This window comes from Perognathus longimembris, chromosome 2, assembly GCF_023159225.1.
Source record: "Perognathus longimembris pacificus isolate PPM17 chromosome 2, ASM2315922v1, whole genome shotgun sequence".
In the NCBI taxonomy this organism is placed as follows: domain Eukaryota; kingdom Metazoa; phylum Chordata; class Mammalia; order Rodentia; family Heteromyidae; genus Perognathus; species Perognathus longimembris.
This window is the reverse complement of record NC_063162.1, coordinates 131,183,579-131,327,757: the sequence shown is the minus strand read 5'-3', so window position 1 is coordinate 131,327,757 and position 144,179 is coordinate 131,183,579. Positions and strand designations below refer to the sequence as shown.

The following is a 144,179-nucleotide window of genomic DNA, read 5'->3' as shown; positions in this document are numbered from 1 at the left end:
TATAGTATACTAGTTAAGTAAAAGCTTTCTACATTCAGAATGTACTTGTGTCTGTGGTACACTCAGAAATAGTAAATTTACTGAAATCTATTCAGCTGGCTAATGTTTTTAAACAGTCTAGTTAGTGCAGGGCTCCTTCTCTTAGGGAGACCATTCTCACAAATGAGACTTTTAATTAAAGCACTTAATTAGTTATGCAATTATAATTATGTTACTACCTTGAAGGAGAGGTGCTGTGTGCAAAGAGAAAGCTCACAGGCACATAACCTAACAAGAAGTTTGTTTCTGAGAAGTTTTTTTTTTAATTTTTAAAACTATTTAAGGTCATACAACTTAGAATCAGAAGAGCAGAAATTTAAATCTGGACGTCCAGGCTTATATTCTGACTAGCAGTGTATTAGAATTCCCTTTAGGTTGCATCCTCGGGAGAATTTGTTTTTTGTTTGTTTTTCTTTCTTTTTTTAGAAAAAGTATCTGTAATCTCTTCAGTTATACAAGGGAGTTGTCATTCTTCAAAGCAGTTTATGAATACAGGGCATCTTGATCACTCTCACCCCTTTCAACATTCTCATCCATCCCTCACAACCCACCCCTTCCCTTACTTATCTGAATTTCAGATTATGTATTTAATACTTTTGTCTTTTAACAAAGCAATTCATGTGGACAGAAATAGAAGAATTGAGTGCGGAAGGGAGGAGATGGCAGGCAAGAATTCATTGTATATTGTTTGTTTTCTTGATACTGGTCATTCTAACTGGGGGGAGGCCAAATCTCAGGGGTGTTTAGGTTTGTATTTCTTCATGTGTCTATTGGTCATTTTTACTTATTCTGAGGAGTTTCTCTCTAAGTCCTTAGCCCATTTATTTAAGTGGGACATTGTTTACTTTGAAGGTTTAATTTTTGAGACTCTAACTTTTTGAACTCTAAGTCTATTTGGGCCACTAGACCTTTGTCTGATATATAGCTGGTAAAAATCTTGTCCCATTCTATAAGCTTTCTTTTTAGCTTGTTAGCTATGTCCTTTGTCATGCAAAATCTTTGAGTATGATGTTATCCCACTTATCGATTCTTCCATTGATTTGTTGGGTTCTTGAACCTTTATGTAGGAAGTTTGACCTGTGTCCAAGAGCCCTAGAGTTTCCCCTACTCTTTCCTGTAATCGTTTCATGTTTTCCAGTCTTACACTGATGTCTTTGATCCATTCTGAATTGATGTTGGTATAAATGGATACATGAGGATCTAATTTCAGTGTTCTGCATGTGGATATCCAGTTTTGACAGCACCATTTGTTGAAGAGGCTATCTTTGTTCCAGTCTTTGTTTTTGGCTCCCTTATTGAATATTAGATGGTATAGGCCTGTGGAGAGCAGCATGGAGATTCCTCAAACAATTAAACATAACACCTAGCAATTCTACTCCAATAGGACCCAAACAAGGCTATGCAGTAAAAACACCAGCACAGCCATATTCATTGTAGTGCTATTCACCATAGCCAAGATATTGAATCATCCCAGATGTCCCTCACTGGACAATGGATTAAGAAAATATGGTACATATACACAGTAGAATTTTATTCATCCATTAGAAAGAATGATGCTCCATCATTCTTAAGAAAATGGAAAGACTTGGAAAGGACTATATTAAGCAAAAAAAAAAAAAAAAGACTTCATGGTTTCTCTCATTATTGGTAGATGGGATGTGCCTATAAGTCTATAAGTAAATGTGCTGGGAGATATGCAAATAGTTCCAAATGAATTAACTGAATTATAATAAATGCTATGGAGATTTAACTAAGTCAAAGCCCAACAAAATAAGAACCAAAAAATGGGTACTTGCAAGGGAGGTGGGGCTAAGGAGAGAGAGGTGAACAATGAAGGGGGGATTGGTAAATAAGAATTCATTGTGCATAATATAATATTAAGAAATGTCAGTGAAGGCATGGGTGCAAGGGGGATGAGATAGTTGAAGGAGGTGACACAGATCAAGATGTATTGTATTCATCACTTGCTTTGTTAAATGAAACTAGAGATAATAAAAAGAAAAAATCCAGGTAACATCATACTCTGGTTCCAACTACACAAACACAATAGTGATCCAAAGTGTTATGTGAGCAAGAAGGGTATCTTAGTTCTTCTATCACTGCTGTAACAAACAACCTTGTGTGTTAAATCATCATAAATGTATTTCCTTGCAATTCCATAGAAGCCAGCACAGAGCTCACTGAATTAAAATTTAAGCGTATAAGATTTGTGTGCTTCTGGAGTCACTAGGGAAGACTGTACTGGCTTTTTCTACTTACTGAAATCTGTCTATAGCTCTTGGCTTGTTGACTACTTTCTTCATCTCTGAAATCATCAATAGTGAATTGAGTTTGTCTCACTTTGTGTCACGCTGACCTACTCTCCTCCTCCTCCTTCTGTTTTAAACAACTTCTGATTTTGCAAACTTACCTAAATAGCCACTATTTTCAGTTTGTTATTTCTTATTTTTAAGTTGTTGTACAAAGGAGGTGCCACATAACAAGGCATTTCATGAATACAATACCTCTTTATTAATGTCACTTCCTATCCTCATTAAAGCTAATTAATTGGCAGTATGAATTCTACCTGCACTCTTTATTCTCTATGTCATGTCTATTCAAATTCTCTTTCACACATATATTGACCCACTTCAGGATTCTGATAGGGACATCTTTTGTGGTCATTAACCTTGTTACAATATAGAAGGATATCCTTTGACCCAAATGTTAATAAGAGACAGCTTTGGGGAGCAGGAGTTTGTGAACCAAGGAAGTGGAGGAACACAAACAAGATATGAAGAAAGAAAAAAAAAGGAAGACTTTAATTTTATTCATACAAACTGTAGCCACTCTAGCAAAGAGGAAATAGAAGGATTATAATGGATATTAGAATAGTCCAGTTTTCATGGCCTTTAATGGCAAATTCACAGGTGTGAGGTTTTCCCTTGAACCAATAGCAAGACACTGAAGAAGTCAACATGCCAGGAGAATCACTAGGCTGTTCTTTAGCTTCCTGTCCTCTCAGTTATATATGTAAATATATTCTCCTCTTGTAACCCACTGGAATCAAATGCAAATGAGTTGGACTGAATGCCAAGCAGGGGGATATTGTCTCTGAGAAACCAGGAGGCCATGAACTAGTGGAAGGGTCTCTTGGAAATAGCTCTGAGCACTGAGTCCTGCTTGTGTTGGTTATTGCTTTTCTACAATTTTCATCTTCAAGATGAGTAAGTTAAAATAATTGCCATATATTATCAGTAGAAATAAATAGTTTTTTGAAAAAGAATTCTATTTTCTTTTTTGATAGTACAGGGGCTTAAACTCAGGGTTTGACACTTTCCTTGTTAAGCAAGAACTCTACATATTGAATCATGTCTCTGGTCGTTTTGCTTTAGTTGTTTTGGACATGAGTCCCATGTATATGCTTAGGTTGGCCTGCAACATGGTCCTTTTATTTAAGCTTCCAACATGGCTGGGATAATAGGCACACACCAATCAACTATTGCTAGAAATAGGGGAGGGGAAAGGAAAGGTTATCTCACTAACTTTTTGCACAGAGTGGACCTAGAATGACAATTTTGTCCATCTCTACTTCTTGAGTAGTTATGATTACAGACATGAGCTACTATGCTCAACTTCTTTTTTGTTTGTTTGTTTTTAACAGGCCTAGCCTCTCAAATTTAACCAACTCTTTAATAATGAAAACATACACCCATAACATCTAGCCTATGTCTTCATTTTTTCCTTTACTTAACTTTTGTCACTTTAGAGTACACTGGCGATGTAAAAAGAGCAACAATTTTGTATAATACATGGGCTTTAAAAGCAATCCTAGCTTTTAATGCAAATTTTTATCAGTATAAAATACTTTTAAAACTAAAATACACTTAATTTGCCATGGTTAAAAACTAAATGAAGGAAATAATTGTTTAGTCTGCCTTTCCTATTGCATTTGCATTAGAGGTTAACATATGTGTGTGTACATATATATGCGTATATATACATATATTCTATATATAGTAAAGATAATGAACAAGCGGGTTACAGAAATGTTACATAAGTAGTCAGTACATTTGTTTTTAAATACTGTTACCCTCTTCCTCATTTTCTCTGACTTATCCCTCCCCACTCCCCTACCTGCCCAAGTTGTAAAGTACATTTCCAACATAGTAGCTAGTGAATATTATTGTTGCATTAGTTCATTCTTTGTCTTGCTGTTTCTGTGATTCTCCTTTCATGGATCAGATAGACTTATATGCAAGACAAAGCATACAGAAAACTAAAACAGAAAAAAATAGAAATAACTGCATATAGGACATAATAAGAACCTCTTCTTTGCAACTCTTGGAGTTCATTTTGATACACTTCATATGGTACTCTGCACTTAGTGATTGGGCTATTGTAATCCCATGCTAAGAATGTCATGGACATGTTCTAGTTATTAGAAATAAGGGAAGCCCTGAGACTTACATTTCTTTGGGCCTGGCTGGCTTTGCTTAATATTTTTCCCCAGGTCTTTCCATTTCCTTATTAATGGGGCAATGCCATTCTTTCTGATTGTGTATATATACCACATCTTCTTGATCCATTCATCTACTGAGGAGCATCTGAGTTGATTCCATATCCTAGATATGGCAAATAATAATGCAATGCATATGGTTGTGATGGTAGCTTTTGTATGGCCTTGTTTGTGGTCATTTGGGTAAATGCCCAGGAGTGGGATTGCTGGGTCATAGGGGAGCTCTATGTTTATTCTTTTGAGGAACCTCCATACTGCTTTCCAAAGTTGTTGAATAAGCTTATATTCACACCAATGGTGTAGGAACATTCTCTTTGGCCACATCTTCGCCAACATCTGTTGTTATTAGATTTCTTGATAATGGCCATTCTAAGTGGGGTAAAGTGGAATCCCAGTGTTATTTTGATTTGTATTTCTTTTATGGCCAGAGGTGTTGAGCATTTTTTCATATGTCTATTGACCATTCTTATTTCCTCTTCAGAGAAGTCTCTCTTTAAGTCTTTAGGCCAATTGTTAATGGGGTGGTTGTTTACTTGAGAATTTGTTTTTAGGCAATTTAATTTTTTAAGCTCTAAGTATACTTCAGATTTAAGGCCCTTATTTATTGTATGGCTAGTGAAGATCTTCCCCCAATCTGTAGGATTTCTATTTATCCTGCTATCTATGTACTTTTCCACACAAAAACTCAGAATTCCTTGTTGTGGTTGCTCTAGTGTTACTGAGGTTTTGACTTAGGGCTTTGCACTTGCTAGGCTGCCATGATTCTACTGAGTCATGCCTCCAACCGTAAAGTATTTCTTTCTATAAAGCACTTTCAGTTAAAAACTAAAAATGAAATGGTAGCAGTAAAAACCTTAATGTAAGTATTAATGGATTACTGAATGAGGCAATGCTTGTCACTGATAAGATGAGAAAATGTGACAACACTGGATAGTATGTGCCTTTCAAAGAATGACATAGCCACACCTGTGAAGTGCTCTTGGGGAATAAAATGAACCCTGATTTGGCTCCAACCTTTTAGATATAACTACCCACTTAATAATATGGATTACTTATTAATTCATAATTGGAACATGTGTTAAATGACAACAGAGAATATAATGACAAAGTCCAGAGTATAACATAAACAATATAGTTTCCTTAATAATTAAGAAGGAAAGGAGAAAGAAAGGGAGGGGGCTGCTGATGGATTAACAGATTTAGGAAAGCAGCAAATTACATGGCGGATCTTCTGATTCAAAGAGACAACTGAGAAGAAACATATTTTATAGGTACTAACCATTGGAAATGTGGAAACTGCAAAGGCATTTGATGACCATCAAAATCAGAATTATGAAAGTACAGGATTCATCAGACTCTTCTGTTTGAAATTTTCTATAACAAAAAATTAAGGTTAAATATAAAGGTAACTTGTCATCATTTTGACTATCTAATAATTTACAGAGGGCTGCATTATCATTGTTAGTTACTTTTACACATACTACAATGTTTTGAAATGTCTTATTTACTAGTGTAGTATCCATGCAATAATGCTCACAACATTTACTTTTATACCCTCTAAATAACATCCTTTTACAAGAAGGACATTGCATGTCGTAAATTGATTCTATGAATAGAGACTTTGAGCTTAATTATCATTGCACACTCAAGTTACCTCGTATTCTATCTGGTGAGATTATATGACAGTTGACATATCTAAGGGACGATATATAACTCTGAACCTTAGAACTTATAAAAGTACTGTCTAGATATAACACTCCATTAAGAAAACCACGGGAAATGAAATTTTAGGGAGTAATCTGGGTTGTAAGCAATGAGAAAACACTTAGTAAGTGTTCATATGAAAGAAAAAAAAAAGCTGGGCATTAGTGGCTCATGCTTGTAATCCTAGCTACTCGGGAGGCTGAGATTTGAGGATCCCAGTTTGAAATCAGCCCAAACAAGAAAGTCCATGAGACTCTTATATCCAATAAAGTACCCCCCAAAAGCTGAAAGTGGAGCTGTGGCTCAAGTGATAGAGTAAGTGCTAGCCTTGAGCAAAATAAGCTGAGGGACAGCTCCCAGGCCTTGAATTCAAGCCCCAGAACTGACACACACACACACACACACACACACACACACACACTCATTCACATTCTCCTTTTTTTATTTATTTATTTATTTATTTATTTATTTATTTATTTTGGCCAGTCCTGGGCCTTGGACTCAGGGCCTGAGCACTGTCCCTGGCTTCTTCCCGCTCAAGGCTAGCACTCTGCCACTTGAGCCACAGCGCCGCTTCTGGCCGTTTTCTGTATATGTGGTGCTGGGGAATCGAACCTAGGGCCTCGTGTATCCGAGGCAGGCACTCTTGCCACTAGGCTATATCCCCAGCCCCACATTCTCCTTTAATGCAACTTCTTGGAACATAATTAGTTTCTCCAATATTTTCTTTTTGTAACAAACTCTTGGGTAAAACTCAGATCATTAAAGTTGACATACACATGCCTTTCTTAAATGATGAATAGAAATGAAGACAAAGATGCTACACTAAGAGAGTCTGGCTGCCATTTCAATTGCTTGTGCAGGACCTCATTCTGCTTTTTTTTGGTTCTTTTTCACGAATGTTACATATCACTTCAAAATCCACTTGACTTCGAAGTGAGAATAGACATTTAAAAACACTGAGTTCACAGAATTATTTTGTTTTTGTTCTTTGATGTAAATGATTTAAGCTCTTGGGCCAAATGGCCATTCTTATTTATTTGAGCAGTGAATTTTAGGTGGACTGGGCAGGGGGTGGGGACTTAGAATGATTTGTTCCATGTTAAGTCCCACTTTACAAATTCTGCTATATGAATTTGAAGCTGCTATTGATTTGTTATCCTGGGAGCAGACTAAACCAGTTTGGAAACAGGTGTTACAGATTTCTGTTGTTCTAGTCAAGTGCTTGGTTCTAGGTTCTTCTGTTTGAGAAAATTGATTTTGCTGAAATCCTGGATACACTGGCCTAATCAGTGACTGAAAAGTTCTTTCTTCATGGAAACCACCTAGGTAAAGGAGTATTTTAGAGACAATGACCTTATTACTGTGGTCCACTTATCAACATGATAATATTTTGACTTTAGCCATAAAATTTGTTCAGAATGAACCCCACGTATATGAGGCTCCTCATTTGAACTAAGACCTTGATAGTACCTAATGAGCTATTTCAATTCATTTTTAATATTAAAACTTTCTCTTAGAATATAGGGCTACTTTATAGTTCTGTAATTAAGGGCAATCTTTGCTCACAATCTTCATCATGGTAGCTTGTTCAAATGCTTTATTACTAAAATGCCAGGAATTTTAATGGTTAATGATGGAAGGCAAGCAATCTGAATAGTGATTTATATATCTATGAGAAAAGTGAAGATTTTGATTTCATAAATTTGGCAATATTCAATGATGTCATCACAAAAATTCCCTATGTATATGGAAATATCTGCTTTGCAAAATAAAAATAACTTCATTTTATTCATTTTAAAAGGAATGTATACTCATTGCAAGCAACTTCAAAAATAGAAATATATATATAAAGAAAAATTTAAATCACCATAATTTCATCACTGAAAGAGAAGTTTGCATTTGGCTACATAATTTTATGGGCTTTTAAGTTATACTTATTGGTTCTTATAAAAATAAGATCATATTATTAACAGTGCTTTCTGAACTGAGTTTCAGTCTGAAACTAAATATAGTAGAAATGAAATTGAAAAGAGTTAAACAATGTATGTGTGTAACTCAAACATGAGGATGTAAAATAATATCAAAGATATCCTCATTATTTCAATGCAAATGAAAAGTTAAAGTCAACAATAATAATGCCAACGAAGTAGAAATATAAGAAGTATGAATATTTCTCAAAGACATTCCTATATGCTTAGAAACAATATTCCTGTATTGTTTGTAATTTCAAAACCACATTCATATTTTGCATGAAGAAATGTAATTGTTTGCCTGGCTGTGGGTAATTATGCTTTTTTTTTCAATTTATTGTTGCTTTATAAAAGCTAGAAAAAAAGGATTAAATGCAAATGTGTGAAAGATATGTAAAAACAGGATTGTGTCAATGAAGGAAACTTGAAATGGAAGGGTAGATGAGTTCCATGTGGTTAGAGGAAGCTATGAGTTATAAACAATTCCCAATTTTAAATCGCAATTTGTGAGATTACATGTTGCCAAAACAACTTGACATTTTGGACTATTTTGGAGGCTAAAAAAAAAAATCCAAGTATACTCCAACCTAACATTCTTAACAAAATTCACTGGAGATAAAAACATCTCCTTTGCGCATGTGATAGTAACTCAAAAATGATAAACATAGACGAAAAACACATGAAAGATGTAACAATCAAGAAATGCTTGTTTCCTGAGTTCCCTAGTGCAGGCATGAACAAGTGGACCAAGGAGCTTTAATGGCTCCAATGGCTCACTCCTGTAATTCTAGCTGCTCAGGAGTCTGAGATCTGAGGACTGAGGTTCAAAGCCAGCCCTGACAGGAAAGTCCATGAGATTCTTATCTCCAATTAACCATGAGAAAACTGGAAGTGGTGCTATGGCTCAAGTGGTAGAGTGCTGGCCTTGAGCTGAAGGACTCAGAGACAGAGACCAGGCCCAGAGTTCAAGCTTAATGACTGCCCCCCCCCCCGCCAAAAAACAAACAAACAAAGAACAAAAAAAAAAAACAAAAAACGAGAGCTGTGGCAGAAACCTAGGGCTATTGCCACTTAGTAAGTACACAGGACAACAGAGTATGTTAACACTTACCTCTTATTGTCTATATTCTAATTCATTTGGCTTCAAAATCTTTGCTCCCAGAGTTCTCTATCCCTGGCATATTTAGCAAGTTCTAGAGACTGATTCACTCTCAACACACTCTTCAAATGAAATCAAACAATTGAGAGATCCAAACCCTGACAACTTCCCTATAAGACTATCACACTTCTGGGCTACTATCTTTCTGCCCTAACTAACCCAGGGCTACATTCCACAGTGAGAAAGCCCAAAGTTCATAAAATGATTTATATTTGCTGGTCTTAACTGAAGTCTGTTGAAGCTGCTTCTCCCCATACTTCTTGGGAGTAGCTCAATAAAGGCTCATCTCTCAATTATTTCTTCTTCCTCTAAGACTGATCTTGGTGCTTGTGCTTAAGCTTGGTGTTTCCATGGTGATGATCCAAGTCACCGGGGGCTTCAAGGGATCTGTGAATAGAACAGTCTTTTCAATGGCTGTCTTCAGTTGGTTTGTTGGCTTTGCCATATTCCAAGAATGTTTTTTTCAAATCTCTATATTAAAACACATAAATCTTTCTTATTCATGGAAGACCTTGCTTATACCACTACCATCAAATGGGCACTATGTGTATAGGAGTTATGGTCAGTGACTTTGAATATGTTTTATAAGAATGCTGTGCCATCTTTAATCATTTTGTAGACTTAAAAGTTCAGGATGACCACTAGACTGATCACCATATCAAATGGATTAGGCCCATATTTTAATCTTTTCTTCCTTTTCATTCATCCTTTCCCATATCCATGTTTATACAGAGTTGGAGAATCAGATTTGACATAAGGCTCTCTGGTTAACTGTTTCATTCAGTTCAGTGTACATATGGCTTACATCTTTTTGTTGTTTGGGAATTTCTTGGCTACTTATGAGAAGATCTGCTCACACTCCAGGAATAACAGATGTGCTGAAAACTCACTTCAATTATAAGCTATACTCTCATGAGCATATATGTGGTTAGGAAACGAAGATGACTCTAGTAAAAAAAGGATCTGAGAAAGAATTTGAACCCTGAAAGTGAGCAAGTGTTTAGGTATCATGTTTCACACCTTTGTTCTTTTATAAAGACAATTTTAGAAATTTTAGAAAAATTTGTCCTTAGCTCTTACGTTGAACTATAAGAAATTTCTGCCAGCACCAGTAGTCCTAGCTACTCAGGAGGCAGAGATCCAAGAAACACAGTTCAAAACCAGCCTTGTCACGAAAGTCTGTGAGATTCTTATCTGCAATTAAGTAGCAGAAAACTCGAAGTGTTGCTATGGCTCAAACTGATAGAGTGCTAGACTTCAGTGAAAAAGATGAGATGTGGCACCCAGGCCCTGAGTTCAAGTCTCCCTCAAGAAAAGAAATTTCCATTTTTGACAGTTTGTTGAATATAATCTGTTAGAGTGAGAAGTAGAAAAAGTAGAGCCTTTACAATCAAAGGTAAAGTATTCATATGTTAATTTTCCACTTAAATTACAGAGAGAGGATTTTCTACAACATACCTTGTCACTGACAAGTTCTTATAGTCACAGTGCTTCTTGGCTACATACGAATCGTGCTTCATATTAAAAATCTGAAAGCTGGGCTGGGAAGCTGGCTTAGTGCTAGCATACATAAAGCCCTGGGTTCGATTCCTTAGTACCACACAAAGAGAAAACACTGTAAGTGGTGATCTGGCTCAAGTGGTAGAGCACAAGCCTTGAGCAAAAGAAGCTTGGGAACAATGCCCAGGCCCTGAGTTCAAGCCCCAGGACTGGCAAAAAACAAACAAAAGAACTTGAAAGCTAAGAAGGCAGAACTCATATTTCTATTTTTCTGAGTAGTTTTTTACCCTGGCAGTTTTACTTAGCTCTGCCATCTCTAATCTCAAATTACTGATCTTTCCAATAGCTCTGTCGATGATCTGATCACACCTTTCTCTAACATTCACAGATGGGGAATTTCACCAAGGTTATAAGAAAACTAACTGACTGCTGAAGTTTTCTCAATATTTTCTCTCTGCTACTGTATTTCAACATAGTTACTCTTGCAAAATAGAGAGAGCAGCTGGTAAATAAAGATCATATTAGTAAAGATTTGTGCCTCCTGAGAGGAAAAGAAATTGATTGAAGTGAAAAAGAATTTCTGTGATGTTTATCTTTAAACTAACATTATAAGAGCAAATCTCTCAGGACATTTCTGTGCCTCCACAACCTCTTTGTCTTGTAGATTCTAGTCTTTTGTCTAAAAAAAAAAAAAAAAGAAAAAAACCCAAAAACTAAAAACACCTCTCTGCATTCATACACAGTGACTCCTGTTCTTTTCTCCTGGCCTTTGGATTAGCTGCAGACATTAATAAATCTAGCCATATGTAATCCATATAAGCTTACATCTACTATGAATAACAGAGTAAGTGACCCAGGAGGCTAGCTTGGTCAGTTCTTTTCGAAAGCCTAGTCTTTTCTGATTGTCTGTATACATTGTTCTGAGTATTATGTTATGAGTGAATGTGCATTTCTTTAGTTTATTTATTTGAAAGCAAAGACATATTTTTAATTGCCAATGAGCCTAAAATCTCAGAAGTCAGACATGGCAGGAGGTCTTAGCTATGATAACAACTCCAAGATGAAAACCTCTTGCTCAAAACAAAGACAATCTGGCCAGCTGTTTCCTAAGACTTAATTATGGTTTAGATAAAGCTTTACAATCAAGTCAATGGTGTTTTAATCTACTTCTTTATTATTAAAATGACCAGTGGAGTCTGCCTAGAGATAATTTCTATTAGCTGAGGTAGTATCGCCTTGGGGGCTCCCATTTCATAAAAACTAAGGTTTTGATTAACAAGTGCTATGCTGGAACATGTTTAAATTCTTGGAAAATGTAAAGATAAAATGTAAAACAACAATGATGGACATTTATAAGAATTTTTGAAATTAGAAACTGGAAGCATCAGAATATAATCAGGGTACTACAAAATGTGAGAAGTAACAAATACTCATACTTGAGGTACAGAGAAGGAAACCGTAAAGCAGAGGTCTAGGAAAAGACTGAGCACAGTTGACAAAGTTGACAGAATATATGTTAAGGTATCAAAGCTCTCTAGTCTTATGAGACTATTAGGATATGACTTTACTACATGAGTGTATTTCTAGAATTCTCTTGATTTTCATAATTAAGCTGATGTTACAGAAAGGATAAGAATTTCATTTGTATTTAGTTTCCTCAATATGGGATGCTGTATATAGCTGCCTATGAAATAAGGATAGTGGGTCAAACCATCATCATCTTGGCCACATGGTGGATTATAGGGAATTGAGTTTAACTGGCATCATATTGTCTTCAAGGTGGAGGAAGGTGAGGTCCCACCTCCTAGGTGATGGGCATGCCTGAATTCCTAGAGGCAGGGGCTGAGACGTGGACAATAGGTTAATGGACCTGCCAGTCCTGGGTCATGAATTTTCAAGCTCCCTGTGACATTGCCCCCTGACCAGGACCCTGTTTAGGCCTGAACTAGCTCAGACACAATTATGCCATTGGTTCATGTCTCCTGGCTGTCCTGTGGTCATGATAACATCCCGTTTCAGCTCTCCATGGGGATTGATCTGGTTTATTGGTATTGCTTTTCTGCTCTTTCTTTCCTCTTCTACTCTCATGGATTATTTTTCTAAGTGTTAAGTGTATTCAAGTGGGCTGCAGGTCTTTGAGACAGGAGTCCACCTGCAGTCACCAGCTGTCAAATAAAGACTTCCAATTCAATGTTTCAAAATGTGGTTTCTCTGTCTTGCAAATGAATTTCTGTACAACAGTTATAGACTGGAAAATCCTCCTTGTTGATGAGAGATTAAACGAGTTTTTAGTATGAAGAATAGTTGATTGACCATAAAGTTTACATTTCAAGTATTAATTAAACTTTAAAAACAGTAACACCTGACCCTTAGCAAAAACAGTGTAGTATATAAAAGAGGGAGTAGTTGTTAGTTTATTATGTGTCTTAAACTGTGATGATCAGAAGTAGAGTCTAACACTCTCTCTATCCTACTCTTACACAAAAGATATATTTCTTGAGTGTCACCAATTTACTTGGCGAAAGAGGTAAAGTTAACTTTATAAGAGAGAGAACCAGGGCTCAAAGTTTGTGGTCCTGAAATAGTGAATTTATTTGGTCCCTGACAAATGCAAATTGAGATGCTATCTAAAACTAACTACAGTCCCTACTGACCAAGAAATATTCCAGGTTCCATTAGGCACTATGGTAACCTTAATATATGCCTTGTTTTGGGTAGACATTTGACTTTAAACCAACACTATACTTATTACAATCCTTTAAAAAATTTTAAAAAATCCATTTATCTAGAGTACGTTAGATTGGCTTTGTTCTGTCTTTAACTGGAGAGTAGTCCAATTTATCCAATAATTACTAAAGTATGGTCTTTGAATCGATCATGTTTTCATACATGGTTTATCATTTTTTTAAGTGAAAGACAAAAATATCACTGGTTAGCTGACTATTGCTCATGTGCTTCTGGTGTTTCAATATTTCTTTCCATTATAATTATACTTTGCTTTTGAATAGGCCTTATCTTTATTTGGATAGTTTTTTCCTTGTGTTTCTTTTTCAAATTCCGTAAAGATCTCTAGAGCTTTTTGATGATATGGCAGTGATTTTTGCCCTTTCCTGACATTACAAAGTTCTTTTCGTTTTTTCTGCTTGATCATTACTAGAGGGAATTTCTCTTTTATGCTCTGGCCTTGACTTGAATTGACTTGAGGCCTTTGGGCTATCAACAGGGAGTTAGTTGTGACTGCCAGTGATCTATTCACTCACAGGTTTTAGACAATGTGACTTTCTTAGCTTTTGCCCACTGGATCACTATATATTGAAGTCATTTTGGAGAAATTGCTTTTCAAATGTTTATACATCTACCCTTATACCTTTTTTTTTTTTTTTTCGGTCAGTTATGGGCTTGAACTCTGGGCCTGGGCACTGTCCCTGAGCTTTTATGCTCAAGTCTAGTGCTCTACCACGTTGATCCACAGCTCCACTTCCAGTTTTCTGGTGGTTAAATTGGAGATGAAAGTCTTAGGGAGTTGTTCACCTGGACTGGCTTCTAGCCATGATCCTCAGACCTTAGCTTCTGGAGTAGTTAGGATTTCAGGCTTGAGCCATTAGCACCCAGCTACTTTTTCGTTTTTCTAATTTAACAAATTGAATCTCATTTTGTTTACATCTGTTATTTTTTTTTCCCCAACGCTTTTAGGGAAATTTTATTTTCCTTTCTATCCTACATTTAGCACCTTCCAATTAGAAATCTTAAACTATCACAGCCTTTCTGTGAAGGTCATTTCCTGCTTTGGTTTAGCAATAAAGTCAAAGTGCATTTGATATGCCCAGATGTTAGCCCTTACACACTCTTCTCTTCCTCTAACTCCTTTCCTCTTGTCTCCTCCCAGACTACTTTGCAAGATTAGTTGTGTTCATTTACCATACAAAATCATAAACATCTGTAGAGTGAGAATCTGAAGTGTTACATTTCCCACAGAGACTAGCATTGTGTCTTTCACACAGCAGGAAGTTAGTGAATACATTGTGAATTACATTATTAGGAATATTTTTAATAGATTGTATGATTGCTTCATTTGAACTTGAAATACCTCCATTCAACCTAACACATAGCTTGTGGGCTATTTTTTTCCATAATACCTTTCAGCTGATGTTTACCACATAGACTTATGCAAATTAATTTGAATTCATATTGTTTTCGTAGTATCAAATGCTGCATTAAGTGTTTTATAGTCTGGGCACACAATAACTATCATGTTTGTTCTAATCACAACATCAAATTCAACAGGGAAGCTTTTCTTTCTTTCTTTTTTTTGTAAAATTAATTGGGCATTTTTATCCTGATGTTTAAGAATCTGATTGCTTTTGTTTCAAGATATTTAAATGCTTTCCCTTGGCATTTTCTAATTATTATATAAAATAGCAGGAACAGATGTACAGAGCTCAGTGTTCACTTCTGTCTTGTTCTGCCAGGAAGCCAAGAGTGATTATATTAGCCTTGAGGTCTCTTCTCATAACATCCTCCTAGTTTTCTATGATTACACATCCGTCTAATTTTGAAAGAAAAATAATTGCACTTGAATAAAAAGTAAAATAAAAAGAAGCATAAGCAAGGATATAAAAATTAACTATAATGTATTACCAGTATATTGGAAGCATGCTTTTCAATTTTTAAAATAACTTATGTTAAGTAATTTTCTTTTTTCACCAAAAAGTACATGAAAAAACTCAAGCCAGATACTCTGGTATTTCCTTATTATTCTGATATTTTGATAAATCCTTTAATGTTTTGAGAAATCAACTAGGAAGGACTTAAAAAATTCAAATCCTTATGAAAACTTGGGGATTATCTGAAAATATATTTTATGATAAACTAATCTTCAATGAGTAACCAGCATTAGGTACATGATTTCTACAGCTCTATTGTTTGTTTTCGTTTGTGCTTCCAGGATGACTCAGTCATTCTACCTGATAAACATACAGTATGACTCAGTAGTTTTTCAGAGTAGAGATTGTGATATTTTTATAGGACATTATAATTAGAAAGGGCCAAAGTTCATCTCCGTACTAATGCAGGTAGAAAGGAAGTGAGCAAAGTCTCCATCATAATGTGTCTTGGAGAAAGAAGTGTATTTTTATCCAATATTTCTTCCTTCTCATAGTGTCCTCTGTGGTACTACATTTTAAAATAAATGGAAAGAGAAATAAATTATATTAATTAATTCCATAAATTAATGAATGGAAAGAATATGGGAAAGAGAAGTATAATCAGAATGTAAGAAAGCAACATTAATTGTGTCTATGGTGATTACGTTTAACTACATATAAAAGGAAAATACGAAGACTGCCTTAAGACATTGGCTTTCTTTTTTCTTCTCAGGTGAGTGAAATTGGGAGGTAGACTTCCTAGAGCCACTCGGGAAGTTTCTGTAAGCACTCCAGGATCCAGATACTTTCCACATCATTATTTTGTTGTTCTGATATGTTGCCATGTGTTAGCTAGCTTTACCAGAAGCAGAAAGGAAGAAGACAAAGGGAACACTTATTCATGGTTTACTTTCTTAATTAAATATAATAATCATACTGGAAAGTGCTGGTTCTTAATATAGACAAAATAGTTATCACCAAGGAATTCCCTTAAGTAGCTGTTCTCATAGAAAAGAAACCAGCATCATAGAAGCTCTTTTTATACCTCCTCCAATGCCTAGACCTTCTCTTCCTCCCCACTTCTACCACTATTGATGAATTTTTCTTATTGGTAAGCTTTTTTGTTGTTGTTATTGTTGTTGTTGTTGTGGGGCTTGAACATGGGTACCGGGTACTGTCCCTGAGGCCTTTTACTCAAGGCTAACACTCTACCTATGTTGAGCCACTGCACTACCTCTGAGTTTCTGGTAGTAAATTGGAGATAAGAGTCTCAGACTTTCCTGCCTGGGCTGGGTTTGAACTGCAATCCTCGGATCTCATCTCTTGAGTAGGTAGGATTACAGGTGTGAGTCAACTCACCTAGCTTGTAAGCTTTCTAAAAATAAAAAAAATACACTTTACTTATTTCGTTCCTGCACTTATCATCCTACATGACAATCACTGTTTTTGTTTGTTTGTGCCAGTCCTGGGGCTTTAACTCAGGACCTGAGTGCTATACTTGAGCCTCTTGGTGCTCAAGGCTAGCACTTTATCACTTGAGCCACAGAAACACTTCTGGCTTTTTCTGAGTAGTTTATTGGAGATAAGAGTCTCACGGACTTAGAAGCCTCTGCTAGCTTCTAGCCACTATCCTTAGATCTCAGCCTACTGAGTAACTAGGATTACCGGTGTGGTTCACCAGTGCCCAGCTCTTTTTATTTTTTATTTAAAAAAAATTTATTAGAGGGTTGATGACAGAGACTTTCTGCTCTATTAAGTAGTTACATCCACAAAACATTTTATACCCTTCTAGGTTTCATGTTTCCAAGTGAGAAGCCACTGGGAAACCTACTTTACCATTTTGTACACAATCTTCTGTTGAGCCACTTTGATAAGTGAAAGACTGCTTTGCTTGGGATTTATTGTGCTTAAAGTTTTAGTGAGTCTTGGATCTACCAGAAGATTAATTTCTTTCATCAGATTTGAAAAACATAAGTGCTTATTTCTTTGAAAGTGCTTACCTTTTCAAGAATATCTTGTCACATTTCCTCTGTTCTGCCCCATTGCGTGCTTGACTCTCTTCTTCCTCATTCTCCTCCTCCTCTTTTTGCTATTTCTTGCGCTCTTTAACTCCGATCATATACTGTTAGTGTTTATGCCCTTTGTCTCTTATGCTTTTACATATTTTGTCATCTTTTCAATATTCCCAATCACATATTCCGACCTGATGTCCACTTCATTTGTTCTTCAGTTATACTCAGTGCACTATTAAACTATCAGCTGAGATCTCAGTACCTGTTATTTTTAGTAGTAGTATTTTTGCTGAGTTCCTTTTAATAGTTTTAATTTTTTTGTTTGGATTTATTCCTATCTTTTTATTTACTTCAGTACACTAGACAGTTAATTTGTTTGTTTGTTTGCCAGTCCTGGGCCTTGGACTCAGGGCCTGAGCACTGTCCCTGGCTTCTTTTTGCTCAAGGCTAGCACTCTGCCACTTGAGCCACAGCGCCCCTTCTGGCCATTTTATGTATACGTGGTGCTGGGGAATCGAACCTAGGGCTTCATGTATGGGAGGCAAGCTCTCTTGCCACTAGGCCATATCCCCAGCCCCTAGACAGACAGTTAATTTGTTAATCTCATCTGAAATTAAGATGATGTTCTTTTTCTTCAGAGGCAACTTTTTTCTTTTCCTTTCTTGACTTTTTTCTCTAATCTTTTCTTCTTTTCTTTCTTTCTTTTTCCCCCCAAGATGTAGGCAACTATATTCACTAGAAGTCCTGGGCTTGAATGAAAATGAAGACCAGGGTAACTTGATGTTCAGCTTCTTATAAAAACCACAGAGCTAATCTACTTTTGGTTCTCCTTTTTTTTCCCCCCTGAAGTTTAATTCTGTCTCAAACTTCAATATTAGTGGTTTAAGGCATATCTCTTTTCTGGTGAGCCTTACATTCCAAGGTTTATTCCTTTAGCCCAGCATTGTGTCAAAAATGTTAATCAACTTTCTGGAGAACTCTTGTGCAACCTCCAGAAGTCCTCCACTCTCGGTCTCATTGATTCCCCTAGGCCACTATTTTGCTTATCTATCTATAGACACAGCTATTTTCCAAATTTAAATACTGGTCTTGCTCCTCCACATTTCTGGGATTTGGTAGTTTCTTATTGTCTATAATTTTAACTACTTTGCCATCTCTTTCTTATTGTCTTTACCTTAACTATCCCAATAATTTGGTCATGAACACCTTTTAGTTATACCTGTGACTCTACCATCTGCTTCTTGCCACACCTGTATAGAAACAGGGAGGAAAAGGTAAACTTCAGTTCTACGCTCAGTAATCAGGGATGCCATCTTCTAGAATTAACCTCGTAATTTTTAAACATCTTCATAAAATTTTAATGTCTTATTTTGTTCTATTTTGAAAAAAGAGTTTTACAGTCAATGGCAGTTTTTTTTTGTCCTGCCTTTGTGAATTACCTAACCTGAAAATGGAATTCCCCCAAGCCTCTTTTTTTTTTTTTAAAGGAAGCTATCCAAAAAGTTTACAAAATGGTTTTTAGTACAATGCATGACTGATCACATGGCTACAAAGAACTTTGAGGGAGCCTGGGAAATGTAATCTTCTACCTAGCTGGCCATATGCCCAGATAAGTAGGAATTCTGCTACTGCACAAGCAAGTGAGACTGTATATGATACAGACACTAGCTATGTATGACCCTGAAACAAATAGGTGTTTTCAACAATTTAGAAAGTGGGGCATAGCCATATAGAAATATTGTTTAGAAATTCAGAGACAAAAAGTGTTAAAAACTATCAAGAGTTAAACGATTTCTTCTGCACAATGAGAGGACTCTAGAGTGACATAGCATAACTGCTATTTTGTGTTATAAACTTTATAACTCTAAGAACTTATATATATTCATTCTATCTACCTATATGATAGTGATATGATATAGATACAATCAATATAAAATGACGGGGGAATTCCAATGTCTGTCAAAACTTTATTTTATTTTTGCTTTTATATTTTTGTTGGCCTCATTTCCCTTCTCTAAAATAACTTTTTGTAATGTTTTACCAAGAAACAAAGCTAAAATAAAAGCTATCCAGTCTCTCTTCTCTTCCTGATATCTCATGAATTTGACTCTATTTATGAGAAGTACATTGATTGAAATGTAACTATCACCATGTGCAACACACACTCATTTGTATCTGCAGGTATGTTTTCAGAACCAGAGTAGATTTCTATCAACCAGAGAAAGCAAAATATTTCAATAATTATATTTATGTAATAGTGAAAATATTAAGTCAGGAATTTTCTTCAAGAGTGAGAAAAGTTTCTGCTTAAAATTGAAAGTTGTAATTAGGACATTAAAATATATGCAGTCTATTCATTTGGTAGTTTGTAATACTGAATGATATTAAAATATGTACTCACTGATTTTGGTTTCTGTGTGTGTGTGTGTGTGTGTGTGTGTGTGAGTGTGTGTGTGTGTGTGTGTATGCCTGTCCTAGGCCTTGAACTTGGGGCCTGGGTGCTGCCCCTGAACTCTTTTCCTCAAGGATAGTGCTCTAACATTTGAACCACAGCTCCACTTCTTGCTTTTTGGTGGTTAATTGGAGATAAAAGGCTCATGGAAGCTGGGCACTGGTGGTTGACACCAGTAATCCTAGCTACTCAGGAAGCTAAGATTTGAGGATTATGGTTTGAAGCCAACCTTGGCAGGAAAGTCTGCAATACTCTTATCTTCAATTAACTTCCAGAAAACCAGAAGTGGTACTGTGGCTTAAAGTTGTTGAGCACTAGCCATGAGAGAAAAGGCTCAGGGACAGTGTCCAGGCCCTGAGTTCAAATTCCATGACCAAAAATAAAAACAAAAGTCTCATGGACTTACCTAGCCAGGTTGCCTTTAAACTTCAGGTAGCTAGGATTGCAGGCATGAGCCACCAATACCTAACTGGTTTTGGTCTTCTGAGAACTGTGATCAAGATTATATAGGCTGCATCATTGAGATGCTTTTGTCTCTTATAGAAAAGACTTAGACATAAGGAATAAAATTACCTGCAGAAAACTACTCTGGTTTTCTTATATTTAAATGAGGTTGAGTGTAAAAAATTGTTACAATGGTTGCTTTATAAAAGTCATCTTTTCAATTACTACATGGAAAATACAATAAAGGCAAGAGAAAAGTTTAATTAAACTGGAAGTCTATAAAAGAGAACAAAAGTAAGAATAGTCATACAGAGATCCTATCTGCATCTTCCAGTGGGACTTAGTCCATGACATGCTTCCCAAACAGAATGTCACAGAGTAGGTAATTTCTAAGAATTATTAGTTCTGGAGACTAAAAGAGCTAAGATTAACAGGCTGTATCTGATGAAGACCTCCTTGCTGTATTATAATATAGAAGCAAAAGATCAAACTCACAGCCTGATGGCCTTTTGTAAGTGGTTTTAATTTACTGAAGAAAGTAAAGTCCTCATTGCTTAATCACCTATCAAAGATACCATTTTCTTAACATTGCCACATTAGGAATTAAGCTATTAATAAATGACCTTTGCAGGACATGTGCAAATCAGAGCGCAATGTAATAAAATGTTTCTCAAGGGATTTCCATAAATCACTTAATCTCTGTTATCAGTGAAGCATTTGCTTTTATTTTCTGGTTTGGTTGATTAGTTCCTGGTTTGAATTAATACATCCCAAATTAACTTATTTTTTCAGATGTCCATATGTTTCTAGCAGTTTAATATAAAGGTTGATGAGAATCTTTGTAATTTTTAAATGTAATGATATAATTTGCAAAAAGGACTACGGGAAAATTCTAGATGCAAATGGAATACACTACTAATCACATTAAACACATATACAAAACAGGTTCCCTTCTTTTGTACCCTAGCAATGGGTATTGATTTCCACAGATTTGACCAAGTTGCTTTGAATTCCAACAGAATATATCAAGTAGCTGAAGGCTTTGCATTTCTAGTGCCAGAGAAAGAAAGCAAAACAGGACCACTAGTACAAAAATTTTACCTACACTGTTGAAAGGTGTGACATCAATCAAGATGTATTGTATTTATAAACTGGTTTGATGAATTCTAACTCCTTTGTATAACTACTTATAGATAATATTTCTGTGGTTAAAGATAATAAAATAGTTTTAAATTTTTATTAGCCTTTAACTTCTTCTAATTCCCTTCACAACAACTCCATTGAGTGTTCATCAGATTTTAAAGACAAAGTATGTTGTTCTTCAGTATATAAATAAATTATTCTTAAGGTATTCAGTCCCAACTTTTGTATTATAATATAAGTAACTCTTTATTTTTGGACATCCTTAGCCCCCCAAGGTAAGCATTAAAAGAGTACTAACAGATTGATTCAAGATCAAAGAAAGAAAAAAAAAGACTCATGTATTAAATAAAACCTATCCAAGAAAACCTAGATCTCTATGAATTTAGATTTTATATCTTTCTTTTATTTTTAATTTTTCAAAAACTAAGTGGTGGGCTGGGGATATAGCCTAGTGGCAAGAGTGCCTGCCTCGGATACACGAGGCCCTAGGTTCGATTCCCCAGCACCACATATACAGAAAACGGCCAGAAGCGGCGCTGTGGCTCAAGTGGCAGAGTGCTAGCCTTGAGCGGGAAGAAGCCAGGGACAGTGCTCAGGCCCTGAGTCCAAGGCCCACGACTGGCCAAAAAAAAAAAATCTAAAAACAAAAAACAAAAAACAAAAAAACTAAGTGGTTACATAAAGGGGTTTCAATTCATCAATGTATGAGTACAATGCATCTTGATCAAGGTCGTCCTTTCCATCAATCTCCCCCACAGATCTCTTAACTCCACAAGTCCCCTCAAGTGACCTGGTTCCATTTTTCATATATGTATACTGAATATTATGATTGGATTTTCCAATCATTTTTAATTATGTATTTCTTACATTTTTTTCCTAATTCACACATCCTGGGTATTGCTCTATAATGTGTACCTTTGAGCCTCTCTTTGTTTGGTTCAGGTCCTCCAAAACATGCAGCTAGCTTTACTATATCTTAATATACTTCTGTTTGAAATGTGCAGGACCTCCCTTGTACCTGAGAATTGCATGCTACACCATACACCTTTGTATATATGTAATATATTGCTCTGTATGGTTCAAGTAATAAACAGATGTATTGAATGAGGAAATGAAAAAATATTTGGTATTCCTTTAGACAACACATTCATTTCTTTCTTAAAACTTTTTTTTAATCAGACTTCAGTCTTGCTAACATTCTCAAGCTTTCTGTAAATCTTGTTTTGAATTGGTGTAGTTATTCTGCTTGATACCATTTATCCAGAAGAACATAAGAAATAATGGTATAGTTTCTTTTGACTGTGATAATTAACGTTTAGATTATGTCACTTTGGAGGTCTTTTGTTGATTCATCTGTGAAAAGAAGGTAATGGTTTTTGTTGTATTCACCTCACAAATTTCTAAAAGCATTTACAAGGAAACAACTATTAAAAAAGTTTAAATCTGTCACTCAGTGTAAAAATAGGATGAGTCCTAGGGATGAAACTCTAGAGTTTTATGGCATCTTCCCTTTTTTTAGTTTCATTCTCATTTTCTAATACTTTATGATCACCATGCAATTAATACCTGACTACAGTTCTTACTTTGTCTGATTTTATCTGTAGCAGCTTTTTTCTTTCTGAAAGCTTTACAGCAAACCATAGCTTTAAGGGACAACTTCTTGCTTCTACAATTAAGCCTTTCTTCTTGTTGTTCTTCACTCTTCTTCAGTGTTATTTATTTCCTCATTCCCACTCAACACTCATAATGCAGAAAGATTATTAGAGTTTCAGACTGTGTGAATTTGATGACTCAGAATATCACCTTTTCAATTCCTTCATTGTTGTGAAGTAGTAGGGTCAAGGTTACAAAACTAGTTAGCTGTAAGCCTATGGGAATAAACCTGAATCACCCAGAAAGGAGGATAGTAAATATTTCCAACTTTTCACTCTTTCTGTGTCCACATCAAGAATCTGAGTCCTCAGCATGACAGGTGTATTTTCCACTGCTCAGCCATTGTTGATACTGCTTCTCTAAGCCTTCTTGCAGAGGCTCTGATTTCTGTCCAGTGATACTCACCCCTTAACATCAAACCCATGCACTAAAGAAAGCCTTTTCTCATTACGTAAGTTAAAAGCACTAACTCCTGGCTTTACCTTTCCAAATCATAGCAGTGCAAGATTGCACAATCATTCTTATCTGGCTATATTAGTGGTCTAGGGCTAGCATAACAAAGTACCAACATCTGGGTGGGTTAGACAATAGAAATGTATTTTCTGGAACTTAGAAGCCAAGGTTAAGGTATTGGGAAAGTTGGTTACATTTTTGGTCTTTTATAGATTTTTTATTTCCAGAGCTGAGCACTGAGCTCGGGGCCTAGCACTGGCCAGGCAGACCCTCTTCCACTCAGCTAAACTAAATCCCCAGCCCCTAGTTTACATTTTTATTTGTTTGTTTCCTGAGAAAGGTAAGTTCTTTCATCCCTTGTTTGGCTGGATCAGAATCTGGCAATTCATAAAGGTTATAAATGTGCTGTATTAGTTAAGGCAATTTTATGCTATGGAAATACTTGAGAAAAGCTTATTTTATAAGTAAATGAGTCTTACTTCCCAAATGACTGGATAAAGCCAGGACACCTGGATCACATCAACCTGGTGAGCACCTGATGACATCACAGAGAGAGGTAAAGGAAAAAGGCTGCTTCACAAAACAGGAATCCCTATGAAATAATGCCTTTTTCTTTTGTCTTTCTTTCCTATGCTTTTACCCCTGTTGTCACTATAAATGACTTTGGTGCACTGAGTATTGTATATACATTTATTGGAACTAAGAAAGGGGAACACCAAAATGGAGAGACAAAGGGTAAAAGGCAAACCAATGCAACAGCAGCACTTACAAGACAATATGCTGTAAACCAACTTTACATCTCAGGGGAGAGTGGGGAGGAACTGGGAAGCGGGGTAGGTAGGAGAAAAAAATGGAGGAGATAAAAAGTTTGATAGGAAATGTACTCACTGCCTTACATATGTAACTATAACCCCTCTGTACATTACTTTGACAATAAAAAAGTAAAAATTTAGCCTCTGAGGAACCTCCATACTGCTTTCCAGAGTGGTTGAACAAGTTTACATTCCCAACAACAATGTAGTAGGGTTCCCTTTTGGCCACATCCCCTCCAGCATTAGTTATTATTGGATTTCCTGATAATGGACATTCTTACTGGGGTGAGGTAGAATCTCAATGTTGTTTTGATTTGCATTTCTTTTATGGCCAATGATGTAGAGCACTTCTTCATGTGTCTTTTGGCCATTCTTATATCCTCTTCAGAGAAGTCTCTTTTTAGGACTTTAGCCCCTTTCTTGAGTGGCCGTTGGCTCTTTGAGGATTTGTTTTGGAGGAATTTAATTTTTTGAATTCTACATATATTTTAGATATGAGGCCTTTGTCCATTGTATGGCCCATAAAGATCTTTTCCCAATCTGTGGGCTTTCTGTTTATATTGCAAGCTATGTCCTTTGCTGTGAAGAAGCTCTGCAGTTTGATGCAGTCCAGTTTGTCCAATCTTTCTTTGATTTGTTGCATTTCTGGGCCTTTATTAATGAAGTTTAGTCCTGTGCCAAGGAGCCCAAGTGTTTCTCCTATTCCTTCTTGTAGTGTTTTCAGGGTATCTGATTTTACTTCAAGGATTTTGATCCATTTGGAATTGATTTTGGTGCAGGGTGATATATAAGGATCTAGTTTTAGTTTGTCACAAGTGTTGAACCAGTTTTGCCAGCACCATTTGTTGAAGATGCTGTCTTTTTTCCACTTTATTTTGTTTTAGCTCCCCTATAGAAGATTAAGTAGCCAAAGGTCTGCGGGTTCATTTCTGGGTCTTCAGTTCTGTTCCATTGGTCCTTAGACCTGTTCTTGTGCCAGTACCAAGCTGTTTTTTTTTTTTTATTATTATTACTATAGCTTTGTAATACAGCTTGAAGTTTGGTATTGAAATTCCTCCAGCACTGTTTTTTCTACTTAGGATTGTTTCTGCTATTTGGGGTCTTTTATTGTTCCATATAAATTTCTGGATTGCTTCCTCTATTTCATTAAAGAAATAGGATATTGATAGGTATTGCACTGAATTTGAGCTCCCCTATCACCCAGCAGCCCCACTTTTGAGCATCTACCCAAAAGATTACAAGCAAGACCACACTAAAGCCACCAGCACAACTATGTTCATTGCAGCACAATTTGTCATTGCTAAAATATGCAACCAACCCACATGCCCCTCAGTAGATGAGTAGAGCAAGAAAATGTGGAACATATATACAATGGAATTCTATGCCGTTATCAAAAAGAATGACACTGCACTATTAGTAAGGAAATGGAAGGACTTGGAAAAAATCATACTAAGTGAAGTGAGCTAGACCCAAAGAAACACAGACTCTATGGTTTCCCTCACAGGGAATAATTAGTACATGTCTAGGATAGTCATAGCAGAAGATCACAATAGCTCACTAGGTATTCCTGTATGAACCCATAAGATGATGCTAAGTGAAATGAAGTTATGGAAACAAGTGGTATATCATTGTTGTAGTTATTTTCAACATGCCATGTGAAAGTGTACCCTTTTTTCTTTTTTTGTCTCTCATATTCACGTCCTGTGGTTTTATCCCTGCTATCACTGTAACTGATCTTAGTACTCTGATGCTGTATATATGTGTATGAGAACTAGGAAAGGGAAAGGGAACACCAAAATCGAGAGACAAAGGATAAAGAAACAAACCATTGCAATAGTGATACTTACAAAGCTAATTGGTGTAAACCAACTGTACAACTCATGGGGAGGGGAGGTAAATGAGGATGGGGAAAACATGGGGAAAATGAGGGAGGAGGTAACAAGTTGGATAACAAATGTACTTGCCTTACATATGAAACTTTAACCCCTCTGGTACTTCACTTTGACAATAAAGAAGAAAAAATTTGAAAAAAACAAGAAGCCAGAGATAAGTGATGGTTATGTCATCCTTTCTGAGGGCACAGCTCCAATTGACTTAAACTCCTCCTACTAGATTCTTCCTCCAAAGAGTCCCATCATTTCCCACATTGTCACATTTGGGGGACAGAGTCAACCATATCCAAGCAAGAGAATTTCCACTGTTTGACTTGTATTAATTTATTAAAGAAAATCTTGATGCAATGCCAATTCTGAATACATTCCATAAACAGAATGTTATACATAGTTATGTGCATATGTGTGCTTTCAATGTCATATTAACATGTTGATATGTATGTATAAACATATGAATACATATTATTGCATATATATTATGATAGATATGACATTATCTATCTCTATATATAATGAGCTCATAATAACATATATGTGTAATAAATGTATAAAAATGAGCACAACATTTTCCTTGGGTCAGATTGCTCCTAGTTGAGTGAATAATATGATAGAATAATAATGACAGAAGTGAACAAACAGGAACTTTTTTTTCTGTAGTCCTTGGGAATGTCCATAGGAAATAATGTCACATAGGAAGTACTATCTGAACAGTTCTGAAAAAGGAATTACATTCCTCTAAGAAGTCTGAGTGGGGAGAGGGAATCTAGTTTCAACCACAGGTAAAATGATAAGATTTAAAGATAACACTATGAAAAGGAAGTAGAAAAACAAGTTGCCTTGTCTAAAAACTGATCATACCTCTAAAAGAACTGACTTTTTGTTTTTATTACTGCCATTAATTTAAAAGCATATTTCTAATCTCTCAATATAAATTGCACTTGCTAGAATTTTGTGCTAACATAGATCAATTAGGAAAATAGTGTGATTTCTCATTTTCTACTTGTCATCCTTCATTGTTTATCCAAGAAAATTGTGTTTTGTTATTTCAGAGCTGTCTCATATAGTTCAAATGCAAATATTTTAATTGAAAGGTATAAAGCTCAGAATACACTGAATTATAATGTTTAGGTTACAAATTTATTATTTATGATAATAAATTATCTTTCCAGATCCCTCTGGCAAATTTCAACTAATCCTGTTAAGACTTTAGATACGACTTCCTCTGTAAGCTTCCTTGACTAATAATGGAAGTGTTATCTTTCATCCTTCAGATCAGTAAGGGCATATAAAATGCAATTATTTTTTTAGCCTGCAGAACATTGTCTTCTCAATGAGAAATGTAAAAACGAGTGCAAATCTCTGTTAAAGGCTGCAGACGCCCTTTTCAGAGCCAAGTGCCATTCTGATTTGCCATTCCTTGTACAACCCAGTCTCACTTTGTCCACAAATTCTTCACCTTGTCCTTTCTCTTTTGCTATTAATTTCTGATTAATTAGTTTCTGATTCTAAATCATGTGACCTATTGGCTGGCCTTTGTCTTTTTGTACATATGGGGATGTGCTTTCTGCAGTGACCAATGTTAGTGAATAGATAAACGTCTTTTTTCAGAGGATTTTCAAAGTTGCTCTCATAACTGCTGATAAATTGCCTAATCTAATCACGTCATACTGCTCAATGATGCTGGCATTGCTCATTTGTTTCAAATCATAAACCAGCCCAATCAGTGATATTCTACGAAAACAAGATTCTGAACTTGAGCATGCACACGTGTGGGGCTAGGATAAAGGTAAGGAAACCTTAAGCATCACAGAATCTTTACTTTTTTATGTAAAAAGAAAGAGAATTTAGAAGTCAGTTACTACAATCTGTTGATTTAACTGAAGATCAAACCCAAGTCTATCATTTCACAGCCAGTAAGGGAGTCCAAATGGGGAGGTTGGATCACAGCGTGATGCTGGGCCACCTTGCCTACAGCTCCCAGAGAATACTGAAACTCAGTGGCCTGATATAGAAATGTAGATGGCATTGAGTTCTTGAAAGACCTCTCCTGGAAAGTACCATCCAGCCTGCATCTCACCTCCCTCTTACCCCTTCTCCATTCTCTGTTAGAATATATTAGACATTTCCAAGAACCACACAGACCTCCAGGGACAGAAGAACAAAGGAAAAGTTTATTGCCAGCAAAGGGGACTGGCAAGACCCCTTCTCACCAAGAGAAGTGAGAAGAAGTGCTGTCTATTGTCTGGGGTGATGTATAGAACCTAGAAGTCTTGGAGATGGGGACCTCGATGTGGACTGCAGACCAGGGGCTTCACCATATCTGGCTATGATTGATGGCTGCTGTCACAAGGGGGTGGGGGGGGTGTGTGTCATGCAGCTGCCTTGACCCTGGAGGTCACTTGTAAGGGGATCTTGTTGCCTTACATGATCATAAAATGTACTAAAGGAATGTCGTCTGGGGGAAGTGGGGATGGGGGCTACATGTTTGCCATCCTTACTATATGGGCCTATTGTTGCTTAGGAAGGGAGCATGCTAAAGCTATGGGAGAGGGGGCTATCAGGCTTACACTCGCCTTTTCTCCTTTCTCTTTCTCCCTCTTCTCCCCTCTCCCTCTTTTTTCCCTCTCTTTCCTCCTCCTCCCCTCTTTCTCACCAGTCCCCTATCTCCTCTCCTTCCTCCTCTTTCCCTTTTCCTCTCATCTCCCCTCCCCTCCTTTCCTCTCCTTATCACTCTCCACCTCTCCCCACCCTCTTCTCCTCCTCCCCATCCCCACCTGACTCTCCCACCTGATGGTTTTCACAGGACACACAGAAAATAAAAGATTATATTTCAAATAGTTAATTGATGTCCTGAGCTCTGAAGAATTTTGTAGGTCAAAAAAGAAACATACACAGTCTTTAAAAGCAACTTAAATTGCCTGGTATAATAGTCTGTAGGTAAGGGAGAGGGCTTGTAAATGAAGCTGGCTTCTAGTCCTTTGCTAGGCTCTATGCCTTTCTGGAGCCCTTAGTTTCATAGTTGAAGTAAGGCTTACTAGAATTCCATATGGCAGAAATTACCTAGTCATTCTTCCAAGCGAATCCTTGTTATTTGTTTAAATATTTATTTTTATTTCTTTTCCAAGTCCTGTTATACATGCCAGAAATTTAAATTCACTTACTTGTACTGATTTTCTGTTAACTAGGATATTTTCATTCCTACTTCCAAAAAAAGACCAAATTAAGCCCTCTGAGTGATACACACTTTTAATGAAAATGTGATTCCCTCAGGCTTCCCATTGAGACTCTCAGGACATAATCTCATAATGGGTCTCATTGGCTCTTGACTCATGTCCAGAACTCTCTCTTTTCCTTGCTATCTGCCTCTGGGATGTGAGAGTTGCCTTCCTTTCTTCCTTTATCACACTTGTGGAAACTGAGCCTTCTACAGTCTGGCTATAGAACATGGAAATGTACTTTCTACTTTCCATAGTAATTTCCCATAGGTACACAATTGCATTCGTGTTATTTGATCAGTGATGAGGAATTTGTGCCACTTCTTCAGAATCCATAGTACAATATTTTACAGGAAGACGCAGGAAAAATGAGTCTCAATTTTATATAACATTTACAGCAGAAACAAAGATTTAGATAATCAAGTGGGAGGAAAAACTGAATTTTAAGTTTGCTAGGTTGCCTGCTGCTCAATGTAAGTAGAAATGAGTTTGCATTCAACTCTACCTCTTTGGATGTTTCCCAGAAATGCATCTGATGTTATTAAGGTACACCTGGAACTTACAAAATAAATTGCAGTGCATTCATTTTGCCACCTTGAAGGAGAAAAGCAGAGCAAGAAGTGTGTTAAAGGTGTTTTCTTATTTTCCCAATTCTCTGTGGATGTGTAGTTAATAAGCATGAGCATCATCTCTCTCTCTTTCTCTCTCTCTCTCTCTCTCTCTCTCTCTCTCTCTCACACACACACACACACACACACACACACACACACACACCTGCCCCCAGGCAATCATATATTTGGTTTGCAATTTGCTGCTTTTATCAGAAAGAAAATCTAGAATAAAGATGTTAGCTACTTTACATCTTAAGACAAGATACTAGGTGCAGGCTGACTTTCTTTCTTACTATCAAATTCCACTAAATTTGGAGGCAGAAATAGATATCCAAAGTATTAGTATGTGCATGATTCAATTGGAGTTGTACATTTCTATAGTAACTAGTTCTCAAAAACAGTAAAAACATACCCTCATTGACTATTGGATACATCACCTAAAACTTCTATATTTTACATTCTAAGTGAATGTGTAAAACTCTAGGTAGATATGTACCTAAACACACAGGTTAGACTTGGAGCAGTAGCAGAGGGGACAGACACAAACATGGCAGGCTGATCCAAACATATCTCATCTCTGATTTGCCCTTAGGACTGAAATGTAAGGTCCACTAACAACAGCTTCAGGGTATCAAAGATAGGGGTCACAGTGGTTTGGGGAGGTGGTAGAAATCTGTTTAATCAAACAAAGCCGATTCCTTGGCACAAAATAGTGCTGGAGTTCCTAGAATATCCAATGTAAGACAATGATAGCTTAGAAAAGAAGAAAGAAAACCAGGAAAAAAGAAAATTCTCGTTTAAAATAAATGCTACAGAGTGGTACTGAAGGGTAAGACATGAATGAGGCTTCATAATCTTGCAATATATCTAGCTTAGTTGGTTGTTTTTTTTTTCACCTTAGCTCTTAGTCCACTTAGAGATCCATTATGCTGGTGAGAACATCAGGGTTGAAGGTTGAAGAGATCAATATTTTGGTATCCTTGTGTCATGTGCATTGCTGCATACCAGATGGGAATCTGTTTTCAGAAGAAACCATGAGAAGTTTTACTTTGAACAGATGACACTTGACTGTAAGGTGTGGCTCTTGCATAACCTGTAGGACACCCTCTTGCTGAATCATGGAAGCCCAGGCACACTGCATATGTGGACTCACTCAACTGGGTGGCCTTCATCAGGGAGAAAATACTTGGTGATTCCACCTCCGTGTCAGCATTTATTTCCTCCTCCCAAGGAAGATGTGATTTTAGAATCGCAGTCTGAATACGTGATGAAACGATGGTTTTATTGCAGTAGAACCACTTATCCACAAGGGCAGGCATCTTGGAGAGTCTGAACTCTTGACTAGGAGTCCAGAGCTCTCTTTGCATTCTGTCTTTATTTAAATCTAAGTGTATTTATGTTCAATTAGCAAATATTAAAGCTAGAGCACCTGTGATGAAAAACATCATATCCTACCCAGATTACCACTATTCTAATCCCTGAAAACTTGGAGGATGTAAAAAATTGTACAGCAACAGGTAATAGAGGTTGTCATGAGATTAAGTTTGCTAATTGGATATTAGTCCCTTAAAGTAGCAGGTTTATTGTGGATTATCCAGGAGGGCTATCCATGGGAAATGCAAGGAATGTTAAAAGTACAAACATGAACCAGAAAGTTCAGGGTGATGAGAAGGGATAGACCTGCCATTGAGGGCTTTGCAAAAAAGGACTGGTCCAAAAAGCAAAAGAATATATGTGGTCAGACTCTGGAAGCCAAAAACAGTCAAGAAACAGATTCTTCCTCTTTTTGGCCACAGGGAAACAGAGTCCTGCTGCCACAGTGATATTGGCACAAACAGGTATGTGCTGGATTTCTGCAGAATTATAGGACAGTAAATTTGCAATAAACCACCAAGTTATGTGAAATCAAGAATTAAAGTTTCACTCAAGTGCATAGCCTATGAATTTACAGTGTAACAGTTTGATTGGCAGTTTTTATCTTTCTGATGGAATCTTCTTTTAAAATATTTTGTAGCCAGGTATTGGTGATTCATGCCTGTAATCCTAGCTACTCAGTACACTAAGATCTGAGGATTGTGGTTTGAACCCAGCCTGGGCAGGAAAGTCTATGAGACTTTTATCTCCAATTAGCCACCCAAAAGCCAGAAGTGGAACTGTGGCTTAAGAGGTAGAGTAACCAGCCCTGAGCAAAAAGATTCAGGGAATTGTGCCCAGGTCCTGAGTTCAAGACCCAGGACAGGTAAAAGGAAAATTGCTTTATCAAACTAACCAGGATATAATGCTCACAATTTGAACTCCCTAGAAGTTGGAATATGATGGCTTGAAGCTACAATCACATAGATAAGCTCTTGAGGTAGGAAAGACTCCTGGCCACAATACCAAAAGAACCTAGCTGGTTTTGTTTTATATGTTCATGAGTCCTTTTCCTTATCATTATTTCTTGTTGTGAGCAGTTTAGACATTTCTGTCAGTCATTCGCCAATGCAATTTAAAGCTATATATAATCAAAGTTTTTGAAATATAGGCATAAAACTACATGAAATCTAATTACAAAAGTACATTTTGAGTGTACCCATATTTTTAAAAAGTTTGGCTTTTCAGATGATGAAACATAACACATTTTAGTGTTTAATCATATATATATTTAGTATCTAATATATATCACTATGGGAAGGCTCTCTGTGGGTTCATCTCAGTCACTGGTCCAAATGATAAATCATTAAGTCTATAGGGGAGTTATTATCGGTCATAAGTTACACTAACACAGGACAAAAAAAACCCTAATTGTTATAGCAAAGGTAGGCATCCTATAGAGAAGTGGACCTTTATGATATTGATAACACTTGAACAAACATTAATTGTCTAATGTTAGTGTTAGAAACTGAAAACTAGCCCTTCAACAAAGTGGGGAGATTCCAGTGTTTCTATCCAATTTCTGAGTGTTTTGTCCTTCTGCTCACCTCAGCAATGGCCTTTGGTACTGACACTTTGACCCTGGCCAACTCAGAGAGGCCAGCTTGAAGTACATCCCTGCTGAGCTTTTCTAGGAAAACTGAGACAGTTGATAGGAACATGACTTATACAGAAAATTCAATTTGAGGTTTAATTTACCCTCTGCTCAAATAGTTAATTGATGCAATCTCAACTAAAAAAAAAACCTAATAAATGGTTCAGAGATACCATTCAATTAAAAAAATGTATTTCATATGTGGAGATTAGTTTTTGTTTGAATTGGAGGAGAAAATAGATATTGAGATGATGAGATGTAAAGGTTCACTAGCAGTGAATATTAGGTGCCAAATACTACACAGATATAACTTTCATGTTTTATAAGATTCTTCCACGGTGACAAACTCTTTACATGTAAGTTGAAAGTCCTTTAATTCTATTGGAAGCCATGTTTCCATTTTTTTTTGTTTTGTGCCTGTGTTGGGGCTTGAACTCAGGGCCTGGGTGTTGTTTCTGAGCTCTTTTGCTCCAGGCTAGCACTCTACCTCTTGAACCACAGCTTCGCTTCTGGCATTGTTGGTGTTTGTTTGGAGATAAGAGTCTTACAGTCTTTCTAGCTCTAGGATACTTCAATTCATGACTCTCAGCTCTCTGCCTCCTGAACAGCTAATATTACAGGTGTGAATCACCAGCACCCACATTCTATTTGTTTATTATTTTTTGAAGGTTAGACATAAGTTTCTACATCTAGGATAATAAGAGTATAATTGAAGGATTGTGTCACTTCTTTTTGCAGTTTGTTAGGAATGTAAGTACTAAACCAACTGTTAAAAGTCATCATACTGTCTATTATTAAAATATTCTACCTGATAGCAAAATATAGTTTAATAACTTAAAACATGATATTGAGGGAGACTAGTCACAAGAAACTCAGATGTACTTTGTAAATCTCTTTTAAATGAGCTTAGGCTGATTTTTTTTTAAATATGAACAAAACTCAAACCCTTTTGCCCTACAGTGCTCTTCAACAAATCTGCATTTGGAAAGAGTGCTTTGGTGTGCCCTGAGAATTTTAAATGAGTACTTGAATCAGTGATGTCAGTAGACATGTTGAAAATAAGCAATAGCCAAAGGTGATTCAAATACTGAACACTTGTTGTTTGAGTGGTTTACAAGTCTCTGGACCAAGAAGAGTCAAGTTGGAGAGTGTTGAAATATGCTGAATTCTGGGCTACACTTCAGGTTAGTTAAATCAGAATCTCCATGCAAGGAGCTCCTCAAGTGTCCCTAAGGTGGGCCATGGTTGAACCATTTCTACAGGACCAATTATGTTACCTTCAGGCACATCAGGGTCACTTGAATATTTTCTCTCTGACTCCCACTAAACTTAGAGAACAGGAATTCCTTACTCTCTATGTAAGAAGGTCATTGTGTAAAGGGCACATGGAAGTTGGCACTGGGCTCTGTTTACTGGCAGTAAACAGGTGTACGGTGTGCACCCCTTGCTTGTTTTGAAGAACTAAACAAAAACTACTCAAGGCTATCTGAACAAAGCTGTTTTCTCAGTAAGTCAAGCTTTCTCAGTCATTATCTTGTGCTTCTTAGCAACAACAATGAAAAAGAAAAGGCAAGAACTTTGTCTTTAGAAGGATAATGAAGGAGGACGCTTAGAGATTTCTTACCTGCTACAACAAATGCCAAGACTCTGAATCATAGTAAGTGGTTGAATAGGCACTAGCCATTCAGGATCTTGGCTTCCATACAAAATACAGGTTCCTATAAACCAGTAATCATGGGACATAAGAGGAGGCTGGGCTGTTTCTAAATGGAGGCATATGTCCTCACTATTCCAACTGAAGGATACTCTCTCCCATAATATTCAATCTCTCTCTCTCTCTCTCCCTCCCTCCCTGTTTTACACTTGAACAAGTAGAATGGGTAAGATATGAAATTCTCCTTTCCAAAGGAATGCTTGAAAAACATATAAATATAAAGATGACGATGGAATTTTCCTTTCTATTAGCAGTAATTCATATTATGATATGCTGACTGGGTGCATGCAGATTGATTTTAACCGATGAATACTCCCCACCACCAACAATGATTATATCCTGAGTCTCTTCTGTCTGAATACCCAGTACCTTTAAACCTTAGGGTTAAGAGAGAACAGGTCAGCAGTGCTCAGGTTAGCAGAGGGTTCTGAATGGTTACAACTGGTAAACATCCGGGGATCCAGGTGCTGATCATTTAAATTTTGTAGCACAGAAGTGTTTCTTCATTACATGAAGCTGTCGCATTATTATTTTGCCTAATGATACCATCATTATCATATTCACTTGAGTGACAAAATGCCAGATTCATGCCCATCAATTTTCTGCTGTGTCTTTCCAAATCAAAGAGTTTAGCTTTTTAAAATCTATCAAATTAGCCTGGTGGGCTCAAACAGCAGAAAGTGCATTTCAGTAGCAATATTCAAAAATTATATGCCATCATAACCTTTCCCTGTAGTTCATGCATTAAATTTAGCATTGCCAAGATTCAGTTATTTAAGCTTGAATTATTCTGAATTTAATTATGTGTATCAAGGCAAATATTTAAGTGTGAAAATTTCAATCACAAGAAATGAGAAGAAAAAAAAAGCAAGCACAATTTAGAGGGCAAGGATAAAAAGAAATATTCTTATTGTACCAAGCTATTAATCTACATCATTCTAATTTCTTCAAATAAATTAAGAGCACACATTTGACTTCCATATATTAAAAAAAAAACGATGCTTTGTCTGAACACATATTAAGGCAAGTGTAGTTAGTGGAAATTAAAGAAAAGAGAGAGGTGTTGAAAAGTTTCTAATAATCTAACAAATTATGGAGAAGACTTATTAAGAACGCAAAACTAAAGGCAAGATATTTTAATTGTTAGGGGCTCAGGTTTCGGTTCAAATACCAGTAGTAGCTGACAGAGCTGCTTAACTGTTCACAACTGTATTTCAATGCAACCTAATTCATGCATTTGGTTTGAGTGTTGACGTATTAACATGTCTGATTCATAGAAGATATTCAATATCCAGGTAGTTATTATTACTAATAGCATGGATTACTATGTATTTTATTACATTTTCTAATATATTATTGTATTACAATATCACTCCATCTTCATTATGAGACTAGTACCCAAGAAAGGAAAATTTTAAAAATCTATAATTAAGTTAACATTTGAATAAAACTTCAATATATTTCTGGTGGCTAAAACTAAAATTTTTCTGATAGTGTAATCTTTTTTTTTTTTTTTTTCGGCCAGTCCTGGGCCTTGGTCTCAGGGCCTGAGCACTGTCCCTGGCTTCTTCCCGCTCAAGGCTAGCACTCTGCCACTTGAGCCACAGCGCCGCTTCTGGCCGTTTTCTGTATATGTGGTGCTGGGGAATCGAACCTAGGGCCTCGTGTATCCGAGGCAGGCACTCTTGCCACTAGGCTATATCCCCAGCCCTGATAGTGTAATCTTCAATAACTGTTTACCATCAATAAAATTGAATAGCATCTGGTTAGATTCAATGAAAATCACCATTCAAACCACCCCTTCCTTCATACATTTATAAGAAATTTTGTGGATCTTTGACAATTCTCAATTATTCCTTCACATCCCTTCATTATTATTTCCCCAGCCATTAAACTCAGAAGAATTCACTAGTTATCTCTCTTTAAAATAACTCCAGGGTTGGGAATATGGCTCAATGGTAGAGTGCTTGCCTAGCATGCATGAAGCCCTGGGTTCCATTCCTTAGTACTACATATACAGAAAAGGCCAGAGTGGTTGGTGCTGTGGCTGAAGTGGTAGAGTGCTAGCCTTGAGCAAAAAGAAGCTCAGGGACAGATTCCAGGCACTCAGTTCAAGCCCCAGGACAGGGGGAAGAAAACCTCAACAACAACCAAAAAACTTCTCCAAATTCTTCTTCCTTGTGCATTCTTCTCACCCTTGCCAAAATTTTTCCCCTCCTACTCCAGGTCTCTGACTTCTCCCATACTACTGCTCTGGGAATCATTAGTTTTCCTGGTTGAAGAACTTTATTATTTTCCTAAGACAGTTGTCTTCTTGGTCTTGCTTTTAGTTCATGAAAAATCCATCCCATAACTCTCATTACAGGATGGCTGACACATAAAATCCTAGCCCAAGGATAATTTAGTTAAACTATATTTTGAGTATGGTTTTCCTGAATTCCAAAATTATAATTTTGTTACATGACTATATATTGCATATATATGGCCTTCTAGTCTCATGTAAAACCAGCAGAGCAAGGTATCCATTTAGGGAAGTCAAAGTCATTAATGTTCTTTAACTGCATATATGATAACACAGTGAGATGCATGGCAAGAGCATAAAAGCAAAGGCAATGGGATGTTGTTATGCATCTAAGAAGAGACTACAAAAATGATGAAGATGAAGGTAGACAGTACAGCAGTAAAAAGTCTGAGCAGGATCAGATTGCCCTATTCGTGCCTGCCCTCTGTTGAGTACTTGGGAGCATTCGACAGGAATAACTTGGGAGCACATGTAGCATGTGTATCCACATGTAAGGACTTACAGAATATAATTGTTCTTACAAAGATTTCTTGAAATTAACTATTGATATACATATGTGTGTATAGAATGAATATTTGAACAAATATTTTGAGTGAATATTTACTGAGTCTCCATCTGTCCACTTTTTCTTGAACTATGGTATAGCTGAATAAAGCAAAAATCCTATCCTGACTTACATGTGATGGTAGGGCATAAGCAATAAATAGACCAGTACATTTATGATTTATAAGATGGTAACAAGCATAATAGAGAAAATAATCAGGAAGGAGGGCATATGAGTGTGGAATTCTCTGTTTTTTATTACCTTGTGCCCAGCTGATTATCATTAGCTTTTTAAGAGAACAGAATTAGCCTGTGGATAACCAGGTTTCTTACGACAATTGTCAGAGGTGAGGCTAAGGTAGAGCTGAGACCATCACTTGTGTCGCACAGTAGAAACCCATGCTTTGCAGAAGGACATTCTGAGAATATGTCACTGTACTGGTGCAATGTGGAGGAACACTGAAGGGAAGTATGAAATGTAATAGAACCAAAGAGACTTAGAGATGTAAATGAAATGGCATACTCCAGGACTGCCCAACATAAAGTGACTTTTATTATGAACACCTGAAGAGACAGAATGAAAGACAACTCTTAAGAAATACAGTAGACACTTAAGAATTACATTAGGGAAAATTGGGGAAAAAAGATTTCATAGATTTTATAGAAATCTATTGAAGCTTCATTGTTAAGATGTTTTACCAAGGAGGTATCTGTGGAAGGAGAATATTCCAGGCAGAGAGAACCACAAATGCCGAGTCACAAAGGCAGGGACATCCATGAACTGTTTGCTGAATGACCAGGAGATGAAGTTAGGGCATGGTTGGGTGGGGGATGGATAGACCCATTGGATGGTTAGGCTCATTTCATGAAAACGAGAAGGCAATAATGGTTTTCTGAGTGGTACAACATGATTTTGTTGTTGTTGCTGTTGATGTTTTGTTTTTATTTTGGCCAGTCCTGGGCCTTGAACTCCTGACCTGAACACTGTCCCTGGCTTCTTTTTGCTCAAGGTTAGCACTCTGCCACTTGAGCCACAGTACCACTTCTGGCCTTTTCTATATATGTGGTGCTGAGGAATAGAACCCAGGGCTTCATGTATAAGAGGCAAGCACTCTTGCCTCTAGGCCATATTCCCAGCCCCGATAACATGATTTGACTCCTGATTTCAAAAGCTATCTGAAGGGAAAAGGCTGAAAGGAATTGGAGGTGGAGGTAGGTAAGGTTGGATGTAGGGAAATCTTAGGAAGTAATTACCAAGAATCCAGTCAAAGATGAAGCTGACTTAGCTCAGCATGGTAGTCTATGGAAAAGGAGAGGGTTGGTCAGATTCTGAATACAGTTTGAAGGTAGAGCTGACAGGATGTACCCAGGGATGTGCTGCGACAGGTTACAAACTATTGATGACTACGTTAGTACATTGTCTCACTTATTACATAAGTGGTGTTTAGACTATTATTGTAGGTACAAGGACTAATCACTTCAACAAAATGAGTGTGCCAGAAATGTGAGTGTTATCTTGCTCAGCATCCTTCTATAAAGGAGCCTCTCTCTCCAAGAGTTCTTTTTAATATACTTTTGTATCCCATACCACATCTATTTATGATCAAATATCTTACTACAACTTGCAATGTCTTCATATCATTTCCATTAGGCCTCAAGGACTGTCCTAGACTCCTACAGGGATTGTATAGTGTTTTGAGAAGAAAGTCAGATTCCCTTGAGCTGCCTCTTCATTTGGTGATATATAGTTTCTGTAGCTGCATTTCAGGCTGAAATTTCTAATTATTTTCCCTTCCCTTCCCCTAAATAAATACATACATACATATGGATATACATAAACACACTTCTAAAATTATCTTAATCTTATTAGATATAGTTCCCATCTTAACACAACCAAAGTGTATTTTCTTTTCTGGAAAGATAAAGAAAAAAAATATTGCAGGAGACAAAAACAGAAACTATGAATTAGTACTCTCAGGAGACAATTATTAAAGCCTCCAATATTCCTAAGATGTTGTTTTTGGTTTTGCTTTGCTTCTCACTATAAAAGAACCTTTGCTTTGCATTTTTTAACGCCGGAACAGGGTTAGTGGGAAAGAGGGGGTTGAGGGAGATAGAGAGACAGGCAGATTTTTAAGTAGGCAAGTTATTTCCTTGAGCATAATTAGAATTTAAACAGCATGATGCTGATTTTTTCTTCTCTCTTATGGTTGAGGAATAATGAAAATTAACAGCATCTTTACTGAGATCGGACATAAAATGATTCCATCTTAGTACCTTATAAAATCAAGTTAATTTCCATTCCTGGGATAAACGGGTCCTCACAGGCTTGTGAATGAGAACTCAAATACGATCATGGGCAATTTTGCTCACTTTAGGTCCTATTTGTTCTGTTATGAAAGCAAGCACAGTATGGAAGGGGCAATTATTTAGTCTCCAGAAAACATTTCAGCTCAGTCTATGATTCTGAAGCTCTAGTGAGCCCATGACAAGAGTTACAGAAAGCTGCTGTTGTGCTTGGAGTTTGGCACAGACAATGCTTTTCTCCCTGGGCTATTATGGCACCAATATAAAGCAATTTCATCAGAAATAAGGCCATAAGGTATTGCAGCATCCTCATCCCCCACAGAACGTAAGGGGATGTCCCGGCTTCTAATTATATATGCTTGCTACCATTTTTTTTTAACCTGTTCTCTGTATGATGAATCTGAGTGGTCAGACTGAAGTTACATGGAAAAAGGATGATGCAACATCTTTCTGATCATGTAGCTCCCTGTCTCAGATAAACAGTCCCATCGATTCTCTGTTTTGCTTGCTGTATGCATAAGTCAACCTTGCAGAATGACAAGCCATCTTACATCAGCGCCAATCGGGGTAATGATTTTCAACCTCTGTGGTTCTATAATAATGATTTCAAAAGGGAAATACAAGTGTGACCTTGTAGTAGAAATCCAATGAAGTGCTAATTTCCCATAGATTGGGGAAGTGTGGCCAGTCAATAACTGAGTAAGAAGGAACTGTTTTTTTTGCTAGCTAGTGATTATTTGTATGTATTTCCTTTGTCTCATGAAACAAGTCACATAAAAAGACAAAGATTCCTGAGTGAGTTAATACATTGTTATCATCTATGTTAATTGTGGTAGAGTAAAATGTGTGTTAAAAATATTTCTACACTGGGCTATACAACTTGCTTAGGGCACATGGAGGAGTGAGAGGAGGGAATTTTTTGTTTTGGATTTTTCCCCCTTGACTCTGGGATAAATTATATGCCAAACGAATGTTAGGAAAATAGATACATAGCTATATGATTTGGCTTTATCCCTTATATTTTGATATTCCTGTATGTTATAGTGGGGCTCTAAAGTGTTCCCCTATAATAACAACCACTTGGGAAGTAGAGGTACAAAAAATCGTAGTTTGAGGCCAGCCTAAACAAACAAGACAGACAATCCTGCAATCTTAGCTAAATGGGAGACTGAGGTCGGAGAATCACAATCCAGGCCAAATTTGAGTGAAAAAAAAATGAGCACCTATCTGGAGAATAATTTAAGTAAAAAAAGTACTTAGGACATAACTCAATGTAAACACACATACCTAGCAAGTGTCCAACCCTGAGGTGTCTCCAATATGATCAATAAATAGGTAATGTGCCCTCCCTCCAAATCTAAGTGTTAAAAGTTGATCCTATGTTTGGCACTTTGGGGAGGTGGTGGAAAGTTTCAGAAGCTTCTTCTACCTCTTCATGGGAAGTCGAGGTCATCAAATATGTGTCCTTGAAGGAGACTGTGGGACCCTGGTCCTTTTCTCTGTCATTCGTTTATTCCTGGCCATGAAGAAATAAATCATTTTCATCCTACCACAAGGTCCCATCATGATTGCTGTTTTGCTACAGGCCTAAATAAAAGTTGGAGCCTTTGAAATGTAAGCCAAAACAAACCATTTCGTTTTAGAAGGTTATTGCCTTAGGTATTTGTTACAGTAACACAGTTACCACAGCACAGATGGACAGGGAACTACCATCTTCTATTGGACATTGTAGAACAGAGCCCTGTGTAGCTACAGCAAGGGTTGAAGAGGCTACAGGGCATGAGGGAAAGCTGTAAACTTAAGTGGTGCAGTGGAACAAGGCAAATTTGCCCATTTTGCATTTATATGTAGAAAATGCCCTGAATACTCAAGGTTCTTTTCTTTCTTGGGAAAATTTAAGACAAAATATTTATTCTAAGGAACATACACTAGTGTAAGTATGTCAGTATGTCATCATTGTTTTTATTTTAATTGAAATGTATCTTTTAATGTTTTAGGGGTTGGAAAAAGAAACCAAAACTAAAATACTCACAGTAACTCCTCTAAAGAGAGCATTAGAGCAGACAACTGAGCTGTCATCCTCAGCCACTGCATATCTATATAGATATATGCATACATGTACGTGTGTGCATACATGTGTTTTCATATATGTATATGTACATATACATGAATGTGTATAGACGCATGTCACATATATACACTTATACACATTTATGTCTATGGGTATATATGTGCACCTATACCTATGTGTATCCTGTATATGTATTCTATACATTCATGCATTCTATACATTAATATATGTTATTCTATACATTCTATACATTAATATATGATATATGTATATACTCACATGTACATATATAGAATATATGTATAGCATATATGTGTGCATATATTATATATTACATATATATAACACAAGTGAGAAATCTGTAATACATCTAGACAAGACGAAATCTGCATAAGTTCAGAAAGGGTTGATTTCATGCTGGAGCATGACAATACATTTGTAATACATTTGTAAATCTGACTAAGAGACTTTTTAACTGGAGTCTATGTTATATTTAACATAGAAAATTATGGGACGTGGGGTAGTGTTTCAGGTTGTTTATTTGTGTCTATTTCTCCTTGATTTGTGAGTCAATATCAATACAAACTGCTTGTGTGTGCTATTCTCTACAAATAATTACAGCAAGTGCTGCAATGTTACTGTGAGTACAGTGTGTTATGGGCTGCATCTCTAGCAGTGCAGACAGCTTTGTGTAGAGTGGACTTAAAGCTAGCCATTATCCTTGAAAGCTCTGCCATTGGCCACCAGGGGAAACTCAAAGAGACACTGTAATTGGAAAAGCAAAAAGTAAAAATAACTCCAGGGACATGGCTGTCTTAGTCTGTTTTGTGTTGCTGTCATGGAAAGTTACAGATTGGGTTATTTATGAAAACATTCACGTGACTCAGGGCTCTGAAGGCTAAGAATTTTTTTTTTTTTCCAGTCCTGGGGCTTGGACTCGGGGCCTAGCACTGTACCTGGCTTCTTTTGCTCAAGTTTAGCACTCTACCACTTTAGCCATGGCACCACTTCTGGCTTTTTTTGTGTATTTGGTACCGAGGAATTGAACCTAGAGCTTCATGCATGCTAGGCAAGCAATCCACCACTAGGCCAAACACCTAGCCCTGAAGGCTAAGAATTCTAAAATTGAAAGACTGAACCTCATAAGGGACATTTTGTTGGATCACTCCATGGCCGATGGTGAAAAGGCAAAAGAGCCATGGCTCAGGTTAAAAGAGCAAAAGCAAGAGATGGGAATTACAACCTCGGACTCTTTTATAATTGGTATTAATCCATGTATAAGCTTCATCGCTGCTAACCTAAAGACCTCCCACTAGCCAATTTCTCTTCTTCCATTGCATTGGAGATTTAAGTTTTCAGCACACACCCTCTGGTGCCCAGTGGACACATTCAAACCATAGAGGTAGCTATGTCCATCCATGAGATCAGTAGATTGATGTACATAAACATGGAAAAATATTAGACACTCTTACCAAAGATAACTTAAACAATAAAAACTGTTATTTACTTTCAATGATCTAAGTTTTGGTTTTTTTTGCAAGAAACTAGTAAAAAACTGGAAAATCAGCCAGCTTTGGTTTTCTTGTAATGTTAACTACAGATAGTTTTACTTTGTGGAAAGATTTACTAGCATCCAGGGCAGCACTGGTTAGAGGTAAAAAAAAAAAAAACACAAACCAAAATGATCAAACAAACAAATTCATCTCAAGCTTTTGCAGTTATGAAAAAGGTAAGAATCAGAGTTAGGATAAAAGCTGCTCATCAGGGCTGGGAATATGGCTTCATGGTAAAGTGCTTACTTCATATACATGAAGCCCTGGGTTTGATTCCTCAGCACCACATATATAGAAAAAAGATGTAAGTGGCACTATAGCTCAAGTGGCAGAGTGCTAGCCTTGAGCAAAAAGAAGCCAGGGATAGTGCTCAGGCCCTGAGTTCAAGGCCCAGGACTGGCAAAAAACAAAACCAAAAAAAACAAACACACAAAAAAGCTGCTCATCCTTTTTTATTTTTGTTATTTTGATGGTGATGGAGTCAGAGTTGGGGCAGAAGAGAAGTATGGTGAGAAAGTATTTTCCCAAACGTACAAGTTACCAGTTACAATTAAATAGCCCTTTGGCACTCTCTGAAGGAGGTTGTTGTAAGAGGAAATAAAATAACTTTTTTTCCTTACTCCTTTGCAATTGTAAATATATACTCCTTTAGGAAAACTACAGGGAGACTCACAAAATTCATCAACCCTTTCACTGTGCCAAGAATGAAAACAGCTCTATATAAACTGATGTAGAATGAGTTGAATTTGATTTTGGTATTCATAACCATTTTCCCCAGTTCCACCTTGGTTCTATCTATTAGCCAATATTAATTAAGCCTTCGGTGTGCTTTTTTGCTTAGAGAAAGGATGCAGTGTAAGGGAAATGGAGGTTGTATTAGAGGTAAAACAAATCCAACCCTGCTTGGATATGCACCTGTTCTGTTCCTCGTCTCTACCTAGAGATTACAGGTCCGTGTCTCCTTTGGGAATCTGGCCTTCCTTCTGAAGAGACATTTAATCTCTAAAGAAAGACTAGAGTGACAAAAATTAAGCAAGATGTATATAAAGCTAAGATATACACACATGGATGCTTCTAGACAGTATGCCTATGAATAATGAATACCTCCAAAGATTGGCCAAGGAACTCACCACTTGATTTCCCAGGTGTTTTGTGCAAGACTATATTATAAATAAACATGCACAAACAATAGCACACTGCAAGAACACCAATGAATAAACAGCTCTGAGCAATGGCTTTGGTTATATTTTAAACAGGATGGTAAAAAGTATAAGCAACGTTACATTTTGGGGCCAGTTATTAAGTCATTATACATTTAAAACCATTTTGAAAAAGGATGGTGCAAGGGGTTCTTAAATTGAGTTTTTCTAGAAAATTACTTACTAAGGATATTTTCCATGATAGGGTAGGCATGCATTTTTATTTAAGTGAGAAAATACAGCATAATCCTGCTCCCTCAGCATGAACAGTAGTAAGGTAAACCCTGAGCTCTCAAAAGTGTACCAATTTGGATGAAACATTGTCTCGACTCATGAGTCATTATAGCTGTATACTAAACAGTCTTGATGTTAGAAATGTTGATCATTTCCATTACAAATGAAGTGCATTTATTGAACAATTGCTATCAGCTTATTTTTAATAACAGTATAAGCAGTAATTTTAGTAGGCAATATTTGTTTTATAATTACTATGTACTGGGTAATAGACTGTTTCTCATGCCACGGCTCATTTAATTTTTAACAGCATTCTTAGAGAGTAGGTATTTTTATTATTAACATTATAAGTGCTTTTATTTAAAAAAAATAAAAAAGAACAATGGAAATAAAGAGTAGTTATGTAATCTGTAGGTGAACATAGAGCATATGGTGAACCTAGTGCTTTTGCAGAAATATTCTTATTTCAGAGCCCATTTTGTCCTATGATCAAGAATCTTACGTGATAGGTGAGGAAGTATGACATACACATGCATCTCAAATAGATAACATGAGGCACTTAAAGAAATGAAATTAAGTATTGCTTATTTGCACTGTTATATCCATCTATGAGAGATAATTATAGCAAAAATCTCACAGAAGGGCCGCAAATGTGCCTCAAAGGTCAACTGTCAGCCTGGCAATCATGAGACCCTGAGTTCAAATCCTAGTATCACAAAAAAAAGAAGTTCAAAAAGTTATACAAGATATAACATAAGGTCTATTCGGTGACTACATATGTTCTGTGTCTTCAGATATGGCTTACTATTTAGCAAAATTATCCCTGAAATCAAAGGAGTATAGAATTCACAGTAGCTTCTTTTCTCAGGGTAGATATTTTTTCATGAAACCCCACTATTTCAGGTTTGTTTATGATCGTAGGCAAGAAGGATACCAGCCAATCAATCAAAGGTGGAAAGATAAATTGCCGAACAACAGCAAGAGCTCAGTAGAGAGTGTTGAGAGCTGAGAAAATGTATATGTTATTCTGTAGAGAGACTCAGACCTTCCTGGCTGATAAATGTTTTTACAGCAGCACTCCAGGCAGGCAAGGCTGGCAATACATACTCATAGGTTACAATGTCAGACTATCAATAGTGGTGACTACAAGTGGTGAGAACAGCATTGGAGGATTCCCCCTATGGACCAACACATAAACCAAAATGAGTGGAGTAAATAAAGAGGAAGAAATGGCTGAAGGACTTACTAGATAAATGAATGTTGAGAAAAAGCTAATTGAGCCAGGTGCCAGTGGCTCATTCCTATAATCCTAGCTACTCAGGAGATCTGAGGATTGAAGTTCAAAGCCAGCCTAGGCACCAACATCAGTGAGACTCTTAGCTCCAATTAACCACCAAAGATTGGAAGTGGGGCTTGTGGCTCAAAGTGGTAGAGTGCAAGCCTGGAATGGAAGAGCTCAGGGACAGTGTCCAGGCCCAGAGTTCAAATCCCGTACCAGACAAAAACAAAACAAACCCTCCCATGCCCCTACAAAACAAAGAAAAGAAATTGAAAGGCTACTGGATTAAAACATTGAATATTACTGAAAAATGAGTGAAAAAAGCCAGAAAAGCTGGACTTACACTGTAAGTAAACATAACTACTTCGTAGTTATAATGTGTCTATTTTAGAATCATACATATAATTAATGGTTAGTAAGTAGTCATTTGGTGCAAATTTACAATAGGGTGTTAAATTAGCCTATGTGATAATTGATTATATGTGCCAACTTGATTGGGCTAATTGATGCCTTCACAGCTGATGAACATTATTTCTGAGTTTGTAAGGTGTTCCCAAAGATATTAACATGTGAATAGGTAAACTGGGTAAAGAAGACCCAATCTCACTGAGACATCTTTTAATCTATTAAGGGCCTAAATAGGACAAAAATGTGGAGGAAAGCTAACTTTATTCCTCTTCTTGAGCAGCTGGATTATCTATCTTCTGCCTGCAGATACACATCTGGTTCTTGGGCTTGTAGGTTTTGGCAATCATACAAGTGTGCTCCTCCACATTTCCTGCCACCCATTACTTTCATTTTCTATCTCAGTTACACTCCCAACTTCCCTGCTTCTTCAATTTGCAGGTGGCATATCAGGGACTTCTTGGCTGCTATAATCAAAAGTCCCATAATCCATCTCATCATATATATTTTGGGACTCCCTATTGCTTTCACATCCCTAAAAGACCCTCACTATTCCATATGTTGGTATGACCCAAACCACTGGGAGCGGTTCTAGGGTTAAATAATTAAATATGGATGAATTTTCTGAACCTTATTATAGAATTCTGAAATTTACTCCCTTAATCTTATTTAAAAATGTTTATAGTTTAACTTTCAGTAGCAAAAAGAGTCTACAAGGAGAACTGATTAGAAATATACAAAAGCACTTCATTGTATAAACTTAGTCAACTACACATAAAAGTAGATCTATATAGCTGTATAATTTTGAACATTTTTGGAAAACTAAGGAATATGTTACATTGCTTGGCTTCATTACTAGTCAAAGGAAAGGATGAGGTAGGAATGCAGAATTCCAGATGAAGGATCATATGCATGACTTAAGAGCCTGTAGATGTTACTGTTATGAGAAAAAAATGTATATTCTATCAAAGTGTATTGCTTTAACACTCCTACTTTGGCCTGGTGGCTTAGCTCTTGTTAAGGAAAAGAGAAACTGATCTCGGTTACCCCCAAAAGGATTTGTCAAACATGAAGTTTTGTCTTAAATTGGTTTATTTTCAAGATGGAATGAAGACAGACACACTTCAGATTGTTCAAGAAATTACAGAAAGTGCAGGTATACATTGTTTACCATTTACTGTTAATCTTATTTAAAGTCACCTTATGTAAATACACAAGCCAATGGTGAACCTGAGCTTAACCAATCAGAGCAAAGGGGCAGAGCCTACTGCTTTAGGGATAAAGAAGGGGCAGTTTATTCTGTGCTCTTGCTTCCCAGATTTTTGGCTGATGGCCCAACCTTCTGCAGAAGTAACCTTTGCCCTGCTGAAACAACTTTTCATTTCCCTGGCTATTGTTATGACTCCAGTGGTTCTTGAAGAGCATATTTATAACACTGCTTATAGTCATGAGATAAATTTGCTGAGAATCAATCACAAAATCTCATCCTTCAATTGGATAAAGTAGACATTTTTGAGGTTGAGAGTTCATCAGCACAAGTTGTTTCTTTTCCTCTTCTTCTTTTCAGTACTGAGGTTTGTGGCCTTGTGCTTCTGAAGCAAGCACTGTACTACTAGAAGCACACCTCAAGCCTTTTGAGATTAAATTGGTTTTTTTTCAGTCTCAAGGTTTGTTTGTTGGTTGGTTGCATTAGGCTGCTTTGGATAGTGAGCCTTCCAAACTCTACCTCCCACACAGGTGGGATTACAATCATGACCAACATGTCTTGGTAGGTTTTTGCAATAGAAATGTATGGTTTTCCAGAGCTGGTTTTGAACCTTAATCCTCTATCTCTGCTTTCCAAGTAGCTGGCATTAAAAGTGAGCCACAGTACCTAGGCCAGGAGGTCTACTTTAAAACAAGATCATCGGTTAAGAAATTACAGGCTCCTTAAAGTTGAAATGGGTATAATGGGAAGATGCTGATAAATCTGAGGTCATTGAGTTCCCAAATTTTAAAGGTTCTTCTCTGCTAGTTGTAAGAGTTTTCAAGTAGACAACTGATGAAGGAGAACTCCATGCGGTATTGGAGGCAAAAGAGAGAACCTTTTTTCAGCTGAACTGCTGGCCTGCTGCTAAATCCAAGGCACGTGTGGCAGGCTCTAGAGTCACTTCTGGGTGATGCCTTATCTAGGGCAGGGGATAGGAGATGTGTCCAGGTGGATTAGGGTGTGACATCAGAGGATGGGGGAGGGACTGCATCCAGGTGTGCCAGTTACCTAGGTAATTGGACTGAGGTTTAAACAGGCGGGGGAGGAGGGGCATCTGCCTGGAGCCCTCCTAGGGGTAGACCATTCACTAGTGGAGAGGACTCCCTGCTACCAGTAAAAATAGTCTCATCACCACCAACAGAAGTAACCTTCTGAATCCAGTGGCCTCAGTACTAGCCATTCCATCTCTGTCTGAGGGTATTAGCATTATATTGTCTAAGGAAATGACAAGGGATTCTCAGAGGCAGTTGTCATGCAAGACCACGCAAATAGCCCTCAAGACATACCTCTACCACTGTTCTTACCTTCAAGATCTATAACAAGACTGAAGTACCAGCATGCCCACAGAGTTAAGGTATAAAGTGAAAAATTTATCACAGTCTTAAAAAAAGAAAAAAAAACCAACTTGAGGTTTGACTTTTTAATACGTGCAAATAGAAATCCGGGAAAAGTATGTGGTAATAGGTAATTATGGTGTGGGATAATGGCAAAAGGAATAGAAACAGAAATTTATTGTTATGAGCCCATTAGATAGAGTTTTCATATTTAATGCTTCCAGTTTTTGGAGTTAGAAATAAGAGAGATCGTGGAGAACTCTCCATGAGTGAATTGGCAGTGTCTTTTGGTTTAACATAGAGGAAAAGATTCTTAATGTAGAGGGAGAGACTTAGGGCAATTGGAATGTTAGGATGTGTTTTTCATTTCACTTTTCATTTCATACACTCTGGGTGCCCCCAAGGATAAGCCTTTCATTTATATTTTGAGAAATATATTAGTGGTGGCTGCCTATACTGTCCTTGAAGAGCTCCACAATGGCTCTTCTCTGTGTAGTAGGTGAAGTCACTCAATTAAAAATCTAAGCTCAGGGGCTGGGAGTATGGACAAATGGCAAGAGTGCTTGCATTGTATACATGAAGCTCTGGGTTTGATTCCTCAGCACCACAGATATAGAAAAGGCCAGAAGTAGCGGTGTGGTTCAAATGGCTGAGTGCTAGACTTGAGCAAAAAGAAGCCAGGGACAGTGCTCAGGCCCTGAGTTCAAGTCCCAGGACTGGAAAGAAAAAAAAGCAAACCAAAAAATCTAAGCCCAACTGGAATAGTTTGATTTGGGGATATTACGACTCAATGGCAAGACTCAACTGTCAAAGGTAAGGTAGACATAGTTATGATAATGGAAAAAAAAACCCTCAAGGCATCAGCCAGAAAATTCTTTTTTGTGTGTGATTTTTTTCTGTATTGTCAAAGTGAAGTACAGAGGGGATACAGTTTCATATGTAAGGCAAGTACATTTCTAATCCAACTTGTTACCTCCTCCCTCATTTTTCCCCCACCTCCCTCCTACCCCTTTCTCTCACAGCCACCCCATGAGTTGTATAGTTGTTTACACCAAGTAGTTTTGTAAGTATTGCTTTTGGAATGGTTTGACTTTTTATCCTTTGTTTCTCTATTTTGATATTCCCTTTCCCTTCCCTAGTTCTAATACATGTATATACAGTATCCAGGGTACTAAGATCAGATATAGTCATAGCAGGGGTAAAACCATGGGAAGGGAATATAACAGAAAAAAAAGAAAAGGATACTGTTTCACATGACATGTTGAAAATAATTACAACAATGATACACCACTTGTTTCCATAATGTGGAGTTCATTTAACTTAACATCACCTTATGCTATACGGGTATAGCTATTGGGCTATTGTGATCTTCTGCTATGACTAACCTAAACATGTACTAATTATTCCCTATGAGGGAAACCATAGCATCCATGTAGTAGCCAGAAAATTCTATGGTATTCATGTAAATGGGACTAATAGGTCTATTAGTTTCTTCTTTTGTAATATCAGAACTTTCCCAAGTCAAGTGAACAAATTCACTTCAAATCACAAAAACAGGGTAATATGATCTCAATTCACAGCCCACTGATAGAACTAGAACCTCTTGAATGGAGGTCCCTTTGAGGACAGACACAACTAAGCCACCTGAAATTATTCTTCTAGCTTTTCTCAAAGGACATTAGCCTGATACCAAGAGAAATAAATGTACACTGGATAAAAGGACATAACCAGAACTGGAGAGTGGAGGACCACTGGCTGTGAATTGGCATTGATTCTAGAACACTCCAAAAGATCATCACGTTCTCTAGTCAAATTGAGGGCTTATCAGGATCAGTGTTCAATGGTAAATTTTCTCAGGTCCATCTTACGTTGGATGAAGCAAGCCCATGGAATCTTGGGCTAATTTTCCCAGTTTCACAAGTTACAATTACAATAGACAATGTTTCATGGCTTATCAGAATCCCCATGCTTCTTCTCTGGTAGATTGAGAGATGTTATGAGAGCAAGGCGATTACAGAACTACCTTTCCTTAAGAGCGTCCCACCACCTTCTTCAATTCTCCCATTTGGCCACCACGTAAGACAGATGGATCATGAATAATGACAGTGGATCATCTCCATTTAAAATCCAATTTCAGCTGCTGTACCAGATGTGCTTTCACTGTTTGAGTGAATGAATAGATCCTCTAATCCCTGGCATGCAACTATTGATTTGGAAAATAATTATTCCTTCATCCCTATTTATAAGGCACACCAGAAGCAGTTTTCTTTCAGCTAGAAGGCAAGAAATACACCTTCACTCTTCTACCTCAGTAATATATCAGCTCTCCAGTCTTAAGTTACAATTTGGAACCATTTTTGACAGTCTTTTCTTTATATATCATGTGATTCTGGTCAATTACATTGTTGCCAACTATACTGGCTGGACTTAATGAGCAAGAAATACCAATTACAGTAGATTTAGTGGTAAGACATTTTTATATTAGAAGGAGGGAAAAATCTGGTAAAAACTCCAGTGAAATTACTAGAGGTATAATGGTAAAGGTTACAGTGACTTATGTCTTGGAAGTTGTCGACTGGCCATTCCTGCAACCAAGAAAGGGGCACAATGGCTAATGCTTCACTTGGATTTAGGGGGAATATATTCCTCACACAAGTGTGACACTCCAGCCTACTTATCACATGACCTGAAAGGCTATAATTCCAATGGAGGTCAGAACAGGAAAAGGCTCTGCAGTACGAACAGGCTGTGGTATAAAATGCTCGGCCACTTGGGCAAGGTGATACAGCAGATTCAATGGTGACTGAAATGTCAACAAATTGTGATGGTGTTTGGAGATTTTGGCAGATCCCCCAGGTGAGTCACTTAGGATTGTGAAATATAACTCCCTCCATCATATGTGCCTTACTACTCTTGAGAGACACCTCTTGGTCTGATATTAAATCTTACTAGACTCCCAAATGCTGTAACCACATTCCATCAAGTTACTATGTCCCTTGTGTTTCCCATCACAAAACCAGCTTAGAAAAAATGTTACTAAGACTATCTCAGAAAGCAAACAAGGTGGTGGCACACAGCTTTAAACCCAACTAGACAGGAGGCAATGGCAGGAGAATCATGTGCCAGGACTAACTAGGAAAAAGTGTAAGACTTTATCTGAAAAGTTACTAAGTCAGAAGGCTTATGTGTTAATCAAGTGATAAGGGTGTGCTAGCCTAGTAAGCATGAGGCAAATAAATGCCAGTAGCAGAGGATGTAAGTAGGAGAGAAGAGAGAAGACGGTGTCTGGGTAGCCTCTCTGGGCATCTCACCACAGCCACTTTGGTCCCAGGGTCAATGGGCAATGGCAGGATAAACCAGAGTAACAGGCTGATTGTATCCACTGGTTATTAAAATCCTCTTCTCACCTGGGGGGTGAGCATTCTCCTGGAGTATTGTTACATTTTCACTCAGACCAAAGGCAGGAGAGAGAATATGTTGTGATAATGATGAATCAGAAATGTTGCTGAAGTATTGCTTGCAAAGGGGAGTAGCTATTCTTAAAAGATACCTCCTTCTTAAAAGATGCCTTCCTTCTTTTCTGCTATTTCTGTAATTATCTCTCTTAGAACAGCTTCCAATAACCCATTAGTTCCTTGAAAGCCAGATTTTATGTGTGCTTAACTACATACACTAAAATGTGGTGGAGGCTTCTACAAGTGGGTTTAAGAACACACGAGTGAAGTGAGTTTTGCTCATTTATATACACTTCATTGTCATCTCGATATTTATGATCATCTATTTTGCTTGCTACATTCTTAATTATCGTTGTCAACATGATAAAAGAGTTTCATATCACAGGTGTTGACAGAAAACAAATCAGTGGCCTTGGAGAAGAAAGTTCCAGTCTTGAGATAAATGAAGGTTTGCAAAAGCAGAACAGATATTGCATTTATAGATACAACAGCTCATTTGGTGCTTTGGAGCCCAGGTTCTGTACATTTGGTATATGAAACCATTTCTACTCTGATTCCAACACCAGTATTAATTGCTATCCTCTTGCATTGTGTCTGGTACTGTTGCACAAACCTTGCTGCTTTAATTGGATTTCAGAGAATTCAGAAAAGATCCACTTCTGATCTTAACTGTTTTCGTTGGTGGCATTATTAGGTTTTATTTCAGCAACCTGGAGGTGAAACCCATCAGCCAATCAGTAAGTTCAGACAGCCTCCCTACTATGCAGTGAGCTTTTCAGAGCCTGCAGAGCCTGCAATTGAACTGAGGAGGCAAAACCTGTAACTATGGAATAGTAAGAGAATGATGAGGGCTGTGCTGGGTAGCAATCACTCTCAGTACAATAGAAATTCATTGAAAGGAAAAGTCAGTGGAGGCTAAGTAGCCAAAGATTTTAAAATTATTATTATCAATTACTATCATTATGACAACAATGGCTAGCATTTATTAAGAATAATATGCTAGACTCTGCGAAAGGCACTTTGTGTACCTTCTTTGCTTTAATCCTAATAATAAGCCTTGTACTCCTACTTACACAGAGAAAAAACAACATACTCTATTATCCCCATTTTATAAATAAGAATAGTGTGAATTAAAGTGGCTATGTAATTAAGCTGTGGTCACAGAACTAGCAAAGCCAGAATTTCTACTTTAATGCATTTGTCTGGCCCCAAACCACCACACACACATCTATGTATTGGTTTAGCTTTGTAGCAGGAAATAGTATGGGAAATCAGTCTTTTAAAATGTATGTAGATTCCAACAGGAAGAGGAAATGAGGGAGGGCACTACGGTAAGAGAAATAGCATACATGCACCTGAGGATAGGCACCAGCTTGGTATGTATGAAAGGAAGCAGAAAAGAGCAAGTGCAAGTCAGGAAGTTTATACCTTGCAGAGGTGTAAAGTCCAGGAAGGTTCATCCTGCATAACTGTGTGGTATGAATCTGCTCAAATCAGTGTGCATCAGGAAGCTGGATCAGATATGCGACTGAGGTAATATTCAAGAAATTATATAGCAACAACTTTACAAGTCGGGAGGCCATGAGGCTAGGGACTTTGAATCGGAATAATGGAATATGTCTAGGCAAAGAAAGACATGCATTCATTCACATCTTCCTTTCATTCATTCCCAGTGGTTTATTGCTGAACATTCACTACAGTCAAACATCACACTAAGAATTGTGGAATTATAGAGAGAAACAGAAGAAACCTTTCCTTAAGCCATTTGCAGTCTAGTCAGGGAACACTGGAGCTGGGGGAGTTACAAGGTATGAGAATCTGGAACAGGTGGAGCTGGAGAAGTTCTCTAAAGAAGGGCATTCTGAGTAGACTGAAATCATGATTTCTTCATTTATTGACTTAATACTTATTTTTGAACACATAATTTAGGTGTTGAGAAAAAAATGGAGATTTCTCATAAGATTACATGTGAATGAAGGGCAGACAATAAGATGAATTCACAGGTGGATATAAGATTATAAAGTTACGAAAATCTTCCCTGAGAAAATTAAGAGTCCTGAATAAATAGGCCTTAATTAGGCACAAAATAATGGAGATATCATCATTAATATAGGCAAAGAAAAAGACATACTTGAATGTTGTGTTCAGGGCAAAAATCAGGTAATAACAAAGAACTAAACAAAGACCAGAGTTAAAAGTAAGGAAGTAACAGGGACAATAATGTATGAGAGGGACAGAGGAGTCAGTGAAAAACTGCTAAAGGTTTATAGGCACCTGTATTGCAATGTTAAGAGCAAGAGAAAGCTTGTGACCAAGAAGAGATAACAGTGATGACCAAATTTCCACAATGAGAAGAAAGGATTGGAAGGTACATAAAAATGAATTCAGGAAGCTCCACTAAGAAGGAAAAAGAGATGTTCATGTAAATTAGAGTAATACTAGTGGGGATGACGGGTTGGAGATTGAAAAAATTAATAATCTAGAATATAAAGCCAGAAAGACTTACTAGTAGATTGGCTATAGGTCTGATGATGTTAATGAAACATCTGGATTTTACCTGTACAGATGGATGAATGCTCTGAGGGGATCACATTCTAGTAGAAAGATTATGAATTTGGGTGGTGCTTTTTAAAAAAAAAATAAATTTACAAAAATGCCTTTAGAAAGGAGAATGTGTGTTTCTTGATCTAAAAGAGGGTTCTGCGGTGATTATGTGGGACAGATTGACAGGTTACCAAGCTCAATTCTTGAAGAAGATACTTAAATTCCCTTAATGGAAAGGCATTTTCTGTGCTCCAGCCTCCAGCTGTATATGGCCAAGGTTCTGTTAACAAGTTGTACAAGAAATGTGCTCACTGCCTTACATTTGAAACTGTAACCCCTCTGTACTTCACTCTGTCAATAAAGTGGGAAAAAAGCTGATAAGTGATCTAAATTTTTTTTTAAAAATAAACTGTACCAAATAAGGTTACTAATATTATCATATTAATGCTATTAATATTTAGGTAAGAAAGGCATATTGGCAGTATTTCTACTGAAATTTAAGTAAGGAACATTTAATGAGTACTTGATATGGGAAAGATCTTCTACTGCATAGTTGAAATTTGAATAAAGCATGGTCTTAGTTGATGTCCATAACCTATGAGTGCTAAATGACATGAAATCAATGCATTTTTGCTTCTCAATTCATAATAAAGAATAACAAAATTCTGCATGTTTACTATTTTCAATAAATAGTAAATTGTAATAAAAATAATATGATTGTGTTTATTTTGGTTTAGCAGAGGTCTAGTGGGGCAATGAAAACCCAAGAGTTGCAAAGATGAAAGAAAGTCATTCTTTACAAAAGCAAGGAGTAGGATAAGAAAAAGACATGGAAACTGGATTACATAGCCCAGCCACTAAACAGAGATTTATTTAGAAATATGATGACCATACAAACAGAAGTCCTTTGAATATTCTGCCCTCTTTATCTGCATCTCTCGTGTGCGCATTGTTGATTTTAATCAGCAAGACTCCATTTTTGTCCATATATAGTCATTTTAATTAAAGAAAAAATTCCTGTTTTGAAATTTGAAAATGGAACTAGGAAATGGAGGGATTGGCTGGGGTTGGGATAGGTGGAAGAGAATGATGTAAGGGGTGATATTAATCAAGATGCATTGTACTCATAAACTGACGTGTTTAATTGCAACTTCTTGGTATACCTACTTAAAATAATTTTTAAAAAGAAATTTGAAATAATAGAATGTTTATTTGGTTTTGATGTGTGTGTGTGTGTGTGTGTGTGTGTGTGTGTGTGTGTTAGTCCTGAGGCTTGAACTCATGGCCTAGGAACCATTCCTAAGCCTTTTCTTGCTAATATATACCGTTTGTGCCACATTCCCACTTCCAGCTTTTTGATAATTAATTTTATTTAAGAGTCCCACTTACTTGCAGCCTTCTGAGTAGCTATGATTACAGGATTACCGGCATACAGAAGAATGGGTGCTTTTAATGTAAGGCCAGCATATGTACTATAATTGAACAAACACAAAATATATGTGTTGAGAATACATAAGGAATATTTATATCTCAATAATAATATAATAATAATATAATGGTGATGATTATAAAGAAGAGTAGGAAGACAAAAAGCCTGAATTAAAAAAAAATAAATTAAATATTTTAAAATATTTCACAAAACAATATACATGAATTACTGTCATCATGGAAGTTAATATGATTAGTAATAGAAGCATGCAAATTTTAGGGCATATTGAGATACTACTACATATTCATCTGAATGATTAATTACATTTTTCACAACAAACAGTGCTAAATATTAGTGAGGATGTAGAAAAACTGGAACTCACACTGTATTGCTAAAATGCAAAACGATTCAGGCACATTGAAAAATATGATGGCAGCTTTTTATCACATATTTTTCAGGTGCCCCAGTAAATCCCATTCCTATTTAGTCAGATGAAACAAGAGTATGTGTCCACAAATGGCATGCATGCAAATGTTCCCCGTTGTTTTGTACAGAACAGCTGAACACTCACAGTAATCCCAGATGCCCATCGATTCTCATTTGAATAAACAAAAATGGTATATCCATAAATGAACTACTACTTCAGATTGAGATAAAGTGAGAGAGATACCATCATTCCAGCATTCGATGGAGCTGAAACTCAGAAGCATTATGCTAAGAGTAAAAAGCCCAGCACCAAAAATTACTTCAAGTGTCTATTTGCATGTAATTCTAGGAAAACAAAACAAGTTAAAGGAACAGAAATCAGATGAGTGGTCACCTCAGTTGCAAAGTAGATGGAAAGCACTAGAATCAGGGCTTGATTTGACTTTGCTAACGATTGAAGCCTCTTACAGGTTGCCTTCACATGAAGTTCTTAATACTGTCAGTATGTGAAGAAGATGAAAGCTGCTACTACAGAGGTGGTTCACAACTGCTGACTGTGCTTGCCTCAGACACTGAACTTGTTGGATCCAAAGTCTGAAAGGTTGTTCTCCAATAAGTCATTATGCACTACTCACAATCTCTAGGGAGACTGGGTGTTTCTCCGGCCATCTAGGTCTTCAGCAATGAAAGATTTTGTCCCTAGAATCTTGGACTCTCTTCTTCAGGATCGTTCACTTAGGGGAATCATAATAATAACAAACATTTATTGAGAATGCCTTATATTTGGGTTGTTTAAGGTGTCCAACATTATGAGGAATATTTTATATTTCTCAATGTTTCCTATGTTAGAAACCTCCAATCTTTTACTCTGGATTCACGGATAGCAAAAATTACAAACAAATGCATCTCTAAACATGCAAATAACATTGTGAATTAAAATGTATTAAAATAATATAATATACAAAATAATACAACTGTATAAGCCATACATCATTTAGCATAATACAGGACAGGTGGTTTTTTAAAATCATTTTTTTAATCAAGAAGCATAAGTGAGCCTGCATGATTGCAGTTCAACTTGATTCTCAAAACACAGCTGACATCAATGTCACAGTAAATTGTGACAACATGATTTCATTTTCCACAAACTCAAACTAGGTGAGGTTACAGACCCAGTTAGTCCTGGTAGACTCTACGTTAGCATTCAGTAGCTTCTGTGGTGCAAAGTTACCTCAACATGATATTTGCTCAGTGTAAAGGATGCAAAAATCTTTACAAGCAGACACTACATTATTCACATCAAATTGACAGAGATATGGCAGGAAGTCTTATAGCCTGTAGTTAAATGTGTAAGTAAGTGCAGACACATTTTCAGAATGACAGCTTGCTTAGTAATAAAGGGTCATCACTTCTAACTGATAAACAGTACTTTAAGAAATTTTACTTTTTTCTATCTAAATAAATATAGTTAAGATAATAATAAAATAATTTTGATAATCCAATAAATTTGATTTCTGATAAAAGTTTATCTATTGCATCTTCAATAAAATGAAATAATATGCTCTTGTGCATATTAGGAGGACCATTATCTATTCAAAGGTAAAGTTCACATTACTGAATGAAAGAGCTGGTTATAAAGTATTATTGGGCTTCATAATTATATAACATACAAATATAGCTACATAAACTAGAAGAATATAGGTGACTACCTAACTCTGAATTTGGATTTCCAAATCTGTAATTTTTATTTTAACTTTTGGAATATGAGTTTTTCCTCAAATGAAAATAATAAATGCTTTTTAAATTAAAAAAAAAGAAGCATAAGTGATCTGCTTGACGTCACACAGGTTATGAGTGTAGGGACCAACACATAAATCCAAGAGATTTGAACTAAGGCCCTTAACTCCTCACTACAATTCACCATAGCTCTTGTGTAGTTACTGTAACCCTTCACTTCTGCACCAGGCATCATGAGGTAATGAGAACAGTTGTGTGCAAGGGCCAAACTTGGGAATAATGGCATGCAAAACAAAGAAGAAACTCCATAGAACAAAGCAAGCAGGAAGACAGATCTAGTTCCAGCATCTGGAAAGTGAGTAGATAGGGAGACAGAGGTAGCAGAAATGGGGACTTTAAATGAAGGAGATATGGAAAGAGGGTAGATTGTCAGGGGATGATAAGTAAATGGAAAATAAAGGGAAGAGAAAAATGCCTTGAGAGCTTTGAAAGTTAAAAAATAGAGAGAACTGTAATGTGGAGTAGAAAGTTAACTAGACAGAAAGTCAATTCAACTGCCCTGAATTGATCATTGTACAATGTACCCATGTCCTGAATGATCCCACTGTACCCAATACATTTTAAAAATTCAAATAATAGTGAAAAATTATAAATGAATGGCTTTTTCTCATGGTGAATTATCGTGCCATCAGAGATACCCTCTGCTTTCAAAATACCTCTTCTTATTTCTTTCCTCTTTTTTTTCTTGAGCATATAACAGCATTTCTAACCATATAAATGAGCAGCTAGAGTGTTCTAAAAGGATTCTAGAAAGTCACCATAGCATCCAGTAGTAGTAGCATCTCTGATGATTGTCTTTTTTGGAGCTCATTTGAGTAGGATTTGGGATGTCATTTCTCCACTTTATCCTTAATCCTGGTTCTTTAGTTTTACCGTAAGCATGGCGGTTGAGATGGGAGGAGGTTGTCCATGCAATGTCTCCAGGCAGCCTTTCAGGAAACTAAGCTGTATATATAGTGGCCCCAAGAATTATCTTTCTGAAGAGTCAACCAAAACCAGATCATTTCATTCCAATTAAACCTTATATTTTATTTTACTTATTGTTTACAAATTCCTACTGTCTGCAGAATAAAGTCTACATGTCTTAACCTGGCATTTATATAATCCATCATCATTCAGGTTCCATTGAACTAGTCTCTTGTCCTACTATTCGGCTATAAAGAGACTAAAATCCAGGTACAGTAAACATCAGGTGAGATAATGCATTTGCTATACAGTGTTTTCTTTAATACAGTATCTTACCCTTTACTAGTTTGCCTCCAACTCCACTCCCATCTATACAGTAGATGCCCACATCTTCTTAGCTCATTTCTGACTTTGACTCCCAATGTAACCCCTGGGCTATTATACAAACTTCCCTCAGGTTATCCTGGGCTATTATAAAAATTTCCCACAGGGTGTCCTGCAAATATCAATTTTAATGCCTATAGCATTGCTAAAATTATTTGCTTATTTTGGCCTCACCTGCCAGGATGTGAAGTTTCTTAAAGGTAAGAATTATGTGTTCCTTATCCTTGTAGCTCCATTCTTTGGACAGTCCCTCATACCTGATAAGGGCCTTAAACAGCATCAATGAATGTCAGACTTACTCCATTAAATTCATCCAGTTTCATTTCTTTCAAGGTTTCCTTAGCTGTTTCAGTAGCCCTAAACTCTCAGGGAGATTGATATCTTTCTTCTTGGCTGCAAATTTCCTTACAGGATTCCAGGTTGTAATCATTTTTTAAGTACTATGAATACTTGTTCTTCAGAGACTTAAAATTATGCAAAAATATTTCCCATTCCGTAGGTTGTATTTTTACTTTCTTGATTGTGCCTATGATTTGAGTTAAATTTTCATATAAAGTGTGAGGCAGGCAGTTAAATTCAGGGTTTTTTTTTAATGTAAATACCCAGTTACCTGAACACATTTTTTAAAAAGAATATTCTTTTCCTCAGTGATCTGACTTGGACCTCTTACTAGAATAGACATACTTTTGCTCCAATTTTCTGTTTGTTTTTTTTTCTAGTTAATTTTGACTACTTGTGTCTTCAGCTCGAATTCAAAGTACACATTCTCAGACAAGCAGTAGCGGCCTAATAATTAGGGGAAATACTGGCAAGGAAGTCAGTTCTGGGAATCAGTTTAACTCACTGTCTGTGAAAACATTTACCAGTGCTCACAGCCAGCCACTGATGCGATAAGATGAACAATTCTGTGTGCAGCTTGTCTTAAAGCATCTCTTATCTTAAGTACACTGTGGGGCCTATCAGGGGGTTGTGGTACAATGCTTTGCATACAGAAAAATGTTTGCCTATTTGTTTGCATTGACCTTCAGAAGTTTCTCTTGTATTCTAACAGATTCTAAGTTCTAGAAACAGCCTCAAAAGTTAAACATCTCAAGGGTTTTGAAAATTATACACTTATTTCATGGAAATAATTCCCTGTTGCACTAAAAGTTTTTCTGAATAGAAATCTTACATAGAAATGCAGAATGTAAGAGTGAAAGAGATTGCATTGCAGAGGATTCAAAGATACAGGTATTTATCTGGAAAATGAAGACACACAAATAGTCGTGCATGAGCAGAGATGACTGAAGTGGGTTAGTCAGCACCAGCTTATTATAACAAACTATCAAGGATAATTAAATTCTAAGGGTAAAAGTTTACTTAGGCATACAGTGTGAAGGTTTCAGTTCACAAATGAGGGTGGCACCACAGCTTTGAGCATTCAACTGATACAGAAGGCAACAGTTAGGAGAGAATATGGAGGCACAAAACATCTCACCTTATCAACCAGGGAGCAAAAGTGAATGAGACAGAGATGAATCCCACAGTCCCCTTTGAAACACTACCCAATGAATGGAAGATCTCATTCCATGTCCCACCTCCTACAGTCCAAAGAACCTTCCAACATGGCCATTCCAGGGGCCTTTGGGGGATACTTATTCAAACCATATTAGGGACTCACTCTAAAGTCTTAAAAAAAAGTAGAAAGTGGCTGGAAATTTTAAACTTGGAGTAACTACCCATGTGTAATACATTTTGGGAGAAACTAGTAAGAAGTTAATAAATAACTGGAGTTGTTCTCTCAGTATGAAAGAGGTGACCTTTTCACATTCATAAGAATGTATTAGCTAAGCCAATAAGGTCAGGGTAGTAAGGGTAAGAGGAAAAGAATTGTCATGAGATTGCCAGCAAAGGATGGTCAAAATAAGAGATTAAAATTGAGCAATATTTTGTAGGAAAGTGGGTGATAGCTACCATGAATGCTTTATGGACTCTTCAAAGTTCTACACTTCAAATATAAACTATGATTTTGCAGATCCATATAGAAAGACCCTTTAAATTAAGTCTGCCAATGGCTATTTCTTATCAATTATTTAGAAAGATTCTTGATATAGTATGTATCTATTCAGATCTTACCCCTGTGCCAAAGCTTATGTCTCTGACCCCTATCTTCCAGCTAAACCTTACATCCTAAACTTTCCAGAACCTCTCAAAATAACAACAGAAGCTGGGGACCACATATTTATCAATGAGTCTATGGGGTGCATGTATTGGAACTATGAAAGGAAAAGGGAATACCAAAATTGAGAGACAAAGGATAAAAAGACAAACCATCGCAATAGCGATACTTGCAAAACCAATTAATGTAAACCAACTGTACAACTCATGGGGGGAGGAGGGAATTGGGGAGGGGGGAAACGGGGAAAATGAGGCAGGAGGTAACAAGTTGGATAAGAAATGTACTTGCCTTACATATGAAACTGTAACCCCTCTGTATTTCACTTTGACTATAAGGAAGAAAAAGAAAAAGAAAAAGAAGCTGAGAATTGAGGACTGCAGTTTGAATCCAGCCTGGGAAGAAAAGTCTATGAGACTCTTATCTCCAACTAGCCAGCTAAAAGCCAGAAGTGTACCTTAAGTAGTAGAGTGGTAGTCTTGAGCAAAAATGCTAAGGGACAATGTGAAACATTGAGTTTAAGCTTCAGTACACACACACACACACACACACACACACACACACACACACACACACGTGTAGGAAAGCACAATAAGTCAAGAGTCTTGCTGTGAGAATTTATAATTTTGTAGAGACCATGAAAATGACAGTTGTTATGCAAAATAACAGAATATACAATTTATTGACTTCTAATAACATTTGCCTTACACTATACCAAACCATGTTAGAGTTCATTGCCATGTGCACGCTTTTGTACCCTTAAGAAGGTACAGTGTCTTATTTACATGGCTTCATACACTACAATGGCTCTGAGTGGATCCATTTCATTAGCCCCTCATCTAGTCTGTGTTCCATTGCTATAGCAAAATGTTGGAGGCTGGTACTATGCAAAGAGAATAGGTACATTTTGGCTCATCATTTGGGAAGTAGGAGAGTTGGGGGACATGACAGCATATGGTGGTTTCTGATGAGGATCTTAAGGTGTAAAGATATTAAGCATGTGCTAAAGAATGGCCATATGGCAAGAGAGAGGCAAGGGAGGCAGACTAGATTAACAAACCACTCTCACAGTAACTGAACTAATCTATACATCTATACATATATATCTATACATCTATAATCTATATATCTATACATCTTGCATGACTCAATCAAAAATGTAGAGCACTAATGTTCTTTCTGGAGGAAGACATCAATCCTTTTATGAGGATGTTGCCCTGGACTTGATCACCTCTTCATAGGCTCCACCTCTTAAAAGGACCCATTACAACCATTCTATACTGTCACCCTGGGTAGTAAGCTTGTCATAATTTTACAGGACCAAACTCTATCAAACAACAGCAGCCTCATTTCTTTTAAAACCTCCAGACTCAAACTATACCTTATACAAACTTTTGTGAATCCAAACGTGTCAACGGAGCTGAGTCCTCATGGCCCTTCCATTGTTATAGCTTAGCTGTCCAACTGTGTAACTTGAAAAAACAATGTTCTGCAAATATGCCTATGTTAATGTAGGATTTTTTTAAAAAGTGAAATTTGCCACCAACCCAAATAATAAAAGAAGCTAAGTGACAAAGAGAAAAGAATGCTGTAACTATGCCAACAGAAAATTACTGTAAGAGGGCACCCTCACTACCACCCATATTAATGCTAATCACATATTATGAAATAGTCCACACTTTGAGAAAAATAATTTCTAAAAAAGGGTCAGCTTGACAGTAAGCTGTGTCAATGCCATTTTCAACGCTTAAAAATCAAATCACCCTTAGGGACTTTGTTGACATTTTTGTCATAAACAAGTACAGCAGATGTTTCAAAGGGACAATATATTGGGTAGTAAAATATGGTATTTCCCTCTGAAAAAAAAAAAACCAGACACATCTAACCAGGAGCCACAATAGCTTTGTAGCCAAGGAAAGAGAACCAAAGAAAAGTGTTGACTCACAGGGAAAAGTATTGGCTCTCTCCAATTATACTCACAAGTCATTTCTATCCGGACAGCCTTACCTGCCTATAGCAACTTGGTAACTTTATGGAAAGAGCAAACACATAGATCAGCTGGGTTATATAGGTGGTGCTGCCACATGATCCATCACTATGGGCCATAGACTTCCATTTTGGAGCTGTTGGAGTTATAGAAGTGGTCTCAGCACATGAGCTGTATCAGCTGGCTAGCTAAGCACAAATTTAATCACTGTTAATCATCACTGCCTTGCATACTTCTGGATCCACCTCTGAATGTCCTAACAGAAATCACAAGAATTATGACTCTTCAGCAAGTGTTAAGACTACTAGAGTATGACCCTTACAGAGGGGGGCTGGGCAAGGGAGGGAGGGATGAACAGGCAAAGGGGTAGTTGCAAAGAATGCCCTGAGCATTTTAGGGTAGCTATTTCTCTTTTTTTTTTTTTTCACATTTTAACCTCTCTTATTATTCATTAATTTATCTGTTCGTTCATTCATGTGTCAGATATTAAAGTTGTACTGTGTGAAAAATGCTCACCAAAAAGTGTTTACAGGAAACCGTCACTACATAATTCTCCCTGCAAAATATAACTGCAGTAAAAGCAAAAGTTCAGGAATTTTAAAAAAAAGAATAAAAAATAAGGCAGGGATTCATAATCTTACCAAAAACACATGACCATGATAAGTTATAAATAATCAAACAAGGTCACAAAAACTAACCATTCCCTCCCAGTTATTTTATACAATCATTTAATATTTGTCATAGAGATCATTTCACCCTACTGTACACACTCTTACTTTATTAGAAAATGGTCTTTTGTATACCAAACACAGAAGTAAGTGAATGATGTTTTCTGATGTACATCACCTCAATTCTGTCAATGATATTCATTCTGCATAATTATGATTTGTGAGCATGATATACTGGAAACCCCACAGATTTATTTACTTATATTCACTTGCATAAATAGCTAAGTGTATTTACAAACACAATTATGTATTTATGTTACCTCAGAAGCATAAAACCAGAAACTGCAGAAAGAAAATATGATCCTTTATAAACTATGCATACATTTAATTTTACTTAATCTCTGGCTCCACAAGATGATCAGCACGCTTATTATTTCTTCCTGTTTATAATAGTGTGCTAATATTCTAGAATGTTCCTTCCTAAACCAAGACCAAATATGGTAAGGTTTGGTGAAGAGAAAATATTTCTTCCTCATTGAATGTAGGCTACAGTTGATCACCCCTTGGCTTCAGGATTAGGATACTCTGGCAAGCCACAGTTCATTCTGGAGATAGGCCAAACACTTTGGGAATTTGTTTTTCTTCTCGGTTCATAGAAGATGGGGTCATTGCCTCTCAGGACATAGTTCAATGTTTATTCAGTCAGTCATTTACTTCCTCACACTGGAGGAATGATTATTAAAGTTATGGTTAATTAATGATCCCAATGTATCTATAGAGTTGTATGTGAACTTATAGTCTGGAGGGTAGATTATTCTGTCTTAGGTAATGATTTTATACTTATTTTAGGAAGTGAATGGAGAAAACTGACAAAATTTATTCACTAAAGCTGTCAAAACATTTTTACATGATTTTTCCATAATATGTTAAAATAATATTTTTATTTATTATTCATTTACTCACTTGCTCATTTAGTTTTTTTCTTCTTTTTGAGTTTTGTTTTCAAACAGTTGTATAAAGAGTTTCAATTTAACATCTACATTTACGTGTACAGTGCATCTCTATTGGTTTTCCCCTTCCATCACCCTCTCCCTCTTCCCCGCCCTTCCACACACATACATGCGTGCACACACACACACACACACACACACACACACACACAATCTATTCCCATCAGTATCATCTCCTCAGGTGACCAATTTCTATTTCCAGGTATCCACATCAAATATTACGGCTTTATTTACTGCTCATCCCTTTCCATTTTTATACCCCTTTGCCCTTAAGGTTTTATCCCTTCAGTCATTATTCACTTACTTATTTACTTTGGGGACAGGATCTCTTTGTGTTACCCTGCCAACATCCAAGTATAAATTCTCCTGCCTTTGTCTTCCAAGTTGCTAGGATTACAAATGTGTTTTTATCAACTTACCTACATTGCCTATTTGTTTGGGTTATGTCAAGAGGATTTATCATCTTAATGAAGGAACCAATTCATGTGAAGAGATTAAAAACACTAAAAAGTCCAGAGTCGATGGCTACTAGTTTGAATAGCATCTAGTTTTGAAACTCTGTCAATGTATAGCCTCTCTATTTTCCATGCAGTTCCTGTAAGTTCTAGAATATGTAAATATATGAATCTAGAATACATAAATATATGAATAGGTAGTCACCATGGGTGAGTTTCAGAATTACAAACTGGTGAAGGCTTCATAGCAAATGAATGTCAGAAGTCATCTTGTTTCACATTCTATGTCCAATAAAGTCTTTATATACATGTGTGAAAGTGGAACAAAGAACCCTGTTGAGACTGGTTTGGGAAGGAAGGATAGAAGGAGGATAAAGAAAGCTATGAAAGAGGTGAGTCTTGTCACATTGCTAGGGACAAAGGGATGCCAAGGGAAGTAAATGAGTGGTCCTTATCTTCAAAGAATTAATAGTCTGATTCACGATTTTTCATATATTATTAAAACAGTGAACAAAGTAAGTTATGTTTCTGGGCAAAATACTAAGTCAATGATTCTAAATTTTTAGTGTGCATAAAAATAATACAAAGAATGCTCCTGGATTGAGAGGATTAACATTGTGAAAATGACAGTATTGTCAAAGGCTATATACAAGTTCAGTGCAGTGCCCATCACTATCCCAACTTCTTTCTTTAATCAAACAGAAGAAGCGATCAAAAAGTCATATGGAAAAATAAAAGAGCCCAAATAGCCAAAACAATTCTTAGCAGGAAGAACAATGCTGGAGGAATATCAATACCAAACTTCAAACTCTACTACAAAGCTACAGTAATCATAAAAAAAAGATTGTTACTGGCACAAAAACAGGCCATGGGACCAGGGGAATAGAACTGAAGACCCAGAAATGAACTTGCATACCTATGGCCACCTAATTGTTACTAAGGGAGCCAAAAACTGGAATGGAAGAAAGATACCCTCTTCAACAAATGGTGTTGGAAGAATTGGCTAACGACATGTAGGAAAACTAAACTTAGATCACCCTGCACCACAATCAATTCCAAATGAATCAAAGATCTTGAGATAAAAGCAATACCCTGAAAATATTATAGGAAGGAATAGAAGAAGCACTGGGGCTCTAGGCACAGGTTGAATCTTTCTTAATAAAAATGCAGAAACACAACAAATCAAAGAAAAGTTGGACATACAGAATTTCATTAAACTGCCACGCTTCTGCATGGCTAAGGACATAGCTAGAAAGGTGCATAGAAAGCCCACTGACCGGGAGAAGATCTTCACTAGCCATACAGCAGGCAAGGACTTCATATCATAAATATACCTACAGTTCAAGAAATTAAATTCCCCCAAAACAAACTTCCACAGAAAGAGCCACCCCATTAGCAAGTGGACTAAAGATTTAAAGAGAGACTTCTCTGAAGAGGAAATATGAATATCCAAGAGATACATGAAGAAATGCTCAACATCTCCAACCATAAAAGAAAAGAAAATCAAAACAACATTGATATTCCACCTCATACCATTATAATGTCCATTATCAAGAAATTTAATAACAAATGCTGGCAGGGATGTGGCCAAAGGAGAATGTTACTACACTGTTGGTGGGAGTGCAAACTTATCCAACAACTCTGGGAAGCAGTATGGAGGTTCCTTAAAAGAATAAACATAGAGCTCTCCTATGATCCAGCAATCCCACTTCTGGGTGTTTACCCAAATGACCACAAAAAAAAGCCCATAGTAAAGATACCAGCACCACCATGTTCATTGCAGCATTATTTATCATAGTGAAGATATGGAACCAACCCAAATGCCTCTCAGTAGATGAATGGATCAAGAATATGTGGTATATATACACAATGGAGTTCTATGCCACATCAAAAAGAATGACATTGCCCCATTCACAGGGAAATGGAAAGACCAGGAAAAAAATATATTATGTGAAGTAATCCAAATCCAAAGAAAAGTAGGTTGCATGTTTTCCCTTATTTTTAAGAACTAGAATAGTCTATGACAGTCTTAACAGGGGATCTCCACACCCAATTGCTAAATACACAGGACCATGTATAATGAAATGCATCAACATGAACTCCAAGTTATGGAAACAGATGTTATTACGTTATGTATGTATTTTTAATTTTTTCTTTCATTTCTCTTAATTTTCTGTACCTTGTGTCTTGTATATAAAATTACTCCACCAGAGGAAGGGAAAGGGAATTATAGAAACAGCAGGTCAAAGGATGAACTAATGCAACAATGACACTCACTTGACACTTCCAACTTGGGGAGGGGGGGATTAGGGAGGGTTAAGCAGGAGAAAATGAAGGATGGGGTAACATTTTTCAAAAACAAATGTAATGACTATTTTACTTATATAACTATAACCCCCATCACTTTTTCAATAAAGATTAAAAAATTTAAAAAGAAGTACAAAAAAAGAGTACTCCTGTGATTAAATAGTTTAAACTGAAACTATATTGTGAACAGATTTTAATAACTGACACCTTGAATAGAGATTTTTCTGTCAAAAAATAATATAGATCGCCAGCAAAACATGAAAATTCCCAAGTCTCATTTTAATTTAATAGGGCCAAGACATTTCCTCTTTAAAAAATAAAACAAAACTCAGAGCCTTGAGCAAAAAAGCTCAAGGACAACACTCTTCCACTTTGGAGATAAGAGTCTTACAGACTTTCCTGCCTGGGATGGCTTTGAATTGTGATCCTCAGATCTCAGCCTCCTGAGTAGCTAGGATTACAGGCATGAGCCACTGGCACCAGGCACATCTGCATTTTTGATGACTATCCAAGGTTTTTGGGATGCCATTGGCCCAAGGAGCACCCTTACTCCTAAAAGGTAAACATTCATGTAAACACCAGTCCACACACATATACAACATGTTTGTAACAGTGGGATTATTTGTATGAGGGGGCTGAGGTGTGAACAATACCAAACTACATTACATCTATGAAGGAAGAAACAAAAATAAAACTCAGTGAAGGTAGTTGAATAGTAGTGGGTAGTGGGGATGGTGAAAGTGAGGGTATCTGAGGGGTCAGTTTGACTAAAACACTGTAGAGGCATGTATAAAATACAGCAGTGACACTCGGAACAATTAGAATATACTAAAAAAAAAGAGAGAGAGAGAAGTCGAAGGAGAAGGAGGATGAGGACCAGGAGGGTGAAACATGACCTATATGGGATGTAGACATTAGTGGGAGTATTTGAGTGTGTCTTCCATTGGCTCCTGTATTAGGGCTTTGTCTCAGTGTGATGGTGTTAGGAGGCGAAATGAAAAATCTGGCACAGGGTGAATGTGGTTCAAATAATGTATCTACTTGTGTCAGAATGCAACAGTGAAGCTTGTTGAGATTGGATTGGGACTGGCAAAAGGATAGGAGAGAGTGAAGGAGAGGAGGTGAATCTGATCTAGGTACATGGCATGCAGATAGGGACATGTCAAAGTGAAAGCCCTTTGTAAAACTAGCCAATGCTAACAAGAAATGTAAAAGAACCCCAAACCGACCAGACCAGAACAGGACATCCCATCAACACATTGTGATCAAAACAGAATCAATAGAGTCCAAGGAAAGAATCAGTAAAGCTGTTAGGGAGAAGAAAACAATCACATATAAAGGAAAAGCGATCAGAATTACCCCAGACTTCTCAGCAGAGACCATGAAAGCAAGGAGAGCCTGGAATGATGTATGCCAAACCCTAAATAAAAATAACTACCAACCAAGAATACTGTACCCAGTTAAACTCTCATTCATAGCCGAAGGTCAAATAAAAGTCTTCCACAGTAAGGAAAAACTGAAACAATATATCTCCACCAAACCAGCTTTACAGAAAATCCTCAAAGATGTACTATATAGGGAAAATAATCAAGATCCCAATACAGACAGAGAAACTAACCCTAAATAGTAAACCAGAATATCAGATCAAGAAATGGGAAGACACAGCTTTCAACAAGATAGTGATAATGAAAGGAACAAATGATCAGCTGTCAATCCTAACTCTCAACATTAATGGACTTAATTCTCCAATGACAGAGGTTCATAAGTTGGATCAAAAATCAAGAACCATCTTTCTGCTGCCTCCAAGAGACACATCTATCCAGGAAAAGTAAACATCTTCTAAAAGTGAAAGGCTGGAATCAAATCTTATCAAGCAAATGGCCCCAATAAGCAGGCCAAAGTTGCAATCCTAGTATCAGACAAAATTGACTTCAAATTAAAAAAGGTAAGAAGAGACAAAGAAAGTTACTACATACTAGTAAAGGGATCTCTCCTACAGGAAGATATAACCATCCTAAATATCTACACACCAAATACAGGAGCACCCAACTTCATCAAACAAACACTACTGACTCTAAAAACACTCATAGACCCAAACACACTGATAGTTGTGGACTTTAACACTCCACTATCACCGCTGGACAGATCAACACTCCAAAAACTGAACAAAGAAACCACAGAACTAAACAATTGCATAGACCAACTAGACTTAGCTGACATCTACAGAATATTCCACCCAGCAACAACACAATACACATTCTTCTCAGCAGCACATGGAACATTCTCAAAAATATATCACATCTTAGGGCACAAAGAAAATCTGTACTAATTCAGAAGTATCAAAACCATTCCCTTCATTCTCTCAGACCACAATGGAATAAAATTAGAGCTCAACTCAAACAGCCACCACAGAAAAGCCTACAATTCATGGAGACTAAACAACACACTGCTGAACCATCAGTGGGTCATTGAATAAATTAAAACAGAAATGCAAATGTTTATGGAATTCAACCAAGATGAGGACACAAAGTACCAGCTCCTTTGGGACACAGCAAAGGCAGTACTCAGAGGAAAATTTATATCTCTGAGTGCATACACCAACAAACTGGAGAAACAGAAACTCAATAATTTAAGGAAGAACCTTAATTTCCTTGAAAGAGAACAACAAGCCAAACCACAAGTCAATAGATGGAAGCAAAAAAATAAAGTCAAATCAGAATTAAATCAAATAGAGACAAAAAAAATCGAAAGAATCAACAAAACAAAGAGTTGGTTCTTTAAAAAAATCAACAAGATCGACAGACCCCTAGCAAACCTGACCAAAAAACGAAGGCAGCACACTCAAATAAACAAGAACAGAGATGAAACAGGTAATATCACCACAGAAACAACAAAAATTCAGAACACAATAAGGGACTATTTTGCAAACCTTTATGCCAACAAATTCGAGAACTTGGAAGAAATGGATGATTTCCTAGAAAAAATTAATATCCCCAAAGTCAACCATGAAGATTTAAACGTTCTAAATAGACCCATATCCAGCAATGAAATAGAAATGTCAATAAGTGATCTCCCATCCAAGAAAAGCCCAGGTCCAGACGGATTCACAGCAGAATTCTACTAGGCCTTCAAAACAGAACTCACACCAGTATTTCTCAAACTCTTCAATGAAATTGAAAGAGAACGTTCACTACCAGACACATTCTATGAAGCCAGTATAACCCTCATCCCAAAACCAGGCAAGGACTCATAACTGAAAGAGGACTATTGACCGATTTCCCTGATGAACATAGACGCAAAAATTCTCAACAAAATTCTGGCCAATCGACTTCAACAGGTCATCAAAAAAATCATACACCACGATCAACCTGGATTCATCCCAGGGATGCAAAGTTGGTTCAATATACACAAGTCAATTAATGTAATCCACCACATCAACCGTAGCAAGCTAAAGAACCACATGGTTATATCACTGGATGCAGAAAAAGCGTTCGATAAAAATCCAGCACCCATTTATGCTAAAAGCACTGGTAAAACTGGGATTCCAGGGAACATTCCTGAATATAATCAAGGCAGTTTATCACAAACTAACAGTAAGCATAACTCTAAATGGTAAAAAACTAAAGCCATTCCCTTTAAAATCAGGAACAAGACAGGGATGTCGACTCTTTCCCCTTCTCTTCAACATAGTACTAGAATTCCTAGCCAGAGCAATTAGGCAAGAAGAAAATATAAAGGTGATCCAAATAGGAAAAGATGAAGTTAAACTTTCTCTCTTCACAGATGACATGATCCTACACCTAAATAACCCCATAGACTCTACCCCCAAGCTACTAGAGCTAATCCAAAACTTTGGCAAAGTTGCAGGATATAAAATAAACGCTCAAAAATCAATTGCCTTTCTCTATGCTAATGACCCGAAGACCGAGGCTGAAATCAGGAAAGCAACTCCTTTTGCAATAGCCCGAAAAAACATAAAATACCTAGGAATAACCTTAACCAAAGAAGTGAAAGACCTCTTTGATGAGAACTTTAAAAGCTTGAAAAACGAAATTAAGTCAGAACTAAGGAAATGGAAAAGCCTCCCAATCTCCTGGATTGGGAGGATTAATATAATCAAAATGGCAATATTGCCAAAGGCTATCTACAAATTCAGTGCCATACCCATTAATATCCCAACACCATTTTTTAATGAAATAGAAGAAGCAATCCAGAAATTCATATGGAACAATAAAAGACCTAGAATAGCAAAAACAATCCTCAGCAGAAAGAACAGTGCTGGAAGAATTACAATTCCCAACTTCAAGCTGTATTATAAAGCTATAGTAATAAAAAACAGCTTGGTATTGGTACGGGAACAGGCCTGAAAACTAATGGAACAGAATTGGAGACCCAGAAATGAACCCACAGAACTATGCCCACTTAATCTTTGATAAAGTAGCTAAAACAATAGTCTGGAAGAAAGATAGCCTCTTTAACAAATGGTGCTGGCAAAACTGGTTCAACACATGCAACAAACTAAAATTAGTTCCTTATATATCACCCTGCACCAAAATCAATTCCAAATGGATCAAAGACCTCGAAATCAAAACAGACACCCTGAAAACACTAAAGGAAGCAGTAGGAGAAACACTTGGGCTCCTTGGCACAGGACCGAACTTCCTTAACAAAGACCCAGAAAGGCTACAAATCAAAGAAAGGTTGGGCAAATGGGACTGCATCAAATTGCAGAGCTTCTGCAGGGAAAGGACATAGCTCGCAAGATAAACAGAAAGCCCACAGATTGGGAGAAGATCTTTAGGCCATTCAATGGACAAAGGCCTCATATCTAAAATATATGCAGAACTAAAAAAATTACCTTGCTCCAAAACAAAACCACAAGAACCAATAGCCCCCTCATCAAGTGGGCTAAAGACTTACAAAGAGACTTCTTTGATGAGGAAATGAGGATGGCCAAGAGATATGAAAAAGTGCTCTAAATCACTGGCCATAAAAGAAATGCAAATCAAAACAACATTGAGATTCCATCTCACCCCAGTAAGAATGTGCTATATCAAGAAAACTAACAACAACCATTGTTGGAGGGGATGTGGCCAAATGGGAACCCTACTTCATTGTTGGTGGGAATGTAAACTGGTTCAGCCACTCTGGCAAGTGGTATTCAGATACCTCAGAAGGCAAAACATAGAACTCCCCTATGACCCAGCAGTCCCACTTTTGGGTATCTATCCAAAAGACCACAAACAAAATCACACTAAAGCCACCAGCACAACAATGTTCATCGCAGCACAATTTGTCATAGCTAGAATCTGGAACCAACCCAGACGCCCCTCAGTAGACGAATTGATCAGGAAAATGTGGTACATATACACAATGGAATTTTATGCCTCTTTCAGAAAGAATGACATTGCCCCATTTGTAAGGAAATGGAAGGACTTGGAAAAAGTTATACTAAGTGAAGTGAGCCAGACCCAAAGAAACATGGACTCTATGGTCTCCCTTATAGGGAATAATTAGCACAAGTTTACGCAAGTCACAGAAGAGGATCACAAGAGTCCAATAGCTATACCCTTATGAACACATAAGATGATGCTAAGTGAAATGAACTCCATGTTATTGAAACGATTGTTATATCACAGTTGTATCTACTTTCAACGTGCCATGTGTAACTGTAGCTTCTATTATTGATGATCTTCTTATATCACCTTCCTGTGGTTGTACCTACACTATCTCTGTATCTTATCTGACTATATTTGACTATATTGGAAACTGTGTATACTAGTATTAGAACTGGGAAATAGAAAGGAAATACCAAAATTTATAGGCACAGGGTAAAAAAAGACAAACAACTACAAAAGCAATATATGCAAAATTGTTTGGTGTAAATGAACTGAACAACTCATGGGGGTCTGAAGGGGAAGGGATGGGGGGAGAGGGAATGAGGGAGGAGGTAACAAACAGTACAAGAAATGTATCCAATGCCTAATGTATGAAACTGTAACCTCTCTGTAATTCAGTTTGATAATAAAATCTTTTTTAAAAAAAACCAAAAAAGAAAAAAGAAATGTAAAAGAAAAATAGAGATGTAGGAAGGGAGAGAGGGAAGGAAGAAAGAAGGACTAGAATAAAGGTGAGAAAGCTGCATAAAACTAGTTTCCGCACTCTTTACACTGATCGTCAGCACCACTCACAATTTGACATTTGTGTCTGTCTTTGACTTGACAATATGATATAATTTGAAGGGTTCTATTTGTTCTCAAGAACCCTCCAAAATCTCTTAGAGCCTTATTCCTTGGTGACTCTTGTAATAGTCTTCTCATCTTAATCATTCTTATTTAATGTCAATTATTGTGTCTTGTCTATTTTGTCTGTGGCAGTGGAGAGAAATCCTTTGAGGAAGAGGAGAATGGCTAGATATAAAGAAAATGCAGAATCCTGTTGTAATTGTAGAAGGTTGAGCTCATCCCACAAAGGGGAGAGATGTGGTTTTGGGAGCCTTCCTGTGGTAAAATCTGGGAACCAGGAGAGAAAATAGGCATTGGAAAAATAGTGGTGCATACCAAGTGCTCTTCCTTCAGCTTCTGTCTCATTTAAGTGCTACTGTTCCCTTTACTTCTTCATTTCCGTTAAATGTCACAGAAATGCCTTTTTATTTTTGGTGTCATCTTACAAAGTAAAAATCCTTTAAAAGGAAAAAGTGAAGTTCAAATGGTCTCACCAGGTAGCCTAAGGAAATCAAAGAACAGAAATGGTTTCTTTAAAACAACGAATTATACAAGGTATTAGTTGGAAAAACTATTTTATTTCAACTCATTTGAGTAACTCACTACCTTAAATGTGTTTTCAATATAATGTATTATTGCTACTTATTATTTCTCAGTATTTATGACTATTATTTTTATGCAGTGATTATCCTTTCTTTCATCTGAGAAATTTGTGATGTAATGGGCCTTTCTGATTAGGAAACATTGTTTACTAGCCTGATTTTCCTGATTCCTTATGTGTAATTGTTTTTAGAAACGTAACATTCTTCTTCTACAGAAAAATGCTTTTCATTCATATTAATACCGTGACTGTTGAAAGAACTCTTTTCCATGACAGAGAAAAGCTATATTAATATGAAATTATAAATGAAGTTTAAATGCTAACCATAGTTATATAATAATAAAGTTACTATGTCAAGAGAAATTTGTTATAAATAACAGGAAGGCTGGAAATGTGTATGTGTGTTAATTTTAATGCCTAGGGCTGAATGCCTTGAGGTTGTTTTGTTGAAATTTATCTGAAAATTAATTCACTTGCAGCAGGAAACAAAGCAGAGCCAAGTTCTAAGGAATTTCACTTCATTCTCCATCTCACGACTGGATGAGTTCTCATCTCTACATATGCTCATAAGCTCACAACGTGTGTTTATGTAATAGTACACACATGCATGCACGTATGCATGCATGCGCATGCACATATGCACATACACACACACACACACACACACACACACACACACACACACTGTCTTGTGTGGTATACTGTTTTATCTCTGGGTGTGTTCCTTGATGATTACATAGTCCATAGCAACACAGCAAAATCAATTCAAGCCAGCAAAGATCTAACACATGAAGACTATGTAAGACTACTTTTGGTTTCCTATCAAAATAGGCAATAGGTTTTAGGAGACCCAGAACTTTACTTCCAAACTACAGGAAAAATTTGCCACCAGTATTGCAGATGTACCAAAATTCCCAGTCTGAGAAAGCCCCAGGAAAATCCAGCAGCACCAAGAACCTTTGTGCCACCACCAGACTCTGTAGTTCCTAATCAGGGCCCTACAAAAGGCCCAGGGGACCCACTGTCAGCCAACAGAACCAGCTGCACCATCCTACCCTCTTCATTCTCCAGTCTGGAATCTAGTTAGTGTGTCCACAGCAAAAAGGAAGAGAACAGCTTTGCTTTTCTAAAGCTACAAGAACAAATGGTCTTTGATTTCTTGCAGGCCCTCTTGAGCTTATCTCTCTGTTTTAATTGTGATAGTAAAACAATAAAAAAAATGAGAGTTAATTTTAACTAACATTGGTCTGTCTAGGGCAGTGAGTGGAGGTGATGTGTTGGAAAATATTAATCCAGGTTGGTTATTTAATGTTGGCTTCATTTTGAGAACACCATTGAAGGCACTTGCTCTGGACAATGAAACTGCTTAGTTATATTTTGGTTTATCGTCGGTTTCTCCTGGTAGTGCTCAGTGTGCTGATTTTACTACCACTTCCTCTTGTCATCCACACGAAGGTAGGTGACAAGTGTGTTCTCCAAGCTGCTTTACGCTCCTTATTTCTACCTTGTCCTTGCCTAGGTCAAAGCTGAATGGGTGACAATATTTGCGTTTGAAGTCAGGATGGTGGTCATGTAGTGTTTTGTTCATCTTTCTCATTTTTTGAATGGCTAATGTTAGTTGATTCGCAGTGTAATTAACTAGAATAATTAAATGTTGAGTTGGTCAGAATTATTCTCTGCCTGTCAACTCAGAGAGGAAAAGAATGAAGTAAAACACTTGAGATCTTGTCTTTCCAGTTAGCCATCAAGCTCTAGGGAGCATCTTGTCTTACAATTCTTTCCAGTGAGAATGAGAAGCTAGGGATGCCTGAGGGAAAAGAAGTAAAGGAACAGTCTGGAGTCCCAGACACCAGACAAGATGAATTTAAAGATCATTTTTGTGGTTTGGAGTGGGTTTCAGAAACTCCTGGAAATTTATTTTCTTCAGGGGAATAAAGGATACTTTAAACACATGAAGTACTTTATCTTGCTTAATCAGGAAATTTTACAAATCATGAATCCATGATATGATCATGTTTTTCATTCTCTATGTAGCACCTTTAGAGATTTTAAATTTTATTTTCAAAATTAATAAGACTTCGACTGATAGAAAAATTCACTCAATGCATTCTTGATCCCTTGGTGAAATGATTGGAATAAGCAAATGGTGAGCACTTTCTGAGTCACTCCCAAGTGTCACCTAGTGGTGAAAGAACGAGTTCTGAGTCAGGCTTTCTGCTTCAGATCCCAGACTTAGCTGTGTGGCCTGGACAAGTTGCATAACCTCCCTGGGCTCCTGTTTTCCTGTGTTTTCTCAGTCTATGATCATAGCAGGCCTTCTGTGAGTGCAAGTCTCACTGTGCTGGCTCCACAACTGGAAAATTCTCCTGGCTCCCCTCGCCCACCCAGGGCTGCACAGTCACTCCTCTTAATAAAGGAGACCCTTGCTGCTTCTGTTCTCTGACAAGCTTTACTGAAGTTAATAAAACAGAATACCATTGACTGTAATATGGTGGGCCTTCAAACTCCCTCTGAAGGTGTAGTCCTCTATCTGAGAAGCTCTGAGAGAAATGCAAGAGAGGTCACAAAAAGAGACTGACTCCAACTTCACAGCGTGTCAGGTTGCCATTTGCAAACTCCCAGCCACAGCTTCCCAGGCTGAGTTCCTATCATTGGGAATGGACAGTGTCGTGACCCTGGCTGGTACACCATGTGACCAAAGTGAGCCACAGACACAGGATTTAGATCTAGATGCCCATCCAGTCCTACTCCACTGTGAAGACTTGCTCCTGCATTTACTTCTCTTTCCAATCCTGGCTGCTCTGAGAACTGGTTGAATCCTATCATGAGCACATCTTGCTTTATTCCTGGACATCTACTGTATTTTTTAAATATTTCTGCATTTTTTTAGTCCTTATCATGGCAGAGAAAACAGGATATTAAAGTAGTCAAGGCAATCTGACACCATGACTCTATATCACCTGTATTTCTCCTTTGACATATGAATTTGGGGCATCCTAATAATCACCCAAAATTTTCAAAGACAAAAAAAATAGACGTTCTTTGAAAAATAAATGAGCTAATAAATGAAAAGCAACAGTTTAGATGCATGAATCACTAACTGGAAAGTGGATTGCTGTTAAGAAATGTATCCAGTGAATTTTTCCCCTCAAGATTCTCTGACAAACATATATTAGGTCTATGCATTAATTTCAGGTTGCACTTGTGAATGTGTTTCTCTTTTCTTCAAATCAGCTCATTTGTTAACACTCAATCATTGCAAATGAGAGGATTTTTTCCTAATACAGTAACATAATTTCAGTTTGAGGCATACTTCATCATTCAACCAATTGTTAACTAAACCTAAATACTATTTAGCTCTTACAGTGAAAGAAAGCCTTTTCTTCAGAGGATATAGGTCTATGGAGTATAAAAAATTTAAGTAGAATCCTACTATGACATGAATGCATATCAATTTACTATTAACATTTAGGTTTCTGAACAAGAGTGCTCTAGAGTTATAAAGACACAGGAATAAGTTTACTAAACACTTTAAGTGAAATAAAAAGTCAAGTTCGTCTTTTTAAAATATAGATAATCAAGATCTTGTTTCAGAGCCAGCACAGGAGAAAAAAAGTGGGACTCTCAAAAAACAAGTTGGGCCTAGTCTAGTAACTCATTCCTGCAATCCTAGTTGTTCAGGAGGGAGAGATTGGATTTCATCTCAAGGCTCTTCTAGGTACAAAGTTAGAAAGACCCAACATCAAAAGAAAGCTATATAAACTGGTGTTTGTCTGTCACCTGACCTATATGGGAAATACATAATGCCTACATAAATAGGAGATTTATGACCCAGTCTGGTCTAGGTATAAATGTGAGACCCAATTTTAAAAATCACTAAATTAAAATGACCTAAGGGTGCAACTTAAGTGGTAGAGTACCTCCTAGGCATGTATAAGGCCCTGACTTTAAACTCCAATACCACCAAAACCAGGCAAGAGAGCAAACAAAAACCAAGGTAGGCATGATGACACATACCTATAATCCCAGCTACGTGGAAAGCAGAAGTAGGAGCGTTTCAGTCCCAGTCTAAACTGGACAGAAATTCAAGACCCTATCTAAAATATAACTAAGTATACATGGGCTGATGGCATGGCTCAAGAGGTAGTAAGCTTGGTTAGCAAGTTCATCGCTCATATTCAAACCCCAGTTCTATGGAAAACCACCCAAACAACATCAAAAATCTCCCAAGAATACCATAAATTTATATTATATAAAACCAACAACAATGGATTCTTCAATATTGTTTTCATTTTTCTATTGGTTTTGGAGTTGTTATTGACTGGCTTTCATTATAGCATAATTTCCAGTCCAAAAAAAGTATCATGAAGAATGAGAAACTAAGATTTTTAAGTAATACAGAAGGGGAGGAAAAAGACCTCAATCTGCAAAACAGGGTTCCATTCTCAACACCTGCCAGCTGCTTTGCTCACATATTTGACTTCCATTAGAAACCACTTGTGGTCAACTGTGGAACCACTGGCATTTTACATTGAAGGAATCCAGGCTCAGAGACATTTCACACAACAAAATTATTCTGAACTTGGCTTTTGTCAGAACACAGGTGTTATGCTTTAAGAGTGGTTTGTTTTAGACTTTCATATTTTTCAGGTTTACTCTTGATGGCTTATTAATCATTTATTAACAACTCAGCCAATTCCCATCAGGATAATGCTCCATTCACACATGTCAAACAGCAAACAAGACTTGTCCTAACGATTTCCTTAGCTGATTTGGTGTCTCTTAAGGGAGAAAGTCGGAGCAATTCTCATCTGGGGGTAGGTCTTTAAAAACTGAGACAATGGGACCACTCGGAAGTATTCCATTTGCTGGGTCTTACAGTTCCAGCTATACAGGTTAGTCATGTCAGCTTGTCAGATATGGTGGCTCTTTCCTCATGCCTCTGTCCCAGTGCTCATGGGTGAACTGTGGCCTTACATTGGTATCTTAAAAATGTCTTCTAGTTGAAAGGAATCTTGGGGTTGTATTCCTCAATATGTTTCAGTGGGAATTATTGTAGCAAAATAAGACATATAACCCTAGACACTTTTGGGGTATGACAAGTAGAAACTCAAAGTGAATCCTTACCAATTGGGTAATATTATTATTAGGTCATTCATTGATTACAATTTTTCATATAAGAAAGACAAACAATAACCAGTAAAGAACTTACCAAAATCTGGCTATGTAGATAGATCTTTCTAACTAGCATTCATCTGAGTCTACAGCCAGTGATGTTCATTAGAATTGAGTATCTGTGCCTCTGTAGCTTCGTTGGCAGTACAGTCCACTTCTAATACACTGGTGTTGATGCACCCTTGATCAAGAATTTCTGCTTTCTTATTGATTTAATCTGAAAGCATTGGATAAACTTTTAAATTGTCATGTGAACATAAAGATATTCTTGCCAATAATCCAACATTGAATTAGAGATCAGGAGGATCCTAATTAGAGGACAGCTTGAGGAAAATATTGAGATAAGATCTCATTAATTCAGGCTTGGTGGCTCAAATCTGTAATTCTACCTAATCCATAGACAGGGAGATAATGGATCAAGTTGTGCACGGTGTGTGTGGGGTGGGGGGAATGCCAGACTCTCCATAAACAACAACGGATAACAACAACATAACTAAAGCAAAAAGGGGAAAGATTGAGGACACGAGCCAAGCATGAGTAACCTTTTGTTCTTCCTTTGTTCTTTTCTCATTTTTTCCTCCCTTCCCTTCTTCTTCCCTTCCTTCCTTCTTTCCTTCCTTCCTTGCTTTCTTTCTTACTTCCTTTTCTCCTTCTTTCCTTTCTACCTTTCTACCTATTTTCAGTAGTGGAGATTGAACCAGGATCCTGTACCTACTTAACAAGTGCTCTACAACCTGAACTAGGAAGCTATGATACCAGTCCTTTTGTTCAATTTTGGCTTTTGGTTTTGAGATAGTTCTTGCTAAATTTGCTAGAGTCAGTGTGTGTGTGTGTGTGTGTGTGTGTGTGTGTGTGTGTGTGTGTGTGTGTGTGTGCTGAGATTTGAACTTAGGACTTTGAATTCTTACTCGGCTTTGTCACACAAGGCCGCCAGTGCTCTGACATTTGAGTCAAAGCTCTACTTCCTGATCTCATATTCTTGATCTTCATATCTTCAACTCCAAGTAGATGGAATTTCTTGGTCTGAAGAAGAAATTTGTTAAATATTCCTGTACTAAAACTTGTCAAAAGCACCTTTGGCTGTGTGCCAGAGCTACAATTATGTCCTCTGTGTAACTATGTTTTTTTAGGGCCATTTGAACACATGGCAAATTAAACACTTCCAAATGCTTGGCTTTTCTTAGTATTTCACAAATCAAACACAGGGAGGAAAAAGCAGGTTGATTTGAGGAATTCTAAAGGGAAGAACTGAAGACAACCCTGTGGGTACTGAATGTATTTCTACAGATGTTTCTCAGTCCATCCATCTGATCCACTAACTACAAATTCTTTCCATAGTAAGGAGACAAGGAATCAACCACACTGGGCTGAGCAGCCTTCTCTTGGGCTTTCTGTAGAAACTAGTTTACATCAAGATACACTCCAGGGTAGAAAGTGGGAGAGCTAGCTCAAAAGAGCATCAGTGCCCCAGAACAGCTCCAGAAGGATGGAGTATGTCTTAAAGGGCTTAAAGCTGCTTCCTGCTTCTGCAGCTCTTCTGGGATGCCAGATAACTCCTTCAGGCAAGAGTTTCAAGTAACACCCCATTTCAAAATTAAAACAGAAATTCCAACTAAATAACAGAAATAAGGATATTGTATAATGAGAGTTTCGTGGTACTGTAGCATCACTGATAAACGAAAGGTAATGATTTTTATAGAAATATAAACTAGAGGAGGAAGGCATGAGGTGGAAGAAGAAAATGAAAGCGTAGGAGGAAATTTAAAAGCACTAAAACTGAAAGAAGAGACAATGGAGAAATTCCAAGAAAACAGAAGGCCTTTAAAAAAGTAAAATCAAATAATAAAATAAAAGCATTATTGGGAATATTGTTTTAAGTGTTTGCTTAGAATTATTGTAGGAATTTAAGGTAAAGGACAAAATGCTGCAAATCCAAAGAAAATGAGCATTTTAGAAATTAAAGTACATAGAAATTTTGGAGAGAAGGGAAATGGATAAAGTCGGTGGGGGGGTGTTCAGAAATCATAAGGATGGATGAACTAAACCAGAAATAACGAAATTTCACACACACACACACACACACACACGTGTTACTGGGGTTCAGATTCAGAGCCTCACACTTGAAAGGCAGTGCTCTCCTACTTCAGTCATATCCCCAGGCTTTTTTGTTGTTGTTGTTGTTGTTAGTTTACAGATAGATCATCATCCCTTCAGCCCAAGCTAGTTTGAGAGCTTAATCTTCCTACCTGTTTCTCTTACATGGCTAGAATTACAGCTGTGCCCCAATAAAAGCCCTGGCTTTGTGTTGAGGTGGGCCTACATAACTTTGTGTTGACATCAAACCAGGATTCCGCTGATTGCTGTTTTCCAAGTAATTGGGATTAAATGCATGAACCACTACAGTTGGCTTTTCATTTCATAAATATTTTCCAAGAAATGTCAGAGCCCGAAGAGTTTGGCCAAGTCAACTGCTTGCTCTTTGCACAAAGTTCAAATGCTTTTTGTTGTTTTTTTTTTGTTTGTTTGTTTTTTGCCAGTCCTAGGCCGTGGACTCAGGGCCTGAGCACTGTCCCTGGCTTCTTTTTTGCTCAAGGCTAGCACTCTGCCACTTGAGCCATAGCGCCACTTCTGGCCGTTTTCTGTATATGTGGTGCTGAGGAATCGAACCCAGGGCCTCATATATACAAGGCAAGCACTCTTGCCACTAGGCCATATCCCCAGCCCCTCAAATACTTTTTGAAAAAGTATTCACAAATACTTTCTCAGGTATTGAAAAACAAAAAATATGTGAACATCCCACTAAACAATCACCATTCCCTAATTCTTTCATTCCCTTATCCACAGATCCCTCACTTCCTGTGGTTCTCCCAGAAAAGGGCTGCTTCCCTTCACCCCAGCAAAGCTTCAAATCTTTTTTTTCAGTATAGTCACTCAATCTATGTAAAAAATCTCCTGGTAAACCTACCCTGATCTCCCTCTCTCGACTCCCATCTGCTTCCCTTGGGGTGTCCTTATCTCTGTTCCCCCAACACCAGCCTTTCACACCCTCTGCTTTTAGCCTCTCCCATCTAACTAGTATCTTAAAGATAGTGACCACATTCCATAGTGTCCCTAATCAAACATTGTTAATAGCTATTCTTTGCTGATGGAGAGAAAAACATATGAAGAAAATGTGTACCCACAGATGGACATTTAAGATTTTGCCCAATGACCCAATATCTGTCTTCCACACTGGCCTTTTCCACTTCAGCAGCGCTTCATTATTGGCTGTCTTTAGAATACCCATGACTTCCATGCCCCTGTGCCCTTCCACATGCCATACCCTCTTCCTAGAATGCCCGCCTCACCCTGTCCTTCTTGGAAGACAACGTCTGGCTGAGGTTCCATCAGTCAGTATTGCTGCTCTCATTGCACTGAGGGGCCTCCTTTATGGGATGGTCCCACCTGGCTGTAATCTTTGTCTCCTCCTGCAGACTGTAAATCTCTCAAGAGCAGGATGCATGCGGTTCAACCTCTGTCTCCTCCATCCCAGAAGAAAAGGGTTGCCACACAGGTGGTAGCAGGGACAGACCACTTTGCTGAATGGAAGGATGTGTGATGTCACGTGGCAGGAGGATGTGGGAAGGAAGCTAGATCCTTGTAGGGAAGAGGTTCAAATAGAGTGGAAAGAATGATGGAACAAGTATAGGTGCAACATGAGGGTGTCTTGTTCATTCACAAGATCATTTTTCTTACAAGAAAGCATGATAGGGGTGTGTGTGTGTGTGTGTGTGTGTGTGGGTGTGTGTGGTACTGGAGGTTGAACCCCTGGCTTCACACTTGCTCAGTAAGCACTCTGTCATTTCAGCTACAACCCCAGTCCTTGTTCTCTTTAGTTTATTTTTAAAATACAGTCTTGTGCGTTTGCCTAGGGCCATGTTGGAGCAATGATCCCCCTACCTCTGCCTCCTGTTAACTGTTATTACAGGTATAGGTTATCAAGCCCAACTTATGGAAATAGGGTCTTGGTAATGTTTATTGCCTTGGTTGGCCACATCCTAGCACCATCATGCCCAGCTTCCATGAGAGGTTTTTGCACCCAGTTTGGTAACCATAATCAATATGATGCCCATTAGATACCTCATAATAATTATTAGGAATAATTAACAACATCTCCATTTATGGTTTGAGTAAACTCAGAGAAGTTAAGAAATGTACTCAAAAACATAGAAATCCAAAAGGGATCCAGGGGATTGGAGCACAAGGTGTCTGATTTCCAAGTCCATAGATGAAAATGTCTGTAATCATACTTACACCAGGTCTTTAAAAGGTTGGGCTCATTTTACCTTCCTCCATTATTTCTCCACATGGAGAAGTCTGGATTGAGCAGCGACTCTGACCCCGGATGGACATTAGTGGTTAAGACCTAAACTTTATGGCTTTAAGCTGCTGAGATGGAGAATCTTGCCACAGTACAAACTAGCATATTCGGGAAACTTTCCCACATGGTTCATTCCTCCTAATTAAAATGACTAAGACTCTATTTTTATTTGCCAGTTGTGGGCTTAAACTCTGGGCCTGGGTGCTATTACCAAGCTTCTTTTACTCAAGGCTAGCATTCTATCACAACACCACTTGTAGCCTTTTCTGAGTAGTCTCCCTCTCTCTCTCTCTCTCTGTATGTATATATGTATATATATAAATGCATATATATGTATATCTATATCTAGATATAAATATTTTTTCCAGTACTGGGGCTTGAACTCAGGGCCTGAGCACTGTCATTGGCTTCTTTTTGCTCAAGGCTAGCACTCTACCTTTTGAGCCACAGTACCACCTCCGGCTTTTTCTGTTTATGTGATACAGAGGAATCAAACACAGGGCTTCATGCATGCTAGGCAAGCACTCTACCACTAAGCCATATTCCCAGCCCTCTGAGTATTTTTTAATTGGAGATAAGAGTCTCAAGGCATTTCCTGCCTAGGCAGGTTTTAAATGGCAATCCTCAGATCTCAGCCTCCTGAGTAGCAAGGATTATAGGAGTGAGCCACTGGAGAAAAGACTTTCTTTTAAGTTTCAAATGACTGCCAATCAGTTATTCTAGATTGACTTGTAAATTGTGTGCAAAGTCCCTACCTCTTAGCAAACCCCGGGCAGTACAAGTTTGGCAAATTCCCCAAGTGATTCCAAAGCTAATCCATTTTCATTATAACACTAGATGATCTCCATGATTCTTCCCAGTTGCTATGTAGCTATGGATATTGGGTGGAAAATAAGAATTTAAAAAAATTGGTCATTGGTATGATAAAGCCACTAAGGTGCTTGTCCCTGCTTCCAGTGTTTTCTAACTGCTTACAAGAAGTGCTAGCTGTTGTTCCTTGACCTGATAAGTTGAGCTCCTTCAGAGTCTCCATCTTTCAAGATGAAAGTAGTGTGAAACATTTTAAGCTTTTCAGTTAATATAGAATCTTAAGAAGTCATTCTTGCAGTAGAGGTAGATGTATCATAGATGTATGCAAATCCCTTTACAGGTGCTGTCAGATTATGATGTTTTTCTTGTAGCTCACAGACTCAGAATTCGTGATTTTTCTCTTTTCTAATTGCTTTGTATTCATTTTAGAAAATGAATTGCAGTGGGTGAGGCCTATGCTTTGTTCTGCTTTCTTCCCCACTGTGCTGAGAGGAGATTGTACCTGCATACATGCCAGTTTATCAGCCAAATTACCCACTAAGATCAGTCAGTGTGTCCTTTAATAAAGGGAGGAATGAAAACTATTATTTTAATACAAAATTTATATTTTATTTTTATCTGAGGTTATAATTTAAAGGAAAGCCAAGGCAATTTTTAAATATTATCAGCCACATATCCCAAGAGAATTTGTCAGCCAGAATTCTGAGAGAGGAAAACAAACCATCACCCAAATTGCCTCATCATCAATGTTGTCTGTCTTTTGTACCACTTCAGCACATGCTCAGGTGCACTTCATTGAGGAGTTGAAGAGAAACTATGACAGTGATGTAATGCTGAATGTCAGTTATGAGAATTTACCTCTGCACGTAAATATGTTAGTACCAACACCATTATTGGCAAGAGAAGCAAGGGCTTTTCTGTGAAGTATGTAAAGACTGTTACACACTGGCATGAGAATTTCTTAACTTCAATGCCAAGCAAGTAGGAAGCAAAAATAAAGAAGGAAGAAATGAGAGGAAGAGGTTGCTGGACCAAGGAATCTAATAGCCAGGATAGAGTTTGAGTGTTTTATTGAGGGACCAAAATATATGACTAAGCACAATAATAGAAAGAACACAGATAAGAATGAGAGAACTTGTGGGGCAAAAGTCTCCACCAATGATGATGGGGTCAGCTCTAGTTCAAGGTCAGGAATTAAGGGCTAGAGAATGGTTTGCTTGAAGATGTGAAAGATAGAAAATAGTTCCCAGGAAACAAATACTACCCAGGCTCTGTCTGAGCCAGGAACCACCTCACTCCAGCTCCTCCAGCCAGATGACAGCAACTGGGTTGACCTAGCAAGAAGGCAACCTAGTTTCCAAGGCAAAACCCACACTGCACTGAAAATTAAGAGCTGATGGATGCTACTAGAAAGCTGCTAGATGAGGTGATATGTGTGTGGAGCAGGAAAGCATCAAAAATAACAAAAAAGAATCAAATAGTCATTTTCCTTATGCCTTCTATAATTTTATTCTTAGTAAAAAAAATCTATAGGTCTTTGATTTAAAAGCAAATAATAGTCTCATGTGTTTTAATTCTATATTCTTCCAAGAAAATATTTGCGATTGTGTCTGGACTATCTTTCTGTCACTAAAAGCTTACCAAGTGTTGAATGGAAAGAATCTTTCCTGCCCACATGAGATCACTCAATGGAGAAGTGGAATTGGAGGAACTTAACAATTGGAGTAGACTTAAAAGGATATGCGTATGATCTACCAACCAAAAAAGGAACAATTCTTAGAGTGAAAGGAGTTGTCATTCAGAAGGAGCATCTGTGTAACAGGTATAATTAAATCATCACTGCCTTGAGAAAATGAGCAGATCGTCATCTGACTCATTAAAAAGCATTCAAAGAATTCATATGCACCCATCAAACAGCCCAAGTAGCCAATGTAATCCTGAGCAAAAAGAACAAAGCTGAAGGCATTATACTATCTATCTTCAAAACACACTACAAACCTTCAGTAACCAAAACAGCATGCTAACAGTATAAAACAGATGGATGGATCAATGAAATGAACAAGGCCCAGAAATTATGCATTTACAATCAACTGATTTTAATGAAAGGTTCTGAAACACACAATGGGGAAAAGACATTCTCTTCAATAACTGATCCTGGGGAAATTAGATATCCACATAGAAAAGAATGAAATTAGTTACTTGTCTCAAATTACACATGAATGTCAACTCAAAGTGGATTAGACAGTTAAAGCTAAGACCTGAAACTATGAAACCACTAGAAGAAAACCTATAGGGAATACCTTAAAACATTAGAATGGGCAAGCATTTTTGGACAAAACTCCAAAAGCACAGGAAACAAAGCCAAACTAAATGAATGGGATTACATCAGACTACAAAGCTTCTGAACAACAAACAAAGCAATCAATAGAGAAAGGATATTTGTAACGGAAAATATTTGCAATCTGATAATGGGTTAATATCTCAAATCTATTAGGAAGCCAAATAAGGCAATAGCAAGTAAACAAATAAAAAATTTAAAGTGGGCAAATGACTTAGACATTTCATAAAAGAAGACATTCAGATGACTAAAAGTTCTACCAAAAATGTTCAGGGCTGGGGATATAGCCTAGTGGCAAGAGTGCCTGACTCGGATACACGCGAGGCCCTAGGTTCGATTCCCCAGCACCACATATACAGAAAACGGCCAGAAGCGGCGCTGTGGCTCAAGTGGCAGAGTGCTAGCCTTGAGCGGGAAGAAGCCAGGGACAGTGCTCAGGCCCTGAGTCCAAGGCCCAGGACTGGCCAAAAAAAAAAAAAAAAAAAAAAAAAAATGTTCAATATCAGTAGCTGTCAAGGAAATGCAAGTTAAAATCACCATGAACTACAACTTTACAGATACTAAAACAGCTACAGTAAAAATAACAAAAGGTAACAAGTGCTAGAGAGGACATGGACAAGAAGAAACCCTTGTGCTCTGCTGGTGGGAATGCAAATGGATGTAGCCAGCATAGAAAACAATATGGCAGTTACTCAGTTACCCAGTATAGATGAGTGGTGTGCTAGAGACTAAACAGGAGGGTTAGCCCATGACTCTGGCTTTGTGCGAGAGAATGAAATAATCAAAATGGGTTCTTGGGAAATTATGATTTCGAAATGGACTTACCTGCAGTGCAAAAGTTGATAGAGACAGAGGGGCAGATTTGAGTTAGAAAATGCTGGAGAAATAAATAGGACTACCAGGAGACAGGTTCATTCTGACCCATTTTGTCTCTGAAACCTAGTTTCTTTCAAGTATCAGAAAACACCAAGTTGTAAGGAAGAAATTTTGAGTTAACATAGGTTCTCATTTCAAGAAAATACAGACTCCTCCACAGACATCTTAAATTAAACTAGTATTCACAAATTCTCTGTAGAACACTTTAGAAAGCCTGAGTCATAGCTCAGCTTTGTTTTGCTGTTTTATTGTCTGTCAAGACCATAGAAGCAGATTCTGTAAAACAAACAAACAAACAAAAACAATGTCAATATCAAAACACCTTTATTCTTTTTATTTTGAAAAGATAACACAATAAAGTTATGACACAACCTTGGCTTACTAAGGATGTCTTAGAGGAAATCCCGTGAGGGCATAGAGATGTTGGGAAGTCAGCACTGAGACCAGAACACTGAGACTGAAGAAGATAAATCAAAGGGTCACAGAGGAAAAATTTGTATAAGCCTCCAATCAATACCCCAATAAATCCAAATGGCAATGTTTGTAAATTTTCCTATGCAACCCTGAATTTCCAGGGAGTCAGCAGTGTGAGAGCAAAACAAGCCATAGAATTGATGCTAACCTGTTGGCATCTCTGGGAACATTCTAGTAGGTTTCATCACACAATTTTCTTAAGTCATAAAACATGATAAACTTTCACCCCTTCCTAGTGTTCCACACCACTAAATCTAGGGTTCAATACTAAACAACAACAGATTCTATTGAGTCACATTCCTGTCCTCTAGTATCTCAGCTGTCTTTTTCAAAAGGCAATTTTTTTTCACTTCCTGGTTCCTGTGACTTAAAAGTTGGATTTAAAGTTTACTCATATCCTTCCTCTTTGTAAAGCACAGAAAAAACTTTCTCTATGACTCGTTTCCCCATTTACTTAGAAGGTAGGCCTGCCTGCATGGGTCTCACCTACGCAGGCACCAAAGAATGCAATTAGAAGGCAGATGGCGGTCTGACACTGAGAAGTTAATAGCTTGACCATTTCTACCTCTCTTCAGTACTGAGAGTACATGATGAGGTCAAACTTGGCTGAGCACAAACATCTATATGCACTAATACAAGCACAGAAAAATTGATTATATGACGTTCATGTGGAAGCAAATGTGAAACTTAATATGCGATTTTCTCCCTGTCTGTAGCCACATTTATTAGGATTTTGGGGCCCTCAGGTCTCCTCAAATTTACCATTATCCATGAGTCGGCATGAGAGCTTCTTCTGTGACATAACTCTGCTCAGCAAATGTGGTGGTAACTTGTATGATCATTTCTGCTTGCCATCATTTTACCTTGCATTTGCCTTCCTCCTTTCTAGGAAGCAGAATGTGCCTACGTCCTCTTTGTGGTTGCCATATTGTGGATCACAGAAGCTTTGCCTCTGTCAGTCACAGCTCTACTTCCGGGCCTAATGTTTCCCCTGTTTGGGATCATGCCTTCTACAAAAGTAAGTTCTCCTGTAATGACATCATTGGTACATTCTTTATTTTGTCTGGTAATATCCATGGAGTAAAGTCATTTTTGAAAAAGAGCCATAATCCTTTTGCTAATGGCTTCCCCTTCCCCCCCACCCCACCCCCACACACTTCCAATGAACCTTCACTTTGGGATTTCACATATTTGTCACTATTCGAGTCTCCTCCATATGTAGGAAAAATGCGTGTTTTGTCTTCTCAGCTGGTGTTTCCTTCCCTGCACAAAAGGAGCATCGTGCTCACTTTCTGCCTAAGCTTTCTCTGTTGATCAGAATTTGATCTAACAGTGTTGGAAAAGCAATTTCTTTTGTTTTTAATGAAGAAAAAGCTTCCCTGTTTTCTTTTCCAGAAACCTGGCATTTCAAAAGCTAAAGCCAAATTAACTTTCACGTGTATTTCTATTTGGTTCTTACTGAGAGGAGTTTATTCATGCTGAGTGCTGGGTTTTTGGGTTTTTTTTTAACCTTTATACAATCTAAGGCTACCCATCTGAAGAAAATGGATTCAATTTCCCATTAAAAGCATGAAATGAACTGAAACAAGAATATCAGTCTCCATGCAGTCTTTTGTCATCCAGCAAACAAAACCTGCCTAAACCACAGCTAAAACATTCTCAGGGAAGATGTCAAGTTTAAGTTCTCAGTCAGTGTAATTTATCATTTTTGGGATTCGATCTTCTTGCCTTCCTCGATCACTGTTCTCATTAGGCTTATCTATCTTTTGTGGGGGTGGATATTTCCTTTTGAATTATCCCCTGATTATAGTTCTTCCTATGAGAGAAGTTGCCTCATTGTTCTTCCTCACTTTGGAGTCCACATCTTCTTTTCTTTTTTACATTCTTGAATCCTTCTCTATTTCTCCTGTTTATTTCTTCCCATATATCTCTTTTTTTTTTGCTATTCTTACTCTTATTTCATTTATTTTTTGTGGGCTTATATGAGTTATTCTCTTTCTTATTATCATTGTTTTGGAAGATGGCACAGATAAGGCTGAAGTTCTACTACTAAAGAATCACAAATCACAAATCTGAGTTTCTTGAGCCAGATGACATGGCACCTGCCTTTAGTCTCATCACTTGAGAGGCTGAAGCAGGCGGATCAGAAGTTCAAGGTCAGTCTGGGACTACATCATGAAACCCACAACAGCCACAATAAAAACAAAAAGAAAATCTAGGCTTCTTAATATTTCCACATGCCACCTCTTTGTGGTGCATAGGGACTCCCTGAGAGGCAGCAAATTTGTTAATGCCAGTGTTTGCAGTATTACTGTGGCTGGGATGCTTATCTAAAAGTCCTTTATCCACAACTTTGACAGTCTCAATGGTCATAGCATCCCTGTCTTGGAAGGAAGTTCACTGCCAGCTCTCATCTGGGGTAGTAATCCTTTCGACAGTCCTCTTACAGAGAATACCATTCAGTGCCTCAAGGCATTCTGAGCTGTAGGCCTCCAATACCCCACAAGAAAAATTATACCAGTTTGGAATAACTTTCAAGCAATTCAGCTCCATTGAGCACACGTCTGAAATTCAATGATGTTGATCTATTAAACTTGCATCTAACATCTACATTTCTGCAAATAAATTCTCGCTTGTGCATGCCAGTATTGCTTGAATTTTTAAAATGAATATGATTCCTACCCCCAAAGTTTATGATTTGTAGAACTCAATTCCCACTCTCAAACTTTCTACCTCTAACTCTATTAGTACCATCTCTTCCCAGAACAAACCTAGTTTGTCAACAATACTTAAGAATTAAGTTAGTTAGTAAATGTCAGTTCTATTCATATATGCTGTATAGTATTGCTATATTTCTAGAACTAGATCTAATGACTAGATCACTCCAGAAGCATTGAAATCTGGCAGAGGTCAATGACTCTGTCCGCTCTAATATCGTCGTAATTTTATTTTAAACTTTGTATGACTTAAAAGACAAAAGATCAGCTTAGCTGAAACTGTTGGGAAGTAAAAGCACTTAGAACTGTTAATGTGGACAACTGCTTTTCAGTCTTGTGATTCTCTTTCCAGACACAGTAACTAACTTTTAACCTACAAATAACTGACCAAAAATACAAAGCATCAGGAAAAGCCCTGCACTTAAAATTCAGTACTTACCCTAAATACTTAATTAATCTTATCATGTCAGTTAAAGCTATTTTTATCACCCCAAAGTGGAACATGAAAAAGCCATACAATGCAAGGGTTGTTTTAAAAATCAAATAATAATTCAGACCAGGGTTCAAGAGATATCAAATATATAACTGACAAATTGTGAAGGCAGAATCAACATACTTTCTTGTTTGAATTTTGAATATGATAGAAAGAAGAGATTTAAGGATGCTTTCTAGATTTTTGACTTGCTCAATGACAAAAATCTTGTAAAATGAGAAAGGGGAGGACTAGTGTAGGTTTATTGTAGAATAAAGGTTGACACCCAGAGCTCAGTGCTAGACATGTAATTCTGAAGTGGCCCTTGTTCATCTAAGTGAAGATGTTGAGTAGAGGTGGGTGTAGCTCTAAAGTTCAGAGTTCACGAGAGGCAGCTGATTAGGACCTGAGATCACATAAGGAGAAAGTAAAGATAAACAAGCAGAGAGGACAAAGAACAGAGCTCTGGATAATGAAGACACAGGTAGAAGGGAACCAAAGAACACAATATACTTTTTAAGAAACATTTAATTAAAAAACTTGATGTGGTGTACCACTTAATGCTTGCAGCTTCTTGTTTGACTTGTACAAAGATTGATCAATGGACAAATCATATAGCTATAGAGAACTCAAGAGCTCTGTTCTCAGAATTCTGTTTTTTGATGAAATTCCATTTGGGTATTGAAATGAAAGTCCATTTGTCGTGCAAATAGATTTCAAGTCTCATTAACTTAATTCCATCTATTTTGCACACCCCAAATAGTTCCTTTCTTCTTCTCTTCCTTTTTGCTTTCATTTCTTTGAGATAGCCAAACTCTCCTCAGACTCACCATCTTCATGTTTCATCCTCATGTCCTGATGTGGGATTATAGAGGTGCATTATTTGTTCTCATTTATTTTTTCTTAATGATACTATGATTAAGAATATAGAATGTATTTAGAGTTGCATTCAAACACATCCACATACCTATCTCTCAATAAAACAGAAAGATGTGTAGTTGAAGGTCTTTCTTATGCAATACTATCTTTCTTTTCCCCACACCAGCATTCATGGTCATGGAATTTTAATTGGAATTTCAGGTGGCATCCGCATATTTCAAAGATTTTCACCTGTTGCTAATTGGAGTCATTTGTTTAGCAACATCGATAGAAAAATGGAATTTGCATAAGAGGATCGCTCTGAGGATGGTGATGATGGTAGGGGTGAATCCAGCATGGTAAGTCCCATGTTTACTACATCCAGTGTACTTTCTGAACAGACCTTTTTGTGCAGGGCAAACATTCAAATAACTAATGCACATCCAGGGACTTGCTTATGTAAGAGTGTAGTTCATGACTTTTTTCTCTGTAGATATGAAAGTGATATAAAGTATGCTTGAGTTGTAGGAGGAAACAAAAAACAACTCTCCTTTCACTGCAGGTCTAATTACAGGGAGACTGGAATAAATGCACAAAACTCTCTCACCTTAATGCACCAGTGGAGTCAAAGATGAGAGAAGCCTTGAACCTCAACAGGCAAGATTGATAGACTTCAGAGTAGATTTCATTCCTATCTTGTTTATTTGGCTGATTACACATGCAAAGCTTGTTCAAGAGCATCCTTTATCAACAGAGAGGATGTTGTGAGCCAAAGACAAAGACGTTTCTGACAAAATACAAATGTGTGCAGAAACATTCCAAGGTGAAGGTTTTTCTTTTTAAATCAATTGTTGCAAAGTGAAACAATCAATTAGGAACTTTCATCTATGCCTGAAATTACTCACTTGACTGATTTTTTCCCTTTTTTTCTCTACTAAATTAATTGCCTAGTTTGGTTTTATTCCACCTCTTGTTAAGAACATGAATGTAAGCTAAGGAAAATCTCCAGTGTCATAATCATTTGCATAATGATACTTGCTTTAAGGCCTTAGGGAGTTCTTCCCTTCTCATATTTCTTTGAACAATAAGAAAATTTTATTGACTCATGTTGCACAGTTCTTCCTAGGCTATTGTCACGTTTGTGTTGATCGTGAATGGAACAAATTGTTTCAGTAAATACTGAGTGTGTGCATGTGTGTATGCATATATGTGTGTGGGTTTTACATATGTAGAATACATATACATACATATGTAGAATATATATGAAAATGTGTCATATATATGAATCATACAAGCCTAATTTGAAAAGAATGTTACTTAAAATTTTTATAACATATATGCATTTAAGGTACTTTATTTTTTAAAGTAATATTCTGTCTCATGCTTCTTGGGTTTAGAGAAAAATACATTTTCTTTGACCATCAATTCATTGACCCAAACAAGAAGGTACTGTACTATGTAGAAAATGTCACTAGTGATATTTTCACCAATGAAAAACCTGTATCTTATATGAAGATTTCAGATCCTTTAGCATCTATCAGTTAAAAGTGCTTCTGATATTCTTTTTATTAAGAATCTTTTGGCTTTCAGCAGATGTCGGCAAAGGTTTCTTTTACTTGGCTTCACACATAGAAAATATTCACCATATCCAAGTCTGAAATACAGTGTGGAATTGTTCTTGTAAATCTATTTTTAAAAGAGAGCCAGAGAATTTCAGAAATAAAACTTTAGGGAATGATGTGTTTCTGAATGATTTTCTAGAGCCTCCTACTCAAAGGAGACCATGCCTTTTTCCCAAATGTGATTTTCAAAGTTTAAAGACATGGTTTAATATCCTAAGACGTCTTAGGTATGTTACTTTTAAGAACAAATTATTTATATGAGAAAAGGCAATGTAATAAATCCAGTGTTTGACAACAGGAAGAAATGTCAGATTCAAGATAGCATAAATGATAGTATCTATAGACAATTCTGAAACCTCATTTTAGCAAGTGTTCATAACCATTTTCTCTACCCACTCTATATTGAACCACAGTGTGATGGAGTATGAAGACATATAAATATTAATCACTCTCCTTGTGCTTTTGTTTTCTTGACATGCATACTAATAAGCAGCATTAATATCAACTACAAAACAAGCAACTCTGTATTTGAAAACTGCTTGCACCCTTGATTTTTATTAATATTTTTAAAATTGGTTATGCTAAAGGGGATATACAGAAAGGCTATAGTTATATAAACCAGGTAATGAGTACATTTCTTTTTGAACAGTGTCACCTCTTCCCTCATTTTCTCCATTTTTCCCTCCCCAGCCCCGGCCACAACATGTTGCATAGTGTCATTTCAACATAGTGTCTAGTGAGTATTACTCACTGTTTTTACCTTGTTTTATTTGCATCTGAAGTGAGGTGTTCATCTGCAAAGAGAACTCCAATTTTAGGCTAATATTATAAACTATCATGCCATATTCCAACTTGCAGTCTGGTATATACTTAATAACTTCTGTGTTTTTTAAGCGAGAATGTTTATGGTTCTCAAGGAGACAAATCCCTTACGAACTCCACTCTTACATGAGCAACTTTGATTTCTGCTTGGCTCTGACTACACAGAGTTCACCATCTGGACAGAAACTTAACTTTTGATAATTTGGGGAAAAAATGGACTCCCAATTCACAAATAAAATAGTTTTTAAAACAAATGGATTAACACTAAGCTAGTGAAGCTAGCACACACAGCTCCACACTAAAGACTCTCTCATTTCAGGCTGACGTTGGGGTTCATGAGCAGTACTGCCTTCTTATCAATGTGGCTTAGCAACACCTCTACTGCTGCCATGGTGATGCCGATTGTGGAGGCTGTGGCACAGCAGATCATCAGTGCGGAAGCAGAGGTTGAAGCCACAACGCAGATGACTTATTTCAATGAATCTGCCACCCATGGACTGGAAGTTGATGGTATCATGTGTTGATCTGGCCACAGTGGGGTCTAATAATTTGGGCAATAAGCATAAGCTCAAGAATTCTGGGATACATTTTGAATGAGTTCTCTAAACATGCATGGTGTACATTGAATTTTCATCTTTCTAAAATCCCCAACAGCTATACAAAGGACTTGTGTTATATAACTGTGCTAACCTTAATTTTAAAGTTGAATATTCTCTGGGAGAGGGGAGGAAGGAAGAATGGCTTTCATACTATCTAGCCATTTTGATGAACTACTCCTTCATATCTTTATTAGTTACTCTGACCTGAAATGAATTTCTTACATAATAGGGGACCCTTTAATTTCCACATTCTATTTGGATATAATAACAAATCTCACTGTAGTTATTTGTGGTTCAGATGAACAGCTTTGAGGCAATGAAAAAATGTTCCTATAAAATGTGCCTATAAAATACTTAGTTAAAATGAAATTTACGTCAATAAAAAGTGAATTTGTTTTTAAATTTGTTGTAATGCATCCATCTTTGTCTGCCCAATAATAGCTTTCATATTTAGATTGTTTTCATTTATTTAATGTTTTGCAGAAACTGTCATTGGACAAGAAACAAATGAAAGGAAAGAGAAAACAAAACAAGTTCCAAGGTAAAGAATATTGATATTTTGATCAGGATTTTTCAAACTATGTGTTAGTAGAATTACACAAGGTTGGTTTATTTTTCAGATACAGTAATGATGCTGAGAAAAATTCAAACAAGGTGGAGATGGAAAAGGTATGTTAAATTTACTCTTCCTAAACAATTATACCTGAAATTATGTTAGAACACAGTTTGACACACATTCATTCTAAAAACTGTTACTTCTTTTTTGTCTAAAATATCATTTTGCATGACTAAGTCAAAGTATGGTGTAATGTTTTGTTAAGATTTTGTGGCTAGACTGAAAAATGTCCACACACAGGAACCACTTTTGCCTGTGAAAGTATCGTCATTATTTTCTCCTTTTTCTAGGATCATGGTTGTCGACAGCCAATATATAGTTTAAAGAAAGATAGTTCTCGTCTCAGAATATGGTTTCATTTTCTGGTTAGAATCTTGCTGATCAAATAGCTCAACTTTTACTGGGAACATCCTTACTGCTTCCAGATAAAAAATTTAGAAAAACTCTTTTTCATTCCTTTATGAGTATTCACATGGTCTTAGAGTTTCCATTGCTCTAAAAAAAAATTCAGTGCTGGATTCTTGAGTTGTTTCTGTCAAAAAACAGTGAAAGAGTTGCAGTACCCCTTCCAGACAGTAAAAGAAAGAAGGTAGGGGATCTTTGTAAACACTACCCTATAATCCATTTCTCCAGAATAAATCAATGTATAAACATTACACTGATTACCTTGGGAGCAATATGTCTCAAGAACCTTGAAAAGTAATCCTGCATAGAAATGCCATAGTGTTAGGAATAGGAGAGTAAGTTACATGTTACTTCCTCAAGCTATAATGTATTAGCATACAATTCAATGGAGAAAAAATACACTTTTGTTTATAGAAATCTTCAAGGAAAGAGTAATTTATGATAAAGAGAACACAGAAGCAAAGCTAAGGCTTAGGCCACTAACTAAATATACATTAAGGAGTTTTAAAAGAGAAGTTGCATTTATAGTTATAAAAGCATTCTAATCTTCAAGGCCAGAAATGATTCTCTAAAATCATTTAAAAATAACAAGTAAGCTAGATGTGCTATGGAATGATACATTAAAATTGATACAAAAATTGAGAGGTGTAAGTAAAAAAAATGTACAAACACTTAATAAGGAATGTAAATGCACTCAGTAACTTGCTTGCTGATCTCTTAGGAAGCTAACTTTCTACTACAATACCTGTATTTTGGGTCAAGGCTCTTCAACTTGATTTGAAACCTATGTCCTAGGTATTATACGATATATTGATGAAGATCTCTGCTCTTTATTGTAAACAGTTGAGAGCCTAGTGGGGAATATAGACTTGAAAAAAAAGTCCAAGAAAAAAAATGTCTGACGCGAACACTACAGGAAAGATGTGCCTGGAAGCCCCACTATTTAGAAGTGGGAGCCATCGGCGTAATTTGTATATAAGATGAGAGGGAGATGAGATAAAGAAGGTTGAGTCTGAAAAGATGATGATGTATGCCAGCCCAGAAGCTCAACTTCCTGAGCATAGGCACAAATCTTAACACACTGCTTAAGATTCTACAACATTTTATTACCTGACATAGAGCTGTGTTCAATAAACATTTATCTCTATTCATTAGTGAACGAGTGAATACAAAGTGTGAGAGAAGGCTTACACATACCACTCGAAGTACACTCACTGAAAGAACTCTGTATAAAGAAGGCTTTCAGGAAACATGGCAATATAGCTAGAGATGAACTGCTGCAGTGGATGAAACACCTCGATAAATTGTCAGCTCATCAGTTGATTTTATGGGAGCAGGGGGGCTTGGAGTTGGTTGGGCAGCATGGTGAGTTATGCATTTGGGAGCTTACTCTGGCAACAAGGTCAAGGGCAAAGGAGTGTGGCCTTAAGTGGTCTTTTTGATCAATCAGACATCAAGGCTTGGAGATAGGAAAGTATAGCAAATATTTGCCCTACTCCAATTATGCAAAGGTAGACTAGGATGAAAAAGATTGGGATGGAGAATGCAGAGGGAGGAATAACTTTTCCATGGACAAATTAACATAGCTGGGTTACCAAGATTTGTTTCTGTGTTTAGAACAAAGGAGCAGGACTTGCAATGAGGATTCTATGGTCATCTTTGGAAACCCATGCTTAAGATTTCAGCTGTATGTAAAAATTATGAAATTGGGAACAACTTTTTTTCCTGTGGAAAATGATTTTTAAAAGAGATTGAAATGTACCATGTGAAATTATGCCATTCTCTTTTGTCTTTCTTCCTCGTAGTTTTACCTTTGGTGTCACTGTAATTGATTTTGTTACCCTGGGTATTGTATATATGTTTATCAGAGCTAGGGAAGGGAAGGGGAACATCAAAATGGAGAGACAAAGGGTAAAAGGCAAACCAGCACAACAGTAATACTTACAAAACTACATGCTGTAAACCAACATTACAACTGGAGGGGGGATGTGAGGAGGGAAAGTGGGAAAAATGAAGGAGGTGGTAACAAGTTGGATAAGAAATGTACTCGCTGCCTTACCTATGAAACTGCAACCCCTCTGTACATCACTCTGACAATAAATAAATCAATTAAAAATGCAAAAGAGATGGAGGAAAGTAACATTTTAGATATTATAAGATATCTAAGATATATATGTGTGTGTCTGTTATATATTATATAAATATTTTTTCTTGCTAAGCAAATACTCTAGCACTGAACTGCAACCACAACCCCAGTTAAGACCTTTTTTCTTTAACAATTAGAGCTGTCTTTTGAGGAATACCTATAACTATGGTTCACATTGCAGTTATAATTAGCCACACCTGTTTTTGTGTAGTTTTCACAAGATAATTTAACACTAATTGGTTATAGAAAAACCTACATCTACTTTAGCTGTAATACATATGATATATTTGTATTCATAATGTTTTGGTTTGCTTTGTATTTGAAGTAGATGTGGGTTTTGTTGAATTACAAAAAATCCTATGTAGGTCAACACTGAATTTGATCTGCAAGTGAAAATACCATAAATATTACTCTATTGAGGGAAAGTCAAAGATGAGGGGGGGAAATGACCTGAGGGGTTGAGATTTTTTCATAATTTTACCACCATAATTTTTACCACACAGCCATATTCCTGCAAAAAATTGAATTTGATTTCTAGTGAAAATTAACTGTAATTTTATTCATTTAAATCCCCACTTATTGAGTATAAAGTTAAAGCAGTTTTCCTAATTTAGTTTAAATCTCTCTACTAACACAATTAAACCAACTTAAGATAAATAGCTTACTTCATCTTTCAGAATTGCAGCATTTCTTTCTAAGGCAATAACATGCACATGATCTTTACAAAGTTTACTGTCTAGTAAGCAGATAGCCTCAAATAAACAAATGAAAATTAAGAATTGCTCCCAAATTGTAAAGTTGTTTGTAATAATGATAGAGTTTGTTAAGAAATATACATTTAACATTTGTTCTGATACTAGGTTATTAGTGAGGCATAATTGAACTTCCCTATTGAAGTGAAATCATCATATCCCAAATCCTCCTTCTTAGCCTTACTCCCGCCTAACTTTTCTATAGCACGTGTTGCCTTATAAATTATATGACTTGCTTAATTTTTCCTTAATGTTTCCTCTACTAAAATGTAAGATCTCTAGGTGAAGAGATTTTTGCACATTTAATACTTATCTCAAATATCTGGAACAGTGATGCTACTGAATAAATATTGAGTAAATACTTGGGGAGTGAATGAATAATTTAAATAATATTTTCTCAAAAATTATCATTATAACTGGGTACTGGTAGTTCATGCATGTAATCTTAGCTACTCAAGGGGCTGCAATCTGAAAATCATGGTTGGAAGTCAGCCTGGAAAAGAAATTCCATGAGACTCATACCTCCAATTAGCCTCTCAAAAGCTGGAAGTGGAAATGTGGCTCAAGTGCTAGAGTGCTAGGCTTGAGCATGAAAGCTCAGAGACAGCATCCGGAACCAGAGTTCACGCCCAAGATCAGCACTAATATATATATACATATATATCTATAACTCATGTTGTATAAAAGCTATTGTAAGAGAAGAAAATACTTAAAGGTAGAACTATAAGTCAGATTGATTTCACTTGGAATAGAAAGATGAAAAATAAGTGCTAGAGGCTAAAAATCAAAATTTAGATTCCAAAGAGGAAATCAAGTTGCTAGTTCATTTTCTCTCCTATAAGCATTAGTATTATTTAAAGAGATTCCCCAATTCCTAAACCTCTAGGCATTTTCCAATGAATGAAATTAGGAACTCAGTGTGCTTTCATTGAAAAATCTGAGATAATTGTTTTTCGTTCAGGTAATACAATCTGTTGTTCCTTAAGGGGAAAAGTTCAAAGCCACAGACTATCCTTGAACAAATTGTATCTTGCTTTTAGTTAGTGTTATTTAGTCTGGGGCAGGGGTGAAAATCCTTTTTGCTGAAAATGAACATTTTTAAGACAAGTTTTTAGTATTTTCTAACACGTCAAAGACCCTAGTGAGCACAGCATTAAATATGGTTCTCATCGTTAGCAACCAGACACGTTAATTTTGCCAATCCTAGAAACATCTGGTAGAACCAGGCTCTACAGGCAAATTTCTTTCCTTGAATATACTCCTATTCTCTAGATGGGATGAAATTTTGGGTAATCAAGGCAATAACAACCCTACTCAGCCCCCACTCGACACACTTCTGCTGTCTCTTACTCAAATCTTCCTCAAGAATTAAAGCAATATTATGACAGGAATGACGCTTGTGGATTCTGATTCACGTGAAAGTCCTAGTGCTGCAATTCATTGTTTTTCAAATAAACATTTTATTATTAAATTGGCTACCCATAATATTATTTCTTCCATACATCTTCCCATAGGAGTTTTCAAAATGTAGTTTTTCACATTCCATGTTATTGAATTATTATCTAGCTAACAGCATAAACCCAGCCATGCTAGGAGCATCTGCAGTGTAATCAAACTATACCGCACACCTCCCACACAACATACTTATTTGAGTACTGTCATTTGTTTTTTGAAAACAGCGGCAATGTGTTTCCATGAATCTTGCAGTGGTATTCCCTAAAAGAGGAGTTATTTACCTTATCCTACACTTGTACTTTATGTGTTTTGGTGATGAAATATTTCACTCATGAACACATTTTAAAATGGACCTGAGTATTTTAAAGAATAATTAAGCAAGAAAAATAGAATATATTAACCACACGTTGGCTTTAGAAAAAGAATATAAGTTTCTAGAGGTATCTGTGAGCCTTTATTTGGTTCCATTTTCCTTCCTCATCCAGTTGCTCTTCCTTCTTTGTAAACATTGTTTTGAATTTTGTTAATTATTCTCTTTTCAGTTGTTTCTCTTTTCATTTGTCTGCATTCGTTAGGGTATGTGATTTGTCACTGCAACAAATATTCTGAATAACCAAAGTTTCAACAAGGCAGGCAAAAATAGGCTGTGTCATGGTTTTAGAGTCAGGAGGACCCTAACTCTTGTTATTTCTGCTCTACCATCCTTAGCTTAGTTTTGAACTAAATAATCAAATTACATAGTAGCAACATTCAATTTTTAAATGTCAAAAAGTGGGAGTAAGAAAAAAACGTGTTCATGAAACAGTTAAATATCCAACTGTCTTTCCCAATTCCACATAGATGTCATTTTTTCTCTCCAGCAAACAGAAGTACAATGTTTAGGCATGGTCATATGGAGCCAGGTACAGTTCTTGGTCAGGGGAGGATGTCGCCATGAAAATAAGGGCTCCTGGACCGAATGTTGAAAACGCTGCCTTCCATTCTCCCTGGACCAAATCTGTGCTCTTCAGGATTGATCTGGCAGGGGACCAGAGATCTTCCCTAGAGAATGCAATCAGCACAAGAGAAAACATAAAAATATATTGACACTACAGTTTTCTCTAAGAGGCCAATATGATGACACCAAAGCAGACAACAAACCCCCAAACCCTCAGGTAGAGTTTCTAGGCAGCTTTCCATTGCTTTAAATATGAGCAAACAAACAAAAAAACATTAGGTAACCAAAGAAAGCCTCAGGCATGAAAGAGTCTCAAACAAAGAAAAAGAAAAGAGCTACTTGCAGAAAATGGTGTATGTGAAAATGAGTAATATATTCAGAGAGATAAACAAAGAAATTACATAAAATACAAGTAGCATTCCATAAAGGCCAAGTCCTGAGAACTCATGTCTGTTATCCAAACTACTCAGCAGGCTGAGATCTGAGGATCATAGTTCTAAGCCAGCCCCAGTAGAAAAGTCTGTGAGCTTCTTATCTCCAATTAGTCATCAAAAAAAAAAAAAAAAAAGGCTGGGGATATAGCCTAGTGGCAAGAGTGCCTGCCTCGGATACACGAGGCCCTAGGTTCGATTCCCCAGCACCACATATACAGAAAACAGCCAGAAGCGGCGCTGTGGCTCAAGTGGCAGAGTGCTAGCCTTGAGCGGGAAGAAGCCAGGGACAGTGCTCAGGCCCTGAGTCCAAGGCCCAGGTCTGGCCAAAAAAAAAAAAAAAAAGCCAAAGTGGAGCTGTGGCCCAAGTGATACAGAACTAGTACAAAATGTGTGTGTGAGATATATTTTTATATTTGTACTTTATGTAAAGATATAAAATATATGACAAAAGGAAAATTTTGTAGACAAAATAGGAAGTAGTAACATCAAGAAAACAAGAGCTTTAAGTGAAGAATACAGAAAATAGGAAATGCATTAAAAATGCAAAAATATTTTCATAATGGAAGAATACAGTTTTTACTTTTATCATTAGAGGCCCACTGGTTGTCAGCATAGTGAATGAATGTGACACACACAGGACTGGTCTATCTCAAATCATTGTGATTCCAGAATAACAGAGCATATCGTAAAATCCTATGGAAGGGCAAGAAAAGCCATTTCTAAAAAATGACAAAAAAATAAGAATGTTGAACACTTCTTACAGCAGTGCTAGAAATGTGAGGGCAATAGAAAAAAAAGCCTTCAAAACTTGAGTATCCAACCAAAACAGCAATGAAGTAAGAGGTTATGCTTGTATCTTACTTTCTGTAGAGCCAGGAGGAAAAATGATCAGCTTTTGGACAGGCAGAAAGGTGCTGGAAGAAATATCACTCAAACAATAGAAGTGGAGGATATTTGATGTGGTTATGCTGTTCTTTCACTTGATTGTTCTGAGAGAATATTTAAACAATTAGAGAAGACTTGGGTCTGATTTAGTGGTATATCTTTTAAAAAGTAGGCGAGTTGACAAGGATAAGAAAAAATATTTGCTTATACATATACATCACATGACTGCTCTTTTAAAAAATCTCTACCCAACTTGAAACATTGACCTGCTATAAGCAAAGCAATGCACAATGTTAGGATGAGGGTAGCCTCAAAGCTTGAGTTTATTCAGTGAAGAAAGTTATGGATAACAAACATAGTGGAAATTTCATTCCAACTTCTTACATCTGACAAGTTAACATATGAAATGACATATTATTAAAGCGAACACAAATATAAAATGGCTGTGGTAAGCAGAAGATGGCTAGGAGGAACAAATGCCTTTTTCAATTATCCTTTCATAAGTTCTAATCATTAATAGAAAGCTTAATGTTTTCATGCCTTATGCAGTTTTAAGGAACTACATCTATAGCCTTTATGGAAATCATTGGTTTTGCTCATGTATGTTATTATTAGCACCCAAGCTTACAAAGGTGTAACTTGATCTTGAAGTCTACAACCACTGCTACTAGGTGGAAGCAATGAGTTGTATCTGGGCTGCAGGGTCCCTGAGGGGGGTGTCTGTGTGATGATGTCATAGGCTGCTACATTCGGTCATGCCCTAGTCAAAATGTTTTCAATTACTTGGAAGAACATGCAGAAGGATGTTGTGTATGTAGAATAATGAATCATGGACAGAATAAACACTGAATGTAAAAGAAAGCATGATGATGGTATCAAACACTATAAGATATTATAGTGTAGGCTTAAAAACTTAAGTAAATTAAAAAGTATTCTGCAGGAAGGGAAAATGGCAGAGAAGTCACTGAGTAGGATTAAAGATACAGGGAGACATGCACACTAATGTTCCATTTAATACTCACTTTATCTTTTGAAAAATTACATCATATATCAAATCTTCTTTAAATATCTATCTGCTGTTAACAGTCTGTGATTTTTGTATGAAAAATGTTTAAATACAGGCTCATGTCATCTGCAAAGAGAAGAGTTTTACTTCATCTTTCCCTATTTGGGTCCTCTTTATATTGGCCTCTTGCTTTATTGTTTTGGCTAGGAATTCTAGTACTGTGTTGAAAAGAAGTGGAGAGGGCAGACATCCTTGTCTTGCTCCTGTTTTTAAAGAAAATGGCCTTAACTTTTCACTATTAAGTATAATGCTAGCTGTAGGTTTATCATATACAATCTTTACTATATTCAGGAATTTCTAGTTTCCTGGATTCCTAGTATCTCCAAAGCTTGGTTTATCATTGTTGTTATTTTCCATGTACCATGTGAAATTCTGCCTTTTTCTTTTGTCTTTGTTCTGAATGGTTTTACCCCTGATGTCACTGTAACTGACTTTGGTACACTTGGTACTATATGTACGTTTATTGGAACTAGGGAAGTGAAGGAAAAGGTCAAAATGGAGAGACAAAGGGCAAAAAGTGAACTAATGCAATAGTAATATTTACAAGACAATATGCTATAAACCAACTGTGGGGGGGGTAGGGAACAGGGAGGGGGAAGGTGAGAGAAAAATGAGGGAGAAGGTAACAAGTTGGACAAGAAATGTACACACTGCCTTACATATGAAACTGTAACCATTCTGTACTTCACTTTGACAATAAATTAATTAAAAGGTTTAAATTTTTTAATATGTTAAAATATATTTTTTCTGATTGCAAAAAATACAACATGTATCAATTAGGTAACCGATAACATTAATTCCATGATAGAACTGGCTATTGGTAATACTTTGATACTTATAAGTCATGTTAGTCTTATCTCCAGTCACATACAAGGACAGGGATAGGATTTTCTTTTGCTTCAAAGTAATCATCATTCTGCATATTTAATTCCCCAGATTTCTCCTTCCACATTATGACACAAGCATTTTCCTGTTCACAGTGTATCCATGATAATGATGTTTGGTCATCTATTTTAGCAGCTCTCTGATCACTTCAGCTCTGGCAGTTCCAGCTTCCTGATGATTTCCAGATGAGTTACTGAGCCTTCTTCCCTTGATTTGGAATTACGTCTTTTTTTTTTTTTTTTTTTGGCCAGTCCTAGGCCTTGGACTCAGGGCCTGAGCACTGTCCTTGGCTTCTTTTTGCTCAAGGCTAGCACTCTGCCACTTGAGCCACAGCGCCACTTCTGGCCGTTTTCTATATATGTGGTGCTGGGGAATTGAACCCAGGGCTTTATGTATATGAGGCAAGTACTCTTACCACTAGGCCATATCCCCAGCCCGGAATTACGTCTTTATCTTCGATACTCTTAGGATAAAATACAAAACACCTCCCTCCCCCCCACAGATTCATACACACACACATCATCCCCCACTTTTGGGAAGAGTGTTTCTTGTCTTGGTGTCTGCAAATACATGAATCCTAGGGGTGGTACATCTCAGTGTTTACTCATAAGTGATTCAGTCTACTAGAGTCAAACTACTGGGCCTAGACCGAAACTACTGTCTGAACAAAATACTAAAAATTACTATTCCTAAAAGTTCTTTTTTTTTTTTTTTGGGCATTTCTGTGTCACTACTTGGCTCAATTATTGGCTCAGTTCAGCTTTTCTTAAAGCTCATTGTGTGTGTGTGTGTATTTATTTGTTTGTTTATTTATTGTCAAAGGATGTACAGAAAGATTACAGTTTCATATGTAAGCCAATGAGTACATTTGTTATCAAACTTGTTACCTCCTCCCTCATCCCTCCATCCCCCTCTCCCCTCCCTTTTCCACCCCCCCCATGAATTTTACAGTTGGTTTACAGCATATAGTTTTGTAAGTATTGCTGTTGCATTGGCTTATTTTTTATCCTTTATCTTTCCATTTTGATATCCCCTTCCCTTCCCTAGTTCCAATACACATATATATATAATGTCCAGGGTACCAAAATCAGTTACAGTGATAACGGGGTAAAACCATGGGAAACAAAGACAAAAGAAAAAGGCATAATTTCACATTATGTTGAAAATAATGATAAACCACTTGTTTCCATAACTTGAAGTTCATTTCACTTAATCATCCTATGTGTTCATTTGTATATAGCTTTGAGCTATTGTGATCTGCTAGGATTATCCTAAACATGTACTAATTAGTCCCAATGAGGGAAACCATGGAGTCTATGTGTTTTTGGGGTCTGGCTCACTTCACTTAGTATGGTTGGGTTTTTTTCTCCACTCAATCTTTTCTACTACTGTCCTCGGTTTTTACTCCTTGGTTGAATTAGTTCAGCCCAGGAAATCTAGGCCTTGAGCAAGAATGACAATAAATCCAGTCGTATAGGGCTAGTGCTTGCTGTTAGATAAAAATTGTACATCTCTTAGCCCACCTGAAAAAATCTCTTCTCTTAACCTTTAAGAGGTATTACCATTATCTGTCTAAATGATCTGTATTTGCATAAGTATCAATTTTTAGTCAGTATTATTAATGTTTGCTTTAAAGGTCTTTGTACAGAATAAACATGTGTGGTAAAAAGTCCATATGGAATTAATTATTTTCTGTTCTGAATATTTTATTTTAAATCTACCAGTACATTTTAAACATTGTTTTATGTATATGCAAATGTTTGCAGCTAAGCTTTTATATGAAATCTAAGCTTTGCTTTGTATTTTTGAAAGTTTTAATGTCAGTGAGAGATTATGTGCTCATTATATTTCAAAATATCCATTCTTATCAATTTAATAATATGGAAGCCTTAAATTTTAGCTGTCACCTAGCATTGTTCATAAGAATTTTAAGTGTATTTTTCACTTTATTTACATATCATTTTTGCAAGTTTTCAATGGAAATTTGTATCACGCAGAAAATGCAAATAATTTCCACATAGAAAAAAATAAAGATAAATGGCTACACTTGTAAATGTATTTCGTTAGAGTGAAGAGTAGATACCTCTGGGGTTGACCTTTAAGTTAATTAACAAATGATAGGTAAATTACTACCCCAGAGCCTCTGACCTGGTCATGTTAAATGCCAGTTCCACATCCTTATGTACTTTAGGGAGTATGGTAATATTTTCCTCATCAGGATTTTAGCAAAAAATAATAATAAACTTATCACGCCAGTATCACACATAGCACACCTATCTGAACAGAACAAGAAATGCTCTGCTTCCTCCACAAATGACCCTTGCATACAGTTTGGAGGAATGTAAAGTGCTGTAACCATTATACAAAACAGTAACATTACAAACCCAGTGTGGATGTCTCACTAGCAGCTTAGGAGGGCAGGATTTGACGGATCTGCTGGCTCAGAACAAGAAAGTCTAAGACACTCCCTCTCCAACATTACCAACAAAAAGTAGGGTGGGAGGCATTGCTCAAGTGGTACAGTGATATCCTAGCAAAAATGAGTCCTTGAGTTCAAATCCCAGTACCAACTAATTCATATACACATATAAATTTATGCATAAAGATATATTTCAGGTAATACATTATTATATATAATGTGATTGTATATAATATTTTACATAAAGACCATATGTATTTATATGAATATATATTATATATGTGCACCATGGTATTTACATATATGCCATACATATGCTACATATATATGCAATTTAGTAACACCACTTCTGTGTATATATCCAAAAGAAATTGAGATATCAAGTCAGTATTGCAAAGGAATATGTTTCTATGTGCATTACAGCACTAGCCACACTAGCCAAGATATTTAAACCGTGATAACTGCCTGATGGATCATCTCATTCCAGTTTTGACTATTTCAAACTTCTTTGCACTGCAATCTTTTTTTTTTTTTTTTTTTTTTTTTGGCCAGTCCTGGGCCTTGGACTCAGGGCCTGAGCACTGTCCCTGGCTTCTTCCCGCTCAAGGCTAGCACTCTGCCACTTGAGCCACAGCGCCGCTTCTGGCCGTTTTCTGTATATGTGGTGCTGGGGAATCGAACCTAGGGCCTCGTGTATCCGAGGCAGGCACTCTTGCCACTAGGCTATATCCCCAGACCTGCACTGCAATCTTTAAAAAAAAAAATCTAAACATGTTTAAATGCCTATAAACACAAAGGACAAAAATAAACACGTTTTCATATATTTCTTAAGCACATTTTGATGTGTGTGTGTGTGTGTGTGTGTGTGTGTGTGTGTGTGTGTGTGTGTGTTGGTCCTGAGTGCGGTCTTGAGCTATTTTGCTTAAGCTATAGTGCTCTAGCCTGGAGACAGCTCCACTTACAGCTTTTATGGTGGCTAATTGGAGATAAGAATCTCAGGGAATCTACTGGAATGAGCCATCAGCACCAGGCTTCTTTGGAATCTTCTACTACTGCAGTAAGTAGGATAGAAGAAAAATTGATAGAAGCAATCTCAAAAGAATTTACAGATTAGCCTACACCACTGGCCATGTTGGCTTGAACTGACAGTATTGGAGATGAAGACAACTGAATAGGGCCCAGCACATACATGTAAAACTGCATGTTCATGTAGATAAATGCAGTGAGTTCTGGAAGAGAGTGTTTTCAAGGGTCTTCCTATCTCATACGATTAGATGCTGGAAATTTCTTTTGGTGTGAATAGAGGATTAATGCTTTGGAAGACTTAGTACAGAAAAAAAGAAAATATTGATGTCTTTGTGTTTACCTTTATGGAGTTGGAAATATTTGATTTCTAGAGAGGTATTCTCTGAGGATCAGCCATTAGCAAATCAAGATAGAAAAACTCTCCAAAAGATGTCAGGGAATTTTACCACCAATAGCAGCAGGAAAAAAAAGTGGAAAGCATTGGACATTATGGTGAGAACGAAAGAGAAGAGAGATGAGCTGGGTCAGAGATAAGAAATATTAGGCAATAAGAGAAATTATATTTACAAACTGTTTCATAGATAGATAGATAGATAGATAGATAGACAGATAGAGAGATAGAGTTGGTCATGGGGCTTGAACTCTGGTCCTGGGCACTGTCCCTGAGCTCTTCAGCTCAAGGCTAGTGCCCTACCATTTAAGCCACAGCACCACTTCCAGTTTTCTAGTGGCTAATTGGAGATAAGAGTCTCATGGCCTTTCCTGCCCACGCTGGCTTAGAACACCAATCCTCAGATCTCAGTCTCCTAAGTAGTTAGGATTACAGGCGTGAGCCACCAGCGCCCAGCTCATTTTGAATATTTCTTATTATTAACTTTCTATGAAATAAAAGATAAATATTATTAATTTATCCATGCTGTCACAAACCAAATAATATGAATATTTATTTATTACAGTTCTGGATAGTGAAAAATCTAAGCTCAGTATCTGGAGGGAGTAGGGCCATGTGAGGGCTGTCACCTATGGCTGCAGGTGAATGCTATCTTCTCATTACATCTTCTCAGAAAGGGTGAAACCAAGCTCTCTAAAGTTTTGTCGTAAGTACTTTGGTCCTATCAGATCAGTGATCCATCCTCATGATCTCCTCTAACTCCCATTACCTTCCAAACATCCATCTTCATCTCCATCTCCATTATCCAATGGAGAGAGCAGAGGCAGAACACATTCTTTTCATCACAAATATGACTACTGCTTATTATGACCACAAGTGGTGCTGTCCTCAGAGTTTATATTCTTGTTGACCAGAATCCAGTCACAGGAACAAAATACCGTTCGAAGAAGGATCACATGATGTGCAAACTGATGTGCTTGTCTATTGCCTATTCTTCAACCATTGGTGGACTGACAACAATCACTGGTACCTCTACCAACCTGATCTTCACTGAACATTTCAATGTGTAAGTAAAAATCAGTTGGCTGGTGCTATAACAAACACAATTGTGTAAATAATCCCTTCCTGATCTAGAGAATCCCAAAACAGAAATATTATACTAGATTCACTTGCTATTGTTTTCTATCAAGACATCTGTGGGTTTCTATGGAGAATAAAGTTTGAGAATAAAGTTTACTGGATCTACCTAGGGAATTAACATAAGCCTGCAGATATCTCTGGTCAGATAAGAAGAAATGATTCTTAGTTAACCATTCTAATAAGACAAAAATATTGTTATGGTAGTTAGCTGAAGAGAAGATATATTCTTTGCATGAAACAATTTATGTTACATTTGGAGACTGACATTTGACTTTGAGTGATAAACAGAGGTACTAATTATGGAAGACTTAGTTTGGGAGTCTAAAAAAAGCTTTAAAAGAAAGATTAGGCCCTTACAGGAATAGTAGCAATAGTGTCTTCTACAGACATATGCTTGACACTCAGTATAAACATAGAACTGTGATTCCAGCCTATTACAGAAAGTGAGGAATCTGTACACTCAGCCACTGGAAAATTTGGGGGTAAAATTTTCACGAGCTATTTGCTTAAGCTGTAAGTCTGAACATCCTTTAAAAAAAAGGTACATTACTTTCCCAAGACTTAACTTCTCCAAACGTAAACTAGTTACGTTTATAACAATATTGTGATAATTAAATACATACATGATGTAAATAAACTACTTTGCACTATGTAAGAAGAGCTGTTGAGATAATCATTTAGAAAGTCCATACTTTTCTTTGAGAGCTCAGGCGGATGCTACAGCCAAGGTCTGTTTCAAGTGCTATGGCAGCAAATAATTGTCAGATGGTGAGTAGCACTGGGGAAGACGAGGAACAGGAAGTAGCATTTCATACAAACAAATTCATGCTCAAAAACAGGAAGCCACATTCTCATCTTTTCTTATAAGCATTACTTGACATCTCTTTGAGCAATAAGAATGATTTTTTTTTACAATTTCATATTGGATTACTCCCAATTAAAAAGGTTTTATGAAATCTGAGCATCAATATCTTCTTACCAATTGATAGTTAAAGAAAGCCTCCATCTTATAAACCTATCCCTGGAGGAAGAGACTGAATAACATAAAACTTTTCTAGCTTTAGATTATCTATCTGCCTATCTATTGATCACTTTTCTTTTGTGGGTTAATAGCTAAATCGATAAAAATATAATACCTTATGTGTAGTGTCTCTATATAGAAATAAATGTATGTTTTGTTTTCTTTTCTATACAAAGAAAATGATAAACAAAAAACAAACCTTGAAAAGCTAAAATTTATTTAGGGGAAATAAAATCCTACTTCCAATGATTCATTTGATCAATCAAAATACATTCTTAGAAGAATGACAGTATGAAATACACCACTTTAAATGTACATGACAATGAATAAGAATAAAACCTTCAAGGAAGAAGATTCCATAAGACTCTCTAGAAAAAAAATATCTGTGAAAACCATGAAACACGTAAAACATCACATTTTTTTCTTTACATATGGCATGTTCTAACCAGATTCCTTATATAAATTTTAATGTACACATATTATCTAAATATCCTTCCTATAGAAGAGATAAGATGGTGACTAAAAGCCTGTACTCTAGGATTAGAACACCTGGGTTAAAATGAGTTCAAATAATAAAAATCACTGTGAAAACTCAGTAACAATTTTCTAGAGACAGGAATAGTCTGTCTGTTTTGCAGTTTAGAGTAGCACTGTGCACATTGATTGACATTTAGAGCCTAGATAGAGGAAAGCAATTAGAAGTCTATTACCCCACTACAGACAAATGATGAAAGGCTATTGTGAAGTAAAGGGAGAATTTAGAGCACAGCCACTGCAGAGCAAAAGGTCATTAAGTAATTAAGTGGCAGTCCTAGGATAAGGTCTGGTTAGGGCAACTCTGTGAATGCTTGTGCATGTGTCTGGTAAGATAATCATGCCGTATCTTCTGAAGAATACATGGGAAAAGCAGATTTGCTTGACAAATTAATAGATTTAGCCCAGACTCACTGACATGGTCTATTGAGGACCTTTCCACAAAGGATATCTTCAGAATGAGTTTTTAAAGTGCATTGTTTTGTTTGAGCCATTGTCATATGCGGGCCATACAGAGTAAACATTAAATTCTTGAATGTAGAAACTGTGGTCATGTAAGGAGAAAACTTTGAAATAATCCAGATGTGGATAAGCTCTTAGGAAAGATTTACAAGAAAGAAGGTGAGAAAATTCATTGAGCTAGGAGAGAATCAGAAACTTATTGTGTTTGGAAAGCCAAAAGAGAAGTCCCTTTCCAAAATGGAGGATGAGACTTGGAGCATGGAAGGTGTCAGAAGAGAGTTGGGTGGGAAGATGACTGAGAAAAGAAAAAATAGTTCTCCTTAGTGTCCATGAGGAGGGGAGATTTATAGAAATAACTGGCAGTGGGCACAAGTCAAACTGAACAGAGTGAAGGGCAAATACATAGGAAGGAGCAGAAAGCAGAACATGTCAATGATTGAAGCTTGGCAGAGGGAAGAACAAAGCAGGAACAGAACCTTGGTAAATCCTCTGAATAGGATATTCCAGAAATATTCTGCATTCCATCACTTCTTTTGTCATTTTAAAGAAAGTTTATATTGGCTCTTTTTTTAAAATATATTTTTTATTATCAAACTGAATTACAGAGAGGTTACAGTTTCATACATTAGGCATTGGATACATTTCTTGTACTGTTTGTTACCTCGTCCCTCATTCCCCCCTCCCCCCTCCTCCTTCCCCTTCCCCCCCTCCATGAGTTGTTCAGTTCATTTACACCAAACAGTTTTGCAAGTATTACTTTTGTTTGTCTTTTTTTAGCCTGTGTCTCTCGATTTTGGTATTCGCTTCCAATTGGCTCTTCCACTTGAAAAAAATCTCCTTCCCTGGCTCTATACCCTATCCTTCACCTTCCTGCCCTTCTGTAAGCAATTATATGGCTCCTTGACTGTTATTCCTGATAAGGACCTGATTCTGTTGGTAGTAAAGTACTTGCCAATATCCATAGTGATAAGTATTACTGTTTTTAATAAGTATCATTTGTCATTAACCTATTATTATTGCTCTGGCTTGGGCAGGCCCAGTCAACTCTCAACATGTGGTTATTATTCAACTTGTAATATGCTTTAAAGATAATTATGACTTTAATAGTAAAGGAATTTTAGTGCATTAATATTACCCCCCCAAAATACAACAGTTACTAACTGAATACACACAAAATCTAACTTTATAGATAAAAGTAGAAGATTATGACATAGAAAATGTCATGCCTTGCTGAGTATCATCATATGTTATTCACTTTATCGTAAGTCTCAACTGTATACATGACACATAGAAAATTATATTATGATTGATTAGTAAAGTCACTGTTAGTATATGTTCAATATCTACAGAAGTTTCCCCTTCTCCACAGGGAATGAGATATATATGTATATATATACATATACACGTATATACGTATATATATACGTATATATATACGTATACGTATATACGTGTATATGTATATATATACATATATATCTCATATATATGGATATATTTCCTCCTCTATATAGACATATGATAGAGATTTTCTTTTATAAATGTAGACTTATGATAAAAACTGAGTCCATAAATTAAAAATAAATTATTAAGTATACACAAAAGTAAAACAAAACAATAAAAATATAAGCATGCTATAATAAAGGTTATTTAACATGGTCTCTCTCTTGAAAGAGTCAAGACAAATAAGATTTTCAAATCACCTTTGACTATGAGTAACTGATCCACAGAAAGTGAAATCAAACTGCATTTGGAATTCAGAAACAAAAGAATATTTTAAAAACTGTGTTTACATTTGCCCCATATGCATATCCTCATCCTATTGCTAAATAAAGTGGGAGAAACTTAAGCAATTGTCATCATTCAAAGAGAAACATGATTTTCTCTTTAAGAGTAAAAATATACACTTTGCAGACGTAATTCCTGACAAATGTGGCAGAACACATTTGAACATAACTCCGGCTGTATTTAAGTTTGAATTTGAACTAAATGCCTCACTTCTGTGAATATCAATTCCTCATCTATAAAGTTGAGACGATACTAGAACTTAGTACTGTAATGACTAAAAGTCATTGCAAAGGATTGGCTCTGGTAGAGGGCCTGACACATAATAACATGTCCACAGTGCTGGCTGCTGTCATTGTTTCTTTTGCTATTGTTGTGGGAAATTTTCATCTAGTTCATGAACCATGAATACTTAATATTTTTGAAAAAAAACTTCTGGAAGTACACAGATAAAGAATCCAGTGTGGCTTGATCTCAGAAATATAAATATATTGCTAGTCTTGCAGCTTGAACTCGGGGCCTGGACATTGTTCTTGATCCTGTCTGTGCTCAGAAATAATTTTTAAAAGTCATTAACCAAAATGATTAACCAATGTGGACACCAGCTTCTTATAACTCCTAATGACCTAAAACAGTTACATTTCTATGACTCTGTCCATTCTTTTGCAACCATTTCTGTGTATCCTGCGTATGTCATATTAAAGTTCTCCATCTTTCTGTAACTGCTCATAAGATTTGCCTGATAATGTTTTCTTCCTAAGTGTCTATGCTTAGGAACATATGCCTTAGCTCAAAGTATGTCTTTGTTATGCTGCATTTATTTCTGTAGCTATTTTTTTTTTTTTTTTTTTTTTTTTTGGCCAGTCCTGGGCCTTGGACTCAGGGCCTGAGCACTGTCCCTGGCTTCTTCCCGCTCAAGGCTAGCACTCTGCCACTTGAGCCACAGCGCCGCTTCTGGCCGTTTTCTGTATATGTGGTGCTGGGGAATCGAACCTAGGGCCTCGTGTATCCGAGGCAGGCACTCTTGCCACTAGGCTATATCCCCAGCCCTGTAGCTATTTTTTAAATGTCCATTAAACCTAAAAGTTTGTGACACAATATATATGGAATACACAATATATATGGAATTCTCTATTTTCCACTGGGAACTGGATTCAGGGACACAGATGTTTAATGAAACGCAGTTGTGCTTTAAACTGAAACTCCTCCTGGGACAAAAATAAAATAAAATCCAGCTAGACTATACCATCTATGACCTTGAACAATCCACTTAGCTCCTGAGACTCAGCTTCTTCCTGGGTTAAATGGAAATATAATGCTTTCCTTACAGGATTTTGACTAGAATTAAAAATGCTCAGCGCATCTGCTCATTTCTGCCTGACTTCTGGACCTGGCAAGTGCCCAGGAGATCACTGTCTCCTCCATTTTCCTCCCTGAATTTTCCTACCTAGGTTTGTGGCCGTGAAAATACCATGTACGCATGGAGGACTATAGATTTCCCATCTCTCTCCCTGCTCTTCTGAATTCTAGACTCAGCTGTCTGTCCAGTGCTATCATTTGGAAAACAAAAGGACATCTCAAGTCAGCAGGCCCCCAATAGCATTCTCAATCTGCTGCCCTGCCCCTTAGTCCCCTTGTCCCCTGCAAGCTAGACTACTCTCAGACTTCACCATTTCAATCAATGGCATCATTTCCCCACGTCTCATGTCTAAAAGCTATTTCCTTCTCTTTATCTTTACCATCTCACCTGAATTGTTGGACACATTAAAGTTTGGACATATTATATGGGGCTCAGGTGATATCTCAGTAGAGATGTATACTGTGCAATTTCCAAATAGGAGGGCCTACATCTCCTCAGAGATTTATTATTTCTTTGCCATAAAGCATTCAAAATTCTCTTTTCTAGTTTTTCTGAAATAAAAAGTATTCTGTATTCACTTTACTATGTTCAAGCAAAGGAGCATGAATTTATTTCTCCTCTCCACATGTAGTTTAGTCCTCACTGACCAAGTCTTTCCCACTTCTGTCTCTTCTTCCTACTTTCCTGGCCTCTTAAGAGCCACTGTTCTGCTCTTCATTCTGTGAGCTCTAGTGTTTTAGGTTTCCTATATGAATGAAATCAGATAGTATTTCTCATTCTGTGCCTCATTTATTTCATTTAACTTTATCTCATTTGAGCCCATCCGTAAATGACTGTTTCAAATGAACAGCTTTCATCCTTTTTATAACTAAATTTTATTCTTATGTGTGTGTGCATGCACACACACACATGCACATATGCACTCATATTGTATTTTTAAAATCTACCCAATAGTGGATGGACACTTACATTGCTTCAATTTCTTGCCTCTTGTGAATAAATATGTAATAAACACAGGAGGGCAGAGGTCTCATCAACTTACTGATTCCACTTACTTTGAAAATACACCCAGTGAGATTGCAGCATCACATGAATGGCTATAGAAATTTTCATCCCATCCAAAAATGGGCAAGAATTCCCTTTTCTCCAAAACTTTGTCAGTACTTCTCTTTTGTATCTCTCCTCCTTGTAGCTATGTAGATCTCACCTTAAGTATCACCTACTCTTACTCTACTATGTAGAAGGTTTCCCTTCCCCTGATAACTTTTGTTATGCTATTCTGTTTTATTCTCTTTTCCAGTATTAGGGTTAATTGTTAATTATGTGTGCCTTACTTCAGTGTAAACATCATAAGCACCTGGACCAGGACTGTCTCCTTACCACCATATACCCAATAGCTAGAAGAGTACCTGGCATTAATATTCCTCCAGGATATTGTATTTAGGATAGATACCATAAAACATGGGATTAGGTGGAAGAAAAGAATTTTATCAGAATTGAATTTCTTAGCCAACTAATGATAGAAAATATCAATGGTATCTTTAGGCTACTTTTCTGTCACTTCATTTAGACAATCGGAGAAAAAAAATCGAGAAGAGAAAGTCACAAAAAAAAATAATCCCTCAAGCACCTTATTCAGAATATTCATTCTGCATGTATCCTAAGGTCAAAACCACAGGACCACAGTTCTGTGTGCTCACTTTTATACTTCCTAACTTCCCCACAAGAAAGACAACCACAAAAACAAAGTTTAACTTTTGAGGCTTTCAATTTTTCTAAATGTAGCATCCCTGCAGGCAAAAATTCTGGAAAACTCTTCTTCAAACATATTTTATGAGTTATCTCTAGTGGTGGAGAAAAGCAATGCATCCTGATTCAAAAGGCATGATCTGCAGATGATGAAAAACAAAATTAGACTCGAGGCGTTGTTCTAAACCTAATCCACAAAGTATTTCCAAGTGTCAAATACTCACACAGGTCATTCTGTAATCCATGCTTAATAAATGGGTGGAAAACCAGCTCAAGCCTTTTCCTTGTATTTATTTTCCAGGTGAAGACTGTAGACAATTTTCAAATATCAACTCGTTTTAATAGAGCTTTGTGTATATAAAAAACATTTTTCCATTCTCCTGGTTCTATGTGTTTCCTAACATTGCAACTTCCTATTTATATAAATAAGTAAATTAATCCTTGAATTTCTTGAAGGTGAAAATTATCCTCAAGCTGTTCATGATAACTCGAGGGCTCAGGAAGATTAGTAATTATTATAAGCTAGAAGAAAACTGTGGAAAACATTACAAAATCTAGAGCTTTTCAGAACTTACCTTGATTTTTTAAGCCTTGGAAACTTAGTATCTATCCTAAAGTAGAAAAACTCTTTACATAAGTATGTTTATAATGTAAAATAGTAAATTTACTTGTATTAAAACAAGGGATAGATAGCCTAGGCTAGCCTGAAGCTCATGTTCCTCCTGCCTCAGCCTCTTGAATTCTGGGATTACAAAGGTATACCACCATGCTCTGTCCCATCATCATTTTTATGTAGCAAAATACAAGGTCTGATCTAAATAGAATAAGAATACAAAATCTATTTGCATTTAATTTTTATATCTAAAAGTTTCAATGGGTGCTTGTACCTGATTATGTTTGTGTTGCTGTTGTTTTATAGTGCAAGTTTAAAAAGTTGAAGATAGCTCAAAGAGATAAAGAAAAAGTCAGTGTTTTCCACAGAACGTTTTACAGTTTTTATTGGGCCCGGAGTTATTCCATGTGAATGAATCCCAAAGCACCATCTGAAGCTAGGAAAGGGCTAAAATCGTTTTGGGCTTTAGAGCAGAAGAAAAGCAGAAACATCAAAGCAATGTGGGCTGGTACAACTTTCTTGGTAAATTTCAAGCATTCCAGCTTCCAATGTAACATTGTGTTTTCATTCTCACCTGTTTCAAAACATACTTATTTGTCTTTCCTCCTATGTATTCTTGTTACTATTAACAGTAACAGAACATATTCCCCCACGCACAGCCCTTTCTTGTGCATTTATGGCTATTGGGTACCATGCTTAGGGTTGTTTTATTTTGTTGTTTTATTCCACAAATACTTCCTTAAAGACTGAATGAAAAGGAAAAATAATTAAATCGTGCTCATTCTGGCTTTTGTGGGATGAAGAAAAAAAAAATCCGTTACAGAATGGAGACAGGAGAGAGGGAGCGAACAAGCTGGTATGGGTACCGATGAGCATCTTTCTGGATTTCGTTCTTGGGTAGTATCACAGGAGAGATGGACTTCCACCAGGAAGAATTCCAGTTCCCTCTGCCCTGATCTCTCCTCTCCATCCCACACAGACGCTACCCTGAATGTCAGTGCCTCAACTTTGGATCATGGTTTATGTTCTCTTTCCCGGCTGCTGCTATTATTCTGCTCTTATCTTGGATCTGGCTTCAGTGGCTTTTCCTAGGATTCAAGTAAGTAAAGACTTCATGTTCATAAAAACAAAAGTTCCCAGGTCCTTGTCCAGTGCTCCTCCACTCAGTGTGCATTTCCACTAGCTTGCATAAAAAGAACACCAGTGAACATATATTTTACAGGCAAGCTAGAATCTACTTGATTGTCTATGGAAGAGAATATAGGGAAAGCATATAGTATTCACTGAATCCAAAACTAAGGTGATAGAAATAGACCGAGGAGGGCATAAAGAGCTCACTATAATGATGTCTCCATCCAACTTTTTAATATAGAGGTTTTAGAAGTCTTGCTCCTCTACGTGATTTAATATGGAGACATTCATGGATTATCAACTTATTTTTAACTGTAACATGCCAGGCTTCCTACTTTCTGCTAGTACCAAAATTGGTACCATCTTCAAAATATGAAGTAAAATAAAGATCTGAGAATATTCTCTGTGAAAGGATATTGAATTAAATACTTCACACACATGTATGAAAATAGAACAGTAAAACCTCTTTTTAAAAATTGTTTTAAGAAGCGGGCAGAGGGATGAGGGAGACTAATAGATAGCAAGTGCTCTGAAGGGTACATTGCATGCATGGTTACCTAATACGTGCTATGAGAAATTGCATAAAAAAGGAGAATTTGGAGGTCAGGGACAGTATTGTAGCTTCTTTCAGGACAACAAAAGTGATCTTTGGGGCTGGGGATATAGCCTAGTGGCAAGAGTGCCTGCCTCATATACATGAGGCCCTGGGTTCGATTCCCCAGCACCACATATACAGAAAATGGCCAGAAGTGGCGCTGTGGCTCAAGTGGCAGAGTGCTAGCCTTGAGCAAAAAAGAAGCCAGGGACAGTGCTCAGGCCCTGAGTCCAAGCCCCAGGACTGGCAAAAAAAAAAAAAAAAGTGATCTTTGCACATCTTCATGTATTTCCAACTTCACCTTTACCATCAGTAAAACAGTTTTAAAAACAAAACCCAGATTAGTAAGGGTCCAAGTTGAGCAAACAAGAGTCAAAGTAAGAAACTGACCAACTGAGATCTAACGATGTCACTGAAATGTCTCATAATGCTCTTGAAAGTAATTTTGAACACATTACTTTATCTAGGTTTCAAACTGGTGGCTCATAGACACCAATGAGGTATATGAGTTAACATCCAGCACTGAAAATCATGGCTCCCCCCAAAAACCTAAAACACTTCCTGTTAATTGTCTATTTATTTAATAATAATCCAAAAGGAAAGGTAAAATAGCTTTATAGCAAGCCCTGGGGATTTTTTTCTCCCTGAAAAAGAATGCAACTTAAATTCATTTTTATAGCATTTTAATGAAATAATATCAAGAATCTATGAATAAAACAAGCATATTATTCACGAACCCAGCCAGACTGAAATCAGCTATTTGTTCTTTTGTAAAAGCAAAACAGTAAAGCAGGGTATGCATCCTCTGGCTGTGAACTCATTTCCCAAGCCCGATAACATAAGGATGGACACTCTCTTCTCCATTCTTCTTCCTGATCTGTCTCCAGAACTACCCAATTGTGTTATTAGTGGTAAGATGGCCCTGATGATTTCAAAATAAAAAGTAAAACATTCTATCCAGATTGTGGGAACAGCATGAGAGAGTTCTCCTGCTGGAGCAAATGTGCGGAATGTCACTCACTTCGGCAGGTGGCCATCAGTGGGGAGAGGGCAGCTGCATACTAAATGCCCCTCCCAGGAACTCCAAGCCTGTGGGGGCTTCTTCCCTTGTGCAGATAGTATGGCTGGATCAAAGAAGAGCAAATCTCAGAATCCCAAGTCAACACAGAAAAGTATCTAGTCCCTTGGTCCACAGTTGCTTTTATTCTCTACATATAATAACTTTAATCATATATGTGTGTGTATGGATACATGCATATATACATATACACATATACACATATACACATACATACATATAGATAGAAATTGTTTTAAAACAGCATGCCACTAAGAAAGGAGAAAGTAAGATGGTAAAGGGGAAATAGCTTCACCTATGTTCTCTTTGGGGGTAAAAATATCCCACTCCTGTGAAATCTAGACTTTAGGCCAAGCCCATAAAGCATAATAAATGACATGCCTAAGCATCCCTCCCCATTACTGCCCTCTACTGGTTAGACATTGCACTGCTCCAGGCTCGGCTAATTTTTCAGTGTCCATTTCAGCCTGCCAGGGTGTTTACCTGAAGAAGTTTTAGACAGACAAACACAAATAATCAGCCACTGTCCAGGCAGGCGAGCATCCATTTAGATTAGTGTGCTGGCTGTTAACACAGTGAATTCATCCGTTATAAATGACGCCAGCATACTTGAGGAGAGAAGCTCATCTATCAGTGCCTCTGAACTTATTTAAATGGAGAGGCTGATACATTGTCATAAGCTTCTTGGTTCCTTTGTGAAGGCATTCACCTTCATTTGCAAGACAGCCAACTTTGTTTGACTTAACTATTTGGGGACAAGGCATGACATGAGGTGGACTGGGTAGAAAAACAGTTTCTAAGGAGAATCTTATCTTTTAACTGCATGTTTTTCATCTACTTATAATCCTCAAGGAAGCCTGTGTACTAGTTTGATAGAGTGCTAGCTATGTTGTGACAAGAGATAAAAATTGAAGAGGGGTCCAAATCAGTAATTCATCGTTGATTATAATTGTAATATTTAATTATGGTTAGTGGTTGAAGGGGTATGCATAACTATGAGAGTATGAATGTATAGGGTGGATAGCTTAAGAGCTTAAGGTAAACAGTACAAACAAGTTTCTATCAGGGAAAATGAAAATGAAAATAATTCATAAAACATGTCTTCATATAATCACCTCATAGCCACCCTAGTCTTCCCACTTACTCTCTCCTAAATATACATGCTTACTCATCAATTTTATAGAAGAAAATATCCCTATTTTTATACCTACACATAACATAAACTACATCCCAAGAAATAGTCCAACCTAGATGTTTCCCCCATTTGTTTTTCTCTAGAGGAATTTTTACATTTAGAACAGTACTCCACAAAAACTGTTCAAGTTTTTTTTTCTTTTGTTGTTGTTGAGGTTTCTTTTTTTTTTAATAATTACTTGTTAAACTGTTCAAGTTTTGAAGACTTTGGTATCTGGAGAGAAAACTTGGTAACAGAAAGAAGTCACAACTAAGAACATCTAAAAACAATCAAGAATGGTAGTTATTACTGAAAAGAAACTAGATAGTTTACTGGGAGCTAAATGGGAATTGGGTGCAGGAGATTACAGGAAAAATATAATAGAATTTGTTTGCTTCTGAAAATAAGCCTAGTATGGACGCCGTTTAGGATCTGCATATGTGACTTTCTTATGCAAGGTTAAACTAATGTTTGGCATCTTTGAGAAAAACAGATAGATCTGACACCAAACCATCTCACAGATTTGCCAAAGGTACTATTAAGTTGGTGAGCCAATATTTTCTGTGTATGCCAGTGTTAAGAGAACCTCTCACTATTCTCTCACTCTGATAAACTTGTACATGTATAGCAATTAAAAACTAAAATATATAACGCAGATATTTTCTAACATAAAGATCAAGTACACAGTAAAGCGATAAAGTCAACATTCCAGATGTACAAAAAAAAGAAAGAAAGAAACCTTGGAATAGAAAGAGATGGTTGAATGTGTTAAAAAAAAATAGGCAACAGAAATAAATCACTACAAGTGAGAAAGACAGACAAAAGAGAAAAGAGGAGAAGGGTTCAAAGAGGAGAGAGAGATGGGCAAAGTATATTGATTTATTACCTGGGAGAGACAGGCTTCATAAACTTTTCCAAAAAATGCCTTTTATAAAGGAGGGGAGTGGTGAAACAATGTTTTATCTAACAGACTTGATTTTTTTTTTAAGTTTTAAGGAGATGTTCAAATGTGGCAAAACCAAAACAGTCAAAGAAAAGGCCTGTGCTGACGTGATTAAGCAAGAATACCAAAGGCTTGGGCCAATGAGGTGAGGGGCGAGGGAGGGAGAAAAACGGGTGGAGAAGAAAAAGGAGCGGGAGAGGGTAATGTGAAAGGAAGCTGGAGGAGGAGGGAGGAAGGAGAGGAAAAAATATGTTGCAAGTGATTGAAAGCAAATTAGCACATACTCATCTCTGAGGTATTTGTAAGGTTTGGTTACAGCCCTAGATTTTCCAAGCATTGTGAATATAACTTGCCATGACAAAATACATCTACTGTCAGGCAGAATGACAAGAAATGGTGAGCCTGCACACATTCTATTTTCACAAACTGTACTGCTTTGTTAAGGTGATGCTTCACAATTGCTTAGAGAACTTTCACAAATGTCCCGACTCAAACAATAAGAAATTACAGTGCTGGAATTTTTCCACAGGTATCAAGAAATCGTGACCTTAGTCCTCTTCTTCATAATGGCTCTGCTATGGTTCAGTCGAAATCCGGGGTTTATTACTGGTTGGTCTGAACTTTTTGCACAGTAAGCATGACTTAACAATGTTTGTCAACTCCCTGTTTTAAGCTCTACTTCTCTCCTCAGAAGTTCTTGTAGCTTTGAAAATGTTGTATGAAATTTCATTCTTCCTTTCTTTTGAAAAGATTCCATGTCTAATGTTTTCAGAGAAGAATGAATTTTTAGGAATGAAATCTAAAGTAAGACTACAGGAAGGATTAGCCGTCTTACCCTGTAACTAAATACTGGGACTCCTTAGCAAAGGATGTTCATATTCTTATAAATAGGAAATATAGTGAGGAGAAAGGCCATGAGCTTGCATGGTTAGGAGAGGTGTTGGAGCAACCTGCTGGAGTTCCATTCCTGGCTCTTCAGTTTGATTTAGGCAAGTCACTGAACTCTCCCTTAATTTATCTGTGAAATGAAGAACAATAGTAGCAACTATAAAGTACTGTTCTTTTTCCTGGAAAAGTGACAATTAAATGTTTAGTGTGTAAGTTAAATGCCACTTGACAACTCCTAATAAATCTGGTTTAAAAATCATACACCTGGATATTTACCAATTCTTTACTTGAGTGGAGGACTATTTGTTGGATTCAATATCTCCTTTCTCTTCATTTATGTTTATTTTTTAGATGCTACTTCACTACAGATTCAGCCCAATACCCTCCATTTTATAGATAATGAATTCCTGCATAAGTAATGAAAATGATTTTTAAAAGCAAATGTGGGAAACCAATCTGAGTTAATTTTATCTCTCCACATCGTGTATGCCAGCAGTCATGACTGAGTCATGTGAATTGAGGGGGAGACTGCAGCACAGTTTCTAAATTAAGCACCATCCTACATGTCAATATAAATAATTTGGTTTTGAGATTTGTGTTCTCAATTTGTCTTCCACGGAAGTACTCTAGTTCCTAAATTCAGTAAATTTCTGACTTGGACTTTCTGTCTTACATCTCTCAGCAAGAATCCACAAAATTTGGAGGTAAAATATATAATATGTAAACCAAAATCCTTTTAGTCTTATATATTCTGGCCATATGAATAGGGAAAGTCCTTCCTTCCCAAATTAGAGAATTCTGATTTTGTAGGCATAGGCAATACTTTTTAAAATATGCAAAAGTTGAAGCTGAATTTCTGTCGACCACATGAGTCAAGCAAAGCTGTTAATCATGTTTGAAGATTGTTTTTGCTTTATAACATTTTGTTTCCCTTAGGAATAAAACATTCCACTTTGAGAGGTCAAAACAGAAAGCATTCTCTGATTATTCCAGTTGTTCAATGGAATCTTGGTTCTTTGTGGTTTTGCAATAAAATGTAAACCAATATAAAAAAATAACTTCCTTGCTTTTAAAATCCAACTCTTACTATCCTAGGTAGTGAAAGCCTTTCTCTAAATACTAATGCAATAAGAATTAAATGGCATCGGACACCAGCTAATAAAAACTAGGCAAAATTCCCAAGAGTAAATTCAATATAATCAGCTTCTAATTTTTATTCCTGTGGGAGAATAATGTAATTTTGGAGGTGTTTTGTTTATACCAGGGAAACAGTGAATTTGCTACAGACAGGTGCTCCTGCTACAATCATTCTTTGAGAAGACAATGAAAAAGATAATGAAAGCTTTTAAAGAAGATAGGATTTGAAAATATAAATCAAATTGACAAACCCAAATCAAATAAGTTGCATATAAGCATAATGCTTGGTAACTGAGATAACTGGAAATTAGAATGAGCTAATAATAAACTATAATAAAATTATAATTATACTTTAAAGTCCTTTGAAAATAAATTATTCCATATTTATGCCTTGATTGTACTTAAGATATTTATTTTGCAGAGTATATGGGCCATGTACAGGTTTTAGGCAATTTTCATTTCTAAATCTAGCATGATATATTAAGATTTATTGCTCCCACCTAATGTTTTCATTCCATCTGTTTGAGCCTGGATGGAATTCAATATGTCTTTTCATATAAAGGAAGATCCAGTTACATGATGCCTGCTCCAATTTGGAGGGAAAAAAATCCTCAACCAAAAAATACAAGTAAAATAAAAGAATAAGGAAACAATACAAATACAAGTATTGGTCAAGTTGGTAGAAAAAATTGTGCTGTAACAAGAAAAGAGAATAAGACACTATTTAAGAGAAAAAGACAGCTTCAAAAGCTGCTACACTGAAAAAGCAAACGGATTTCCCCAATTCTGTTTCAAATAAATTATGAGTTAAGATGCTTTTGTAATATGCAAACATCACTGGGTTATAAGACTAGGAAAAGATCCTTACGGTGTACATATTTCAGGCTATGAAAATGCACTTAGTTGGTTTTACTGACTTCTAAACCTGTATTCTAATTACTTATACCTGTTTCAGTTGTATCTGGTCTTGAGACACTTCTTCTTCTTCTTCTTTTTTTTTTTTTTTTTTTTTTTTTTGGCCAGTTCTGGGCCTTGGACTCAGGGCCTGAGCACTGTCCCTGGCTTCTTTTTGCTCAAGGCTAGCACTCTGCCACCTGAGCCACAGCACCTCTTTTGGCCATTTTCCATATATGTGGTGCTGGGGAATCGAACCGAGAGCTTCATGTGTAGGAGGCAAGCACTCTTGCCACTAGGCCATATTCCCAGCCCTTGAGACACTTCTTAACTGTTGAGGCTGCTGGGGATTTGTCTTTTTCCTAGACTTCCCTTTTTCCTAGACTTCTGTTCCTGAATCACTTTTGATTTATACAATAGTCAATTATGAGCATCTCATAATCTGTTTCAATAGTTAATATTCTTGGTTGAGTTTCTTAAACTATAAGGCATGAAATGGTCTGAATTCTTTTCTTTGATATGGCAAGGGCCTAGAACTTCAGAAGCATGTGTTATGTCATGGAAAACATATTAATTTCCATTCACACTGTAGAGAAGAGTTTGAGAGGACTCGAGCAATGTGATGTACTTGACATAATTCAATAGGACATTATAAACTAATTATAGGGGGCTTTGCCTACTCCAGCAATTTCAATGTCAATTCTTGGCTGATAAAAACAAAGTAAATAACTAAAAGAGGAAAGTGGTTAATTGTAGGTTGTCCTAAAATAGAAATTTTCCTTGTTGGCTTAATACCTCAGCATCTGGATATGCAATATTGAAAATATGGAGAAATGTATCAAAATCATAGGAATATCTGAGATGACTAGCTCTAATTAAACTATATCATTAAGTTGCAAACCCACAGATTTTAGAGCAGTTTGTCCAGAATGTAGAACCTACATCACCACTGCTATTTAAATGTTATTAGCATAACCAACCAATTTTAGCCTATGTAATTTCTTAATATATATTTTAATATACATTTGTGTTGTTGTTGCTATTTTTCAGATATCCTGGTTTTGTTACAGATTCAACTGTTGCCCTAATTATAGGACTCCTTTTCTTTCTAATCCCAGCTAAAAGATTGACTAAAACTACATCCACAGGAGAAATAGGTTGAGTATCATTTGTAACTTTGAATTTGACTAAAAAGCTATATCCATTTCAGTTAGCACTTAGAAGAAATGGCTGTCTTGACACAACCCCTGGTATGGCATACCTCTATTTGTGGAAATGAGTAGGTTTCATTATGCATAATCTTGGAGGAAAAGCAAATCAATCCCACATAGATAAACCTAGGGTTGCAATCAAAAGTAAAAGGTAATCAAGGGAGCATTCATTTATTTGTTTCACATAGACAAAGAAACATGCTTACCTCATGAGCATACTTCCCCCTACACATGTGTCTTAAGTAGAAATATCTATACTTTATGTAACACAGCATATATTCAAGCATCAGATTCTTATACTGTCAATGTAGGACAAACAGATTATTATGGAGTAGTTTTGTGGAATTTTTTTCTGGTTTTAATTTGGTTTGGATTGTTTATTTTACCAAGATGGAACCAGGAATCCTGCATTTGGGTCGGCCCACCTGACTTCATGAGTCATCATCCATAAATGTCTAATGTGTCAGATTTTCAGGACATGATTAAACATGAATAGCACAATATAGAAACAGTTTCTGTTCTTTACTTAAGATTAGAATATCTTAACATGTATGAGATATTATAATATGTAACATTTATTTCCGTGAGACTACTAACTGTAACCCTTGTGATCAGAGCCCTAAATATAGCATGTATTGAGGACAAATTGGTTTCCCTAGTTTCTATATCTGAATCTCCTCTCTCAGAAAGGTCCTTGCTCTTGTCCTCATTCCCTCTCCCTTCCTTTTTTTCTTTAAACTTGCTGTACTGGTGTTTAAACTCAGGGTTTTGCACTTGTTAGCCTCTTCCTCTGTCTTTCTGCCACCAGCATCCTGGGTTTCTTTCTTTTTCTTTCTTTCTTTTTTTTGCTAGTTATTTTGGAGTGGGAATCTCATGGACATTTTGTCAGAGCTTTCTTCAAATAGCAATTCTCTGGATGTTAGTCTCCTCAGTAGCTAAGATAACAGGCATGAGCTACTGGCTCATCGATTTTCACGAATTTTGTAGCTTGTTTTTCCCCTGATATATGTTCTTTTAGTAATGTTGAACATATAGGTTAAATTTTAAACAAATATTATGTCCAGAGATGTTTGCATTTTGATAAGGTATATGGTCTTACAGATATACAGTAAAAAAAAAAAGTCTTATAGTTTAAATTTCAATGATCAGTGAAGCAGACTTCGTTTTGGATTTGGAGAAAGGAGATAGGAACAAGGCTTACTAGCTCCATGTAAAAGCCAGCCTATTACACACGAATGTTAATTTGAAGTAATATGCTCCTGAATTAACTTACCTATCAAGAAGTTAGTAACACAGCTATAACCCAAATATCAGGGCAAATCCTCATTATTGCTTCATATGGTAATTCTCAACAATATTTTTTAAATTTTTATTGTCAAGGTGATGGGCAGTTACATATGTAAGGTAGTGAATACATTTCTTGTCAAACTTATTACCTCATCCCTCTTTTTTTTTTTTTTGGCCTGTCCTGGGGCTTGGACTCAGGGCCTGAGCACTGTCCCTGACTTCTTTTTGCTCAAGGCTAGCACTCTACCACTTGAGCCACAGCGCCACTTCTGGCCATTTTCTGTATATGTGGTGCTGGGGAATCGAACCCAGGGCCTCATGTATACAAGGCAAGCACTCTTGCCACTAGGCCATATCCCAGCCCCCCTCATCCCTCTTTTTTCTCCCACCTGAACTCCTCCCCAAGTACCCTTCCTCAAGTTGTACAGTTAGTTTACAACATATTGTCTTGTAAGTATGTCTTTGTCTCATCATTTTGATGTTCCCTTCCCTCAATAATATTGTAATTTTTAATGTGAACCTGGCATTCCAATTTCCCATATAACTAAAAAATAAGAAAAAATTTAAATAAATATTAGTGAATAACAAGATTCTACACAAGTGTTATTGTGGAATCAAAAGAATACCAAAGAAAAGTATAGCCTAATACACTATATTGTTCATAGCAGGAGTGGTAGAATAAAAGCATAAATGGTATTACTAATGACAATGTTATAAATTACCTGAACATATTTCAAAACAATTATCCAAGGAATTTTTCCAAAGTTATAGATTTTTTCACTTTTATAAGATAATATTCTACCTAAGTGAAAATTATTTAAAATCCATAATAAATCGAATCCTTTCTTTAAAAATAGTACATGAGGGAGAAATGAGGAGAATGATGGAAAGGGTGACATTGATCAAGATATATTGACATTGATGAAAAGTGTCATTGTGCTATTTTGAGCAATATTTAACCATAAGACTTTTATTTTACAGTTGCTTTTGATTATTCTCCACTGATTACTTGGAAGGAATTCCAGTCATTCATGCCCTGGGATATAGCCATTCTTGTTGGTGGAGGGTTTGCCCTAGCAGATGGCTGTGAGGTAATACTCAGTGTGTAAGATATTTAACAGTTAACCAGACTGTTCAAAAGAGAGATATAGAGACAGTTAGCTTTGAGCCTATTCAGCTTTTTCCTGTCATTTAAATGATTCAGGTTTCAATGCACTGAGGATGCCACACAAGGTGAGTTCACAGTTGAAGAATTTTCATAGGCTGAAAGCATAATCCTAGTTTTTATGGTGTTCCAGCATTAAAAAAAAGAAATAATGCCCACAAAATTCTTAAACCAGGCAATAGTATTAAAACATTACTTTAGTTAGAACAAAAAGAATTTACAAATAATACAGTGATTTGTAGTGGGTAATATTTTTTGTCTGAATGTTTATACCTTTCCTTTAGCTTGTGATGAATAGAAATAGTTCTTGGATATATCAATATATCATGGTCCTTTTGTTGTCAAAAAAGGAAAATTAGGAATAATGTTAGACTTAAATGTAGTTAATACATACCAAATGAAATCTAGAAGAAAAAGTTTCTCTTTATCCTAATTTTATGTCCAATCTTAGGAAAAAATAAAATAACCACAGAAAGATAGTTATCTAGTTCTATGGCTTTTCTGTCCAGTTGATGTAAAGTAGTAATAGTCTGGGAATTTTTCTCTCTCTTATAATATCTGTAGTTATTGCAGACTTGCTGAAAGAAAATTTTGTTCTTCAAAAATTCTGCAAAAAACCCTTTACTCTTACAATTCTTAAGAACAATTCATTCCTAGGTTTCACACTGTTCTGTAAATGACTCAAAGCTTATGGCTGCTCCATTTCTTTACTTAACTTTCACATTTAAAAGAATGGGGCTAGAGCTGTTGGGCCAAGTCTTTTGGCTTCTAAGATATGAATTTTTTTACATTTCTTAAGATAAATAACTATTCCTGCTTTCCTTCACGACCAGTTGGTGTACTGTGCTTCTAACTTTATTGTCAATTTTCCACATAGTATTTAGGTACTTGCATGTTAGCAGGAAGATTTAGTAGTAGCTCAAAGCCTTAGAAATTATTTCAATTTTGAGAGCCTTTTACAAAATTGTTTGAGTTTAGATTTGACTTGCCTCATTACCTACCAAATTGAAATTGTAGAAATATAAGACAGTAACACTTTTCTTCTCTAGTATTTCAGCAGTAATTAGATCTGAATTCCCCGAATAAATAACTTCCATTTCTATGTCTGCTGAGTTAAACTGTGAGGAAGTCAGAATCCTGAGTCTGTCTGAAATTGATAAAAATTTTGCTCATCTCTCCTGCCCAGAATATCTGTCTGGACTGGATTCTAGACTCTCACAGTGGCTTTGAAAGCATCGACCAGACCCTAGAACAACAAAAACTGAGGAAATGGAAAGGTGTGGATCTTGTTGATGTACTAGGCTCTCTCAGTGGAGGAATTAGGGAAACCATGGAAGGAGTGTGATTTCCTATTAAAAATCATAGCAACCAGATGCAGATTTCTGCAAGAATGCCCAGAATAAACCCCACCACTAAGTAATCAGACTAAAGTCATGAGTATCAAAATTATGGTTGTGGGTAAATATGACCCCTAGAATCTAGCTTTCCAAAAGATCCACAGAAAGTTAATTTGTTTAAAATTATAATTATTTTTAGGACTGGATATATGCTTCAAGTCGCAAAGTACCTACTGAGCAAACACAAGACCTTGATTTCAAACACCAATACAGAAAACAAATTATAATTATTCTGACAAATATAAATGCTAGCTAACCATTCCAATAGCAAACAGTGAGGTAGAAATAAATGTGTCTTTCATCACATTACCTTATTGACCTCTGTTTCAAACACCCCTTCATTTGATTTGACATGATTGGTTTCTCATATGCTGGTGGACAGTGTCCACTTCTAATCATGAATAATTGTTCCTCTTCCCTTTTCACTACCCTACAAAATCTTTGACCTAAAGTAAACATGGAGGAATGAACAGTTTACTTTGATTTCCACCAAACTGGAAAAGAAACCAAATGAAAAACAAAGAAGGTTGGTCCATAATGACAAAACCTATATAACAGAACCAATAACTAACAGAAGATGCTGAAAAATGTATAAAGCAGAAAGAGGATATTTGAAGGGTGACTTTTAAAAGCAGGAAAAATAGTCTAAGGTACAATATGCATGCCAAGCAATGGAAGAGCCAACAGGAACTAAAGTGACCTGAGAAGAACTCAGGACTTGGAGGCAGGTGACAATGCTGAAAGCTGGGTACAAGCTAGAACTGGATATTATGGATGGTTTATAGAGTATGCAAGAAATTGTGAGCCTCTCACACACCTTCCCCAGGCCTGAATAGCCAGACAGGCAGCTGTTCTTTCTTTTCTTTGGTAGGAAATTGAGGTTTAGGGGCTGGGAACATGGCCTAGTGGCAAGAGTGCTTGCCTCCTACACCTGAAGCTCTGGGTTCGATTCCCCAGCACTACATATATGGAAAACGGCCAGAAGGGGCGCTGTGGCTCAGGTGGCAGAGTGCTAGCCTTGAGCGGGAAGAAGCCAGGGACAGTGCTCAGGCCCTGAGTCCAAGGCCCAGGACTGGCGAAAAAAGAGATGCTAAGTTGGTGGCCCATAGTTGACATATGGCAGGCTCTTGGACCATGATTTAGTCTCCTACAATCCTTTTCCTGGAACAGCTTCCAGTAACTACTTTATAGTTGTGTTCATAAAATAATGGATAGTTAAGGATCATCAGACAATTGGGAAAGCCCCTGATATAATCTCTGTGTGCATATGTGTGTATGTATGTATATATGTATATATGTATGTGTGAATAAATAGAGGACCAAAAAGTAAGAAAAATTCTTGAACAAAAGAAATCTTAAAAATTGTTTTTGAGGCTTCAAGGAGATGTTAAAAATATTAAAGAAACAAAAACATAAAAATACAAAAGAGCATCTGCACATTAGAAATATAGGAGTATAAATAAACAACAGGAAAAAGGTAAAAGAAAGTTAATATTTTAAAAGAGAGTGATAAGAGAACTAGGGCATTCATCAAACATGTCTAATAGGCAACTACTAGAAATTATAGGAAGAGAAAAAAATAACTAGAAAAGGAGGACATTCCCAAAACTGGTTCAAGAAGTTTCTTAGAAATGGAGATCAAGATGCTACTGAGAGAGCTACTGGAGCCAATGTCACAAAACTTCTTGCATAATTTTTGACACTCTTGGACAGAGATACAATCCTAGTGGCCTCCAGACAAGTAACAAGTGGTACAAACTTCCATATCTAGCCAGACAGAGATAAAACCTAATCTTCAAAGATACTTATTCTATGATGAATATTTGTCAGTGGGACCTAAATGGTATTATTCATCCACCTAACAGTTATGGCTAAGAATATAAATCAAAATGACTTATAACATAAATTATATCTGGTATCCTGATAACTGGCTTTTAGAACTGCAAGTTTATTGACTGTAATTAAAGTTTTTCTTATTTCTATTATCATATTTAAGTACTTGTGCAAAGGCATTTCAATTCAACAAGTCAATTTATGAGTACAAAGCATCTTGACCAATATCACTCCTTCTGTCTCCTCAGTCTCTCTCAACTCCATCCAGTCCTTTAAGTTACCTGGTTCCATTTTCACATATGTACATCGAGCATTATGACTGTATTTGTCCACCCATCCTCTCTCTATTTGTCCGCCCCCATTCCTTTGACTCCCAATAACACACTAAACTGTAAGCTAATTGCTCAAAAGAGTTACACTACTCGATTCCTCTTTTGAGTATCACATAGTTGAGTTGGTTTGCTATGTTTTCATATATATTCATAATTTAGATCTATCTTCCACACAGGAGCCTGACTTCATTTAACATAATTATTGAATGCCAATCCTTCTTTGTATGAACATAAAGATTCACATATACAAGAACTCATTGAAATCATTTCACAAAACTATTTTCACTATCCATGCACTTGCTAATTTTTTGAACTATGCACAAGCAGTGAATCAACGATCAGCATGTGATCGGGCTCATTAGCCTACTGAGAAGCCCCAGGATAGAGATCAATGACACTTGCATTGAAAATTATTTAAAATCTGAAATTTTACAAATGCTGAACTATCAAAATAATACGGAAAGCCTATCTTAGCTACTCAGCAGGTTCAGATCCAAAGATCCTGGTTCAAAGCCAGCATGGGTAGGAAAGTCTGTGAGAGTCTTATCTCTAGTTAACCACCAAAAAGCTGTTAAATAAAGCTGTGGCTCAAGAAGAAGAATGCCAGTCTTGAGTGATAAAAAGCTAAGGGACGGTGCCTACATCATGAATTTAGGCCCCAAGTGCTAGACACAATCAATCAATTAATACAGTGGAAAGAAAATAAAGAGTCTGAGACATACGAAGATCCCAATTTACCTTCCATGCAACCAGATCAGTTCACAGGAAATTAGAGAAGGTTGTGCTCTCCCTATACAAAATAACTGAAAGACGGCCACAGAGTGGAGAGAAGGGAATTCATAGTAGCAAATAGAGAGCCCAGAATAGAAGTTCTGTATAAGTAAAGAAAATCCAGTCACAGATGGAATCAGAAGGCAATATTCTAGAACAGACATCTTCATGAAGGAACACAAATAAAAAACCCAATTACATGATGTTTGTATATGTGTTGGGGAGCTCTCCAGTTACCAGAGAGTGTGATGAATTAGTGGTAGACACTTAGGAAATAAAGCATACAAAAGAATGCAGCAAATATTTCCTGGGAAAACAAAGAAAGTAAATATAATCACAGAAAGCTAATAATCATAGTCATAAGCATTAAATATTGATTTAACCAGTAAAATGCAGACATGGTCAGATAATATAAGAAAATGAAATTTTCACACAAAATATAAGAAAATCAGTAAATGATATTTCAATTTGAAGAATTGGAAAAGTACTTAATGAGAAACTTATCTTGAAGGTCAATCATAGTAATGCCTTGATATATATGTTGGTAGTAAGAGTTGAGAGTGGGTACCTGTGGGAAACACAGTCCGGGCTCTCTATTTGCTACTATGAATTCCCTTCTCTACACTCTGTGGCAGTCTTTCAGTTTTTTTGTACAGGGAGAGCACAACCTTCTCTAATTTCCTGTGAACTGGTCTGGATGCATGGAAGGTAAACTGGAATATTTCTATGTCTCAGACTCTTTTTATTCTATTGGTGACCAAGAGCTGCTCTTTTCTTTGGGCCCCATAGTCCTGAATGACTTATTAAAATATCTGCATACATTCATTACAGAAAATTAGAGCTTAATTGAAGAAAAGGGGGCAGAAAATTCTCTCATTTAAAGTATATTGGTCTTGTTGAAATAAGACTGACTGCTCTTCCACAATCAAGAAAATGTGCAACTGTACTTCTTGAGTTCTCAGAGGAAACAATTCTTTGCAATGTGTTAAAATTTTGTCTGCATAAAATCAGTTATTTGTGAATAACAAATACCACAAATTTATTTTTTAGGTGTCAGGACTGTCTCAGTGGATAGGAAATAAACTATCTCCTCTAGGGTCATTACCTGTATGGCTAATCATTCTGATATCTTCTTTGATTGTCACATCTTTGACAGAGGTAGCCAGCAATCCAGCTACCATTACCATTCTTCTCCCAATATTATCTCCATTGGTGAGTATCTCACATGTCCCAGTTATGCTCTTCTCATCCAACAAGTGGTGTAAATTCTCTTTTGTTCTAAATCTATAAGTAACTTATAGAGTAGCCTTTATATGTGTTAATGCTACTTTAGGTGACTTTGACACAAGAGAACTATTAGACTTATCCAAGTAACATGATCTTCAATAAAGTATTTATCTTCACTCAGATCTGGTTGTCAAATGCAAATGAATGAGAGAGTTATTCTAGACCCACTCCAGCTTTGACTTGGAACACTGTATTTTCTGGAAAATTTAGTACTTAGATCTCTTAGCACTAACATTTTCCCCTTCAGAACATTGTTTCTAAATTTCTGAGAAGTGTTTCATGTAAGTAATTTGCAGATGAGTGAGAAACTATTTTTATTCTTGAGGCTTAAATATCTTAGAAACCATTTTCTACTGCCCAGGGAATTTTTTTAAAGAAAGAGACAAGAATTAGGTTTGCTAGGAAAGAAAGACTCTCTTCCCTTTTCCCAACCTAGCTAGTAATTGCAAGAATTATCTGTAAGTAAAGTGTTTTTTATTGGTTGGTAATGGGGCTTAGCAGTAGAGTGCTTGCCTAACATGCATGAAGCCTTGAGTTCAATTCCTCAGCACCAGATAAACAGAAAAGCTCAGAAATGGTTCTGTGGCTCAGGAGGTAGAGTGCTAGCCTTGAGCAAAATGAAGCCAAGGACAGTGCTCAGGCACTGAGTCCAAGCCCCAGGACTGACAAAAAAGTTTTTCTATTTGCATTAGTTTGATGAAATGAAAGAACTCTAAATTTATAAAGATTTTCATTTAAGAGAATGAGATATTCTAGTTCTGGAATTGCATTATTACCAGTACCAGGGTTTGTGTTAAGGTTCCTGAACTACTGTTCAAAATAGAAAAGAAAATAAGATAACTTATTTGTAAACAGTTGTCAGTAAACTACCATTTGGGAGTTTTTCCTCTGCATTTTTTTCAGGATAGAATATTTATAAATTATGTGACAAACTAAAATTGGTAACATCTCTTCTTTTGTAATGATCTCTAAGCAAATTTTAAGTTTCATTTGTCTTTGAAAGAATAAGGTTTGTAGTATAATTACATCCCTACAGATACAAGGACCTGATAACTACAGTCTCTGTTCACTCCACATTTTTGGATAAGTTCCTTTAGCCTCTCTGGACCTCCATTTTCTCTTTTGCTGTTTGAGCCTATTGTAGCCCTCTCATTATGTTGTTATTATAATTATACTATGCATATACACATATATAAATATATTACCTTTATCATATATATAAATATGCCTGTACATATAAGCAGCACAATGCCCAGCACTAGATAAATAATAAATGTCATTTGGTTCTAAAATAAATAACATTTTATTTTCTAAATAAATGGTGTAAAGTTTATTTATTTATTTATTTGCCAGGCCCTCTCTTCTTTTTGCTCAAGGCTAGCACTGTACCTCTTGAGCCACAAGCACCACTTCTGGCTTTTTTTGTTTATGTAGTGCTGAGGAACTGAACTCAGGGCTTTGTGCATGCTAGGCAAGCACTCTACTTCTAAGCCACATTCCCAGCCCAGTATAAAGTTTAATTAGGTAACAAGAACCACTTATACAGAAACTATGAGATACTTGCTAAAAAATAATTCTCAAGTTACAACATCATTTAATGCATAAAATTTGACATCATTAGGCTTCAATTTCCTTCTTGGAAAGTGTATACTACTACATTTGTTTTTTTTTTTTTGACTTGCGGTGCCTACCATAAAATTTGACCCCACTTTTTTCAATCTTTTATGATAGGCTGAAGCCATTCATGTGAATCCTCTTCGGATTTTGTTGCCTTCCACCCTGTGTACTTCCTTTGCATTCCTTCTGCCAGTAGCAAATCCACCAAACGCTATTGTGTTTTCCTATGGTCATCTGAAAGTCACTGACATGGTGAGTTAGCTATCAGATCCGATGCACATTATTTCTTTGGCAGGAGATGTCTTGAATAAGTTCTACTTTTACACCATAATCAACAGCCAGGAAAGCACGGTGTGAGTTCTGCTTGGGAAGGTATGTGCATGACTGGTCATAGAATTCTGTTTTTATGACTAGTATCTAGACGTGAACATGCCATTCGAATTTATAACTACAAGTTCAGAGGTACTGAATGAGTGAGCAATGGTCTGGGAAAAGAAGAGCAAAGACTCCTCAATGCAACAAATGAAACTTACCATGTCAAGGCTTACCATGTCAGGATGCACCCTGATTGAGAGGGGGGAAAAAAGACCAGAGCAAATGAATTCAGGAATCAAAACTGCACTGTGGTTTCCTATCGCAAATATTTGAGCAACAACATTTGCTTTGAATAAGACTCTGGGCTCAGTGCCTTACTGATGAAAAGGCATCTTTCCTGTTCTGATTCTAATACTGGCACCTATAAGATTGAGCAAGTAATCATATATAATAAAAGTGACAAAACATGTACATTTTTGCCAAATGTGAAAGTTGTGATAGCTAAGAGCTAATCTGTGATTATTTGGGTTTGTGCAACTTTCAACCCCAACTTTCAAGCCAACCCAAACCCAAACATAACCAAAGTAAATTCAATGAGATTTCTATATAGAGCCCCAAGGTAAGTTCCAGTTTCCATCCTTCCACATAGATTTCTGTTCCTGAGTATCAATATCTACATACATCATAAGAATTCTGCATGTGTTTTATGCAAAAGTCATATCATGCTTCTGAAAAACAAAATGTGCTTAATACAATATACACATTGCCCTTTGTCAGCACATCCAATTGAATAAAAACAGGGTTCCAGTATAAACCAGTGGCTGTGTGGACAGAGAAATGACTCACCACAGTAATCATTGCTAAATATCCCCCTTTTTGCTTTGGGACTCTCTGTTTCAAGGCAGAGAAGGAAAGGGTGAACTAACATTTTTTTTTTATGAAGACCAGATGGTTAACATTTGAGACTATGTGATCTCTGTCACAAATACTAAACTCTGCTATTATATCATAATAGCAGTCAAACACAATATGTAAACAACTGGGTATGACTATGGTCCAGTAAAACTCTACCACCACCAACAACAACAACAGCAAAAATCAAGTTCAGGAGTCCATGCCTGTAACACTAATGCAGTGTCTACTTTGGAGGCAGAGATGGGGAGAATAATGGTTCAAAGTCAGCTTAGACAAAATATTCATAATTCATTTCATTGTGGTGGTACAAATCTTTCATCCTAGCTATGTGGAAACAATAACTAGGATGTTCGTGGTTCCCAGTGGTTTGGGGATAAATATGAGATCCTATTCAGAAGACAAAAGGGAAAAATGGTTTAGGAGTATGGCTCAAATGATAGAGTACTTTCCTTGTAAACCCAAGATCCTGAGTCCAAACCATTTACTGGGGAGAAAAAAATCATGAGCAGGCATTGTGAAATGTATAGACATCCATTTTGTTTAATCGACACCAGATTATTATTAAAGAGCTAGAAAACTGGAAACACTAAGAAAAATAAATGAGGCAACATCATCAAAATTCAAGAAGAGAACATTTGAAAGAAAATGAAGGATAATGCTCAGTAGTGAATGGGTACCATTCTTTATTGTCCCGAAACTTGTCCATGGAAATAGAAATGTTCTGCTTTACCATGCAAGGGGAGATTTTTAAGGTTTTATTTCTTTTCCCTTGAATTATACTAATGGAAGTCATTTTCCCTATAGAATTCATTTCCAACAAAATATTAAACTAAACTAAAATACTTTCTTTTAACTAAGTGATACTTACGTGAGGACCAATTCTCTTAGGATATGAATGGAAGATGAACCCTTAAGTTAGGTTATGCAATCACAATTTGTACTAATCATTTGGGATCTACATGACTGTACAAGTTGCTTTCTCGGCAGTATTCTTATTCCCCCATATGTGTTCTCTGCAGGAGACTGACATATATGTTCTTTCTTGTTCAAGGTAAAAGCTGGACTTGGTGTTAATATTTTGGGTGTTGCTGTGGTGATGCTTGGCATGTTCACCTGGATTGCATCTATGTTTGATCTCTACACTTATCCTTCATGGGCTCCTGCGATTCTTAATCAGACCTTGCCATGACAAGCACAAAAGTTCTGACTTTTTCTTCGTGACTTTTAGAAGCCACTAAGAATATGAGAAATGGCTGTGTTTAAACTAACCGAACGCTTAAATGAAATATAGCACAACTACTATGTGTCCAGTCAACACCCAGATCATGCTGTTATCAAATGGAGTACAGACCACAGAATGTCTGCAAGCCTTTGTCAAGAAGCTTATGGTTGAGATTTTGCTCCTGGGTTGTCTGCACCTTGTTTCATCTTAGAATCATTTATAAGTTGATCTTCAACGAGTCATTCACTTCATCTAGAGTTGGAGTTAAGCATCACATTTCAAGCATTGATTTATTACTTTAGAAATTTCCCATATAACTAAAGGCAGAAAATAAATGCACAAAGCACTTAGTTTCTTGAGTCAATTGTTTCTACAATGTTTAATGCTCACAGGATTTTCATGGAAAACAAAAAGTTTGGTCACCTATTTAGAGGTCCATTTTTACTGGTCAATGCAAAATTAGTCATTTTTCGAAGAAAATCTTAAAACATAATACTGTCACTTTCTGAAACTTGTCTGTTTGCTCCCTACTCACTTATTCTTTTCTCAGTTATATGTCATACATTTATTTATGATCTAGAGTATTGATTACATTTCTGCTCTTTTCTGTTCACTCAGTTTATCACTGCTGAACTATCTTATATGATGGAGACATTTTCATTGTGAATAGAATGATGTTTCAATGTATAATGAGTAGATTTATGTCTCTAGAAAATAACATAAACATTTTAGCTTGGTAATCTTAATGAATCACTTCCAATGGCTGTTAGCTGAGTGGAACAAAGATATTATAGTCAAAATTTGTTTAATCGCACAATACATCTCTCCCTGCATCTTTGTGTCTGGCTGATGTATCAAAACTGACATGCTGGGGACTGGTGGCTCACGCATGTAATCCTAGCTACTCAGGAGGCTGAGATTTTAGGGTCATGCTTCAAAGCCATCTGGGGCAGGAAAGTCTGTGAGCCTTTTATCTCCAATTAACCACCAGAAAACCAGAACAAGTACTGTGGCTCAAAGTGGTAGAGTGATAGCTTTGAGCAGAAAAGCTTAGGGACAGCACTTAGGCCTGGAGTTCAAGCCCTGTATAACCACCACCACCAACAATAATAACAACAAAAACTGATTTATCTCATCCATATCAAACTTCTCAAGCTTTTTCAGCCTGAACATTGCACAGTGTCTTTGAAAGTTTCTAAAAGACAACTCTAAATAGACAATCAAACAAGTCTTTTTCCTCCTACTCTGGTATAGATAGTGTTTTTGTTATTATCTAGCACATTACAATAAGGTTAAGTAGACATCTTTGTCACTTGAAATTTCAGTAGCCTGCTTAGGATCAGCTTTTGTCTAGGTAATAGCATCAGTTTCATTCACTGTCCATTTACTGTCAGTCAGTACGTAAGCACCTGGAAGGCTCCACTGACATATGTGCAACCTTCACATACCCCAACTGCTGCAGTATGCATCAGCATCTTCCAGATTCAGAGTTCTTTCCTGTCATTACATGCAGTTTCCACACTGCATAGAATCTAAGTTGTGTCTCTCTCCATTTCAGCTTGGGGCAGGAGGTGGGTGAAGGTTATGCTCTTAGCCAAAACTATTAAAATTATTAGTTGCAAATGACAAAATAATGTCAAGTAGACTGTATCTTAAACCCTACAGGCTACGAGACATAAAAGATTATTATTAGGTATATTTCTTTAACTCTGCCACAGATAAATGATTGATAATAACCTTTGTGATGATATTTTTCTTCCCAAATTGTATTGAGTTCTTTGATAAATGACTATTATCCTTACTTGAATATGCAGATTTTACCAAATTAAATGGTCTTTTTTTCTTATTTTTAATAAAGGATCAATTGTACTAGGAATAACAGAGAAAACCCCCACAGACTGCAAGAGGTTTTATTACTCTGATATCATCTAAAACTGAAAATAGAATTGTTACTCTGGGTTTTAGCTTTACAGATGAAGTGCTTTAATTCAATGAAAAATTGTTTGTTTTTTTAATAGGGGCAAGCCAGATTAGTGAAGGAATAGACAAGAGAATTAGTATGTAACTCAGACAGAAATTAAAAGGTTTTCCAAACACAGAAGCCTTCATTTTCCCAGAAACAAGACACAGGAATTTTTGTTTTGGTGGGAATGTTTGTAATTCAGTGCTGGGGACTGAACCTAAGGACTCAATGCATGCTATGCCAGTGATCCACTACTGGGCTGTTAGCAGCAGCCCCAGACACAGACTTTCAAGGAAACAGAAATATGGGGCTGGAAATGTGGCCTAGTGGTAGAGTGCTTGCCTAGCATACATGAAGTCCTGGGTTCGATTCTTCAGCACCACATATACAGAAAGAGCTGGAAGTGGCACTGTGGCTCAAGTGGGAGAATGATAGCCTTGAGACTAAGGAAGCCAGGGACAGTGCTGAGTTCAAGCCCCAGGATTAGCAAACAGAGACGGGGCCGGGGGGGGGGGGGGGGGCGGGAAGGGATGGAGGGAGGGAGAGGAAGAAGGGAGGGAGAGGAAGAAGGGAGGGAGAGGAAGAAGGGAGGGAGAGGAAGAAGGGAGGGAGGGAGAAAACAGAAAGGTTTAATCACTGATCGTATAGCGATAGAGATACAGGAGGAGAAAATTCTTCTTGAGGCCAAATAACCATTTACATAACATGTGTCCGGATGTTGGCAAGAAAAGAATGTAAATCCTCACAAGATGAAGTATATGGAAGAATCCAAAATATTAAGCAAGAAGAGAAGGTAATGGCTAAATCTTAGAGATCTTGAACTCTGAATCAGTATATACTTTATTTTTAATGAGAGGGGGGTTAATGGGACATTTCCAATCATGCACATGCGCATTTTGAAAAATCCACCCCTTCTATCATGTTCTGACTCATCCTTTCTCCCCATCCCCTTTCCAAGCAGTGTTTGGTGATTTTCATTTTGAGGTGTGTCTGGGGGTGGGGGTGGGGGTATGTCCTCTCCACTTTTCAGTTAAATGTGTGTGTGTGTGTGTGTGTGTGTGTGTGTGTGTGTGTGTGTGTGTGTGTGTGGTCTGTCCTTTCCACTCTTCCACTACCTGAGACCAGCCTCAAGAAATGAAGGACCAGAGCAGAGTGGCACAAGCCTGCAACCCTAGCTACTCAGGATGCACAGATAGGGGGACTGTAGTGCGATACTAGCCTAGACAAAAGCGCAATACCCTCTATTTTTTTTTTAAGTGCCAAAAGCTGAAGATGTGGCTCAAGTGGTAGAGCCTAAAAAATAAAATAGAGAATTCCTAAAAATATAATGGCTAAAAAACTTTTGGGGGGAACCAAAAAAGTTGCACTCAGGGCCAGGGTCCCTTAAATAGTTTTGATCAAAGCTCGTACTCCACTATTTGAATCACAGCTGCACTTCTGCTTTTTGGTGGTTAGCTTGGAGATAAAAGTCTCCTGAACTTTCCTGACTGGGCTAGCTTTGAGCGGCAGTCCACATATTTCAGTCTCCTGAGTAGCTAGGATTACCGGTGTGAGCCACCCACATTTAGCTTGAGTAATATATGTGTGTGTGTATGTATATAATAAGTATGATATCCATATGTTATGCTTTTATTATATATGTATAAGTAAAAGAATCAATAAAGATTTTGTGGCAATATTTTGTGGCATCCAAAGAGGATTTTTAAGAAAAAACAGAATCCTGATGATGAATCATAGGACTCTGAAGAGTAAGAAAGGGTCTTAAGAAGGAAAGTAAACATTGAAGCATCCTCAGACAGTTAAGCATGTTCATGTGCCGAAATAACTATCAACTTAGAGTGGTATGTTCAGAGGCTCTATGCTTCAAGAATGAAAGGAAAACAGATTTCAGCCCCCTCAAAACTGAGATTACCACTCCCCCAAAATCTCCTTAATCAATAGCTAATGAAAGTGTCATAGGAAGAAGAAAAAAATCATTCAACAAAGAAGATATAAGACTTAAAAAGGAAGGGTGATGAATACATTGGTTAAATGTATGGATAAGAAAGCTAAGATAGTGGAAAAGCATAATG

The 144,179-nt window shown here is 36.8% G+C and overlaps 1 protein-coding gene across 1 annotated transcript; it reads left to right on the top strand.

Moving 5' to 3' along the window:
- Positions 1-77,048: 77,048 nt before the first annotated feature.
- Slc13a1 (solute carrier family 13 member 1) lies at positions 77,049-140,650 on the top strand. Its single transcript, XM_048340146.1, has 15 exons — positions 77,049-77,203; positions 90,671-90,799; positions 94,051-94,187; positions 96,592-96,782; positions 97,355-97,412; positions 97,492-97,540; positions 111,203-111,354; positions 119,932-120,051; positions 123,920-124,018; positions 124,403-124,504; positions 127,843-127,949; positions 130,272-130,381; positions 135,839-136,000; positions 137,807-137,944; positions 139,974-140,650. The coding sequence occupies exons 1-15, from the start codon at positions 77,105-77,107 to the stop codon at positions 140,109-140,111; spliced, it is 1,791 nt and encodes a 596-aa protein (XP_048196103.1). The 5' UTR covers positions 77,049-77,104; the 3' UTR covers positions 140,112-140,650.
- The last annotated feature ends 3,529 nt before the right edge of the window (positions 140,651-144,179 follow it).

Excerpts from the sequence above, each read along its gene's own strand:
- Slc13a1 (XM_048340146.1), top strand. The coding sequence starts at position 77,105 with ATGAAACTGCTTAGTTATATTTTGGTTTATCGTCGGTTTCTCCTGGTA. Across the intron at positions 97,413-97,491 it reads AAAACAAAACAAGTTCCAAG|ATACAGTAATGATGCTGAGA; the intron begins GTAAAGAATATT and ends TTTATTTTTCAG. Across the intron at positions 124,019-124,402 it reads CAAAGGCTTGGGCCAATGAG|GTATCAAGAAATCGTGACCT; the intron begins GTGAGGGGCGAG and ends ATTTTTCCACAG.